The sequence below is a fragment of the Manacus candei genome, unplaced genomic scaffold (genome assembly GCF_025592945.1).
Source record: "Manacus candei isolate 608988 ecotype Guabito, Panama unplaced genomic scaffold, ASM2559294v1 h1tg000021l, whole genome shotgun sequence".
Lineage (NCBI taxonomy): Eukaryota > Metazoa > Chordata > Aves > Passeriformes > Pipridae > Manacus > Manacus candei.
In genome coordinates this window covers 2,602,237-2,746,415 of record NW_026138069.1, presented here as the reverse complement: position 1 = coordinate 2,746,415, position 144,179 = coordinate 2,602,237, and the positions used below count along the sequence as shown (strand labels likewise).

At 37.1% G+C, this 144,179-nt stretch overlaps 1 protein-coding gene across 1 annotated transcript; it reads left to right on the top strand.

Annotated features, from left to right (window-relative positions):
• Positions 1–24,505: 24,505 nt before the first annotated feature.
• Positions 24,506–82,079, top strand: AHR (aryl hydrocarbon receptor). The gene is given in 12 exon segments (XM_051785912.1): positions 24,506–25,054; positions 32,651–32,838; positions 61,803–61,918; positions 65,322–65,411; positions 67,212–67,335; positions 71,566–71,696; positions 72,533–72,735; positions 74,481–74,590; positions 76,075–76,216; positions 77,015–78,296; positions 81,522–81,602; positions 81,604–82,079. Coding segments are annotated over 12 exon segments (2,622 nt in total). The 5' UTR covers positions 24,506–24,998; the 3' UTR covers positions 81,703–82,079.
• The last annotated feature ends 62,100 nt before the right edge of the window (positions 82,080–144,179 follow it).

The following is a 144,179-nucleotide window of genomic DNA, read 5'->3' as shown; positions in this document are numbered from 1 at the left end:
AAAAGACTTCACTCTAGATAAATATGTACCCATCCAGTCAATGTACGTACATGATTTCATACTCAGCCCTCTCTTTTTCCTGTTTCTTCATCCTCACACATTTAACAGAAATTTCACAGATCCTCTTCACAACCCCCCCCCCACCCTGAAAACCTCAGGCGCAGATGCTCTCCATGCTCCATATACCGTACAAAATACAATTGAAAATAAATTTCCCCCAGTATCATGTTAATGTTTTGCAACACAGGAAAAAATTACACTTCTTTTGCAAGAAAAGAGAAAAAAATAGGGTAGCTGAAAATAGCCCTTTACTCATATTTAAGTAAGTTTTAAAATCAACGTTACATATATATAGTATGCTCACTTGTCCATAGAAGAGCTCAACTTAATTTCTTAATTATTAAAATTAAACTGAAAACTGTTTGGAGAATATGAGAAGTTAAATATGTGCTCATATATCCTGGCTGGTTCTTTAAAACACGTGAATATATATTCCCACAGCTAATAGTTAATGTAACAGATGTTTTACCTCCCCCTAGACTGATTTTTTCCTTTGGTTGCTTTCTACTACCAAAAGGTAGAGATATGTGTTATGTTTGACAAGCAGCATGATATTCAAAGACGGATGCATTCACCTGTGATCCTAAGAATTATTTCATCATTGGTTACAGCTTTCCTCAGTGGTGTTGTGCCATCATTTTCTCTCATTATTTTTCTTAGGATTTCTTTCTTTTCTTACAGTTTAAAATGGAGCACTTTTGCACAGTTTGTAGGCGTATCATATATGTTTTCTTGATATTAGCCAGCACTAAAAGAATGCTTTTGATTTGAGATGCTTGAAGAAAGTAGTCATGGAGTAAAGTGGGTGTTCCCCTGTTCTCTGACATTTTAATAAGCTGAGCTAAACTTTACAATCATATATTCCTCTTACTTCAATGGGATTGCTCTTGCATGGAAGTGACCAGATGCTCCTAAGAGGGAGCCTCCCTTGGACAGGGAACTGCTGGTCTGATCAGCACAACAATGTATGCTGTCTCTATATGCAACTGTGACCTCATTCAAAGTCCTTTATGGAACTTATGTCATTGGTGACATTTTGAGAAGTCATGTTTCCTTGTTTGCCTGTCATTTTTATAAAAACCTGACCTGGTTTCAGCTGGGATAGAGTTAATTTTCTTCCTAGTAACTGGTGCTGCTGTGCTGTGCTTTTTCATTCAGTATGAGAATAACATTGATAACACACTATTTATTATTGATTTAGTTGTTGCTAAGTAGCACTTACCCTCAGTCAAGAACTTTCAGTGTCTCATGCTCAGCCAGGGAGCAGGTGCACAAGAAGCTGGGGGGGAGCATAGGTAAGGGAGCTGTCCCAAACTGGCCAAAGGGTTCCATACCATAGAACATCAGTCCCAGTATATAAAAAGGGGGGAACTGGCTGAGAGGGGCTGATCGCTGCTCAGGAATGAGCTGGGTGTCAGTCAGCAGATGCTGTGCATCACTTATCTTCCTTGGGTTTTATTTCTCTCTCTTTTATTGTTGTCTGCCTTTCCATGACTATTATTATTATTGTTGTTGTTGTTGTATTATATTCTATTTTATTTCAATGATTGAACTATTCTTATCTCAACCCACAGGTTTTACCTTTCCACCCCCTCCCACCATGGGTGGTGAGCAAGTGGCTGCATCATACCCCTTAAACCACGGCAACACGACATCTAACAGTCCAGTTATTCAATTTAAAAATATTTTCTTTTTTCTTTTTTTTTTGTAGATGTGGGACAATGGGAAAATGACTTGTTAGTAGCTCTGTGTAGGTGTGTAAGCCTATAGATTAAAAATGCCAGAGGAGTACAGAAAAATACAGTGGGAGTAGAAATTGCACTGAAGATTTTGTCAGCTTGAGAAGCAATGCATGTAGTTTCAGATCTATATTTTACTATTTAGTTGTATCAGTGAGAACTTGGTATTAGAACACATGAATTCTCAGTCACATTTGAATTTCTGTCATTTTATCTGATTAACTAGTAATGTCTTGTCTATCAAGTGGTTTAATATCTCTGTGGTATAAACATCAGGAAATGGCAAACGTTTTCACTTCTGAGCTGGCATGTCTGAGTATTTAACTCTGCTAAAAATCCCAAGAGGAAGCTGTAAAGCATTACTAGGCTGCTTTGGTCTGAAATATACCCAGACAAATGCACACTGTGCAGTGGCAGGGGGTGTACTAAAGGGAAATGGGGGGGTGGGTGTGTTTCAGCCACCATTTTAGAGACTTTGTAGATCCTACCAAAATGCAAAATTGAAATGTCAACACCAAAAAAAGAGTGCTTTGCTGCAGTACAGCAGACCCCAGTGTCAACATGGTGTCACTGAACACAAGTCTGCCTTAAAACACTAATGTTTTCTGCTCACTATACATCCACTCAAGTATAATTTTTAAAGTAACAATAATGACCATCCTTCTACCCAAACATGTTTTTTTAAAGATGGGAACTTTAGAGACAACCGCTGCTCTCTCTTGCCAAGTCTGGCAAAACTGGGAGTAATTGGAGCTATTCCTGATCCTTGGCTCCATCAAGAGGTCAAGAAAGAATACCCTCGGTACTGAGGTAGGCTTCTGGAATACGGAGTGAGGTCTGACCTTCCCCCTCAGGAAACAGATGATGCCCCCAGCAGGAACACCCTGGGAGCGAGGGGGTAAACCAGGTTCTTGCACTATGAAGGACTCTGGCTGCAGAAAACTTCTCATAAACATCAGCTAAGGGTAGCTTCTTCTCTCTTTGAGGTGTAAACGGCTTCTTACCTTTCACTGGGGACTACAGTGCCTTTTAGCACAAACTAAACCTGACAACTTGAAAGTAGCAAAAACGCTCTGCGCTCTGAATCTTTTGACCTGGCTTTTTACACTGCAATGTCCCAAGGCAAAATTCTTTATTTCTTTGCCACTAGTAAATGTTTGCATTTCAGAGGTGTCTTGGAGGCCTTTCAAACTGTACAGAAGCTGTGGATTTGGAGAATGCCTGAAGAAGACTGTCTCCCCACACCATCATTCTGTTTTGGCTTTTATATTTCTTGTATATGCGAAGCCACCCTCTTGTAATCTGACAAAACAGAAAGGACACCTTCTCTTCTTGTCAGACAGGTGGACTTCTGAGACGAACATTAGCACCTATCCAGTACAAACATGCAGGGGACTGTTCATGTGCTAATGCTCAGAGCCCACTGATGGGTGCAGTAAACATTTTCATGAGAAGCTGTCCAGATAAAGAAAACAAGTGATCATTTGGTTAAAAGACTAACATTAAAATCAGAGACTGAGCTGAAGAAAAGCCTAGAAGGAAAGAGGGTAGAGAACTTCCTCCTGCTAAAGGCCAAAAGATCCTTGCAGACTTGTTTGGTACATCATAGGTACACGTGCATCACCTCTTACGGTGTGGCAGGGGAAGAAACCCCAAACCGATGTGGCCACAGGACTTAAAAAAGGGGATCGTGGACCCAGTCTCATGCTTGAGGTCAAGGGTTCTCTAACAGAGATTTAGGAGCTCACAATTATAAGCAGGTCAGGTTCTGTAAATTTTCAGTGCTTGCAGTTAGGGAAAATATAAGGTCATGTTTTCAATTTACGATTTTCTCCTGGCATTGCTGATGATACTTAAGTAATGGTTCTTAGAATAATTTAGTAATCAGGCTCAGATTTGTCTCAAGATTACTTTTGTATTTGTATACATTTAGAGTCACCCACGACTAGGGTTTGTTAATTATAGTTTTTGAATCTGTTCTACCCAGAATTACAGAGATCCTTTTATTTAAAATAACAGTAGGAACATAATAAACAAAGAGAGGAAAATAATCAAACATAATTGCCTTTAAGCTGATCCACATAATGCTATATTGAATACCCCAGCAAAGTAAAAAACATTTAGAAATGATTGATTACTTTGGCAGTGAAAACCAAATGCTTCAGCTTCTTATTGGAAAGAATAATCAAATTGCATCATGTTGCTGCCTTAATCCCATTAGGGCTTAAAGAACATTAGTTTATTCACAGCCTTCTTTCATCTAACACTAGACAGAGCCCTGTATTAAATCATTATTCAGAGTTGCTTTAATATGGTACTTCCCAGTTCCATGTTTCTCACTCACACTGGAAATGGCTCATTTTAAGAACTGACAGATTAACATTAGTATTTCTAAAAAATTAAAAAGAACATTTTTTTAACTTGTCATGTAGTTAATTATGTATTAATAATCTCAGTTGTTTTCATTAGTAAGAGAGACTTGGGTTTAGCTTATCTGCAGGCTAATATTTTAGAAAATGATATTTAGTTCTGTTCAGTCATATTCCTAGTTATGTCTCTTTTGTGGTTCACCCTTTTCCCAGGAGCCTCATATTTTAGCTTTTCCATATTGACATCAACATAGAATCTTTCTCAGTTCCTAGAAGACGTCTTTTAAGCTACTGTTTTCCAGTTAGTTTCAAATCTTTTCCTACAATATCTTTTCATACAGAGGAACTATTCACCAGATGCATGAAGTACTCTTAAATTGGCTCCTTTCCTCAAAATTGCTAATTTCTAAGTTTTTGACTTTATAGATGCTGATTGTGCTGTTTCCTCAAAGCACTTATTGCTGGAAACAGTAAGGTTTCAGTGATTACTGTCACAAAACTTCCGAAAAATTTTCCTAAATAATATTCTTTCAGTATTTTCCCCAGATATTAATTAAATGTATATGATAATGTAGATATATTCCATGGGAATTAATTTCTTTGGCTACCCTATCAAGCCCCTTGGCATTTTATCTCAGAAGATGAAAAATGTATAAAACTACATCACCGCTGCAAATATTTTTCCATAGCTGAGGTGTCTTGCAGCTGACATCTTGAGGGCTGTCCCAAGCATTATGAGTTGTAGAATTGAAATACATGAAGATAGAACTGCTTAGTGTAAAATGCTACACACTCTTCAGTCTAGAGGACAAACTCTACAGTGCAGGAAAAGATACCAGTAGCTGCATTTGTATATACGTATTACAACACTGCCTTCAATTACATGATCATGTGCCATCTTACTCCATTGCATTCTATGTTTATTCTGATGTCTCAGGAATTACATAAAAAAGAAGTCGTTCCCCAAACGACTGTAAATCCTAGAATTTTTACTATTTTCTTTACAGTAAGCTAAAATTTATTATATTTTTGTATGTAATAATGGTAGACATGGCAGAAGTGTGTTTGGTAGTTTACAAAACTACGTTCAAGTAGCATATTAATACTGCTTATCCATTTTCTAGGATTCATTTTCTCCCTTATTCTTCTTCGGGCCTATCAAAAGCCTCTTTTTTCTAACTACTTCATATCCTACAACAGATGTTTTGCTGATCCTTTTCTCAGAAAAAGAAGAGAACATAAAAGCAACTACTCCCCAGGAGCACAATCTGATCCCTTTAAGGGCTTACTTTAAGCCTCCGGTCTGAAGGATTTTGTGGGAAAGCACCTGAGGAGTGAATACTTCTGATTTGCAGGAAGCTTTCTCTTGAGAACTGATGATTACAGCAAGATACTGGGGAGCCGGTCATCCCTCCCATTGTTCCAGTCACAGGAACAACACAGAAGGACAGAATAAATGCCAGAATATCATATTTGACAGTATTCATGTAGTGAAAAACCCACACAGAAGCCCCAGAGGTGATTTACATACACACGTGTGTTGGGTGAATCATTGAATAATCCCTAAAATAAGGATCAAGGTAGAGGTTGTCAAAACTACCATTGTTCATTTTCCTTTCTGCATTTCAATTCATTTTACAGGAGATACTCTTCATGTATTAAATGTATTTAGAGTTATTATAGATATCTTATTTTTTTATCTGATACTATGCATTAACATGGAGTTGCATCATCTAATCTATAACCTTTCTGTTTCTAAATACTATGATCAAATAAAGTTCCTTTAGTTTATATGCTGACTATTCTGCTTTAGAGTCTAGCTTCCTCAGTGCTGATGGGACAGTTACAGCTGTTCAGTCTTCTCACTGGCAACTATATTCACTTTGAACATGGACAAGAAGAGAATTTATCCTCTTTGTATTGTTTCTTATCAAAATACAGAATGTTCTTGGGTGGTGGCTAAGGAAATAATGTTTTGGGGTTTACATATTCTCAGGAATGACAGACAAGTTAAATGACATGCTAATTGAGACAGTGCATCTGCTGGAGAAACTCCTGACAGTCTTCTGAAATCCATCCCCATTTAGGAGTTAAGTCTAAATGTGGGTGTTGGGTTTTTTTATTTAATTTTTTTTCTGAAAGGTAAGTATGTATATGATCACTATTGCTGAATGGAGGTGCTGTCTTCATGCACAGCTTTAGAAATATCTCCTGCAAAACAAAAATGTAATAATTTAGATTCTAAAACCTACAGATAATTAAATTCAGATCGGCCTCAGCCATTTTGCATACCAGCTTTTTTGGTGTGAGTGTTTAGGTTTGGGCCAGTAGACATATAGATGTTTTCATACTTAGATTTGAATGTGTGCAAATCCTGAGAGTGTTTGAATGGCAGATTTGGATCTCAATCTTCAGTCTTTTCCCATCTTTCTAAGTAGCATTTTTAATCATGCTGCATCAAAAAAAAATAAAAAAAAAGAGGCCTTCTTGAACCACTGAAGCTATAGTACAAATCTTTTCAAAGTTTGGAGAAAACTATGACTATAATTTAAAATTGTATTGTTAACTTTATTTTGTACAAACCAGTCACAGATATTTGTTAAATTTCTTGTGAAACTAGTGGCCTGGAACATCTTTGTTATTCTTGTTACCATTTTTATTATATTAAAGGGAAAAGGGAAGTAAACCTGAACTGAGTGGACTTGTCAGCACTATCACTGTGTTGCTGTGTAGATTCTGTGTGAAAAAGACAAAGAAATTTTGAGAAAAAAGAAGTCTGATGAAGTTCAGGAAACACTTTACCTCACTATTCTTCCTCTTTTTATTTTTTTTTCCAAATCTTTGTTTGGTTTCCCTTGCTCTGGTAAAAATAATAGAATGAGCAAATGTATCAAGTTGAATGAAGGAATGGCCATTTATAGTCATGCTTTTTTTTTTTTAATTTTTCTACTCTTCCTTGTTAAGTACAGCAGTTAAGAGGACTGTCTTAAAACAGTTAGCAGCATATGTTGGACACTACAATCTCTGTATATGAAATACAGAAGTATTATGATGGCTAATAAAGTGAGGTAGGCAAAATTTTCCCTTTGAAGAAGAGGTAATTCCCCAGTATGGTGCAAAGCTTTGCTTCTTTTGCCTTAATCCTCAAGAAAGCTGACACCCTTACCCAGGACATTAGCCTTACACCCTTACACTGGCCTTAGGACTATATTTTGATTCCTGCCTTCATTCAGTATCTTCCCAAGTGTATAATGCAAAAGAGGGATTAATTTCTCTGCTGCTCTGTCTGGAACAACCTTTAAGCTCAATATTTCCTCTGTATATTAGATTTAGCGTCCAGTTGTTACAATAGCAACAGAGGAGAGACAACTGGTGGTTTGTTTGGAGATGGGAAGTGGTTGAAATTGGTCGCACCACCTGGTCAACTCAAAAGGTCTCCATGGGTTTCTTCTTTTGTGAACTGTGAGAATCCAGAAGTTTTCCCCAAAATCAGAGACAGTTTGAGTCACATGTATTTTTCAAATGTCAGTTCAGCAAGTTGCATAACCTTGAAAACCATACAAATGGGTTTCACTTTTCTGCAGAATAATTCACACACACAAAAACCCCTACACAATTACATCATGACACAAAATCCTGAAATGTTCAGGTCTGTTTACAACTTTGGTATTTTCTATTGTATAGGACCAAGTAAGCAGTTTTTCTGGTTTTTTTTGTTTGTGTGTTTTGTTTTGTTTGTTTTGGTTTTTTGAGGTTTTTTGTTTGTTGGTTTGGTTTGGTTTGGGTTTTTTTGGTTTGGTTTGGTTTGGGTTTTTTTTTGGTTTTGTTTTGTGGTTTTTTTTTTGTTTTGTTGTTTTTTGGGGGGATTTTGGTTTTGTTTGTTTGGGTTTTTTTGGTTTGTTGGTTTTTTTAAATTAAAAAAGGCAAATAGCAAATACCACAGAAGGTGAAATGTGTACCTTTATTGCTAATAATACAAATAACTGTGTCTATCTACCGCAAATTGCAAATTTTTTTATTGATATTTTAAATAGGTCTGCCAGAACTGATCCTTTATAGTAGGAGAGGAGGTGGGACTCTCAATTTAAGGAAATTTAAGAAAAACTTTTACAAAAGGAAATTCAGATATAAAGGATATTGTAACTGTATCTTAATAATAGTACCTATACTCCAAAAGAAACTGCTAACTTAATCATATGATATCAATGCAAATATTGATTCTTATAGTTAAACGAGATTTTAAAAATATATTTATATGCAAAATATCTTTCTATATTTTAAATAAAAGGTTGGTTGTTTTTTCATAGGAGATTTGTCAGTATACTCAGTAGTCACATTGGGTTTAAAAAAAGGTAAACAAACCTCCTGATACTTTGTCTTTTTTTATATTGCATACCAGCTACAGACATAGCCTTCAGCATTACGATAAAAAGTGTCTGTGAGCTGTCTTCCTTCTCCCATCTCGCTCCCAGAAAGCATTATTACTCAGAAATTTTCACAGCTGGTAAGAGAGCAAGGAAATGTTTGAGTGCAATTATTTTCAAGTCGTTGATAACTTCAATTAAAATATTTCTGAAACTGCATCTGACTGTTTAGTGTGCGTAGAGTGCAACACTCCATACTGTGCTATGTTGTGGGGTCTTGCAAAATAAAAAGAAATGCATCCATAATTTGTAAATACATTTTTAGTGGCTGGAAAGTTGTCTTGCACAAATAGTTTTGTGTTGTCCCACGTACTGACACCTCTGAAATCTTGCTTGAAGTAGTTTATAGCTTTGTCTAAACTGGGGTAATTGCGCACGATGGTTTATACAGTGACGAATTGCTCTTCGCATTTACAGGACTCTGTACAGTTGTTGGGTTTAGCACTGCTATATAAAGCATTAAGCTTATTACGCCCAAAAGAATTAAATTATGCTGAGGCAATTTGATTAGTTGTGTCCAAAGGAAGACACAATGGTAATGAGCTAAAAGCTTGAAGTGAACACAGTTAACAGCAATACATCATAATTAAAGAAAAATATTCATGTAAGCATTTTCGTTTAATCTGTTTTCCTTTTTATTCAGTTCATTCACCATTCCTGTAAAAATGCTTTTTGACTTCCAGATGATTCAAAATATTAAAGTTGACTGAGCTTTTTAATTTTAGTTCAATGTTTATACACACTACACGCAACCTTGTGTTCACAATCTGTATCAGAAATTCTGGATTCGTTGGATTTCTTTCAAAATGTTAAATGATAGGCATCTTAATTTAAATTTTTCTTGAAACATCCAGGTCTGTTTATGAATTGTGATACAAAAAAGACAAGAGCACCTACTCATTTCAGTATGGTAAAATTGGAACAGTCATACGTGGAATCTGGTTGATATTTCATTAGCATTATTTTTACTTGAAGCAAATGGAAAACCTAGGTGCCTCATAGTGGTCTGCTAAATGCTGGAGAAGAGAGAAGACTACTGTAGTAGTAAGGCAACATTCTGGGAAAATCAACAGATTCCTGCAGAAGCAGGTCATTCAGCACCTTGCCTTCAGAAGCAGGTAGTGTGATTCAGTGATGGCAAGTGCTGTCTCATGGGCAGCTTTCACAGCAGAGCTATTTTCAGCAATATATAATTTGATAAGCATTTTCAACTCAGCATAATTTAGCATATTTATTCCTTCATAAGTTTTAATTCCGCTTAAGAGGAATGATCCTATCAACATAAAGAGGTCATAAGGATTGCTGCATGATCAGATTAACCTCTCTTCGACTTCATTGCCTCAAAGCTTTAGATCAGTTCTCCTTGATTTTGGAAACAATTTTTGTGCTGTTTCCAGGCTAGTCTTTCCAATTTATTGACATGATACTATGTTTATTTAATACTATCTATTGCTTTATTTTTATTAATATTTATAGGCACATTCCCACCATGTAGCCTGATTCTATGAGGACAATATTACCTAAACACTGTATTCTAGGATTTTTCTCTCTCCTCATTTTCTTAACTTTTTTTGTAACTATTTAGTTGTACCGTATATAAACATGAAATTACACTAATATTAATAATGATCTCTTTCCTTCTTCGCAAACTGAGGTGAACAAGCACCTGTTAATAGCTGCTGCTTGCAATACCAGAGCCATTGGAACTTCACCTTAAGACTAAGGCTACATGGATTTGTGAGTCTTAGCTCACTCCTAGTGAAGTTGTTAAATGATTGCTACAGTGCTTGATAGGATAGATGCGAATTTTCTATTGCCCTCTGAAGTTGCTTAAAACAACTCTAAATCCCCCTGCTTTCTTGCTACCTCTGTTGATCTTGAAACACTTGACTCCTGGAGGTTCTGTGGGGAGAACTGAGAGAGATGGTTGACTTTGTTTCCCTCCAGGATGAAAATACGGAATGAAAGAAAATAAGCTTGACTTAGGGTTCTGCCTAGTCAGGGTTTATGCAGTATTTTCATGGTTCAGAAACTTTTATGGTTTAATAGTTATTTAAATTAGTGTTTTGTTAACTGTATGTTTGCTTGCAACATAACCACATAAGAGCAATGATTCCTTTAAAACACTTCCCTGAAAAGTCTTCTTCTGCTTTTTATTGTTTTCCACACAGTAACAGCAGCTCTTCAGAAGCTTTGGTGACTGGGCCTTAATAAATTGCTCCTGGGTTTTGGTTTTGATACTGCCATTACCTGTATCATCTGTTAATTGTGTTATTTTATTTGTAATATGATATGTTAAGGAATGTAAAGTATTCCATAATTGTCAGATTTCAGAAAGGATATTCAATTTAATTCTGTTTTTTCAAGACTCAACTTCTCATGATAATTCAAATCTATGTATTAATTATTATGCAGAATATAACCTGATACCTATTTATTTACTCTTGATAGCTTGTGGAATAAGCAACATATGGGAAATGTGTCTGAGATTCCATTAGAAATCTGAGACTGAATTGTGCTGGAGTCCTTGTGCATGGTACTGTATACACTCATAGCAAAAAGCAAATTTGTATCCATTTTGAGTAGAGCTGGATCCAGGCAGTTTATTTATTGTATGTATGAGATCACATATTTCAGAGAATCCACTCAGCACTAATCCTGACTTTCTTTTCAGCTGACATTGAAAAAAGAATTTCAGTGCTTTTTAAAGTGTTTATTCCAAAGGTTCAAAACCTTGACCCATGCCCAAATGGAGAAATTTTCTTCTGTGAAAGAAACTTGGAGATACGGAAATGTTCATTTTTCTAGCAAGTCTGAAACATTGCCACTTCGATTCAACCCAAATAAATAATTCTTCTGATTCTCTCCCATCTTTCTTTCTCATCTCTAGAAAAAAAGAAAGAGTCTATATTTCAGAATAAGCCTAAACTTACACACTACATCTGTAATTTTACATCATGTTTATAAATTAGAATTATTTATATCTTCTAATTTCAACCTCTGTGTTTGTTTCCTTACACAGTAAGTGTCACAGTGGGTAAAACTTCATGTAAGCATTTTCATAAGAACAATTACATTAAAAAGTACTTGTTTTCATTCTATGTAACATCAATTTCCATTTATTTAATTTAGACATATCAAACATTTTCTTGGAGAATATAGTTTAATTTCTGTAAGAAAGCAGTTAAATGGGATATTTCTACTTCTGGATTTTTTACTTGGTTTTCTGTTGTTGCTTGTTTTCCCAGTGCCTTTAAAATAACCAAAGTTGTTTGTGATTTCATGAATGTGTCTGTGCAATATACAGCTGCAAAAGAAACAAAAGAGATTCTGATGAAGGGTGAGGGAGGTGCTTTCAATGACTAATGTGTTTGGCTTTGTCTTTTTGACTGTCTGCTAAACAGCAAGGCATTAGATAAGAGAAAGCAATAAAGCAAGAGTTTAAAAAGTGAGATAGAAAGGTACAAAAATGATGCTGGCACAAACTTCCTCTATCTCTTCAAAACTATCGAGAAAAGTGTTTGAATATTGGGTAGGTTGGGATAAGGGTGTTTGGCAGGAATACAACCTAGGTAAATCAGTAATCCTTGGATCAGGGGAAATTACAAATATCAAAAATCCTTCAAATAGGTGGAAGTTTCAAAAGAAAGATGTTATCAAAAATATGCCATTGACATCTGTTCAAAAAAACCAGGCCGATTTTTTGTTTGCTTTCTTTTAAGTGGTGGGATTTGCTCACAAAGAGGATTTATTCATTTATTACTTTTCCTAAAGGCTTTTTTATCTTGCAAAAAGTAATATAAATTACTTTGTTTTCTAAAGCCCTCTGTCAGCAGAAACACGCTGTGACAAGTTCCCTCAAGAAAAGTCCTGTAGGGTCAAATCCCAGCTGAAATTCCTTAGTGAGCCATGCTGAATATTTGCTACCTCACTGCTGGTCGGAGTGACTGGATTGCAGAATACTGACTTGAAAGGTAGAAAAGCCTGAGGATCTGTACATCTGGCAGTACAGGTGTCTGCTCATCAAACCAAAGAGCACCACTGGATGTTTTTTCCTATTCAAGTGAATCCTATTACTCCTTAGAAAAGTCTGATCACTTCTTAAAAAAAGTGTGATGAAATTGCAAAAGTAGTCATCATTGGTTATCTTCTGTTGATTTTATATTCAGTAATATCTCTTCCTGAATCACAGTTAGACTACCAAGCTCAAGTAGTTTGTAATTGATTCTGCAATTCAGGTACCTTGATGCACAGCACACACTGACTAACCTTCCTATTGATGTTTCTTCCAGTGTAAACTGGAGAATAGGAAATAAGGGAAGAGGAAGAGAGAAAACTATATAAAAGTGCAGCTCACCTTATCCCAGCCAGCACCTGCATCCAGGCTCAGGGTCTAAGAGCACCTACAGTTTGGATGAACCACTAATTTTAACAGAAGCAGCATGATGCTCAGCGTTGGGTAGGACAGCCACTTCTTCTCTTGAACTGGAGTGATTCCTGGGAATGAGATAGGCTGAATATTAAGTAACACACACCGTAACCATAGTTTTCTAGAAAATAATATGCTTTTTCTTCCCATGTCACCATTGCAACAGTTTCAGTTACAAAGAAGACAAGGAATAGTGTCGCTAGCTTGCTGTCCTGATTATTTTCTTGAGCACCAAGCTTGAAAAGGACTGATTTGTTTCCATCTGTGTGCCTCTGTACATCTGTTAAGCTAAATAGATTGAAGGGATTGGGAAATATTATCAGACTAAACACTGTGATTTCTGTGCTTTTTATAGATGGAAATGACCTAGCTACTCAAAAATAATGTTTTATTTCATAAAGAAGACACAGGTGAGTTAGAATATGGAATACTGTTCAAAGCTTATTCTGTAAGTTATGTTACTTTTACTGAGTATTTCAGAAAACATGTATTACCTCTGCTGTTTGGATACATTCAAATATATTATCAGTGTGAAAGAAGCTCAAATAAATGAATATAATATATCAAATATTACCAATACTGGATGTTCTTATGCCATGTGAATACCACTCCATTAAAAACTGACTGTTAATACTAGTAATTCAACAGCAAAAAAGATGTTATTTCTTTTCTCTCCCCCATAACACATCTTGGCTTAAACCAGAATAATTTATTCATTTGTGGAAAATTCGACTGTAGGTTTGCATATAACTTGATGTAAGAAATTACTGGTTTTCTGACTGTATGTAAGGCACATACAAATCATTGAATGAGAGTTTGATGCATATATATATATATATATATATATATATATATATATATATATATAATGCAGCTTTCACTGCTTATGGGCTGCAGCTGTAATAAACTTGGAAGGATCCTAGTAGGTGGTTCTAGCCACCACAAGCCTAAACTATCTACAGCATCATCATCACATTTAACCTCATTCATCATGCCTGTGTGAAATTCCATTGTGGTAGCAACTATTTAGCTGCTTATGGGTAGAATGTACATAGATGTTGAAGGAGCAAACTCTCAGAGTGTCAATAACCATAACATGAATAGAATGGCACAAACATGTCTGAAATTCTTGTTATTCTTAATATTTTTGTCTTATAAAAGCAGCTCAAGTGACCCACAGCCATTATTTTAAGACAACCATATTTCCAACCACCAGGAACTGTACTATTTTAGGCTTAAAATCCTAAACTTGCAATTTTCTTTATTCTGCTCTGCCTACGATTAGAAAAATTTGAGATGAAGGGCAAAAAAACCCACTGAGCTGTGTTTCTTCCATCTGTATAGCTACAAAGGGAAGGAAAACAAGGGGAAAACACACATAAGGTAATTACCAGGTTCTGCCCTGATGAAGATAACTGCCTCATTGTGTCCATTATAAATGTTGTCATGACTTTAGTTCAAACTTTGGCCTTAAACAATGGAACCACAAAATACATATGTGCTACATATTGAGAATGTTATGGGAATGACATAAATATTTTATACAAGGGTAGTAATACTTGAACAAACTTTATCTAGCCATAACATTCTGGCACATGGACTGCTGAAACAATTGTTGCTGGGGAGAGGTTCTGAGAGGAAGACTAATACCTCAAAGTAAATTTGTTTTCAGGTCTCCTTTTAGAAAGGCTCTCTCTTTTCAGTTTACTGCAGAAGGACTGCATGGTGGGGGAGCTGGAGGTTTTCCTGTGTATGCTCTTCCCTGAGGGCTTCACTGTGGAAGAATTATTGTAAATTCACAAGATGCTCTGTGGAGCCAAAAGACAAAAGTAGGCTCTATGGGAACAAGGTGAAGATTCTTCCTATATTGTTCCTTTTCTTTGTCCATTTTTTGGACTGGCTAATTCTAGAACATGAGTGTAAGAGGCAACATGTATATAGGAAATTAAGTAGAGCTGAGATGTTGGCAATGACCCAGATACCGCAGACATACATATGCTGTTAAATTCGTAGAATTCCTTGTTTGGTTCTTTGCCACTTTAACTACCAGCATGAAAATCTCTAGAAAGTTCGTTTTAATGTTACAATATATTGATCACTAAATCCTGTGGTGACTTTCCTAAATGAATTATTACAAGATAATAGCTTCCATGGCTCTATGAGCTACTAGTGGAACTCTTTGGTTTTCTCTTTTGTTTCTTTTTATTTAATGTCTTCTTTTTGGTCACAAATTTCTCCTTAGCCATTGCCAGTTTTTCTTCAATAACCACCTCTTTTCAATAACCACCTCTTTTAGCTCTAGGCCTATTACTATTTCTGTATTTCCTTATCCATTGTGCTTATTCTCTTTCCTTTTCATCAGTTTTATCTTCCCGTTCAATTCTGGTTGCATTTCTAGGAATGTACTGTATGAATTCCACTTTTACAAAGTAAGACTTACACATTTCTGGGACTTTGATAAATTGTCACAAGACCTTTTTTATTGTTAAACATCTTAAGATTGTATAGAGATATTTAATTACTTCTATCAGATAAAGAATTAATAATTGCACCAAGAAAAACTTGGTATTGTCTTATTATTTAACATGCACAAGACTATGCCAGATATTCTGATCTGATGGAAATAGGGAACTAGATGAAGCATAGACTCCATTCACTTCATATTACTATACAATTTATATTTTTGTAGGGATAGTAGGAATGTTTACTAGGAAATAAAAGAAAAAAGAAAATTTGACAGAGTTGCTGCATTTCATTCAATAAGTTAACTTCAATACCTGAAGTAATCTTCAACTGCAACTCCTGATTTTTTTAGGCTTGAGGTAGCAACAAGACCAGGAATTACTCTTCCATCTCTGGAAAGCATATCACACCGGTCTTGGGACATTATGCAGACCAGAGGCCACCCTCAGCCAAGCCTGAAGGTCAGACAAAAGGTTCAGATAGTCCAACATGCAGCTGTTTGTCTTTCTTAACATAGGTCACCTCACCCAATTTCTGTTCTTACTGTTTGGTTTCTTTTCAAATCCCACTCTACTTCAAAATATTGTAATGTGTTCCTTGAAAGTACTAGGAATCACTTTTGAAGGATCATCTATTGCACTGCCCATTACTAGAGAAACCTCATCCTTAACTTTGTAAGCTGAAAGAGCCCAGATTCAAATTTACCAAGTGTGGACTCAGGGAATTCTTATAAGAGGAATCCTGGATGAGAAATTCATGTTTGCTGGAGTTTTGCTGCCTCTAGGATATCTCTTTTAGTAAGTCTTCCTTATGAAAGAAGCTGTGAACTGGCTCTAGATAATAACAAGCAATATTTTATAACTCTGAAATGTTATGAAAAAGCAACTTTTTTATCTCTGGCAGATAGTCTAGATAACAGCTCCATTGACTATTCAAGGAAAATGATAAACTTCTAAAGCTTGATGATTCAATCTATTGTAGCTGCAGGGACACAGTAAGAATATTTGTGCAAAACACTGAAGAACAGTTCTGAACACTAATGTGCTGAGATTACTAGAATTGCTAAGACCACTGACATAAACAACTGGCAATGTGCAGGTTTCAAAGCTGTTTTTTCTACTGTTTTTTATAAGATTAAAGACATACCTTAAAAATAAGCACTTCTAAAAATAAAATCTTCTATTGCAAAGAGTGTCCATGATATTTTTATCCACGCCAGTATTTTATTTGTCAGGGACATTAAAATGTTATATATATAATATAGAACACAAATTGTAAAGGAGGCAACATTCTTTAGAAGAAACAGAAGAACAGCTTTTTTTCACTGCACAGATAGTTTTCTAATTCAGTATCTTCATTATTCAGTATCTTTATTATTGTAAATAGAAAAATATTTAAAGGACATTCTGCACTGCAAAAGAACACTCTAGACATTGGTCTGTGGTTCTTCTGTATGTCTATAGCACAAAAACATTTAAGAGACAGCTTCTGCATAGCTGAGATTGTTAAAATCTTACTTTTCAGACAACACCCGAGGCTCTACAGGGAAGCTGATGCTACGTAGCTAGTTGTGAAAAGTAACATGCCAGTTACTATAATTAAGGAGCAAAATATTTATATTGTATGCAGGGCACCTTGATTAGAAGGTTTTTAGAAGACTCGCTACAGGCAAGTGTTAAATACTACAAGTTAGTTCTGTGAGCCAGACAGAATTCAGACAACCAGAGATAATGAGACTATAAAGATAATATGTAACTAGCAACAGTCGTGGCTTGCTTAGGGATACATGTAAACACAGTCTGGTTAGAACACTTAACAGCATCAATGTGGAAAAAAATAGAAAGGATAAAGCAAACAATACATCAAATGGTTTGTGGGCAGTTTTCAGTACATGCATGTTCTGTTTTAATGCTGAGAAGAAATAACATGTCATGACTACTATCTGCAGAATAAAAGCATTCAAGTTTTTCCCACAGAAAAGATATCCACTCCTGCTACTCTTTCTCCAGTGTTATTGTTTTCTCTATGTAATGTGGTAGCTGTCTGGGTTCATGCTGCCTTTAATTCTTCAGAGGCAGTTCCTTCCCTATTTTCCTGTCTTAACAGAGTCACTGTCTTCTCTCTTCACTTCCTCAGGTGTCTCAGTCAGAGTTGAAATCAAAGAAAATTAATTGTTGGAATGATGGAAAGTCGTAGTCAGTCTGGATGGGAAACAGACATCTAAATGACAAAAGCCATAAAAATTACAATTGCTCAATGAGAAACAGTCTCTAGGAGTAAGCCCTGAACAGGTTACCCAGGGAGGCTGCAGGTTCCTTGCGACAGAAAGCTCTAAATGATGGGTAGAGCAATTAGCCATCAGGGGTAACACAGGTACAGCACACCGTGCTTTCGAGAAGTATGAACTCAAGGAATGACTGCATTTTGTATCATGTCAATGAAAGTAGTTTGAATGTAACTAACACAGTCCTCATTTTTATTTCCAAGCAGGCTACTTCCTGAATAGGTATTAAAATCACTATGTTTGGACTTCTTGTTTGCTTGTTTTAGTCTATTATTAATTATACATTATGTTTGTGGAAATCTCTCTGTGTAGTCATACAGATCTTGCATTGGTTTTAGCCTTGGCCTTTGACATTTAGATATCTGTGTATCTATTTGTATTTTTGTCATATTCTTCTCTTCGTATACCTACTGGATTTGATAAGAAGTCCCACTAAAATGACAATTACAATCATAATTAATACAATACCTGTAGCTTTTCTTAGTCATGGAAAGGCTTCATAAGGCTAAATTAAAATTCATTAAAAATAGCTTTATTTATTAAAATTGGCTCAGGTTTGTTGGTACAGAAATTAAACTTGGGCATGGCAACTGCATTGTCACTTCTAATTTAGATAATTTTTTTAACTCATTAGTCTTACTTTGTGTATACCCTTTCCTCTTAATGAGAGCAGAAAGAGAATTTGCAGCCTACTGAGTTAGCCATCGTAATTGTAAGCTTGTTTCAGGTCCTCTCAAACCACAGGTTTTGTTAAAATTATAAGCCAATTTAGCAACAAAGCCCTGTTAATAAATATAGTCCAGTAGTGTTTTTAAATCAGAAGTAAAATGATCAGCTCTTTATGTGTTTGTTATGCATATAACAGAACAGAAGGTCTCAGCGCAGCAAGATCGTATCTTGGTGCAGCTGGATCATATGCTGCCCACATTTGCTGATTGTCATGGTGATTTATTGTTATTATCAAAACTTTCCTATTTCTGCATACTAGTAATTGTAGGCTATTTGTAACATTTATGGCCAAAAGTACTGGCAGTGTACTCTGAGGTTATATCTGTACTAGTAAATTGAAGAAGTAGAACTTTCAGGATGTTAAAACTCAGTTATTGGTAGTTTTAAATGGTTAGAATCAACCTATAGACAGTTTGGGCATGTTTCCACATGATTATCAGGGGCAGTTCAGGCATTAGCACAGGCCATTGGCCATTTGCAGTTTGCGTGCAGACACCTTCATTTGAAATCTAAGAAAACATAATAGTCTGGATCTGATTCATTGTGTGCCAGTGAGCCTCAATGGCAAGGAAGAATCCTGGGAACATAACCTATTTGTCAGTCCTGGTGGTTTGAGTATAGAAAATATCATACAGGATATGCAGAAGCAGTATTTTTCTTTAAATAGGTTTGTAGTTGTAGACATAACTCTTTGCATATTCATGTAGCAAATATAAACTTACTCCATCAACAAGGAAGGAGAGGAGAATGAGGGAGTGGCAGTTGGTCATACAGGTATCTAACTGCTGCTGTCTTGCTTAAGAGGCTCTGCCAGGTCATCCTGACTTGCCCTTGGAAAGGGATGACTTGTCACTGATTGCTTTATGTCTCCCAGTACTTGATTGAGAGTAGATTACGTTGGATTAAAATAAAGAGTGGCTCTTTATTTTACAGGACAAAAAAGAAGCTCATTGGGAATTATAATGTAAGACTATTTTAGCTATATGATAAAGTTTACTTTTAATTCTTGTGGGGAAAAAGGGTTCCTGAATGTTTTAGGCAGGCAAGGTTCATTCAAGTGTCTTGCTATATCTGTATAGCTCTTCAGAACTTCTCAGTTTCAGATTAAAAAAGGGAGCTCTCTTGAACAGAGAGGCAATTTCTGTATAAACTTGTTCTCTTCTGCTTGTTTCTGCACATGAGAAAAAACCTGAGAATAGTAAGCGATGTACTGACTTTTATACATACTCCATAATAATATTGTTCCTTTATTCCTACGCTTACAGGTAAAATATGCTTTTTGCTCTATATATCATAAGATCTGAGCAGAATCATGATCCTGCCTTACAGATAATGCTTACTAATTTCTCAAACTTTCTTCACATGAAAAAATCTTGAGCACAGTCTCTAAATGTGTTTTTTTGTCTCCTCAAGAATTTTTTCCTCGGCTCTGTTGGAACAATTAAGACTATAGATTTCATTGGATTAGTGCAAGTCAATGAATTTAAAATAATTAAAATACCATTATTAACAAAGACCTTTCAGCACTAACCATTATGTGAGGATTATAGTCTATTTGCCCAAATACTAATTATGCTTCATATTTTTCATCCTTTATATGGCTCTTCCGCTTCTGGAAATGCTCCCCAAGCTAAATACTCAATAGAAACCGGATGTGATTTTAAAGCACCTGCAAAGGTAGTGGGATTGGGGAGCCAGGTGCAGGGATGGGAGAAAAGAAAAAGAATATGCTGGTTCTGTCCTGTGTTGACAAAAATACAAACAGTGGGGTGGGGGAGGGGGAAGTTTCTTGTCAATCTGATTAAAACTGTACACAGTTCAATTAGTACCTTCAAATGAGGCTTCTGTACTATTAGCCCCATTGCTGAATTTCTTTATTCTCTGTATAATTATTTCTTCTTAAGTCTTAAAAATTGGGGTAGAATTTCCCTCAATAATCCTTGTTTCTCTCAGTGATATGTTTATGTGACCTTCCCAGTCAACAAAGAATAAGTATGTAGGCAATTCACTGACTCTGATTCAACCTCCATAGATGATTACTTCCCTGAAATGAGCAGAAAGAGTAGCAGCTCATCTGAATTGCCATAGATATTCTTTCTTAGCAGAACAAGGAAAATAACAGCTAAATCAACAGTAGTTCTGTAAATCCCCAAAATCTGATATGCATAAATAACAGCTTTAAATCACAATCTTCTTTCCTTGTCTCCAGAAGCAGAAAAGGAAGCAGAAAAGAAGTCACAGATAATCAAACGAGATTTCTTCTGTGTTATTTGCACTGCAAACATCTAGAAGTCAGCACATAGAATTAAGCTGAGGGAAGTAAAATTTTGGACACAGACAGAAAGAGTAGGATAAAAGCTAGAAATGAGTCAGAGATGACCCTAAGATAACAAGCAGTGTTTATAATTCTTATAAATTCCTCCCAAATGACAAGATTTTTGTTGGTCTCATACTGACCCTGTGAAACTACAGCCCACTCAGGAATTTCTGTCCATTTAGTAAAAGTCCTCCCTCTTCCAAACAGTCCCTGCCTTGTGAAATGAGTGCAGAGCCAGGAAACAGATCTTAGGAGGGGACTTTTCATGGCAGGAGAAGCAGAAATGGGACAGGACATGGAGTTGTGTGGAACAAAAGTGTACTGCTCATTTTGGAGTTAGGGCAGCAGGAGTGACTGCTGACAAGTAAGAGCTCTGGAAGCTTCAGAGGATAATAACCACAAAGGCTACTGGACCTCACGCATGCTGGGGACAGGTAACACATTTTTCTTAAAAATCTCATCCTTGGATGGCATCATGATTCATGACTGGAAGGGAAAAAATGCTGGATTTGAGCATGAGGAGAAAAGTAATTGCTATTGGTTTGATAGAATTTATATTATGTTCTTTAGACATAGTAAAACACCTGAATAGTAGCCTAGAGAAACAATGAGAAGAGACAAGAGCTGTAAAATACACATGACAGTGATCTGTCCACATGACATTGACCATAGTCATCCTTTGCAAGACCAAACATGTTGTTAAACCTGACAAAATATTAGTTCAGAAAAGAAAAACTCCAACAAAAATCTTATACTGTAGCGAAGGTTCTAAGATTGCAGTTTGTGCTTGTTTTACACTGAATATGAGGCAAGACGTCTACTGTACCCAAATTACCAAATAGAAAATACTGAGACAATGCATTAGGCAAAGAGACAGCAAGAACATCAGATGAGGACAGATTTGCAAAAGTTGTGGATAATGTGATACAGAAATTTTTAGGTAAATGTCTAAAAGGCCCCAGTGACACATAAAGACATTCTCTGTGCATTCTGTGGTTCTTTGTGCGCTGGACATCTGAAATCTCCTATTTGTTGTTAAAGGTGGCTGATCCATAGGAGTGGATTTCTAACAGCAGGCAGTGGATTGCAAATGCACAGAGGATGCAGTATCTGCCTAGTAGCATGAATTTACTTTACTCCCTATTTCTAAATCAGGGAGTTGAAGACTAACCACAGTACCTCACTGGCACCATGCAAGTCCCATGGCCCCAGAGGGGAACTGGGAGATGAAATCTATCATGGGAAGCTAAAGCCTACTGCCTTTTTCATGTAACCCCCAGTACATTTGGAGCTGGCAAATAAGACAGCATACATACAGGTGTTTTTCTGCTACCTAAGTAGCACAAAAGATCATGGAACAGTTGGGATCTTTAAGTCTAGTGAAGAATAAGAAATCACTAGAGACTTTGTTCAATATCAAAGTGAGGAAATAAAAGACAGTGTGAAAGAAATTAAATTTAAAATTAGAAGGAGAGGAGTCTTGAACAATGACTGTAAGCTTTCAACATGAAAATAATGTGGGTGAAGAGAAGAACGAAAGCAGAGCAGCATTTTATGTTGTATGGAGTGATCACAACACACTTGTGATGACAGAGAAAGAAACCAGTGAGCAGGGAGAAACTAGGGCTGAAAAGAGCACTGAAAGCAACAGGGAAGTATAGGCTGGAAGAAACTAAGTGCTTGAATAGATGGATGTGTTTGGAGTGAAGAAAGTGCATGAATTTCCAGTTTCAGCCCTAAAGTCAAAAGAAGAAAGGGACTGGAGAAAAGAAGGAAGTAAGACATGTACAGTATTGCCTGCCCGATTTTCTAGGATGCTGGTAGGATCTTGTGAAGAGAATCAAGAGTGAAGAGGAAAGGGACTGAGGAGAGATAGCAGCTAGCAAAGAGTTGGTGTCCTCTGCAAAGATGTTTGGCTGGGAATGTGGCAGGAATGTGACTGCAAAGCATTGACCTCGTAAGGCATAAAGTCGTCTTACTATATTTTTTCAAAAGTTTTGTTTGCTGAAGACATATTTTTTCAAAACATAATATGAAGAGCCCCTGGCACTTGACAAGCCCCACTAGCATCGTTAAGGCTTAGGTAGTTTTAATTTTATCTGCATATTGTGACTTCAGAGTACTTCGCCTCTGGGATAGCATCCCAGGAGACTGAAACCGAACAATTAAGCTGGTAACGAAGCGCGCGTTGAGTTGCCTAAAGCCCGCTGCGAGCGCCCGCGGAGGCGCCCGGCAGGACGGGATGGCCTGTCCCGAAGAGACCCCCGAGATTCCCGGACGCCGCCCCAAGGAAAGCCGCTGTGCCTGAGGGCCAGCTTTGCACACCCTCAGGTTTTTACCGTACGGTAATACCGGGGCCTCAGTTATCGCCTCCGTCAGCAGAGCGGAGGAGAAACGCTTATCTAAGAGAGGCTCCACCAAACAGCGAGGGAAGGGGCAAGCCTCCTGCCGCTGGTGCGATGCTGACAGCCCGGCCAGACCCTGCGGACGGGCAGCCAGGCCAGCACCACGGACACTGCCCCAGCCTCCCGCCCGCTGGGCGCGGTGGCTGCAGGGGGCACCGGACCGCGGGGCCGGGGCCGAGCCCACAGCTGCTGTCGCGCTCCGGCGGCGGTGCAGGGCCGTCCCCGCGGGGCGAGGGTGCGTCGAAAGGGGAGGAAAAGGGTTGCTCCTCCGGGCTGTCGTCTCAGCCGTGACCGCGAACAGCCCGTGTTTACACAGGGCGACTCCCAGGCTCCCAAGTTTAGCGCTGAGACAAAATTTATTGCGGTTATTCCGGGCGAAGGAAGAGTTCCTATGCTTCTGCGGCGGCGGAGGCGAAAGAGACCGGACGGAGAGAACGGGGCGGGGGGCAAGCGACGGCGGGTCAGAGCGGCACCGGGCTCTCCTCGGATGGTGTTCCTTGCCAGCAGTTCGGGAGTATCTCTTTACGATGCTGCTCCTTTCCTTTAAAACAAGTGTTTAGCCGAAAATGCCAGTGTAATAACCCAGGGATTCATCCCCTAATGAGAGATGAGCAGCGCCCTCGGTCAGCGAGCCCCACCGGTCCTCCGGTGCTTGACGAGGGGGCAGCCTTGCCTCCAGTGACTCCCATTCTGTCCCCAGGTGTCATGCTGTCCTTGTCCTCGGTGGAGCCCGGTGCCTCTCCGCTTCTCCCCAGCAACCCCCTATTTTGGGCTGTCGCGTGTTATTTCGGGTTTCTCTGCCGGGCGACCTGCGGCTATGACGGTGTCAGCCCCGGGGAGGTGAGGAGAGGGGAAAAAGGGGGCGGAGGAGTGACAGACATGGGCCTCGCCGTGCCGCTGAGCTGGTGTCATTTGTCTTTCAACCTGAACGCTGTGATTTCTTTTTTTTTTTTTTGCCACGATTATTTTCTGTTATTGGGGCTACGCGACCGCTCGAGGATGACCTTCCTTCTCACTGGAAGCGGGAGCCCCCCGCGCACCCCTCCCCGGCCACCAGAAGGTCGGGGGTTTTCCCTCTCCCCACCCCATCCCCATCCTGGAGCCCTCCCAGGTCTCCCCCCGCTGCCGCGCCGGTGCTCCCTCTCCTCGCGTGACCTTCCCAACATGGCGGCTCGGCCGCCCCCTCCTCCCTCCGCCCCGCCGCCGCCACGAGGGGCCTCCCCGGCGAGGGGGCGGTGGCGCTGTCAGCCGGGCGGGGCGGGACCCGGCCGGGAGCGGGCGCGGGGCAGGGCCGGGCCGGGCGGGGCGGTCCCGGCGCCGCGCACACTGACAGGCGCTCGGCCAGCAGACGGCGGCCGCGCTGGGGTGCAGAGCCGGCCGCGCACCCTCCCGCCGCCGCAGAGGGAACCAGCATCGCCTCAGCGAGGAGACGCGGGGCGAGCGGCGCTGGAAAGCCCCGACCGCCCCCGTACCTGTGCCCTCCGGGGGCGGTGAGTGGGTGTAGCCGCCGCCGATCACCTGGGATCCCGCCCCGCAGCGCCTCCGCCTCCCGTCCTCGCCCGGCCGGGGAAGGCGCCGGCGCCACCGCGAGCGAGCGAGTGAGCGATCGCGCTCCGAGCGGCCGCGGGCAGCAGGACCAGGGCCCGCGGGCGAAGCGAGGCGAGCACTGCGGCGCCGGTGGGGCTCGCCCGCTCTCGGCAGCCGGGGCGAGGCGGGCGGGAGGGGCGGCGGCCCCCGGCCGGCAGTGCCCGCGGCGCGGGGCGCTACAGCCGCGGCAGGATGAACCCCAATGTCACCTACGCCAGTCGCAAGCGGCGGAAACCTGTGCAGAAAATGTAAGCGGCCCCGCGGGCGGGCGGGGGACGAGGCGGGGAGGGCGGTGGGAGCGACGGGCTTCCCGGGGCCGCGCCGTCCTGCCGTGGAGGCCCGGCGGGGGCGGCCGGCGGCGCCGTGCGGGGCAGGGGCGCCCGGGAGAGGGATTGCCGCGAGGTGCTGGCGGGATTGTTACTGTTTTTAGGGCTGTTCCCCCCCAAAAAAACCCAAGGGAGTGCCCGGGCGCAGAGGGTCGAGGCGGGGGAAGCAGGGAGCGGTGCCGGCAGCGCGGCGCAGCCGGCTGACCTAGATTGGGAGGCATCTGAGGTGACGGCTCCGCGCGGTGGCTGCTCTCGCCCCGCCGGAGCGGGTCCCGCGGGTGGTGCCGCGGTGGCTGCCCGCGCCCCCCTCACCGCTCCCGCACTGCTCAGGTGTCTCTGCGGGGAGCGAGTGGTCGGAGCCGGGAACGGCTTGGCCAGTTCCGATCGTTTAGGGCTGAACCCCCAGCTTTAACCCTCCGGTATTCCATGAGATGCGTTTATTTGCCAAAGAAACCCAAATGCTGTAGACCGGTCGAAAGAGGGGAAAAAAAAAAAGTTTAGTGTATGGTGGCTTTTTGTTTGTTAATTTGTCACATTGAAACTGTGGGAACAGCTTACTATCCGAGTAATTTTCTACGATGCACCTGCTTTAGGTTTGCATCCTAGGCTTTGTATGCTCCACTAAAAGGCTGTTCTCATGAGAGGGGCATTTTCAGGCTAGAGGAGATGCTTAACTTGCACTTTCGACCGAAAGTCAAGAATCTATAGGTCATAAAAAGTAGCAAAGCTAAACTACTGAGTTGCAAGAAAAATAAGGAAAGCTAAAGAAATCTTTGTGCATTTCTGCGGGGTACTTCTGTAGATGTAAAATAACTGCCAGAACTACAAAAGCATTAAAGGAGAGAATGACAAATATTTAATGAAATCCTATTGTGAATGATGTGTTTTTAGATTCACAGCAGACAGACAACTGTCTTGGGGGGGAAGGGAATTAGCTTGAGCACTTGCTTCTTTGTGGTTGGAATTGTTAGAATGAATGCATGTAACCCTACAAGTTAGCACAGAAAGTCTAAAAATGTATCCTTTTCTTTTTTTTTTTATTCCCTTACTAGAAAATGCTTTAATTATGAAAAGAGCAGTGCTTTCTTCTTTGATCTTTCTTTTCCAAATAAAAATGTAGAGGTACCTAGATAAATTTACACTGTAGATTTGGACTTTTAAGAATGAAATCAGTGTTTTTTCATGAGGAAATGACATGTATTTGTAGGCTATTAATAGCTAAAGGCAAATAGTTCTGGTTGTGAAAGGGCGAGGTGTTCTGCCTTGCCTGGTAAGATAGCTTAATGTCTGGCTTACTATTAATTTCTGGTTAGCCTTGGCTAGAGGATGTGAAACCTTGTATTTTACCATACTGTAGTGTCTACATAAGTAATCCTTTTCCCTGTATCTACTCGTTATGTAAGTTGTCTGAGCTGCTGTGATTAGTTGAACTTGAAGCCTTTTTCTTTTTTTTTTTTTATTACTAATAGGAACTATTTATCTATTGAGGGACTGTGCCCTTTAGGACCAGAGGGAAAAGTTTCTTCTCAAAATAAAAGTATTCATATTGAAATAGTATGCTCACCCATAATTGAAGCGGAGGCTGATTATTAACATACCTTGTTTGGGTTACTGGAAATTATTTTTATGCGACACATTCATCTCGCATGTAACATTTACATGTTTCTTTTCTTCTCAAAATACCTATGCTCTTTGGCTGCTGCTTCTGTTAGGCCAGCCTTTCAGAACATTTCTGGTGGGTCAGAGTGCTCCAATTTCTCACATAACTAGTTACAGACCACACCTTTAGGCCAAAAAAAAGTGAGACAGGTAGTAAGTTTTTTTTTAACTGATTGATGGAGGGAGGTAAGATGTACTTGGTGCTGGTTAATAAAACTTTGACACCACTGTCATTTTAATCTGTTTGAAGTTGATAATGATATTTCCTACCCTCAGTAGAATTCACAGCTCTTCAGAAAAAAAAAAAAGGTGATACCTTACTGGACCTAGTATCTTTATAGAAGAGATTGTTTCTGTTGATAGTTCTAATTTTTTGTTTGCCATGTATGTAACTCTGAATGGCACATAATAATTGGTAACCTGTGGTGACAGGCAGATAGTCCTTAGAAATGGAAGAAGGTCTTAATATATTGCTATAGTTGTCATTGAAAAAATATTAAATAGAAGAAATAATTCTTACTTCAGGTGTAAATAACTCATGAAAGCCATGGTGGTAACTCAAAACTAGTTTAAGAAACATGCCTCCTGCAACTACCCCTTTTTATTATCTGCCATGTAAAGAACTGAACTTGAAAGGGAATCACAGGCTATTGCCTGACAGTGCCAAGTGTTGAAATGTGCTTTTTTGATTCAGTGGGGAATTACAGTATCACAGCTGAAAAAGAAAAGCAATCATGGGGGAACATAATAGGCAACTGTTCCTGCAATTCATCTTATCTTGTCATGTAAGGAAGAAAAAAAAAAAAGAGGATGCTAAACATGTGCACTCCAATTGCTTGTAATATGCTACAGAAATCACTTTCTTAATACCTTGGAGTCTTTCAATTTCCTCCCTCTTTAGTGTTTGAGCCCTGCGAGTCCCCCTGGCGGTAGCAGGGCTGGGGGGGGGTTCACTCCCCACTGAGACTTCGGGAGCAGTGGGTGGCCCCTGCGTGTTGCTTTGCTCTTTTTTCTGAAGACTTAAATTTCTTTCATCTAGCGATCGTTAAGTGAATTAATATACTAGGATTGTAGTAGGAAGGATAAAATGCAAATTTTATGGAAGTGGGGCTTACTGCAGATAGATTCTGACATGAGGTGAAGGGTATTACATAAGTACAGATCCAACTTGCAGTTTTTATGTCTTTCTGCTTACTAGCTCTGATTTGGTTTGTTTTTGTTTTTTTCAATGTTTGGATAGGAATTGTTTTGTATAACTGGATAAATGTAATAGACAAAGAATGGGGTGGAGAGTTCTAAATGTTTCATACTATGCAGATGCAAAAAGCATAATGTCCTGTTTTTTAGTAGACTGAATAAAAAATTATGATAGGATTTTGTTCTGTGTTATCTTGAATATATTTGACTTTAAGTACTTCAGAGGTTTGACTCAATCCTTAATGATGAATAGTCCTAGTAATGTTAGGAAGCAGAGCAGAGATATTTTCATTTAAAACATTGAAACAGTTTATGTATTCTTTGAAGGCAAACAAACAAGAAGTGCCAAAACAAGCTTTCAGAAAGGAAGTTCATCAGAAAAGAAAAATAATCATTGAAATATTCCTTTGTGTAAAGCAGTATCGGCTACAAACAGCAGTTTGCACCTTTTATTTGAAAAGGAGGCAATAAAGCTGTTATCATATGTAGAATAAACTTCTTATATATATTTGTCAGTCTCGGTGTAACTGTACATTACATGTAGACTGCTACATAAAATTCGCTGGTTTTAAGGTTTGATTTTGGTTCTTTTGGTTTGGTTTTGGTCAATGTTTCTTGCAAAAGCATACATTTTAGAAAAGAATCTGCAACAAATGGAGGTGTAGGTATGTAGGTAACATGGTCAGTAGACAGGAACATATTTTTTTGTTTCTTTTTTTTCAAGTAACATTGGCTTGTTATCTTAAATAATAGTGAAATATTTTAAAACTGAGTGTTAAACTTTCATTCTCGATTAGTGTTCTGGATGTCTCTATTACTCTGGTTGAGTCCTTCATGCACCAAACAAACTAAAACTCTGTTTACTACTGGAGGACAAACAGTAGCCCAGCATTGGACAAGTAGTATGCAACTGCTTGAGGTTTTTTTAGTAAAACAACTTTATCCCTTCAGCAGCCTGAATCTTTGCTCGTTTCAGTCTCTGCTGAAAGAGCCACTGGAAAGAATCTCTTGCCCTTTCAAGATTGGTTGATGACAACTTTAGTTTTTAAGAGCTTGATGGTCCATGTCATATCTGTTGCTTCCAAAGCAATCATCGGCTGAATTTTCAGTAATCATAAATTCAGTGTGGGAAATAAGAGTAAATGCTTAGAAGTATTTTTCAGTTGCTTAAGTAAATAGAGAATTTTTTAGGATTGTAATACTTGCTTAGTGGTAACTGATGCATTTCATATACCTGAACTACACTGAATTAAATCATATGCGCATTTACTCTTAAATATGAGAGGAAAAATATACATAGCTGAGAAGATTAAATCCATTAGCTAGGTGACTTGTATGTTCTTTCTTATGTCCTTTTTTCCTCAGCAATAAAATTGTTCTGATGAACTTCTAATTAGTTTTTTTTAGGAGAATTATATTTCTTTTAAACGTGTCACTGTATCTTTAGTGCTCTTCTTGCACATTCTTTTATTCTCTTGAGTGCATTTCACAGTTCAGTCTTGTTAATAAGGTATCATGCTTTTCAGTGCTTAGTTGTTTGTTGTTTTCCTTTTTTTTCCCAAAGTATATGTTGTCATGTCATGAAGAAAATAAACTTGTGCTTTCTTTGCGTTTTCTCAAAAACTACTTCAACTTCCCTTTAAAATGATAAAATTAGCATGTAAATATTGAAACTTAATTTGGCCTTTTGATAATGATTAAGACTTCGGTATTTGTGCACTTTATAATAATTTATTGCTGTTAATGTCTGGGAAGGCACACATGATAAGCATGATGATGAAAATTTCTGATTGAGTAGGCTGTAGAAGACCAGTGAAAACAGTAGTTAGCTAGTGCTGTGGTGGCAAATTCATTAAAATTGTTAAATTAAAAATTAAGTGTGCTTGCTTGTCTTGTAGCTGTTGGATGATAAGGGTTGTAGCTCAGTTCAGAGGTTCTGTGTGTACATGGACCTCTGGCCTTGGATTAGGGAAATCAGAAGGTAAAAGATTAAGAACTGAAAGATCAACTTAAAATACATTACCTCCTTTAGTACTTTTTTCTTCTTTTAAATAAAACACATGCATGGATTTAATCTTGACATAGGACATAATTTGCCTTGGAGATAATTTTCTGCAGTGAAGCTAGGGCTGTCTTTAGCATCGAGGGTTTATATAAGTGGATGGAAAATGGTTTAGCTTGCTGCTTATGCCCCTGGCGCTTCCGCCCTTATTCCCTTTGTCACTGAAGGATCCATTTTTATGTAATGGATTTTAGTTGGGTGACAAAGGGGAAAATTAGGGATAATCAGTGTTTGATTTGGAGGGAGAAAATATGGCAAGATTTATGCTGCAAATAGTAGTAACATAATATTCAAAAATGCTTTCAACTAGTTAAAAGTAAAAAACGAGAAATCATTAGAAAATCAGTGTAAATTAGAAAAACAATCAACAACTGATATCCTGATGAGATGACTGCACAGTTGCACATAATTTCAACTACTTTGTCAAATTGTGAGTTTAAAGTAAACCAGAGGGCAGTTGTTAAAATAGAGCAGTCTGCTATTTAGTTTGAAAAGTTTATGTGTGTTGAATGGTTTCTATGGAGTCCTCCACTTTTCAGGAGCAGACCAGTTTGATTTGATATTAGTTAACCATTCCCTGATTGTTATACAACTGATACCTGCTTAAAGTTTAGAATTTATTATTCAGACATTTATGGCAGTCTAATATGTAAAAAAAAAAATTAAGAAATAACTTTTAATTTACTGCTAATGTTTGGTGATTTTGAACTTTATTTTGTTAGGGTTATATTTAAATTGTGTAACCCTATGGCTTGTACAAATTAGTATTCTGCCAGCATAAGAGAATATGAAGAAAGCTTTGCTAATTTATTCGAAGTTTAATATTCACTTGGGAATATGGTGAACGGACAGTGTCAAACTCAGGACTTGTGACCAAAGCACACGCATCTAACCAAATAGCTTGTCATCCATGGCCATTGATGATAAAGCTATGGGTTTTTTTCAAAGACAAAGAATTTTCATATTTCTTGATTAATTTCTTTTTCCCACTTTTCCAATATTTTTAGGATAAAGCTTTACTAAAACTGTGTCCTAGACAATATTTACCCTGCAGCAAGTTTAACTTTATCTGAGGAGTAAGTAATTGCTGCTGCTATGTTATATTTTTGTCTATTAACAACATTTTATATTATGGCACCTTCACGTTTCCAGGCCCTACATAAGGCATGTGCCTCCTTTAATGTGCAAAAGGACAGTCATAGTGCTGGGGAGCAGGCAGCCAGACTTAAGTGCAAGTTTTTGACAAGTGACACTTGAATAAGCAAAGGCTGTAAAAAGAAGGGCTTGAATTTAAACTAACAAGAAGTGTAATTGAAACATAAAGTAAAAATAAGCTAAAAATAAGAATGTCTGTTCCAGCAGTACTTATTTGGCTGGAAACACAAGATGAAGTTATTTTACTCTATGGTTTACTTTAAGCAGCAGCAAAAATAACTATTGATGCTTTTGCGTTTTCTCATCGTAAAATTGATATAAGTATGACAGTTGGAAGCAGACTAAACAAAATACTGAAGAAATTAGCTGCTGAATGTCTTTATGCTCAGTATTTTTGAGTGATGAATATTGCAGAACAAACATTCCTGGAGAGGAGCACGAACTGATAACTGATGCAGATCTCATGTAGAACCTCAGTACTGGAAAAGTGAGAATGAATCACTCTTTCATTAGAAAACTGTTTAATAAAGATCATAAAATCTACTATGGCTTGTGCAGATAAATTATTTTGTTTCAGTATTGGCTTGTAATGACTAATTGTAATTCAAAGGAGTAGGGGCTTAAACTTGTTCCCAGACTTCTGCGTGCATGGGGAGGTGTGAGTATCCAAATAGCTGGACTTGAAGCTCAGGGTGGATATGAATGGAAAATAGCAAGTTTATAAAAACTTCATTATGTAATTCATAACAAGAAAAGCTTTTGAAATCATTCTTTGTAAGGTACAAAGGCACCTCTTTGTCATGCTGTACTCAAATGAAATGCCTTCAGCTGAGAGGTGACTTAAAGGATGAGCTCAGTAGTGTTTGCTACAAAGATTTTACATGCAGACTAACTTTATCTCATGGGGGTTTTTTGTGCAGTTTTGGATCTTCATTATCTAGCACGTTACTAAAACTTTTGTTATATTCAACTGAAAACAACCTAATCCAAACATTGACAAAAATTAGGGACATCTGTGAGAAATAATTATCGAAGCAAAAAAGTGTGCTCTCAAATGTATTTGTACACAAATACCACTAAAAGTTACCAAATTATTTATTATAATAATTATTATTTATTATAATACAAACATTTGGAAGAATAAGTGACTGAAAATGTAGGAAGCTTTTTATAAAAAATGCTGAATCTCAAAGATTTCAAATATTCATTGCATGTTCAAATAGACACTGTAGCTCAAACTGCTTCATTTAACAGTGTGTGTGTGTTGGAGGGGAGGTTAAGCCATCTTAGGTTATTTCTTTTTTTTCTGATGGGAAACAAAATCACTTGGGAAAACATTTTGGTTGTTAAAGTTTGAGACAATTTGTAATCTTAGCCTTGGTGAATATTTGCCTTCATTTTGGAGAGGAGCTTACACTTAGGCTGTGTTTGTTTTATTGCCACAGAGTAAAGCCGTCCCCAGCTGAAGGAGTCAAGTCCAATCCATCCAAGAGACACAGGGACCGCTTGAATGCGGAGTTGGACCGCTTGGCTAGCCTCCTGCCTTTCCCTCAAGATGTTATCGCCAAATTGGATAAGCTGTCTGTGCTTAGGCTCAGTGTCAGTTACCTGAGAGCCAAAAGTTTTTTTGATGGTAAGTGTTGGAAATTTATTTGGTTTTGAACTGCTTGTAAAATTCAGTTTTACACTGTATGTTGATTTCAGCTGTTCAAGTACTTAAAACTGTTACATTTATTTTAATGGAATAAAATTAAATGTATTTCAATGGAACCTCGGGTTTTGTGGATATATACAATGTAACTGTATAAAGTAAGCTTTCCAGTTTCATGAAACCAAATGTAACTACTTATATTTCACTTAGGTCACCAGGCTTTCAAAGCTTTACGTTTGGAATTGATATTGCCTTTAATGAGTCCTCTAGTCCTTTTCATCAGACTATCAAAAATACCCAAGAGATTTCTCTTTTTCCCCTCTGAAAATTGCCTTCATAAAACTATTACTATTCAAAACATGTCATGTGAGTTCCCATCAGCTATATGTTTTGCTTAATGATACATCAAAAATAACTTTGTTTTGATATAAAGTAATTGCTACTGCCTCTTCCTATAGTTTATTGCAAAGGTGATTTGTAAAGAATAGAGACAAAGTCTTTCCTGGGTCCAAGCCCTGATTAATGCAGGACATGAGGCATTAAGACGACATCTGAGGTTCTCCAGTTGTGTGGGCAGGTTTTCACTGACCCCAGCCCTGACACGGGTAATACAGCAGCACTTGGAGTGGTCATCAGGCCAGAAGTGGGTGTTCTTGGCCACCTCAGAGCTGGCCAAAGAGTCCTACCCCACTCCATCACTACCTGAGCTGTTCTGTAGGGTGAGACAGGCTGGCTGGCTTCATGCCAGTTTTTACATAGGCAGAAATATTCTTTTCATTGCTGGAATAAAGCAATGAACTTTTATTGAATTAATTGTCCTTTCTTGAACCAATCAGTCAGATTTTACAATATTATATTAAAGATTAAATTCTGTTGGTCAACTGTAGCTAAGGAATCTTGATTACAATGGAGTTGATATTATAATTTTAAGCTGTTTTTTAACTAAGTTTTTTGGACATTAAAATAACCTCTGTCCTCATTAGTTCAAGATTTAGTGTTTCAGCCTTCATAACATGGATGAAAGAACTCAAGAAACCTAACTAAGACAGTTTCGCTTTTTTCTGCAGGAATACAGAATTATTTTTATTTATTGTGTCAACTGGCTTCAATTTGTTAATGCTCATAAATTCACATTCTGTGTTTTATTGCTTGAAGAATATATGCAAGTGTCTTGATTTCTGTGCTTGTTCAGGACGATTCTTAATACGGAATCCAGTCTAAGGCTAGAGTTGGGCAAATATTTCTGGCAGTGTTTTTTTCACATGAAAAAGTTTTCTCCCATCAAATGAGAGAAATCTTTTAGAAAGTCAGTGTCATAAAAATCTGTGCAAGATATCTCAGGTAGGTTGCTTTAAAAGAAATTATTTTGCTTGTCTGTGTTCTCTTGCTGAACTAAAGTGTAGTTCTAGTCTCAATGAAATGTGTTTTGTTGTGGCTTTTAAAATGGTGTTTTCTGAAATAAGCCCAAGATTACAATGTTCTGTTTTGCTTGGGATGAAGCGATAATAACAAATCTCAATTTCTCATGCAGTGGAAATGCTTTTTATTCTTCCTGCCCCTTCCCTCCAATTTGCACTTGAAGGTCCTGTAATAAAGGGGTTTAAGACTATGATTTCTGTATAGGAAAAAAAATTAAAAATCATGCCTTTAGCTGTAAAGAGACATTCAGAATTCCTTCACACCAAAATTTACATCAGTTGCTTGTTTTTAATTTGAACATATGGTAGCTTTCAGCCATTTAGAGTGGTGATGAATTAGATGTGCATTAGTGGCAGAGAAGTTATATTTGCATTTCAAGTTGCAGTTTAACTACTGTGGATCTGGAATTGAAGCAAACAACCTGTGTTTTTAACTTAGTTGCATAGCACTAGGTTTGTATCCATTTCAGGCAAAGGTTTGTTGCTAATGCTACCATACTGGACAACAGCTGTAGAATATAGAACATTTAATTGCATTATAATGAATTAAGGAGCAGAATTTTGATTTGCCTTGTTGGAAAGCAACAAGTGCATATACTAGGGTGCATTACAAGAGAATATTTTTCCTTTAGACTCCATAATATAAAAAAGCCTGGTAAATTTGAAAAGATAAAAGATCTGATGTTGCTTACCTTACATTTTTAATAGTACAAAGTGAATAATAGTACAAAGTGAAGTGAGTTTAATTTATACCTTCAGACAGAATAGCTTCAGTAGAAGTTGTCTTAACACTTTTTTAGCAGAAACCTTTTTACTACTTCTTTTCAGGCCTTTGAACTGTAGGACTACAAGTCAGGTTAGTCATTAGTTTCCATCTCAAGGTGTTTAAAGACTAACATCCATGACTTCAGTAAGAGTGACCAATTTCTGACCATGACAGAGACAATAGTGAAAACTTGGTCTTTTATACTAATGTTCCTAAATAACATGGAAGCTATTTCAGTGAAATTCAGCTTCCAAAAGAAAAATTAGTGCTTTGAATGAACAAAAGATGAGAGAATGAACAAAAAAACCCTGAAAACCTCTAGTTTAGGTTTGCACGATCAATCTACGCAGTACTTCTCAGGATGGCTTTTTTGAAGGCACATTTTGTGTAATTGAAGATATGCGGAAAACCCTGTAGAATAAATCTGACAAATGCAAGAGTGAGCACTGATTGTCACCTTGAGTGCCTAGACTGAGCCAACTGCTCCACTTTATTAACACAGCATGCTGAAGTAAAGGGAAACGCTAAATGAATAACAGGATGCAAATGGGGGGTGTGTAAATTCCTGCGGAAAGTAAAATATAAATGCGTAATCATATGATCTTGCTTGAAAGGAAACCCAAGTTTTTTCTGTAACAATAGATATTTTTTTCAAAGAAAACACTTGCATTTTTCCAAGTTTAAATAATCTAGAGTGAATGTCTGTTTACTGAAGGCGGAAGTCTGGGGTGAAAAAAGGAACCGTTTTGTGAAAGACATTTCTAAAAGTTACATCAATTTGAATAAATGTGCCTCACTTAAGACACATTTTTTTTTGTCATTACTTTAAAAGCTAAGGGGTCTGTGTGTGTGTATATGCACACATATATGAGTATATATACATATATATCCCCACCAGTAAAAAAAGCATATTCCCCTGACCCTACTAATTAAAATGGTACAGAATGTTCTCCAGAGCTAAAGACAGGTGAGTGTTTCTCTAGCATCTACTGAAATGTGGTAGACTTCTGCATGCTTGACATATTTCAGGTTGTAGGAAGTAGGTGCACGTATTTTTTCCTTCCACAACTTCAAAACATCTTATTTTCTTGTGTTGGTGATTGTATTCTATTAAGCAGTTGCTTTTGATTGTTGTCATTTGTTAGTAAAGTTATTGTGCTGTGAAGGGACCCTTTAGATACATTAGTTTTGTGTGGTCAGGTTATTCTCAAGTCCACATGGTGTCAGAAGCCTTTCTGTATCCCCTGTCAAGCATTCAGGCATGCTTTTATATGTATGAATTTGACCTTGTACTCAAAAAGGAAGTTTCAGTAATGGCTTAAAATAATATCTCAAGTCTGTTTCTTTATAGAGTCTTATGTGATGAGTCAAAGCTAAGAAGTGATTTAGGGTGGTGTCGCTTCTCGGCAGTGCAGTACTACCTGCCTGTACTCAAGTGGATTAACAGTCCTCAAAGTCAAGCAGGTTAGCTTAAATCACCGCTGGAGTGTTTATTTTGTGCATGTAAGATACTTTCTGAAAGTGGCTTAGGGGAAGCTTTTTATTTTTAAGAGACTAGGATAAATCAGTCAGGTGTCTGCTGACAATCAGTAAAGACTTTGTGTTGTCCTGGTATTATTTCAGTCCATTTTGATGCTAAGTGCCCATGCATGTGTGCATTCAGCAGTGAAAAACATAAAGTGGAATATGGGACAACAGCTCTTTGTGCAGATGCAGGTTAGTGTGAGCTTAGCATATGGAGCACAACTGGACAATCATTTAGGCATAGCCTGTGTTCCCCATGCATATGAAGGGAAAAAGCCCTTTTGCTTCTAGCTTTGGTCCTTATATGATGAATTGATAATCACTTAAATACTTTACTGCAGTAAGGAAAAACATTTATAAAGATTTTTCTTGGGGTTTTGGCGAAACAGATTAAAGAGCTAAAAGTAGAGTTTGCATGACTAATCACTTTTTTAGTGTTAGGGGCATGATTTTTCTTTTTAAAGGTAAATTGAGAATAGAGGAGAGGCTTGCAGAATCAAAAATAAAGTAGCTGTGCTATGTGTGCATATCAATACATTAGAAACAAAATTCAACATGTTGCTTGTTAATTATCCTTTCATCCATTTCACTAAGAATTCCTGTGGTTTAAAGTATGGAGTTTTTTTCCATCTTGCTTATTGGGCAGTATTCTGCATTTATAGAAGAAAGTTTCTGTTCAAAATTAGTTTACAATTAGTTTCTCATGTTGTATGCAAGTGATTCTGGCAAGCACAGCAATAACAAAATAATTTTTTTTCCCCAATAAGTTTGCATTGCCTTTTTTTGCTTTGTAGTATAATTACCACCCATTCTTTGGCATAGCATATCTCAAATTTGCAATGCAGCCATTGTCATCACATAAAATATATTCCTTGGTAGTGTATTTTTCCTGTGCTGCCCACTGTTCTATCACTGTGTACTGGAGAAAACAGACCGCAGGTAGTTCCTGCTCTGCAAAGCATGGCTAAGGTGTACAAATGGGAAAGACAGGCAAAGTGGGAGACAATGTATTTATTCTGTCACGTTGAGAAGGCCAGCAACATATCTCCAAACTAGCAGATATAGATAGCCTTTTTGCCAAGTGTTAGGTGGACAATTGATTGGAATCTTATCTGAGAGCTGGGGGAAAAAAAATTGGGGGGAAAAAACCAAAACAACCCCAACAGATTAATGATGTTTCCTTTTGCACTGGCTTTGCCCCTGGCCCCAATCCAGAGTTATTACAAAATGTGAACCTTGGAATTGTATAGTTATTTCAGTATCAGACTATCATATTATTCAAGTTATTTCCTAATCTATGCTTGTTTTGCTACTTGTGTTTTTTTGATGTGTTTTGTTGTTGTTGTTGGGGTTTTTGTTTATTGGTTGGTTTTTTTCCTCCAGACCTCCCCCACTGCCCACAGTCCCCCAAGATTCATACTGAGCATTTCTGGCTGTCTGCTACAGGCTATTTTAGCCTGTATTTTACGTAACAGAAGATAAACAGGGATTTAGGCTTTGAAGTCCTAAGTTCTGATCTTCAAAAATTATGATTAAAACCATGTAGCTATGACATCACCTTAAATCTAAAAATGTGTATGTTTTCGCTATTACATGCTCATTCTTAGCTTGCTCAGAAAAATTTTATTTTTAGGAGTGCTGTGTCACTAGGCATCTGGTGCAGCTGGGGCAGCCCTGTACCCCTAGGGATTGATCCAACTGAGATTTAATGTATCCCAAACTGAACATCTAAAATTGAAAATTCTGTTTATATCACTAAGAGCCTAATATGTCAATGCATTTGTCAGATAAAGAGGAGAAACCAAGTACAAATGCTAATAGTGAATGTGTTCTTTGGATTTTCTTTTCCTGTTACACTGCAGTATTTTAGCGATGGATGTTAAACATTCTTAGAAGTCCCTTTGCAAGGAAAAGAATTTAAAAGTTATCTCTTCTTCTCTCCCCTATGTGTATTATTTAATCAAAGGCATATGGAAAGTCAGTGTAGGAACCTCTTATGTTTCACAAAGCTGTTGTAAAACTTGTTGAAAACCCTGTGCCAGTATGCAGAGCATTTGTTTTTTTCTCTATAGCCCTTGTTAATAGGGAGATTAGTTTTAAGCATATGGTTCTGGGTTTTTCTCTATATTCCTGACTCTGTTGTTTGCAAGATCAGAACCTAAAATATAAACTAACCTATTCTAACAATGTCTGTTTTGGAGTTTGGCATTGTTAGTGTTAGACATTCAGACCCAGAACAGGTAGCAAGATAAAAGCCTAGCCTCAGGAAGTGCCGCTGCTTCTCCTGTGTACTGTATTCCGAGTCTTGTAATCTTTGCTAAGATTTTTATTACTATACTGTAGCACCTAAAGATAATGAGATTTGGAGCTTTTTGGGTTTGTTTTACAAATCACTGTAACTGTTGATCCCTTCTCCAAAGACAGTTTGAGTGGAAAAGTATAATTAGAGGTAGCACCAGGCTCTCAACATCTGTCTTCCATGGACTTCATGATTCATCCATCTGAAGTTGTAGAAGTATAGTTTGCTTGGCCTTAAAAGTTATTTAAGGCTTCAGTGTGAATGCACATTAGAAATGTGTACAAATAATCTATTAATACTGGTATAGCTTTTACTGCTGTCTATGCCCTTATGACTCAGCAGTTTTCCTCCTGTGCAGGCTTTTCGATAGAAGAGATGCCTAAGTTTTTCTTTATTGGAATACAGATAAAGTCAAACAGGAAATAAGACATGCTTGTATGATTAAGCTCTGTAGATGTTTACAGTTCTAACCAGTTATAACGCTGTTCATTTTTCCTGAGTAAACAAAAACTTCAACTCTATTAAAACAGTTTCTATTCCATACATACTTTGATAGAGCATTGACTGCTTAAAGAATGATTGCTTTGTGAATTGTCTTGGAACTCTAGCTAGGTAATTAGAAGCTAATTCTAGTTACCAGAGCTTGGTTGTTGTAATTGATTAATTTATAAATTACTTTTCTTTTTAAGAGAATCTGAAAAGGTAAAAAATTACAAATTTCAAAATACTCTTCGAAGTTTCAGGTAATATATTGATAAATGTTTCCTTGGAGTTCCTGCTCCTCAGTGCAGTGATGGGCTGTCCTAATTGTATGTCAGTGATAAAACTTAGCATAGTTATTCTAGAAACTTAACTCTATTCTAGTTCTTACAGTTTACTTCATTTATCTGAAACTGCCTTAAGAAAATGTAGGTTTGCTGCCTACCAACTGTGAACATTAAAGGGGACCTACAAATAGGAATTAGTCGCCCTCAGTGATGCATGCTAAACTCTGTTTTTAATTGAACAAAGATATGCTTGATTTTTTCCACTGAATAATTGCCTCTTGAAATTCAACCCATGTGCCTTTTGAATTGCACAGTACTGCACACTTTATGCGTGGCATTGTATAATATCTTATAAGCTGAAAGACATACATACTTGGCCCCTCAAGACAAATTCTAACTGATCACATAAAGTAGGAATTTACTGGAGTAAGTCCATGGCCTGACTGGTCAAATATTTTGGCTTCCCCATCAGACTCCATTGTCACATCTTCAGCAGTACAATTTCTATGGCCCAGCACAAGACACTAGCTTTTTGTACTGAAGTATTCAGTTGTAGTGAATTCTTTTTTCCCTCTTGGTGTCTAAGTCTGAGTTACAAATCAAAGGATGATGTCTTTCCTTTATTGATTATTTTTTTCAATGTGCCATATTTTGCATTTTTGGAGGAAAAGATCAGGGTAGCTCTGTCTCCTCCTTGCTTATACCATTTGTTGTTTGGTGTGCTTTTATCAGACAATGGTAAGAGATGTGCCTAGAGAAAACAATTCCAGTATTTCCTTCTTGTCCTCACAGCTGCTCTTAATTTTGCTTTGATATCATTACGCTCTGTATGGTCCTATATGTAGTGTCTTACCAGAGACCAGGCTGTTGATTTGATCACATTAAAGGATGTTGAAATGCTTATGATATAATACAGCACACTGATACTGAAGGCTTTTGTTAATATGCTTTCTTGACCTGTTTAATGGGAAACTTTTTAGACAGGTGAAGCCTAATATATATATAAAATTTTGTGGTTTGTAGCTGATCCTTCAGAAGGATAGCAATGCAAATATGAATTCCTGGTCCGTACGCTATCAGGTGGCATAAATGCTAATAAGTTATACCTAGGGATATGAAAGGAAAAAACAGTTGCCCTTCTTCATGTACCCTATCAGCATTCGAAGGTAGAACGCAAGGCTTATGGTCTTCTGCAGGAAGGGTTTGAGCCCCATAACTGTAAGAGTTTTTGGGAATGTACTAACCTGTGTATTTCCAGAGTGTCCGCCTTCCCTCTGCTTGTCTCGAGCTCTATTAGCTGACTGAGAGCCCTGTGCTGGAACCCTTGCAGTTAATTACCCTCAGCATTAGGAGCGTCAACTACCCTGGATCCCTCAGTGTTTCTTGTAACATGGATTTACTACTCTGAAATGGCTACTGTCTTAGTTAAGTGAATAAGTTCTTACTTGGCTTTTATCCTGTGCGAATACCTGTCTTATTCATCTGTAGACAAATCATGCCTGACAAGCAACTGCCTTTTGTGAAGCGTGGCTGGGTTTGTGGACAGTGGGAGAGCAGTTAATATTGTTTCCCTTGACTTTAACAGAGTCTTCAATGTTGACTCTTGTAGTTTCTGTAACACCAAGCTGGTGAGTTAGGGTATCTCCAGAGCATCCTTCCAGTTCTGTCCCAAGCAATCTTCCCTCTCTGTAGTACAGCTGAGGTCTGACTGTCAACCTCAATGGCTGACAACGCACTCAGGGGCTGACGAGGTTTCTTCAAGGGACAAGGAAGGAATCATCTTCCAGACTGAGGACATGCATGTGGCTTTTAAGAGGATAAGTCCATGGGCTTTGACAGTGAAATAAGCTTGGAATAAGTCCCATATCCCAAGCAGAGAAGAGGCAATCTTTGTCTTGAAAGGAAACAAGCCTCCAGAAGCCCACTTGACTCCCTTGCTATACTTCAATCATTGCAGAAAGTTTTCTGTTAAATTGCTGAAAAGTTTTGAGTTGGTATAAAAAGTAGGGCTTCATCTCTTTTGGTGGAATGTATGTCTTTTTCCCCTCAATATAAATAAGAGATTTCTGTAGGAAAGTACGTATTCATTAATACCTTTACATAGATAACAAGGGTTGGACTTGAATGGTCTTATAAAGAAACCTTCTAAACCCGTCTCCATACCCTTTTAATACAGTAGTGGCAAAACTCTACGTTTCATTTTACTGGTAAAATAAACTGTCCTGTTACATACATGGAATGTAATTGACCATTTCCCTTTCTTCCAGTTAAAATTGTAGGGAAATTCCCCAGGTAAAAAAATTTTATGGAGCTGCTGTTGAGCCATCAGTTCAGTGAAGAGAAAGTTAAGGCATCGTTTCAAAAAAAGGATTTGAGTTAATTATTGAGTACGAGGTCCATGTTTGAGTGAGTTTGTCAATGAAAATGAAGGGTAAGAAAAAAACTGTGAGCTGTTATGGGGATTGTAAAATCACTTTAGATTCCTAGGCTTTATAGTAAAAACTATGATCAATGTATAAACCAGATGGAACAGTTATTTCAGAAAGATTGATTTTACTGAAGAGTTTAACCCATTTCAGAATTGGTGATTTAATTAAAAAAAAATTAACTCTCATTTTTTACTCAGTATTGACCTGTCTTTCCTACGAATCAAAAGCATAACAAGTGATTGATGATTTTTAAATGACATATAATGTCTGATTAGCTTTATGCATATAAATGTTTTTCTTTGTTCTAACATATGGAAAAAGTATGTTATAGGAAAACTCTGGTTTAGGAACCAAAGCTTCTAAAGTAGGTAACTGTGAATCTAGACTCAACTTCCCATAGATCTTGTTCCACAAGGAAATAAATTGCTTTCCTTTTTTTTTATTTTTTTTCATCGCTCAGCTCAAAAAAATTTAAAAAGATTTTTTTCCCCTCCCTTTTTTGTGGCTAAAGCAGTATCATATCAATATGTCTGACGGTAAGTTACAATTTACAAGCATGCATCTCTTGCTGACTCTTCTTCTGTAGAAGCAAGGAAAATGCATCCAGACAAGCAACTGAATGGGAAATAGAAGAAATGTCTGTGTGCTGAGATATAGTTTTGGTAATTCAGCAGGTGACTGTTGTCTCTGTGATAGTTAGGGAACGAGAGTTCATTGCCTCTAAGTCTTGAAACCACAAACAGTATATGGTTTGGTATGTGGTTGTTGAGCTTCAAAGCCCAAATGAGAGTTAAGAAATTTGAACAACTGCATGTTTCCTGAGATTTACTTTTCTTTTTTAAAGTATAAGATAAAAGCAAAAGTAAAGTTTTATTCCTTATCTATGTTTCAAAAAAAGAATTTAAAAATCCTGAACTAAAATTCTGTTATCAGGTGAATAGGTACAATTGGCTAACCGTAGAAGCACTGCACACTAACTGCTGCTCTTCTGCATTACATATTTGTCATGTGCAGTCATTCTTCAGGGTTGTTTTTTCTCATCTCCAGGCTCTGCTTTAAGTTGAGCAGAACTGTCACTGATGTATTGGAAGCTCAGAAATTGCCACCCATCATATAGATACCATTGACCCTCTCTGACAAAGACATAATAGTTTATTGCTGGTTCTACACTTCATGGTCCTGTAACCTTCTGCCTACTTTTTGCTCTCAAAAATGGCTGCTTGCCTTTCAACTCCCATATAAATCTCATTTTGTATTCCTTTTACATTCTCTAAATCTGGGAACCTGATGGGGATATTCTGAGCAATAAGCACACACATGCTTGTAGGCTTTAAGGGAATGAGCATTAAGTGTGTAGTGGTTGCAACTGCTTCTGACTCTTTTTTATTTTTCTTTTCTTTTTTTTTTCCTTTTCTTTCTTTCCCACCCCCAGCTCAGGAGGGGTGGCTCCTAATGCCTACCACACACATAAAATGACTTTAAAGTGCCTTGAATAGCACAGTTTGGGAACATCTGCTTTAAGTAGTGCAACTGTTTGTGTGAACAAAGACTTGAGTCTTCCAAATGCAGTCTCTGAACTCCTGGTTTTGTAGGTTGGGCATGTTGGCTTACTGTGGTGTTTCTAGACTGATTAATTATCATGCTGTGAAATAAGTTCAGCATCACTCAGTCACTTAAGAAAAAAAAATAAACAACTTGGTTGTTGGTTTTTCCTTCTACTTAAGAAAACATAGCAATGTGTTAAGTACCACTTTGTGGCAACTGAGGATATGTCCCCCATTTAAGGGAGACTACTGCATAAACACTTAACATTCCACACTTAATAATGCTGCTAACTCTTTCTTTAAAAAACAACATTAAAAAGAATAAAAACATATACAAAATTCTGAGCTCAGCTTATCTGTGTAGCAGAGCTTGGGTTTGTTGTAATCAGTGTTGTGGAAAATACAGTGGTGTATAATGTTTTTTCAACTCTTTAAAAACAGGTCTTTTATTTTTTTTAATCTTTTAATGGTCTTATATGAAACATCGATCCACTTCAACAACCAGTTCAGGGCTTGGTGAGCTGCATTTTGGGAATGGCTCAAAAGAAAGTATACTATGAAAATTGAGGTAAAATTCCATACACAACCTGGTTAAACTTCAAGTTTTTGGATTAGGTACATGTTTTAAAGCAGGGTATGGTATACATGTTAGGCAAATCTAGTAAAATCTAATGTCTTCATTCTGTAAAATTTTATTAAAACCAGTAAGTGTATTACTTCAATGTTATAACTTCAGCCAAGTTTAAGAATGTCATAGCTACTGTTAATGCTCTTAAAAGTGGGTGTGATACTACAGGTAAGAGTTCAATTACTCTGTAAGTAATATTTTGCTGTAAGCACGTGGCAGGCATGTTTTTATTCATTACTTTTATTCATAATTTTTCTGTAGTTGCTAATGCAAATTTACTGTTTTGTAGTAGTAAATTTTATAGACAGCAGGGGCCATGACTTCAGGAGTGGGATTTAGCCAACAATTTATACATTTGTCAGGGTGGGAGTAGAAAACGGCAGTAGGAGCTCAGGCATTTGACTGCTGATATTCATGCTAGTTTTCCATTTTAGTGGGTCTAGCACCAGAATACTAGATGTTAGGTGTGGCATTTTGAGTAAGTCAAAAGTCAAGAGATCTCTGCCAAGATTTTTTTTGAGGATAGACTGCTAATGTTATCAGATTTGTTTATTTGACCTGAGTTAGGAAAAGTTTAACAGAACACTGTCAGCAGGCTTTCCCATTGCGTTTAGCCTGATTTCTATATTTTGAAAACATTTTAAAACCAGCTTACATATTTAACTCACTTCAGAATTCAAGAGGCTAATGGGCATTTGCTTCTCTCAAACCATATCAGAAGAAAAGGTTGCTAGACAGTTTCAGTTCTTGGTCAGTTATGATGTTTCTGTTGTTTTAACATTTTCGCAGTAGTAATACAGAAAGGAACATTGATTCAGAAAATGTTTTTAGTAGAAAAGGTGGTTAATTGCCTGGACTTCAGAATATTATGTTGTGCAAGGTGATTTCCTTCTCAGACACAACTGCTTGTTTAATTGAAAGTGCTTGCAGTAGTGGAAACAACCCTAAAAAAATAAATTATGTTTTGCAGGACAGGCCAAGTAATTAGATTAACTTTTGTAAACAATAAAAAGACTCAATTTAGAAAAAAATATTTCTGAGAGTGCGTCTGTGTGTTCAAGCAGATCACCCTTCACCAAATGGATCTCAGCTGCCTGCTTGTGAAATCTGAGTTAAGGTGTGTTCAGAATCAAAAGTTGGGGCAAAATTTCAAGAAGTGATGAATACATGACATGGATCAGTTTAGTATTTTTAACCTTTTCATAAAATGCTTTTCCAGTAAAATATAGACTGTAAAAAATATGAAATTGAATCCAAGACTGGATGAAAGTAGAGAACACTTACAAAATCATTAAAGTCTCATCGGAGAATTAAATAAGACAGACACCTGATAAGAGAAAACTATAAAATGTGTACACAAATGAGAAGTTTAAAAGCAAAGTTAGACTAACAAAAAGGAACATTTTACATTAAGCAATAAGGAAGCCTGAAACAAGATGAAATAGTGGAATATTGTAATAACTGTTATAAGCTATATAGGAAAAAATAATCAAGAACTGGATTACTAGTAATGTAAAAAAATTAGTGAGCCTTACACTGCCTCTTCTAACTTAAGAGAAGAAAGTATTGGAGATAATAATGACAGAAGAGGAAGTGCTTGAGCAGGCAAACTTTAAAAAAAATAACATGACATTAGGCTCTACCTGTTGAGTGCAAGAACACAGGTGGAATCTTCTAAGCTTGTTTCTTCCAGGATTTGAATTCATCTGAATTACGCCAAAACAGAAGAATGTGACAAAAAGCTTGCATGAAATTGAGAAACAAGGCTGTGTTTGAGAGGAACCTTATCAAGTGTTTTCATTTCATGTCTTGCAACTTCAGATTACTTTGCCAGCCTTGTATGTCACCAGCAACTTCCATTCCACTCTGCAAAGGAGATGTTTCTTGTGCTACTATTTACTTATGTTTCCATTATGTTTCCATTCATCAGATCAAGTAGCAGTCGTGACGGGCAGCTCATGTTGTGAAATGCATCTCCTCACTGAACAGTATAGCTCAAATAAGTTGCTTCATCTGTATACAAAGATATGTTTTTGGGAGGGCTATTATATTTCAGAGATTGCTACAACATCACCTTTTCTACATACATGTCTGAAAATAAAAGTTGCTGTCTACTTTCTGAATGTGATAATGGACTACATGTTTCTCAAATTGAATTTAAAGATTGCCACCTCACTTGGAGCTTCTGTATAAGAAAGTTATGTGCATAAGAAATGGAACTAAGAGATGCAAATAATAAATTATTTTATAGAGACTGGTTATTTTTGTATGTTTATGCCATGCAACAATGAAAGTTGTAATCAGTTGTGATTTTTTTGTTTTATGGGCTGGATGAATTGTTTGTAGCAAAAGTTTTTGCTGGTGTACTTGCAGAGTAATTTGCTTCCAGGTTGGATGTGAAGTATTTGTCAATTGAATTTATTCTGAAAGGCTGGCAGCTATATGTTTATGTATGCATTGTGTAATACTGCTAAATGTTTGGAATGAAAGAGTAGATTTTTTTGGCTCGAGGATCTAAGGATGGAAATACCATTTGGTACATAAAAGCAGAAAGCTGTAAATTACTACAGTACTAAGTAGACTAAACACCCATTCCTTTCATAAGAAAGGAATTCCCTGTAGTTTATTTATGGCAGTTATCCTTGAGGAAAGAGACAAGTATTAATAGTTTTCACAGCCTTCCATGCATAGAGCAGGAAAACAAATCTGATATACTGTAGACACTATTTTTTAATAACTTCTTTTGTTGCTAAAAATAGAAGTAGGCTAGGAAAGTTCATAGCAATATAACTTTTTGTCTTCCTTGGAAAGCCAAGCTGTCCTGAAGGAGGAGCGCCTGACAATTTTGTCTATCTTTTTTAACAGTGAACAAGATCAGTTCCATTTCAGAGATTATGTATATGCTTTGTGCAAAACAGACCATTTCTATCGCACCTGCTGTTTTATCTTTGTACATGTCAGTACCATCCTCTGCTCACACACGAGTATAGTCATTACTAGTGATATGCCGCCTTAATTTTCTTTCTGCACTTGAATTTTTGTGTTTAAACATACCTGAGAGACCAGTCATGCTTTTAGCAGGGTCAATTTAAAATTATTTTGCTCAGTAGATGATATACATATATACCACAAAACTGGAAACACTACAGGCTCGTTTCACTTTTCCTAAATTGGTAAAAATAGCATGAATCATGAGCTTTTCAAACAGCCTTGCACAGCCTAGTTGTTTTGTTTGAATATTTCTTTCCATCTTATTACTTGTATTTTGCTATAAGAATGAGAGTCATTCAGCTTAATATTCATTTGGAATGCAGATATCTGAAGCTGCAGAATTAATAAACTGTATCAAAAATTTATTTGTTTGTAAGTGTGATCAAACTCTTCTCCAACAGAGATGAAAACTGCTTAGAAATGGAAACATACTTCTATTTCCTTTTATAAATTTATGTGATTTATTAAATCCTTAAATTGTGATTTGCAGTTGTGTTACAGAAATGGCGATGTGCAAGGCAGTAATGTTGATGCATCTAAACTTTTGCCAAAAATTCTCACGTTGCTGTTCCTCCTTTAGTACTGTAAGGTTATGACAATTAGGATGAAACTGTGCCTGGAATCAATCAGTACTCATTTGTACAAAACACTTCATAGTGGCAATATGTTTGAAAAAAATATTATCAGAATACGCTGTAATTTACAACCACTAATTAAAAAAGTCTTGATGAGTTCAGAATCCTCCTGCATAAAGGGCTGGGATGCAGGAAGGAAGTGGTGTTCCTCTCAGTAACCGTCACCATCTGAATCCCACAGAGAGCTCTGTGTCATCTCGTAATCTGTCCTATAGGCATCTCCCTCACTAACATGTTAAAGCTAATAATAGATTCTCATTCTGTTTTATCAAAGCTAGTCTTTAATTAGATGGATTAATTTTAGAACTAAAGCAAATGTCTTAAACATGGAGGCAAAATTTAGTTTCTATTAAAAGATTAAACAAATATGGTGAATAGCTAGAACTGGATTATTTTATATAAAAATATATCTTTTCATTAATGACAGTTGTCAAAGGGATATATTTGTAAATGTTATTAATAATTCAAATGACCTAGTAAAGCAGATGGAGTGAATTGAATTAAATTGTCAACAAAGTATTTCAAAGTATTTTTGCACTGGTTTTGCTTAAATTTTACATTGTTAAGGTGTAAATGCTTAAATTTCTGTAACTATGTATCGGGGTTTTTTTCTGGTGAACATAGTAAGCAGAAACAGTTAATGTAAATCTTTTTACCTAAGAATCAATTGTACAAAGATAAGTTGATGCATATTTTAGGGGGGAGCTGCTTAACTACCAGAAGTGCTTTTGCTTTTCTTCAAGACTAAATCACAAATATTCTAAGCATATGGAACAATTTAGCAGAAAATACATAATTATCAAACAGATCTGTCTTTGCCACCTTGAACATTATTTCTTGTGGCAGGGTAAATGAAACCTCATGTTTAGATTTTTTTTCATTTGATCTTCCGCTGCTTTGGCAGCAGAATACAAAAAAAATGACAGATGGCACCATTAAAGTATGAGTTAATTTGTGCTTACTCTAATATGAATCTTGATAAAGGCATGGCACAAACTTCTAACTGAAATTTTGAAGCAAAGTACATTTATCTTGGTAAGAATGTGAAAAATCTGTGTAACTGTAAAAACAAATTTAATATCACGCAAGTGTTCATAAGCAAATATATGCATATTATTCCATTCATTATAAATAACGCTGCAATCAAATTTTGGCTCTAAGCTTGTTTCTGTTTGTTTTTTCTATGTGGAAGCCAATATCAGTGATTGCCAATTCTCTATTGCAGTGTCCACTTTGAGGGCAGATATCCTTACTGATGTTGTAGCCTTACCTATAAAAAACACCTTTTACAACATAAGAAATATGCTGTCAAGATTAATTCAGCATGCTGCCTTTTATATGATTTCTGATTTCACTTTATTACCTTACTAGATCTAAAGTCTTTTGGAAACTGAATTTTCTAGACAAGGTTATGCGTTTCCCATGACACATCCATGCCATAACAGAGTGGAATGGCTGTTTCAACAAGGACTGGATCAGGAATTGACCTTGTGTTTTGTAGTCAGTGCCCCAGATGTGAACCTGCTTTCTGATTTTTAACCTTCAGACTTGAGAGAGTGTTTTTTTTGTTTGTTTGTTTGTTTGTTTTTATTTGTTTGTTTGTTTTTTTTTTTTGGTTTTTTTTTGTTTTTTTTTTTTTAGTTTTTAAAATTCTTTTCTGTATGGTAGATAATTTTCAACAGGAAGAATAGTTATTACCTGTAACCCCAGCTTTAAGACTTCTCCTACAGTGGAAAAGAAAGGAGTGGGAACCACCTGTAGCAGAGGAATGAATAAAACCTGGGGTTAAATCCCAATACTGTAAAAAAGAGCTATGTAATTTTCTCCAGACTTATAAAAGAATCAGTGGCTGCCAGCTGTCAGAAGAACCTGGATTTATACCATATGGGGGGAGAGTCATGAGAAATCCAGTTTCTGCACAGTGCTTGGGGTCAGAATGAGGAGGGTGCCAAGCCATTCCTTACCATCCAGAGAGAGTTATGGCAGCTGTGCATGGTGGGGCTTACAGTGGGACTTAGGAAACTGAAGTACGTGTGGTATTTAGATTGTGATTGTACTGGGTATAGTACCCCAAATTTCATATATCAGATCCTTCACGCGGATCTGGCCTTCTGTCGTTGTTGTACAGTACTCTGGCCTATAGCCATATCCATCTCCACTGCAATTGTCCATGTTAAAACAGTATTTCCTATTATGTAACTGTTTTCAGAAGTCTGGGAGCCAGACAATAACTGGCTAAACTAAAATGTTATGAATGTTTTTCACTTCAGTAGCTACAGTTAATAAATACCGATAAAAGTATTTTTGTAAACTTGTAATTGTTCTTGTTTCAGCTTTTCTGGTGGGACTAAAATACGGTGATAGGGAGGATTTTTCATTAAGTAGGACTTAGCTGTCTTTTGTTTCTCCCTTCTGAAGATTTTGGTAGATTTTTTGAAGCAATCTTGGAGATAGTGTTGAATGATATATTCCTGTAAAGCATGGTTACTCCATTTATTAAATTCAGTTTCAAAAAAAGAGATTTCCAGAAGATTTGAGAGAGAGATGTCATTCAGTTTGAAAAATCAAGTTAGAGTCTTATGAATATAATTGTAACAGGTAGAAAGAAGACCTAGAGAGTGTATATTACAGGAGAGGACTCTGAGTTTCTCACAGTTAGCATGGCCTAATGCAGACCAGGGATTATTATTCCTGTCTGTGAATATACCAGGTTAACACTGAGAAGGGAGAAGAGCTGTTGAAGTTAATGGGCAGTGTTGCCACAGGAGGACATAGGAATAAGCTGGACACAATAAAATGATCACTGGAAATGTGAAGATTTCTATTATCAAAATAAACCCTACTAGAGTTTCAGGGAGGGGTTAAAGAAAAAGGAGGAACTAAACATTCTTGAGATTTAACTAAATATTTACTGTGGTGATGCGGTCCCTCTTAAGTGTAACAGGAGTTATTGTCTGAAAATGTTGCATCTTCCAGCTTAGCTTTCTAATGGCATTTCAGATATGGTGAAGGTTGAATATACTTAAAAAAACATTTTGAAAGGAAATGGTAATTACTTCTGTACTACCTTTCAAATATCAGTTGATTTAGAAATAAGAATATATGGAATTCCTAGACAAGAAAGGAACGTATGTAAAATCAAGAGTCAGTGAAATGGGCCATTCCTTCTATGCATCCAGCAAAGTATTATATTTTCTGTAAAATTTTGGAATCAAGTTATGTGGAAACAGATGGAAATCCCTTTTAAATTGTGGTGATACAAGGTACTGCAACAACACATCATCAATCCCCTGTGAGCTCCATGGCTAGGTAGTGTCACAACTCTAGAAAGGTCCCTTGTGCTATCACAGTCTCAGAAAAAGTTGTATTTATAAATAGTTTAAAAATAAACAAAAATACCCCACCACAGGAAAAAAACCCTAAACCCTCAACACCCCCTAACTCCTCCTCTCCCCAACCAAAAAAATTCTGCAAGTCCACACAAGTCACATAGTCACTTCTGGTATCTGTCTTGATTTCTGAGGCAGTTTATTAAAAGTAGAATGGAAGTATTAAAAATATTAAGACAATATTATGTAGCTTTTGGTTTACCGAAAAGCTCATGCTATGAAAAGAACATACAGTTTCTGTATTATTGGGAATAGAGCCTTGACTAGAGTCATTATTTAAATACTAAGTAAAACTATATTTTAGAATCTTAAAAAAATAAAATATGTTAAAATACTTTTGAGATATTGAAAAAATGTTCTGTCTGTGAGAGCTGATAGATTACCCTGGTAATGCATTAATCAAAATAATAGCCTTTTGCTTTATGTTTACTGTGTCTGTCTTCATACATGTCCAACTCAATTAAGCAATTTTGTTTCTGAAAGATGGGTAAAAAAGTTGTCCCAGTATCAGGCTTGTGTTAGTACTCGTTGTATCCAAGGTACATTTTCGTAGTTAGTATAAAATCGTCTAATATGAGAATTAATGGAAAAAAATTTGTAAAACTTGTCTGTGGTTTTATCAGACCACCTATGTCAGGTTCACTTGTGGACAGACTAAAACAGGCCCTCTGTGAAATGAATCCCTATGGGGGAGAGCAAATTATAGGGGCAGAGGTTCCTGTTTCCCCCCAAGTCCTCTTCTTCTAGTTTAGTCTATTTGCTCCAGTTTCCTTTCTTTGCAGCATTCCTTGCCTGTCTCTTTCCCTCCTCCTAGGGGTCATAATGAATAAAATATAGTTTTCCTTTGCGTCACAGTCTAACCCTTAGCAACATAGGTTATATAATGCTTGCTGTTGCTATTTCTGTTTTCTGATGCTTGATCAGAAATACAGACCTCTGTCCTGTGCGACCTCCTAAGCACAGTGTTCAGTAAAAGTGCCAGTCCAACCTTTTTTTCCCCTTTTTTTGCTCCCTGTGCAGAAATCCATTGAAATTTCTACCTTGTTTATTATATTGAGACTATAAACATTCATAGGTCTTGATTTCATAAACTTTACAGCTTAGCAAACCAAAACTGTCAGGAAAGATGATATTGAAATACTGTGCAATTGTAAGCTTTAAACTATTGGTTATCTAATATGATTTTCAGAGGGGGCACTAAAATCTCTTCCAAACAGAGAATCTGAACTTCCAAATCTTTACTCAGTTTATCCTTGCAGTACTGCTGGAGCTGAAGTGCACTTTTTCCAGTTTTATAGTTCAGGAATTGAAATGTATGATGCCTGTTTGATTTCTACCACATCACATAGGAAGACAATGTCAGAGCCACAAAACCATCCATCCTCTCAACTTTTAGGCATATTTTTGATAACTTCCTCCTTCAGTCCTTCAGCCTTTCAGTCTTTCTCTTTTCTGCCCGCCCACCACCTACTGTGCCCCATATATACACTGTAATGTATCTTACAATCCTATATTTATGTGAAAAGTATAATAGTGGCTGTTACCACGTGAAAAATATACCTAAGCCATGGATGCTGCACTGTTTTTGCCTTTCTTGGTTTTGGATACATAGTTCTACTGTCTAAAAATGCTATCATGACTAAAGCCGTGGGGAAAGACAGCTGTCACTTTTGCATACTGTTGCAGTTAAAACATCATTCTTTCAGGATATTTAACCATGAAGTTTTGATGTTTCTCCAAAATAACAGTGGAAGCCCAGTATCTTGTCCAAATTCTGGCTCAGGAAGTTGCTGTACATTTAGCCCATCACAAATAAACTCATTAGGTAAGATCTAATTCCTGTCCTGGTTACCTGCTGTTACCTATTCAGCTTTCCATAGGAGGGGGAGGTTAAGGTTCATTTCTTCTGATAGGCTTTCTGCTGGTATAAAAATAATGCTAGGGAAAATTAGAGATGTTTCATACAGGCTTCCCCATATTTCAGGTGCTAGAAAGAAAGCGTTTATGGTTTTCTTCCTCCTGTTTGGTATTTACACGTGTAGTTATGCACTTAGCTGAACAATGGCTTGTTAGTACAACCAACTATTTAAATATATCTCCTTGTTTTATTATAAACGAGTTTTTATGATTTAAATTGTGGCTCATTAGGCACATAATTTCACATGGTATAAAAAAGCAAGTTACCAGCTTGCTGGTTCACCTTGTGAATTTTCAAGATATTTTAAAAAGTAGCTGATATGGGTTTGTTTCTTTTTTTCTATATATATAATTTAATAAAAAATTAAATGGCAAATTTAAATTAAAATATTATTCTGTAAAAGATATGTATTCAAATACATACTATGTTCAAGTAGAAAATATCAAAACCAGACTAAAGGTGAATTAAAATACTGTGCTACAGTATTCCATATGGTGGTTTATCAACAGAAGTTGTACAGAAGTGTTTTGAATTTTTTCAAAGTTTTTTTTTTCTGCTTCTGTTTGTTGTTGGTGTTGATAAATTTTACCAAGCAGCAAAATTAGATTAAAAAAAAATGATTTTTTTTCTCCAGTGGTAGAAATGTGTGCTCATTTACTATCTCATAAATAATCTTGTGATCCAGAAATGTAATTTCTGGGAAATTTGTGGCTCCATTTGAGTCTTGGCCAGGGAAATTTGATTGAAGTTTAGGTACAAAAAAAGTTCTAATCCTGCCAAGTTTTTGTCCGTTTTATGATTTATAACTCTGAGCATTGGAAATGTATCCTTGCCATAGACCTGGAAAACAAGTAAAACTGATCTGAACTCACAGACATGTCAATTTTGAAAGGGCAAGCAACAGACTTCCTTATGCCAAAAATAGCTTTTGTGCTAAAATATTTAAGCATAGTATTTGATCACAGATAAATGAAAAATAATATTTTGCACTTTGGACCTTTTTTGTATAGTAGCGGAAACCCAAGGTCATTTTAAAATTAGATGGGTTTTGTTGGGTGATTCTCAAACATCACACATTCAGAAACCATGGTACTTGGCATTGAGAAAAATGCTGTGTCCTGTTTTTATTCCTCATGTATATTCGTTATATATTGATTGCAATGAAGAGACTATTTTAGACTCCTGCAGCAGTTCAAGTAATGTGTACCACTTCTGTGCTTTTCTCTTGTTGAGTGTAAAATATGTATGAAGACATGTCTGAAGTGTAAGTACAGCGGGGCCCTTGGGAAGTTCTGAAGCTGTACCTTGAGTAATTTCAGTCCAATGCTGACAGAACGGTTTATTCTTGGTTTGTATTTTCATCCACGGTCTGCGACATGTTAGAGTTCTTAATAATAGAAAGTTTCTTAATATTGAAAGTTCCTTATCTTGATTATACCAGAAGTATAAATATTTCTCTGTAGTCTAGCAAACATATACAGACTTATTGTAGTAGTTGCTTTGGTGGCATTCACTAAAGCTTCCTAATAGTTTCTGTCAAAACCTTTTGTATTAAGACACATTTAACCTATGGAATCATCTGCTTTAGAGATGAAAATTTCCTTTTTTTCTTCTTCTCTTGAGCCTAAGCATCTTTGGGCAAATCCTACATTTCTTTCTCCTTTAAGTAAAAGTTATTGTATACTTGAACATCCTCACAGCTGGGTAGACTTGTGCTCTCTCTGCCATGTCTGATTGTGTAGCCGATGAGTTTGCATTTTACTGGGTTTGAATTTGGGTTATAAAGAAAGTACTGGATGACTGGAAGTGGAGAAGTGCACATGCGCAGAAATTGCAATATGTGCAGTGCAGGTCTGTGGCACCGTGGGGCTCTGTTTTGAGTCACTTGCACAAAGTCTGCACACATAGAAATTCTTGATTTCTTGACTTGTACGTTAGTAGACACTCTATATCTGTACAACAGTTAAGTTATTGACTCTCAACTGCCCAGAACCTGACCACTTACTTTTTACCCTTGTTCCTTTCTCATTTTTTGATTAGTGAAAATTAATTTATTTTAATCTTACTTGTTAAAACTTATTCTGGCAAAAGTGTTATTTCCCCTCAATCTCTTTTTTATTTCCTTCACCAACCTACATAACCTACTAATATTTCTTTAAAATATTCACGGTGGGATGATTTATCCTCTTGTGATAGCTGCTTCATGGCAGTTTCTCTCTTGAACCATGAACGATTTCTTTGAGGCCAAATCAAGAAATACCTGTCATTTGTGGCCCAGTGGTTCTTTCAGTTGCTTTCCGTAAGTATGTAGACATGTTTATATGTCTCCACATTAGCTGAAAATATGCTCATAAATCAAAGTACTGTGTCTTCTGAGGCTGAAGGTTGGTTGTTATGAGTTTTATAAACTATTTTGGCTATTTTTCTGGAAAACATAGGCAGCTCCTGCCTATGTTTTATTGGTAACTTTTCTGTTTTAAAATATATTATTAGTGTTATAAAAATTAGTATGACAATAATTAATATTGTCATAATTTGGTGCACTCACTGATGCTTAAGAGGAAAAAAGGTATCCTTTGTTACTAGTCACTTCCAAATGTACATTATCACCTTCATTTTTCTTATTTTTACAAAATCTGATAATTCAACTTCCATGACTACTTTTGTAAGTTGTTTTCTGCCGATATTGCTCTGGACTGTGTCAGAAAAGTGATGTATTTTTTACATTTTTATTAATGTGTTTACATTTTGGAGGTTTGATAGTAATGGAATATGCATGTTCTTATACATTTCTCCATCCACATGACCCATTGTAAAGCTATCTTGAAAGTTACTCAGAATTCATAAATGAAAAATAGTAAATGGAAAATTTAAATATGAAAAATAGAGTGAAAACTTGCTGCCAATACATGTAACATATTTTATTTGTACATGCAACCTACAGAGAAGTTCATCTTGCCTCTTTGTGTAGCATAACTAAAACTTTAGAGCTACAGGTATGATAATTCTGAATTGTATTTATTTTCTCTTGTATCTCTGAATATGAAGCAATCCTTCAGAAGTTTTATTAGTGAAATGTAGAGTTTCTGCTATATAGAAATGTACCTATTTACAAAATGTGCAGTCAATGCATCTTTTATCTTTCTAGAAAACTAATTGCATTTTTTCTTCATGTCACTTAACTTCTATAAACATTTTTACCTTTACAGTGTCAGAGATTGCAGGTGCAAAGTGTAGGTATATATAATATTTTTTTCCACGTAAAATTGATCTTTTGCCAGTATAAACAGTTCATCTTATGTTAATGATTAGGCAAGAGTTTAATATTAATCTCTGTTTTCTCAGCAGTGGCCTCCTTGTCTTGTTTTGGCTGGTGAACTTTGTGTTGAGGGTTAGCATTTGTTGCTGAAGTGAGTAAGACCACCCCCCTCAAGAGAACTGTTGGGTTTTTTAAAGTAATTCAGAACAGACTAGTAGAATTTATAAATCTACTGAAAAGGTTATGAAACAGTCTCAATTGGCTTTGACTGCAAACTTTGACCTGTTTGGCCAAATTGTGGAAACTGTGCCAAGATTAGGTATACAGCAGTTCTGTGAACCTTTTTAAGATTAAATTTCAGGACTGCATGACTGATGTGCTAGCAATATACTTGTGATATTAGGCAAGTGTTACTTTAATACAGTTTTAGCCTAGAAGAGATCATTCACCTAAAAGTAAAAATTATCTTGAGCCAGATTTAAAGAAATTTGTTGCATGTCAATATGATTTTAAAAGGTCTGGTTAAAGCTTGCCATTTTGATTTTCCATTCTCTATACCTCTCTACAGTGAGCTACTCTGGCTCCTCTAAAACTATTTACTATGCTTTTTCTTTGGTGAAGAAAATGTAGCAAAAAGAAAAAGTTCTAACCACAGAGTATCTTGGGATGGTTTCTGTGAAGCTTTTCAGCCAGCAGTTGCTGAAACGGTTTATATTCACCACTCTAATAACACGAGGCAGGTTTAGATGAATTTTGAGCTGGAAAGTTTAATCATACATTTCTTCACTCCTTTGATAATAAGAAGAGAGATTTGGTTTGCGAATGCTCAGGTTTCAATGGAGAATATTCTCTCCAGACTCCACGGCTGAGCACTAGCAAATGTGTTGTATTTTCTTGATTTATGTCAGAAAAACTTCTTTATTCACTCAACACAGAAAAAAAACCCCGCTTTTATTATTTTTTCTTGTTTATTTTGTTCTTTCTGATACTTTCAAGCAAAATGTTTGTTTGGGGTTTTTTCCAACTGTAGTAGTTTCTGCATTTGAGGAAAACAGTAAAATAAACTTGGTTTGGATGAGCTGAGTATTGACAGTGTCCTGATATATGCTGTGATGAATAGCGCTGTCTTGTTCTATGGACAGACAACTGACTATTGCATAAGGCATTAGTCACATGCATGTTAGAGGCATTTTTATTAGATTTCATTTTTACTGATATGTCTTTTGAATATTTGTATAAGTATTTGTAGGTTTGTCACTTCTTTCCTGAAAAGGGGAACTGGAACAGTTTTTAAATGCCTCTCTATTACTTTAAACGATTTAACTGTTAATATTATTCTCTTAATGTAATAGTAAAGTCGACATCTCAAATATTTGTGTGTTAAATCAGGTTCTTTATAAATGCCCATCAGAAACGTGGCTAATAGTTACTGACATATACCTTATGCTGAATTCTCTGCATCTCCAGTTACTTTATTAAGGTTGGAACAATCAGTACAGGTAGAGGCCTGCCAAAGAAATCAGTAGAGTGTATTTTCACTTGCTCTGTGACAGAGTAAGGAATCATCATTTACAAGATTCCTGCTAAAAGTGCTCTGATAGGTACAGGTGGCTGCATGGTTGTTGATTTTGCAAGCTGAAATGGGTGAAATAGTGGAGTTGGGACTTTGGAGCAGCTGGCTGTCAAGTGAGGAAGTCATGACAAAGGCTCTCATTGAGAACCGGAGTTATAACCTGGAAGCGGGAGGACACCGGTTGTGAGTTGAAGCTGGGGGAGGGGAGCATACCTACTAAGTATAATCCCTAGAGATCAAGTTTTTGAAGGTGAAAAAGGCCTTTTTCATCCTGGACTAGGACCTTTCTATGAGAACAGCATGGAGGTTAAATGAGATGGTGGATAGACTTATATTTTTAATAATTTTCCTCATATTAGATTAACTTCTGAATATCTCGGCAGATAATTCATTAAATTAATCTATCATGTATTATCAGTTGATTCAGCCTGCTGTTTATAATTCATTCATATAACTGACTGATGTTCCCTGGAAAGAAGAAAGGTTGCTTAATACCTCTTGTCCTTAGGTATTGAATATAATTTTTATTAATGAATAAATTTTGTGGTTTTAAAATTAAAGATGGCTTTTGGCAGTAGATGGAACTCAGTTGCTGGAATTCTCTTTCAGACCTGAAGAAGTAGTTGTATGTCATACTTGGGGTTTTTTTTCCCCAATACATACTGTTAGTCTAATAAAGTACACTGCATCTCCATACAAGTCTCTTATCACCTGAGTGTAACAGTTAGAAGCAGAGATAAGAAGCTGGTAAACATTGGTGTCAGCATTGTTATTTAATTTATCTTTATAGATAAAATGTAAAACCAACTGTCTTTTACATTTGCTGGTTTGGGTGCTAAAGCATTTCACAACTATGAAGGAAATGTACCAGAAAATACAATGTTTTGTGTCTAAAAAAATCTATCAAAGGTCACTATCTAGTTTTATTGTCTTTGGGATTCAGCTTGTACTTCTAATCAGGGAAATCTAGGCAATAGAAATGATGCTTATTGCTGGACATAGGATTAAATGACAATCATTAACTTCGAAAGCAGGTGCTTACAATCCAACCCTCCTGCTAGAATTGTGTAACAGATATATTTTGGTTTGGGTTTGTTTTTGGTTGGTTTGGTTTTTTACAGGTATGAACAACTTTGATTTATTTTTGTTGATTTAAAGTTATTAATGGGAAATTCTGAGAAGTAATTTGATTGTGAATGTATTCTAGAGTATGTATACAGATTTTTTCTATTTACTCTGTGGGAGTATTCATGTTTTAATTTCCCATGTCTGAAAATTAAGAGGGGATAGGCCAAAATGAGTTGTACTTAATTCAGAGATTCAAAGATTACAAAGTAATGAACCATTGGGATTATTTTGTCTGATGACATGAGTAACATAGACTGAGAACTACCAGAACACATGGCTCGTTTTAAGCTAGGTCATGTTGACTGTAATATTACCTTTGGATAAGTTATGCTTTTTAGATTTAGTTCTAGTTTTCATTACCTGTTACTATATCTCCAGCTGATATTTCTGAGGCCACTTCATTGTGTGCTGTGACCACATCTGTTCAGAATTACTGCCTGGCAAGGCGACCCTACCTTACTGTGAGGTCCCTTGTTTCTAGTAGCCTTCAGTTTGACTGTATAGAACCACACATTGCTAGTGTGCATCCACGTAGCCAGGGTTGTTCAGTGCCAGGGACTTGGGTGGCTTGTAACAGGTGTTAACAGGCCTGTGATTTATCTGTCAAAACAAGGTAAATTTGGTTTTGTTACCTTTTTTTTTTTTTTTTCAGGAACTATACACACCCAGTGATGGATACAGCTCTAATTTCCACTGTATCTTCCATTTTTATTAATCCAGATTGTCAGCAATTTTCCATCTGCCTCAGTTTACAACAGCTTGATTCCACCCACATTCTGATTTCTGCAAAAGGTGTAGGTTCCAATTCAGGAAAATGTTTAACTTCACGTGTACCTCTTGTACACTTAGAAAGTTAGGAGGAATGTAGCCACCAGTGCATCATCTGTGTTTGAGCTCTAGAGCTCTGTCAATTGATAGATTTTATCTATCAGATTTTATTCCATAAGACATTATAAAAGATAAAGAAACCACCTGTATATAATTATATATGGTATTTTTCAGAATGGTAAGTGTGATAGGCATCTTTACTTGCAACTTCCACAGCTGAATGGAGCTTTTTCAATAATCATAAAATATAAAGTAAAAAGATAATAAGTTTTCTTCTGCTGATTGTGGACTTCGTTAGTGTTTAGTGAATATTCTAGTTATCCTTTTCAAATAATGCTCAGGAAAAAAAATTGGCTACATATCCCGTTCACTTGAATTCAAAGTGAATTTGCAACTGCAACTCTGTGTGGTCTGTTGCAGGACTTTTTAACTATCTGGTAGGAAGAACAGCATTAAGGTTTAAATTTCAAAGCAAACCCTTAGATAAATTCTGATCTGATTATTCAGTTAATGTCGTTTTAGAACACGTTTTTCATCTACACTGCCTTTGAGGGATATTTTAATGAAAACTGTCTGGCTTGAAAGTTGTTAGCTGCAGTGATAACTTAAAAAAACCTGAAAGGCATTATTATAGGTAGTGTAAAATATCATTTAGCATAGTTTAAAAGCAAGTGAACAGAAGTTCTTCAGGATTCTTGACTAAAGTTCTGAGCAGTGGAAAAATGAAAGTTTTCAGCAGGTTGAAAAATTGGTTGGAATTTAGGGTGGATATCTCATGGCTGTGAGATAAACCATGGTATTTTACAGAAGTGCAGTTGTTTTTATAAATTTCCATTGCTTTGCAGCTTAGAAATTTTGGGGTTGGGGCAGGTGGTGACCTTTAGCTTTATGGTAAAGGTTTAAGGTACAATTGCTCAAGTAATTTTAAGCTGTTTAGGCACTGCAGACCTACTCAGACTAATTTCAGATTTGAAGACTTTATTTTTTTCTCTCTTTTTTGGAACTATGTAAGGTAGGTAAATTCTGAGTTATAGGTGATCTGCTGGTAACTAATTTTACTTGATAGCATCTTGTTTATTGGAAGGATGCAGAGATGGGTAACTTGTAGCAATATGGTCTGATTCTCAATCTCTTAGTTGCTGAGTAATTTTTTTCTTTCAGTTGGATGTATTTGTGACGTGAATAATGATGATTCATGGTTACAGTATTTTATCTGAAATTGGAAAGTTTGCTTAGTTGTTTAAATGGTTAAAATTTAACTATGACAGAAAAAAGAAACCCCAACCCAAATCTTTTTGTTTGAAATACCTTTCTCTGTGTTCTTTAGTGTGTAATGCGCGTTTAGGGTTCATGTTTCTTTCCTTCCTTTCCCTGAAGGGAGCTTTATGTCTAGAGCAGGTTTCTGTATCTGATGAACCATAGTTTGATGTCTGAAATTAGAGAAGTGCAACTGTTTTCATACCTTAATACGGAACTGTTGTCAGGTTATAGGAGGTTGGTGTATGAAAACAAGTGTCATTTGTTTGTCACAAGAGTGACAGACAAGAAGTGAGTCTTAGAGTAAAGACAAGAAGGAAAAAAAGAGGTATAAAGTAATGAGATTTGGATTGATTTCAATAATGCTGCTTCTGTAGTGAAAGTATTATAGTATAGAATGGAGAAGGATGACAAATTTGGAGGTTAGCTCTAAAGGTAAGGAAAAAGTTTGACATGGAAACAGAAGTTTTCATTAGATTGACTTTGTAGGCGTCTTTTAAATACATTTTTTCTTACACAAAATAGCACATCATTACGTAAATTTCTAATGAGCCTTTCAAAGATAGCTCAATGTTTTTCTTTCTTTGTTCTAGTTGCATTAAAATCTTCTAACTCTACAAGACCAGAAAGAAATGGCATTCAGGAAAACTGTAGAACAGCAAAGTGTGGAGAAGGGATGCAGATCCTGGAAGGAGAACTCCTACTGCAGGTATTTTTTGCAATGGATATATTGTGCAAAGATTTACATTAAAAAAACTATTGTATGTAGCATACTATATTCACTGATGAGATTTGAAAAGTAAGTTTTCTTACTGTAAAATCCTTTTCTCGTTTTCTTTAAGGTAATATTATACAGCTCTTGCACTTTTTCTGGTAGTGATGTAGAGTGGTGTTACAATATGGGCTCCACTTCAATGTTTCCAAGTAATTTATTGGAGGTTTCTTTCCCAGCTCTTTACATCTATTGTTAATAAAGATACTAATATAAAATAATGGTCTTCGTAAGGGTCAGATAAGTTAGTAATTGACTGTGAATTTGGTGACTAATTGTCTAAAAGAAACAATTTCTCTTTAAAAAGAAATTTCAGGGTTGCTGAAATATCTAGCTTTCTTGGTAGTTTGAAAGAACTCAGTGGTCCATAGTGTAGGTTCAGGACAAAATTTAAAAAACACCTCAACTTTCAATAACTTTCAATATTATGAACTAATAGAAAGTATTAATAAAAAAGAGTATTGATGATTTTCTTTTTTTTTTCTTAAATTCTTTAGCCTGTTTTGATGTCCTAGAGTGTCAAAACATATGAATAATGATATAATACTAGATCCAGATTAAACTTGGGAAATTATTAATAAAAGTATTCCAATGTTCTAATTAGTTTCACAAAATAGATTTTACTGTGACCTGCAGCTTCATTTGAAAAATGCTGATAATCTGTCTTCTTCCCAGGTTTCCCACTGATGTATCTATTAGAAATGGCAAATCATTGTCAGAGCCAATTGTTTGCTTAGAGCAAAATTAATTTCAGTGTTCAAAGAGTAGAAATGAAAACAAGTTCTAAGAATCCCACAAAACAATTACTTTAAATTAATAGTAGTTGAAAATTGTTTTCTAACCAACTAAAAAACTAGGACATGTATGTAATTTTCTAACCTTAATAAAGTATAATGAAGAACAGTTATGGAATTACTGCAGGTGAACAGCTTTCTTTTTAAACAAGAATTATCTAAAAAGGTAAAGTATAAGGTTTATATTGGAGGCATCTATTTTATGTGAAATATAGGGGGGGTTCTATGATTTCCAAGTGGAAGTGATATGAGGGAACTGTTTTTCAGTATGAAAATTAAATGGATAATATACTTATTTTACTGTAAATTCTGCCCATCTTGTGAAGTAAGTAAATTAACTGAATTTTCTAAAGGAGTTTGTTTTGTAAATATTTTATATATGTGAAAAAAAACCAGAGTTATCTTAGATAATGTAAAAACTCATGAGAGATGAAAGTGGGAATTTTCTAGAAGATACTGGGAATCAGTAAGATGTAAATATTGATAAAATCCTTCCCTTAAAGTATAATTGATGATTTTTTTGGGGTTTTTTTGCAAAGGTGGTATGAATACACATCATATTGTTTGTATTTTTTTCTATTTGTTCGTCAGATGTTTTCTCTTGTTTCCTAACAAACAGGAAATTGTCTTAAATTACCAACATAGCGACTGCCTTACCAATTCAATATACTGTGGAAGTAGAGATCAAATACACAAATGTGCCTTCCTTAAAATCAAAATTATGTCCTTCATAATTTTTAAAACTATTTCCAATTCTTATTTTAAACACATGATCTATTAAGGTCTAAGCAAGTGTATGATAAAAAGTGCAAGGCAAATGACGACCTCTAAGAAATTTTTAGAACTTCTTACCAGTAATGAACAGTTTCGTAATTGCCTTTGTATTAGGAGTATTGAGAGCATTTTTAGAGGCACAAGTTTTATCTTCAGTGCTCCAGAGTGCTTCCTGAGGAATTTCACTATTTCTTTAAAAATAATTATTTTTTGATTGCATTTTGCAAAAGCCTCCATCAGAACTTACCTCCCATTTATTGATATATCTGGATACATGCATTTTACAGTATTTTTGGCTTACAGAATGCATATGATTTTTTTAGTAGCAATCCTCGTTCAAGGTGAGCTGTGTACCAGAGCCACAGTAAAATGTGGTTGCAATCCAGGTACAGGAGGTATACGTAGCTTTATATGGCACAGACCAGAATAAGCAATTTTAACGTTTGAGACAGAGTTAGATACTGGGCAGCTTGCAGACTTTTTATATCCAGCCCTTGAGGCGAAATGCCCTGCAGAGTAGGTCAGCAGAGGACACAAGCACCTGCCATTGCGGCGTTCTGCTCTCTTGAAATTACTGCAAACTTCAGGAAACCCAAGGATTCTGTGTAACAAATAAAGATTTCTTGGATTGGCTATGCTATTTAATTTCAAATGATTATTAAGGCTTTTTTAACTCATTCTTTATTAATGTAAAATTCACTAAACTTGTATAAGGAGTTTTTACAGAGCTCACAACTCTATGAGAGTATTTAATGTCTACACATTAAATAGGAGTGGTTCACACCATTTAAAGGCCAGTCATTTAATCAGATATTTAACTTCTATATTATTAAATTGTTACAGTAAGATATAGCATATCCTTCACTTCTTTAACATTTTCTGTGTTACAATTATTTTGCATAATAAAGTTTTTAAAAAATGTTTTGAGTATGCTGGCCAAATTTCCCTTTGAATGCAGTTGAGGAAATTAAGTGGCACAATGTACTTAATCCAGCCCCTTGAGACAGCCTTTTGTTAAATCTTGACTGAAATCCATAGAAGTAAATCGGCACCTTTCAGATGAGCTGCCAAGTCACAAATTTACTGTTTGCTATCACAACAATTGCCATGAACCGTATTGATTGGGAGTTCAGATAAATGCCCTTTGCGTGACTTCGAGTGTGGAGCCGCCTAGTCTGCTGCTTCATGGAGGGGGAAATCTCTTCAAAAACATTGTTTACTTGCAACAGTCCACTTGTGCAGAGGTTTTCTATTTTAAGTAAGCTATAAAATGTTTTCTTGGACTATATGGGTGATCTTGATAGCTTGATTTCCTGTTCACAGAGGCCTGCCTGCACTATAAATAGAGTGGATTTTGGAACTGGGGTTGTGGCATGGCTCTTGTTTGTGCTGGTGGGCAGCTGGAGGTACCAAAGGGCTGTGCCACGCAAGCATTGTGAACTGTGGTTGATATTAGAAAAACTTATAGTTGTTCATACTGTTGTCCCTCATCCACAGTCAAAAGTATTTAAAAGTCATCAACAGGGTTTGGCTTCTCCCCTGAATTTTCCAAAAGAACAGTTTTATTTTTTTTTCCATTAGAGCTAGTTTTCTTCATTGTAACAGGTAGAGAGAAGCAATGAAGAATCCTTCTGTTTATGCTGTTAGATAATGATATGGTTTTGCATGCCTCACATTTTATTGGGAGAGTAGAGTATAGGCAGACTTACAGCCACAATAATTGTCTGGAATTTTGTCTGTGAAGGTGACAGATTGGTGTGTTTCCTCCCCAGGCATTAAATGGGTTTGTCTTAGTTGTTACAGCAGATGCTCTGGTTTTTTACGTCTCTTCTACCATCCAAGACTACTTGGGCTTCCAACAAGTAAGTTTATTTTTTCCTCTTTTTTTGCAGAGGTTTTGCTTACTTTCAGAGAACATCAGTGTTTGTATTTAGGGTCTGATAGTTTGTGTAATAAAAATCTCAGTTAGGTACTTTGGGTTGGATCACTTTGAAACCATATTACTTTTCTATCAGTTTACATAGCCAGGACGTCAGGCCAAGCACAACAGGAATATAATTTCCAAAGTTGAGTTAGGCAAGATAGGAAGTTTTCACACTTAATTAGTCTTCACTGTAACAACTGTTTGAAATTTATACTGTGGTGTTACCCAGTTTATGATGCTGAGTGAGACATAATTCAATGGGAAGGTAATTATTTTAATAGAAACCTTTCATGCAAAATTATTACCATATGGCTTGAGATTTTAAGTATGAAGTGAGTGATTTTAGTATTTTTAGAATTTTAGTGTTCTCTTGGTCATGTTTATTTATTTAATTATTTCTTTCAAAACAAGCTTTTTTTTTTCTTTACTATTTGTGGTGCAGACCACATATGGCTGACTTTAGTGGGCTTTCAAGCCAGGTACCAAACTAGTAAAGACCAAAGCATAGTAGGCAAATGTTGCCTTCGTTACAGAACTCCTGGGGTTACTTTATGTGGAGATGATAGAAGCTTAGTTATAGTTATCAGTGTATATCTGTGGATGCTGAATGTTGATAGATTCAGTTGCTGTCTAAAAATAGGGAGAAATTCTGGTTGGTCTGCAATTTTAGTTAACTGTTGAACTGAGGAATGTTTGTGTAAAAGAAAGTATTTCAAACAAAACATCATTATTCCTGGGGCTACATATTCTTTCAGTGTTGGGGAATGAAAAAAGAGAAAAGCTTGGGAAACAAATTGGGCATAAAATTTGTATAGTAATACTAGTAAATCAAGTGCATGATATAGAAGCGAAGTCTTAAATTTACAAAAACTAGCATTTCTGGCAATTTGTTCTGGAAAATACTGATTTTTTTATTAAATTCGTCAAAGCCAAATTTGAGTTAAACTTCTGCTTTTGCCAATTCACCTCAATTACTTTAGATCTATGTTTAATTTTAAATATGTTCTGTTTATATAATGGTTGGGTCTTTGAAACATGCTGAAAACAGGGAACTTAAATCCTCTCAGTCGACTGAGTCTTATCTTGAATATTTTGGGTCCTTTTTTCCCCCCTTAATTTCCTTCAATGACTGATCCTCAGTGTTGTACCTTTGCCATTTAGATTACATTCCAAACAACACAATTGGTGGTGATATAAGAGCTTAATAATTACATGTTTTACACATCCTTAAGGAGTGACAAAGCTTTCAGGCAAACAAATGCACTGTTCATAATCTACTTGGCTTAGTTTTGGAAGTTGTTTGGTTCAGGGTCTTTGGCTTCTTTTGTATTATACTGTAGCACGTATAATGGGTCAAGTCAAGTCCTAGCTGGCAAGTACTTTATTTACCAGTATCTAAAGTTAAATTACTTAAACAGAACCTAAGCATAAAAGTTCCAACCTTTCTTAGATAAAAGCAGGTAAAGAGATAGTTGACATAGTGTTATTTTTTCTTCCTTAGAAAATATATTTTATTATTGTTTCCCATGTTTGCAGTCATGGGTGTAGCTGAATTCTCTGTGCTGCTAAAAACTGTTTTGTGAAGCTTTGCCACGTGCATGTGGTTGTATGTCTTTATCCCTGAGGAAACTGGATTTTCCCATATCCATAGCAGTGTTGTCAACCAGACAACTTATATCATATTGTCATATAATTTTCTTATTCTTGTTCTTTCCCACCTTTTTTCATTTGTACATAGTCGGATATTATACACCAGAGTGTATTTGAATTGATTCACACAGAAGACAGACCTGAGTTTCAGCGACAGCTACACTGGGCATTAAATCCTGCCCAGTCAGCAGATTCTGGACCAAATGTACAAGGTAAGAATGCAGCCAATTTCTGTGTTTATCTGTCTGATTAGCTGGGTTTTTCAAATTTGTGTATGTAAAAAAGTTTAGATAACTTTATGTGGAGAAAGGAAGGAATAACATCTTTTAAACTTAGTAGAATTTTATTTAGGCAACAGTAAGAATTACTGTATTTTGCACTTTAAATAAGCACTGCTATTCACAGCACAACATCATAAAAATATTAATTACACTTTAAATTGGAAGATTTTAATTTGGAGCATAAATGACAATGTCTTACATGTCTGATCAGTCTAAGAATGTGTTAGTGATGGTGTTAATATAGGGAACAGTGCATTCCTTGCCATGTAGACCAGCACTTCTCTTGGCCATAAAAGGGGTAGAGGAATAAAAGGTGAAATAGATGAGCCATTAAGATCAAATAGTATGCTTGTAAGAGCATTGGGTTGTCACGTTATTGGCTGATGCTTAAGTGACCTGCTATATTGAGAAAAAAACTAAGGGGAAAGGCATTGCCTATATATCAGAACAAAGATGTGTAGGTACAGATAGTTACATGTAATACAGGAAGCATGTGCCTGCCTTATAATTACAATAACTGCTCTATTTTAATTCTCCATTTTACACAACTGCTAATGAAATATGTAGGTAAAATTCTCTGTTACTGTGACTTGATTATAGGTATTTTTTTTTAATCTGTAAGAAGTCCATAGTGCTTTTAATAAATCTACCATTCATAAAGTAACTTGATTTTAAACTCTTAGCAGTTTCATATTTAATATTTTAGAGTATGGAAAGGCCATGATTTGATAGAGAAATTAAAAACAACAAATGTTGTGATGTTTGAAACACAGCTCAGTATATTTCATTTTTTCATTTAGTGGTCAACATTGCTATATCATCTATGAATCAATCTAAACAGTCCTGCTGCATATGCTGCACAAGTAGTTAATAGTACAATTTAGTATAGCAAACAGCTGCTGGCACTCAGAAACCAGATTTTTGTGTGGTGACTTATTGTTTGCTTTAGAGTGAAATGGTGTTCTATAGCGCTTAAGCAAGTGCATATGAATTTATGAAAGGTTATGTTTAAAAAGTACAACACCAGGTTGAATTGACAACAGATTTGACTGAATCACTGAAAGTGCTGAGCAGGATTGCAATTGTTTGTTTCATATCTTGTGTTTCTAGTTTACTAAAAGCTTCTAGTTATGCCCCATTTCTGAAAGTGTTCAGAAGGCCAGGTTGGATGGGGCTTTGAGCAATCTGGTCTAGTGGAACTTGTCCCTGCCCATGGCAGGGGCTTTGATTAGGTGATCTCTGAAGTCCTTTCCAACCCAAACCATTCTGTGATTCTATGATGACTTTTGAGCCTTGGGTAGCATAAAAGGTTTGGATGTTGAGGATTTTTAAACTGAATTCAGATTTACAACAAAGGATAATGCTATGATCATGAGAGTGCTCTCCATTTTTGCTAAGTTAATTAATTTCCTTTTTAATACATTCATCTAGCATTATGTAGATATTTATAGATATACTATAATTGTTCTCAGGCTTCAGCACAGATTCCAGTCTGAGTCTGGGAACTAATACTGCTTCAGTTAGCCTGGACTGGTTATTTCTCACTCAGTACTCTCGTATGCCTCTAAACCACTGGTTTCCTCAGCTGTTACTGTACTTCCCAGACAATCCTCCCAGTCCTGTCTTATTCCCAGAGAAGTTTGCAAAATCCTGATTTTTCAGTCCCCAATATCTACTTTGGGGCCTTAAGTCTGGATTATCTTTTAAAGTTCACATGCTACACAACCATGTATGGTCTTGAGCTTAAAGACAAAGACTTAATGCACTGCATGTTCTGGGCATTGCTCCATGGTATTGATGAGATCCAGCGTGAGCTTCATGAGAGATATGGGTTCTAACCCCTGCAGTGTTAACTGGTGGTTTTGCTCCAGGGATTGCAGATGCTCTGTAAGATTCTTTGCCCTTTTACAGTGAGTCACTTCACCAAGGTCCTGGCAGTAAAGCATCTCTGCCTCCTACCTGCCTGAGAAAGCGCAGCATTATTCCTTTCTCAAAGGTAGGAGGCTTGGGCTTGAAGCCCATTCCCTCATGTTTCAATTCCTCTCGTCTCAAGAGCTGCTTCTTCCACCAAAGCTTTGCTCACTCTTGGGAACTGCCCATTTTACTATGAAAGCTGACAAACACTTCAGAGAACCCAGCTGAACCTGCTGAGCCTATAGATTTCAGCTCTGTATTTACCAGAAGAATAACACTGAGTTTCTCCTGTGGCAGAAATGCTGAAGAGCATACCAGCATACCAGGGGCAACGATGCCAGCAGAAGGACTTGCACTTCTTGTTGAGTGCTAGAGCTGCACTCAGTCAGAGTTGATATTTTTGAATTATAAGTTAGGATTTGCAAGCTGTTTCTTTGCTCTTTCTTCATAATCATTGCTTCTTCAGGGAGCATCCAACCTGTCTCAGAAGTGTTGAAAATTCTCACCAGCATTTAGGGAATTAATAAAAAAAGAAAAAAATCTGCAACAACAGAACGTAAGGAAGTAAGTTTGCTTTGTCTGTTGAGAACCATTCATATGATGAGTGTGGAAATTTGTTATTTTATAGTATCAAAGTTAGCTGGTAATTATCTTGGACTACAAGGATCTGAGTTTCTGGTCCTGTGTGATTAGCTCATAATGGTGGCTTTGGCCAATGCACAGTTTTGCAGATGGCTGTAATTTCAGATTATCCCTTTTTGTACACACTATAACCTAGAGCCCTTTTTCTTTTTCTCAATATGTTGAAGTTTGTTCAGAAAAAATTGACCTTGCATAGCAGTTCTTTTAAGAAAAAAAAGGTATCTCATGATTTTATCTGAAAAGCTGGATAACTCAACATTTTTTGTAGGATTTAGATGGCCTTAGGTTGCAAGACCTTGTGGTGAGCCATCAGCAATCTCATTTGGCTCCAGTTCTGACCCTTGAATTAATAGGAGAATAAATTGAACTGGCTTTTGGTAAGGATTTGTTTTCCTTTGGGTTTGGTTTGCCATTATGCAAACCACTGAACCTATCTGTAAGTTATTCCAGCTGTCCAAGAGACAAAATTATGTTCCAGAAAACATAATGTGGTGCGTTATGAAGTGATATGCTCTCTCCACCTCATCTCCAACTCTGGAAGGTCAATATGGGTTCTTAAAATCTGTACTATTCTTTTGTCCATACATGACAATCAGTTCTCTCAGAGTACATGGACTATTTTTTTAAATAACAGAGTATTTAACACTCTACAGTAGCATTTTAAACGGTTTTTACTTAATATTCTACATATATAAATTCCTAGGGAATTACCAGTTTGTGGGGTTTTATATTTGCTGTGAGTAGACATGCTCTGGTATTTCTGCGTATGTAGTCTCATGCAGACCATATGTATTCTATCGGAAGTTTTTGATTTACCTTCTGTTTTTACTTTATATTCCAAATGTTTAAGTCTGTTTTCTAAATGCCACTTAGCAGCAAATGCTTTTCCTGAAGGGGTTAACTGTGTTGTTATCCTAGCTGACAGTCGTGATTTTTAGTATTTTTTAAAACAATCCACAAAACACAAGTACTCCAAGTACCTCCGGAGAGGTAACTAGGGTGTTTTGATCAGCAGAGCCCAGAAATATTTTCACTGTTTAGCAGAGTGGTTTTGCATCCATTAGAGAAAGTACCCACGTTTATTTATTGTGGTGGTTTCCTAAAGATGCTTATTTTTATTTATTGCTACAGCTTTCACCTGGCTGTCTGAAAAGTAACCATTTGATCTCCTGCATTTTTGAATACCTAGTTCCTGTAGTTGCTACTACAGGAACCCTTTTTGCAGACTCTACTGTTATAGGATACATGGATGTGCTCTCTGCTGAGAACTCTGCTCTCTGCAACTGATTCAGAATCCAGGTTGTTGACAAACATAATGAATAAATTAAAAACACAAACAACAAAAACCCCAAAGAAAAAATACTTAAAAATAAATTGTATGCAGTTTTCAAATACCATAGCCTGTAAAACATAATCCCATCAGAAGTACTGATAACTAACCAGTGCTGCAATCATTATAGGTTCTGAGGATGTTTCCAGTTTACATTGTTCTTGCTCTGGTCATGACCTGATGCTTTGTTTATGAGACGGAAGATTGTTTGTTATAGATAGCCTTCACTAGGTGTTCTTCTAAAAATAATCCTTATAAATAATCCTTTCCTGCAGGAGATAATGGCTTTTCACAGCCAGCAACCTATTATAACCCAGACCAACTTCCTCCAGAGAATTCTTCCTTTATGGAAAGGAATTTCATCTGCAGGTTACGATGCCTCCTGGATAATTCATCTGGATTCCTGGTGAGTATAGAGTTACGTAAAAACTTCCACATACGCTTAGAAGTTGAGCATCTGCATTATCCTAACAAGATGTACAGAAACTTATTTTTGAAGTCTCCAAAGATATCTGAACTACTTGAACCAGAATGTTTCAGCTAGTGACACTGAATATGTCTCCTTCAACATGTTGTCATGACCAGGTGCAGGTTCTCTCATTTCTCATGGCTCAGTTTCCTCAGTGAAATGCAAATAAGCATCTGCTTTTGTAAAGTACTGTGTGATTTGCAGATAAAAAAGCATTACAAGATTATTTTCTGTTGTGTATCTTGAGATGCACTAAGTTATAGTAACTAAGAGGACCATAGTTTTCCCTTATTATGGAAAGTCTGTGCTTGCTCTTTTTAATTCTTTTTGTTAGTCAATTGTGTAGATTTTGGAACAAATATGTTATCATCCTCTTAGTGACTTTCTACAAATAGAATTGTTTGCCATTGCAAAATGAAATATATACATCTGCAAGATAAATGTTGTTATAATTATATGGATGTATAATGCCATGTTTTTTAGAATATTAGAAGCCCCAGTTGACACTTGCTGTTACATGTTTGGAGATTTTTTTAACAGAACAACCTTTCATTAATTCCTTTTTGCGTTGATTAGTAGATCTTGAAGTGTCACACTCAGGAGTGTAACAACAGTATTCTATACTTGCTAGGTAACTTTTATGTGTGCCATGCTACAAAGTTTGAATCTGATGAACTTAGAAAAAATAAAAATATATGTTTTATTTCATAACAGAAATATCTTACTCCTAAATATCTCCAACATATAACAATTACTTTTTTCTTCGTCCTAAGGCTATGAACTTTCAAGGACGGTTAAAGTTTCTCCATGGACAAAACAAGAAAGGGAAGGATGGTGCTACTTTGTCTCCTCAGCTTGCTCTGTTTGCAGTAGCTACTCCCCTTCAGCCACCATCCATCCTTGAGATACGAACCAAAAACTTCATCTTCAGAACTAAACACAAACTGGATTTCACACCTACTGGCTGTGATGCAAAGTAGGTGTAAATTATTCTGCATATTAGTCAAATAATTTGCTGATGAGATAGGTTTCATGTATGTATTTGAAATATAAAGCAGGCTACTCTTTCAGTATATATGCTGATTCAGTGATGATTGCTTAGAAACTGTTATGGTTTTTCTCTTCAACCCTCTTAGTAAGTAAACAGAAATGGGATTGTCATAGTCTACTTCCTTGAAATGGCCTACTGCTTTCTGACTTTCAGTTGTTTAAAAAACAGAACAGCACCACTGACTCCCTCAAAAAAAAAACAACCCAAAAAAACCCAAACCCACCAAGACAAAACAAAAAGCAAAGAAGGCACAAACCCAACCCAAAATAAAAAACACAAAAGGTAGAATACTACTGAGTTAAGAAAAGTTTCATATTTAAATCTGGTTTGAAATTTGATTTTAGAACGGATAGAAAAAGTGTTTCATTTTATTCTACGTGCATATTTTCTCATTCAATTCAAATAGATGTAAAATACAACGGAAATGTCATTTTCTTCAAAATAAACAAATTAAGTCCTTTTTTATATTACTACTTTTACCCATTTCCAAACCATTCTTTTCCTTATGTGAGATTTGGAAACACTGGTGCATTACTAGATCAAAATAATGTAACTTTGCATCAACATGGCAAGAAGCCCATTAAGATGCTTCTTTATCAAAATAAAAGCCTCTGGCCTCCTTCCTTCCTTCGTTCTTTCCCTCCTGTTTTTTGACTGATAATGCTTTGAGATTAATTTTCAGTGGAATCTCATACGGATTTCTATGCCTGCTTGTAGAATAGAATCAAATTACTCAGTATTCTGTCTACTGTGAGACCAAAATGTTTTGCTTGGCTTCTGTAAACTGATACAAGTAAAAGTTAGCAAAATGTTAACACAGGCATCTCTTTCTTCTGATTGTTTTTCATTAACTTGAAACCTTCAATTTTTGTAACAGTTTTTACTCTTACATATATTGTTCCCCATCCCTACTTTTTCCTTTTTTTACCATCCTGTCTTTGACTCTCCATTTTCTTGTTCCAAGTCCTGTTTAAGTCTCTTTTTGACTATTTTATCATGTATCTCATAGAGATCACATGAATACTGTTAAGTTTTTCATCTCCCTGACCTCTAGTAAAGTACTCTAATTTTAGCTACCAGGGTCAAACATGGCTCTTGACAGTACTCCTCTGAGGTGTATTTTGTTTAAATGCAAATGCAAGGGTCCTAAATCAGTAAATAGCAAAGGGGATATAGTTATGAGATACACCCTGTTTTGAACTTTAAGCTACTAAAAATACTGAGTTAGACAAGAAGATTTAGATAGCTAAAGTTAAACCCCTACTTAATTCTACATGCAAGCACCTACAGGTAAATGCTATGAAATAGGGCTAAGAAAACAGTGTCTTTCATTGTAACAAATGGGAGCTGCCTGCTAGAAGTGAATATGTTCAAAAGTATGGAATTGAGAGTCCGGATGTAGGCATCCACATTTTTTTTTTTTTTGTGATCTAACAGCTTTTGAAACCATTTCTAGTCATTGAAGGCAAGCTGGTAGACTAGTTAAGATTTTATGATTTGTTAACTGTATTTTTTATTACAGCTACCCTGTTTCCGCATACAATTGATATTGCAACAAAGGATAGTTAGCACTTGTGTCTGAAATGTTCTAGCCATAATTAACTTGCTTGGCATTTATTCTGTGACCTGGTTCATCAGCAGCATTGCAATTTTTTGTTTTTAACTTCCAGAGGAAAGATTGTCCTGGGATACACTGAAGCAGAGCTGTGTATGAGAGGAACAGGATACCAGTTTATTCATGCAGCTGATATGCTTTATTGTGCTGAAAACCATATTCGAAGTAAGTTTTGTTCCCCAAGGAAGGCTGAAAAATCAAAGTATGGAGTATTTTCTCAGTATGAATGTAATATGAAGTACTGTTTAAAGTAAAAGTTAACAAAAAGAACACTGTTTATTTCATGTAATCTTTCCCTCCCTATAAAAACTTATAGTGGTTGAAGAAATATTTACTATTCCTATCTAGACCCTTGTAGGATATATATTCCAGTCTCTGTCACATCTTGCTCTTCTCACTTCCTTCTCTGCTCTACCCAACTTCTGCTATTTCAACAACTTCCTTTGGGCAAGGAGACTATTTCAAAGATAGCTTTCCTGTTAGCAAGTTAAATGAAACATTTTCTTTTGATACTGGTATAAGATTTTTACCAGAAATTAATCTGTGATTTAACATGCTAGTATCCTACCCATTTCTGGTTTTGATTCTTGACAGCTTAATTTGCTTTAACTAACGTTTTATGGAGAGAAATATGATGTTTTAAGCTAAGGAAATAGGTATCAACTATCTAATCTATAACTATTTAGTGGACTTTGGTTTTACTTTTTTGTTAGTTGCAACATATTTGTCTTTGGAATTTACAGTCATCTTCAGGACATTTTTGTACTTCTTCTTTTCTACTGACTTCTCTTGAAAGTGTTTTTTTCTTTTGTCCCCTTATATAAAGTTAAGTAGCTCCCTCAGTATGTTAGTTCTCAGCCTTTATTAAGCACATTTTCTGTTTCGGGTATAGCTCAGTCACTGTTGCCTGTCAGTGATTTTGTTTCTTTCATAAAGAATAAGGAAGAAATGGTTCCAGAATAGAATGGGATGAAACTTCAGAATGAATGGTTTGAAATTTTGTCTTAAAACTGATTTTCCTCCACTTAGGATGCTAAGATTAAAAAAAGAGGTCTTGTATCCAAGATTATTTTTGGTTAGGATTCTTAAGCTTCTAATACCTTTTATTTAATTTTTCTATCTAGAAATACTTTTTTTTTCAACAATATACAATGAAAATGTAATATGTTTATCAAGCATTGTTAGTGAGGTGGTAGTGTGAGTGAAAAATAGATTTTGAAGTACCTCTGCATTAACCAGTCAAAATGCGAAAGTACTGGATTCAGAACGAATGTGTTTTCTAACTGCTTAAGTAATAGTCACTTTTTGGAAACAGGAGAGTTTTAGGCTTTTGTCACTTACAAGTTCTAATATTTACTAATTTCTGTTATTGAAGAAATAAAGGATGAAGCTCAATACAGAATGCTGTCAGTCTGTAGTGGATATCCTACAACTGCTTGCACTTTTGACTTTTATTTTACCAGTAAATTAGACCTCTTAAAGTGATCAGTCATCCTGTTTCACTGGAAATGCATTAGTGCCACACAGAATTGTGTGATTGAGGACATGAGATTTGTAAAATTGCTACATAGATGGGATTGCTTTCATGACTGTCATAGAGATTTTCGTGGTTTTGTTTGCTGGACAGTATGCTTACTCTTTAACTCTAGTGATGAAGACAGGTGAGAGTGGAATGACTGTATTTAGGCTTCTAACCAAAGAAAATCGATGGGCCTGGGTACAGGCAAATGCTCGTCTTGTCTACAAAAATGGAAGACCAGATTACATCATTGCCACACAAAGACCTCTTACGTAAGTCATTACTGCATGAAGTAGTATACTTCGAAAACTGAGACCTTTTGAAACTGTTTATGTTCAGAAAGGATTTCTTTGTTTTTAATAAACACCTTTTAGATTCTGAATTCCAAAAAGAAAACCTTTAAATTTGCTAACAAACACTTAAAAAAATTCTGATATTTCAGTACTTATGTGGCATAGTCGTTTTTGAGTAAAACTTTAGACATTGATTTCATGTAGAGGGTAAGGGCAGTGGTAAAAGGACAGTTATTCCATCCACCCTATTTTTAATTCGGTATCTTCATTAGCAAAAATTGAGAAATCCAACTGCAGTTGGATTTCACCAACAAATAATGTAAAGAAATTCAGTCTTTTATGGTGTTGAACTGACTTCTAATTAATATAGAATTCAGCATTTTCATACAGGTTAAATAATTTTGCTAAGGAGTCTGTAAAAATGGAGAAAAAGAGATACTTCAAGTATTCATTTACTTGCTACACCAGGAAAAGCATAATGCATGGAACAAAGCCCATTTATTTTTATTTCAGCCCATAATGCACAGAAAATGGTGTATGCTATCTAGATTTAATTAGAAATGTAATATGTAAATGTGGTATTACAGTTATAAGCTCCTTATTTCATAATCTGCCTGTTGGTTTAACTCAGGCAAGTTGAACTGGAATAGGCAGGAATTTGAAAAATGCCTACAAATAGAATAGTTCAGGTTTTTTTATATTAATTCCAGAGGACAAAAAGATTACGGTAACTGTTTAGTAGTGCAGTATTATAGCACATATCTGATTTATTTTCAGAGATGAAGAAGGGGCAGAACATCTACGGAAGCGTAACATGAAGTTGCCCTTCATGTTTGCCACTGGTGAGGCTGTGTTATATGAGGTATCTTTCCCTATGTCAAGCCTTATGGATCCCTCTCAGACGAAGAGTAAAAGCACAGCGGGAAAAGGAGCCAAAGCAACGCTACACAATGATTCCGTTGATCCAAACTCCCTCCTAGGTGTCATGTTAAGGCAAGATGAGTCTGTTTATCTGTGCCCTCCAGCAGCACATAAACTTTCCTTTGAGCGGAACTTCTTTGCAGACAGTAGGGATGAACTGGGTGGTGTGGTTAGCAGTGGTTGGACAGATAATCTCCTACCTGCTGGAAGTCACAACATTCTCAAACGGGAGCTGATGGAGTGTTCCCAGGACAGTACTGTTGAACTTCCTGAAGACAGTGCAGCACTCTTTCAGGATAACAAAACCAGTGATTTGTACAGCATCATGAAAAATCTGGGTATTGACTTTGAAGATCTAAAGTGTATTCAGCAGGATGAGGAGTTCTTTAAAACTGAATTATCTGATGTGGATGACATTGGGGACATCAACATAACTGATGAAATCCTGACTTATGTTCAGGATTCCTTAAATAAATCTGACTTTTTATATTCAGAGTGTAACCAGCAGCAGCCATTGGTCCAGAATGAAGGCTGCTTGGTACAGCAAGACATAGATCCACATCAACTTCATCAGCAGCAGAAACAGCTCATGGAGCAGCAGCAACAACGGCAACAGCAGCAGCAGCTCTGTCAAAAGATGAAACATATGCAAGTCAATGGGATGTTCACAAATTGGAGCTCTGGCATCAGCATGCCTCTTGGCTGCTCTCAGCAGCAGCAGCCCCAGCAATACATGTTCCCTAGCATGCATGCCACTACATCTGAGTTCTCTTACAAATCAGAAGTGAACACTTCTCCTTATGAGTGTAGGCAAGACTTTATTCCTTACAAGCAACCCACAGCAATGGTGCCACAGCTTTCTAATTTTGCTCAAATGGATTTCCCTGCATCAGCTTTTGACAGATCGACCTATTCCGCTTCTTCCAACTTTGAGGATTTTCTCAGTTGTTTGCAGCAAGTCCCTGAAAATCTTGAGTGTGGGATAAACTCTGAGTCAGTTATGCTAACTCCTCAAACATGCTATGCAGGCGCTGTTTCTATGTACCAGTGCACGCAGGAGGCACAGCCCAGCTGTGTGGATCAAATGCAATATGATCCTATGATGACAAATCAACAACAACAAACATTGGTGAACAAGGTATGGTAAACAGCCTTGCTGCACTGCTTGCATTTTGAATTGAGTTTATATTGTTTTGGGTGGCTAATAGGGTGCAGAGTTTGTCATGAATGAATTGCTGAGTTTGAGACAGATGGGTTAGCAGTGTGTGAATGTCTTTGCTTTATATGTTCATTATACTGGAGAGTTGCATTTGGTCAAGTTTATATGTATGTGTATCTGCAACCTGATAGCTCTCGTTGGCCATATTAATCAAGAGTGAGTGAACTGGTCTGTTGTACCTACCAGTAATTTTCCTGGTAGGAGCAAAACAAAAGTAGATTGATCAAAAGCTTGGAATGTGTTTATACACCTTTTTTAGAGGAGTGGAGTGATGTCAGTAATATTGCTTGGCACACTGATTTTCATTAAATATGTTGTAAGTATGAAAAAAAAATCTTGTTTTTAAAGTGTTAGTATTCTCTAGCTACTCAGGTTCCTCAATGATTTTAGGATTACTGAAAGTATTAGATTATAATGTATGAATGGCATGAAATATGAACTATTGTACTCCTGCACACAATATTACTGCAAAAAAAAATTATATATTGCTCTCAGTGAAAGTCAGCTAGTTCCTCAAGCTGCTGTCTAAATTATCTGCTGAAGACAAGAGAGCAGGAAAAAGTTATATTTGCAATAAGTTAGACCTTTTTCACAAAGGAGAATGCACAATAAAAGCTTTAGAAGAGAGCACCCTGGCAGTAGCACACACTACAGTTTTAAATACAGTACTTCATAGGTAAAATTAACTTGAAAATAAAAAAATAATTACAAATTCCTGATACTGAATAACCTTTGTTGAAGTACTTTCAATTGTACCATTTATTTCTGTTAATGCTGCTCAAGTACAGAGCGACAATTCTTTGTTTTTCCTTCCTCAATGAGTTAATGTTCTGAAGTACTGATCCTGCAAATGCTTATGCACATGCATAAGCATTTACAGAATTAAAGTATTAATTGGCATTTAACCTGTGCAAGGCAAAGGTGAGGAATGCAATTAGGACATATCCAGGTTTTTGATATGCTTAATACAAGTACAAAACATACCCTTTGAAAACTGCCTCGCTACTGGAAAAAAATATAATTGCAGAATTGCAGAAATTTACCTAAAATATAGAATAGTTCAGCAAGATGAATAGCTTCTCCCTGAGTGCCCAAAGGCTGAAATAGCGTGAAGTGACTTTGACGAACTGCAGTGTGTGAACTTGAGCACTGCTTGGCTGTATGTTGCCTGGCTGCATCAGTGTTATTAGTCTTTCGTAGTGCTTGATAATAGGATTGCAGAGCAGTTCCAGGGTCATCCAAGTTTGCCTGTATAACAACAAAGAATTGCTCTTTTCACAAAAGCTATACCGGTGTGATGCATCAGTTTTGAACAACCAGTGCATTCACAATTCCATTTCTCATTTCTTTATTTTTAATATTTGGTTTCAATTACATTCATTTTGCAGATTATTTTGTTGTTACACTACCTTAATCATGACCCCTTTTTGTTATTTTCTTCCTTACATTTTCTTCACATCTACCTGTAAAAAGTTTAATGACTAAGACAGCACCTCTGAAAAAGATATTGTCTATTGCTTCATATTTACAAGAATGCTGGGCTGCAATAACAATATTGCATTTAGTTTGTTGTCGTAAAAAATGAACAAAGGCCACTTTGTGAAAAATTATCTTTATTTAAGTTGTCCAGAGGCAAATTCAGCCCATTTTGTTAGGGTATTCCTGTGCTTTGTGGGGCTGCGAAGCACTGCATAAGCAGAAGCCTCATGCGACTAAGCAGATAGGATACTGCTGTCTGAGCCTGTGTTCACACAGCCAAACCAAAGTAGGACAGTCTTTGTGGCTGGATTTAGCACACTGACATCCCTGTCAGTGGTTAGAGTCTAGAGAGAGGACAGATGTTGCTGCACAAACCATGATTGCTATCCTTTCCTCAGACTTCTAACTCCCATTGATTTCTACATGAAAAGACTAGAGGATTAGAAAGGCAGAAGGGTCTGTTGTGGTCATCTGCCTTCTGCCTAACTTGTAATTGTGGTAGGATCATATCCAATGTAGTCTAAAATCATTTTCAGTGATGGATGTGGACAGAAAGGCCTAGTTTGGCTGCTTGTTTGGGGTCAGTATTCCTTTATTAAGCAGTACTAGTACTTCTTAAGTACTAGATTCTGTGTCAAGAATGTTCTTAAAAATTTAAATGAGCATGGTCATCTTGTTGAAGAATATTGAAGAAATCTGCTTCTGTCAAAAGTAATCCTAAGGTATGCTGTCGTAGCTGTCTTTAAAAGTATGTCAACTTTGATTAAAAACTTAATTCACATGGCTATAGTCTTGTTGTTAAAAACTTAGCAGAACTGTGCACAGTTAGTCACATTTCAATGCTTATGTTGAAGGAAAAAAAGAACCAAAACCCAGCATATTTTGAATGAATGAATGAATCTGTAAGACATGTTTTTGAGGACAAATCTTGAATGAATGAGTACTTAAGATATAAGCTACTCTTGAAGAGATGATGGAAATGTTTAAAATACTTTGTTGTATTTTCTTTGCATTTGTCTTTTCTTTTACTGAAGGGAGTATTTTGTAGATAAAGTGACTTTTCCACAGCATGACAGGAAGCATTACATCAGTTGATTAAAATAATCCTATGAACAATTATGTTAAAACTGATGAAAGCCATTCATTGCTCTTACTTGGCATTGTCAATTTGAAGACCCTTTGTCAAAAAAGCCCACCCTGCAATAGTTCACCCAGTGGATTGAACACAGTGCACTTCAGCTTACCAATAGGACTGCATGTGCATTCCTGGAAGAGCTGTAAAATCTGGATGCCATTGCAGACATGGTGTAAATAGGTTGCTTTTAAAATGTAACAGCTGAATGTGACAGTTAGGAGTACTCAGTCAGACTGTACTTGCTAGAAATGGAAACTATATTATGCTTTAGATAACAGAACTGTTTCTTTACTTAACCAGAAGTAGGGCTTCCGCTGACTTCAGCATGGGTAAGTTTTCATGATGATTCAGTCCCTGCTTTAATGCAAATTAACTTCTCATTCATCATTTAAAAAAAAAAAGTTTTACAGCTAATCAATGTATTTTAAGATTATTTCATCCACTATGTGTCTTTAAGAGGACTTTTAAATACTTATAAATAAATTGGTTTCCCACACTAACCATTTATATGCTCTTTTTTTTCCTGCCAGTTCCCAAACAGTTTCAATGGAGGAAACGTAAATGAATCATATCCCTCTCAGTTAGATGTGATCAGTAATGCACAGACTGCCACACATCTTCAGCCTCATCATCATCCGAAAGAACCCAGATCCTTCTCAGATTTGGCATCTAGTGGATTTATGTGATTCAGATCTAGAGCTCCATCTGTGATTTTGTCTGGGCGTCAGGCTGCTCTGAGGAAAAGCTTGATAAGTCTCTCTTTGAGCATCAGACTTTAACAGCTAAATTACATTTGGAGAGTATGAGGTTGGTTGCACTATATACTGGTGGATATGTAATCTAAGACCTGGGTTTTTAGTGTGACAGGTGGAATTAAACTTCTGACTAAAAGTATGCATGTGCTGTTTTCCATCAGATTGACTGTGTCATTGCAGTATGGATTACATATGTACTACAGAGTATGTCATGCTATACAACATAAGATAAGGCAAATGGTTTTGTTGTTTAGAAAATAATTGGGCACTTTACAAATAGCATCGATGGCACAAGGAAGATGATTTCACACGTGGATTATTTCCAAACTTTATTTTTTAAAATCTATTAAAAAGCTCTAAATTCATAAGAATCAAAAGCACTTCATTTTAATGCATACTAAGCTCTTTAATCACTTATTTTGTATTTAAATCCTTTTGTTTTAAGTCTCCATTTCTAGCACTTTAATAGAAGGCTTAATACAAGGATATGATATGCAACTTCAGGTTTTCTATGAAACAGACCCCTTGCATTCCTCCTTTTCATGTCAACCTTAAGTGCCTCACAATTTAGCTACCTTGTTTCTGATGGGAGCTTATTTTAGCAAAACTCACTATAAATGTCATCTGTAGTCTGTGAACTTTTAGCTAACATCTACAGTGCTACTGGCTGTATCTTTTTTCTTTCCCTCTAACGATAATTTGTTTAGAGAGTGACTTAACTCTTTATCTGTGGATTTGTTACACTATTATCAGGAGTTGTTGATGTTCTGAATTTAGTTCAGCTAAAGAGTTTGGGTTTATTCTATACTGCTTTTCTGCTTTCTTCAGGTAATACAGGGTATATTAAAAAAGCAGATTTTGTTGAGGGGGAGGAGCAGATCCTCAGGATTAGTTTTAGATTATTAATGCTGAAAAACATGTGCCTTATCTTGTGTTAAAACGCTCATAATGTTCTTTAGAAATAATACAAGGCTGCTCTATGCAAATATTTTCATTAAAATGGATATTGAAAAGGATTACATTTTCAATGTTACTAGTGGGGAAAGAGTCAGTTTTGGTTTAAACTTTATCTCTGGCAAATTGCACTGCAGGAGGTTATTCTTTTTTGTGTATGTTGATCCATTGGAAAAACTTTGTCCAAAATATGAAACTGGGGAAAGAAAAGTCATTAGAGAAATTCTCCTTCTAATATGTTTTATTTTCAGGAAAGAAAAAACCTAAACACATTCACTAAACATTCTGAGGTTTTGGCTTGCTTTTATCTGAGAGGATTGTTAAATTGTTGACACCAATGTTTGGTGCAAAATAATAATCTTCATGAAAAATACAGAAGTGTGTATATGTTCAAAATATTTCATACTCTTGTGTGTTGTATAGTTCATATATAATAAAATGTCTTTGTAAAATATTTTAAACAGTTAATTTTAAAGTGTTACATCACCATATGTTAAGAACAATTGTATTACATTTGTTATATGTAATATAAAATGGCAATTTAGCCAGTTTGTTTTAAACAGGCAAAAGTAAGTTGACTCTCTCCAGACAGTTGTTAATATTGTTTAATAAAGGACAATCACATAAAACTGGAATTCTTTCATAGCTGAAACATGCTCCTTTGAAGAAGAGCATATTTTCTTCCATTCTGTGTGATATGATATGCTAGGCCAAACTTCTAACTCAGTTACAAATGTTCAGATTAATAACTTCAGCAGTTCTTTTAAGTAAAATTACCATATATGAAAGGGACATTAAGGAAGCAATTACTATTCAGGAAAAGCCCGTAAAGACATTGTGGGTTGTATTATGAGGTTGCTTTTTTCTTTTAAAGTTTCAGAATTTGTTTTCAGCACAAATTACATCAGTAACAGATTTACTTAGTATCATTTGAATTAATTTTTGATTCTGTAATTTTTTTTAATTGAAGGTCTTGTTTTAAGCCAATATCTGAAACGTCTTCCATATCTAGCTAGTGTATCATGTTGGCATTTGAACTTGAAAATTAGAATAATGCTGTAAAACTGGAAGGTTCAAAGGGATAATGTATGTTTTCCATCTTACAAAACCAGTGTATATCCTGTTTATGAATTTAGTTAAACCAAATACATGTTGTCCTATCACTAAGTGCCAAGGATGCAGTACTAAAACTGTGCTGCTCTACTTAATGTGAACAAATTAGTTGTTTATATGCATATCAGCGTATTTTGTGCATTATCTTAAGCGTAAAACGTTGACTGTATTAGTGCACTCTTGATCTGCACCAAACTGTACCTACAGTGCACAGGTGTTTCTGAATTGGATCTCTATTAGCCCTTCAGGTCTGTTATAAGTAAGATTATAACCCAGTGTTAGTCAGTATTACTGTCCATTTTTGTACAAGTTTTCTTACCTTGTTTTTCTTTCCAGTTCTTGTCTCTCCTTTGCTATGCCTGCACATACCATGCAATACACCTCTTGCATTAACATATGGTTCTGTAGCGCTCTTGCTCATCTCCACTGAAGTTTGTAAGACATAATACATGGTAATAAAATAATCACTTGAATGTAGCTGAAATGTATGTTCTTTTACTGCAAAAATGTTTGATTTCAGCAGTATACAACAAAAGTACATTATCATACTGTTACTACTATCTTTTGAGAGCTTGTCATCTAATAGTTTACAAAACTTGTTATTTACGTCACTGTGGACTTTGCACTTCTCTGAATATTAGATGCAAATACAATGTATATAATTTAGAGTGGTGAACAAATGTGTATTTGTCCATGGAATTAGTATTTTATACTTGCATGAAAATGAGTTTATAAATAAAGTTTGTAAATAGTAAGCCACAATTAGTAGTTGGAAGGCTCTTGTATTCATTGCTTAGTCACAGTAAATTCACAGTTGAACAGTTTTGAGGTAGGAATGATTTCTGCATAGATGCTGCTAGAAAGAAGCATGTTCTCTTTTGTGATCTGTAGCTGGCGATTAGTAACCTATTCACTGTTTACTGCCCATTCATAAATAGTGACTTTAAGTTAAGGAAACAATTCTTTTTGTTTCTTTCTATTTACTAATATTGCTGTTTTCTGTGTGCTACATTGTCTTTGCATGATAACATTTGGAAATCAAGTGTAATGCTGAAGCAAATGTTTCACTGTAACCCCCCACGCAGTTTACCAAATTTAATGAGAAGGTGAATTTAATTGGTTTCAACTACACTATTGTCTTGTAATGCGTTGACACGTCTTATCCAGAATCCGTACTAGGCTGTGAACTCTGTATGTCAGTCCTGTGGCTTACTGTTCTTGCGTAGTACAAAAAGACATACCAAGATACTGGAATAATTCAACAAGACTTCAAATCTATTAAGTAACATCTGGAAATAATCAAGCAATAATATAAGCAACACTGGTCATACTTTTTTTGTAGTCTGTTGCATTTGTTAAAAGTTTCAAGACACACATCAGCCTATTCCCAGAAGCATAGGACCTCACTGTCCAGTTTTGTTTGAAGGAGAGAGATGCTTTCTTCTGGAGAAATCCATTTTCTTTATGATTAATGAAGTTTGGTCCTATTTCTAATTCAACATGAAAGTTAACGTCCATGGTGGTCCCTAACCTGCAGTAGGCCACTGCATCAAAAGCTCAGTGATGTTGGCAGAGTCAGGCAGTTTGTTGGTAGAAGTCATCGATTTACTCAAGGCTCTGTCAGAGGGAAGCTTTCCCAAATAGTTCTTTTGAGCTATTTAAAAAGATTTTGAAGCTTTGGAAAACTTTTGAAGATTTTCCTAATGAGCAACTATTTTTTCCACTCACACAATCTGAGAGCTGCTTTATTTTCAGGTGATTTTGTTCATCTGAGAACTAGCTTAGTAAGTTAGGTTAAAGGTTTTGTCTGGAGTAAGAGCCTGATTCCACTTTTAATATTTTTATTCTTTCATTGATGAATTTGACAAATTATCTTCCTACCTTTTTCCCTCTCTGCCTAAGCATCCTTCTCTATAGCTGACACTTGTAGTCCTAAATAAGTAATAATAGACCAAAACAGCTTTAGGCATCTAGAATAAATGTTGACATCTAAAACTAATGCTGAAATTCAACCCACTGTACACTTTACAAAATCTGAACATGTAATGAGTTCTAGCATGGGGCACTGTGTGGTTTCCCCTATTTCATTTTCATTCTTTCCAGGGACCAATACTCACTTTGATTACTTACCAGGGAATCTGAGCCAGCTCTATAGAGAAACACCCATTCTTCCACTTTAGCAAACTCTTGAAGTTTGTCTCCCTGACAGGTAAAGAAGAGCCATAATAGTAAGCCATCAACATCTAAGTGAATAATTTTTAAAGACTCAGCTGCATATGTAAAATCGAAAATGTGATCAGTCAATGGGATAATGGAGTTTCTTCTCCATAACCTGACCTTTCTATCCAATGTCCAGCAGACAAGGTTATTAGCATTAAATAAAGCTATATACACTTTAGTTTCCAAAGCAGACAGTCTTTGAGAAAGAGTTCCTCGACCCTAAATATTTTTATGATTTATGCCAAAGCCAACAGGCTCTTATGTTCTCTTGAATCCAGCCTGCATGTAAATAAAATTATGAACAACATTCAGGAATTAATAACTTCAGCAGATATTTTAACACTGTTTTGAAGGTTATGTATGATCACAATTGTCTGGATGTGCCCAGGGCAGTCTATGACCCAGCAATTAGACACTTGTTCAGCTCTTCATCAGCATCTTTTTTATTCTCTAGAGGGTAAATGTAATCCATTTTGGATGGAGGTTTAAATGTAAAAGCCCACAAATGAAACAAAACAGCATGACTTTCATACTTGGTTTTACATCTGCAGTAGATGAAGAATCTCTGCAGCTGAAATATGCTATAAATGGCCTTATCAGAGAGTTTATTCCTTTTGATTTTAGCTGTCCATGCTGCTATATAGGTTTTTAAAGCACATATTTTCCAAGTTCTCATCAACATTATAATCATAGGTGTCTCTGAGACCTTTTTCTACAAAGCTGCAAGTTGCACTTCCAGGTTATAAATAGAACTGTGGAGTAAGAGCAGAATGACTTTCTGCTTGTAGAGCTTCAAATACAATGCCAAGAGCTGGTAGGAGTTCACAGTAGTGCCAATCACAAAAAAATGAAACAGTCCTTTGCTTGCAGAAGTCCCTAAAGTTACTGGACAAAATGGTATAGCATTTGTGAGTCCATGGTGTGTGGTGGTAGCATTGCTGCATAACATGCACATGCATGCACACAAAGCAGCCTGTGATCATGAAGACACATGATAAGTGCCAAAGAATGTTCTAATTATACTGGCATCTAATCAAACCTTAAAAGGATAATAAGAGGCTGTGATGCCTCATTCAGTATAAAGAAGGATCTGCATTCAACTTCAGACCTAGACTTATTATCAGTATGTAAACTTTTATGTACTTAGCTTTATGGCTCAAATCTATTTTCAGTCCCTCAATAGTTCTTAACAAAATAAATAAAAGGAAATTCTCAGGCAAAAAAAATTGCTAACTTTGTATTTAAATTTTAATATTACAAAGTAAAATAAAAATCACAGGATCTTCAGACCAAGAATATTATTGTTAAGCAGAAAAAATGTGGAAATGATCAGTTTAAAGAATGTAGATAAACCTCATCAACATGTTTCTGAGCTCTTGCTTCTCCCCTCAAATACAGCTGTATGAAGTCAAACTCATCAAGTTTGTTTCATTCCCTCCTTGTTTTGCAGACATCTAAAACCAGCATTTAAAATCTTTCTTGCTACACATGAAAAAGATACAGATTTTCTGACTCAGCTGTGACTTCAAAACTTATGAAAGTTCAAAGTGCTTTGAAGTCAGCATGCCCATTGCTCTCTAATGCTAGAATCTGGACAAAAGTGAAACATGTGGCAAAAGATCCAGAGTTGAGTGGATGTACCATTGGAACATTTTTCATTGCTTTTATTTATTTTTGGAACTAAGATATTTGTATATTAATGGAAACACTTGCCTACTCACTCTCAGGGGTCCTATAAACCTTACACAGAACCTGCTCCAATAGATAATAGTACAAGAAGATCAATTTAAGCTTAAGGTTTAGATATTACCAATGTTGTTTGTAGCCTCTGCTGCTTCTGAATGAGCACAACTGTGTAGCTTCTGCAAAGGGCCATAATATGAAAGTCTCTTCAAATCACTTTGGCAGATTGCTCCCAGATGGTAAAGGCAGATGAATTTAGCCTATGGGATTCTGTAGAGCAGGATCAGTTGCTTCATGGCTGGAGCAGTTTCCCATTTTGTCAGGGAACAAGGTAGCTAGCCTGCTACCGCTACGCTGCACAGTAGCTGAAGTCACTAATAGGATATGCAAAGGACAAATATGGCTCAGAATTGCTGCCAAGGCTCTTAACTCCTGTACAGACAGTGCAGGGAGATCTAGAGTGCTAAGTAATGCTCACACCACAGGGCCCAGAGCCAACTGTAAGCTCCTAGACCAGACTTGTCTGACTGGTGACTCCCTTTTATGCAATAGCCTTGTGGTTCTAGTACAAGCTTTCTGCCAGGGCTTGACTGGCATCAGGAAGGACTGCATTCAAATGTGGAGCATCACAACAAACACACCAGTCAAGCTTCCACCCAGGAACTTAGAATAACAGATCTGAATTGATGTTCAAAATGAACCACTTGCGAACACAGATCACTTAATGTTATTTAAGGGTGGGGGGAAGAAAGAAAATTCCAACAAGTTAGGTAAACAGGATGATTTACAACATCTAATGCCTGAAGCAAATACCAAACTATTTTAGAATCGGTTTTCTTCTAATGTGACAACTGCTGGGTCAGTTCTTGTCTACTTTGAAATATCATTAAAGTAGCAGCCCTCAATTGATAAAATCTGTTGGGTAACAGGACCTAATCTTAACAGTTGCTAAGTTGCTTATCTGCTTTTTGTAGCTTTGCCACACTTCTTTGCTACTGTTCTTTGCAACTTCTCACTGGCCTCTGTTCCTTGCTTTACTGTCTGCTCTCTTTGCCATGGCAGAGAGTGAGTGGTTCCTGCTATAGCAAATCAGAGCACTGGGAGTAACACAGACACCTAACATATATGTTTATATGTGTTAGCTTAAACAGCTTTTCCTACTTTGCAGTATAAAGGGAATTTTTGAATAATACTTCTTTATTAAGCTTTAGAGGAGAGATTGATTTGTTTGGGTTTTTTTAGACCTTGACCATCTGTCTAACATCAGAGTTGGCAAGTAGAATACCTGTCTTGGGACTGCTCCTTGTCATCATTGTTCCTCCTCTGCCCCCTCCATGCTGGGAAAAGGGACCTTGCCCCTGTGCCAAACTCAAAGCAATAGTTCAGCTCTCGCTTTGCCAATTGCTTCTGAGTAATGTCTTCTCTCAAGTAATCTTTCTCAACTTTTTGGCCTGTCAGTCTTCATGCAACCCTGAGTCAATTCTTCTGCCGAGGAAGAACCAAACCAGTGCCAGCAGGGAGAGGTAGGTAGCAATTCTCTGGCTAAGATAAACGTACCCAGCCAGGTATTACAACCCACTCGTATTCACTCGTCATTCTCCACATTAGAGGAATAGAACTTGTACATACTTCTCCCACCCCTTAAGTCTTTGAAACCTTTTATAACTTCCTAGTTGTAAACCAGAATTTGAGAAACACTTCTTTAGAAATGGCATGCAACAAACAAAGAAGGAATCTCCTTCCATCCCTCAAAAGCCACTACTTGACCTCTCATTTACCGGACTACATTTTTAGTGGTATAATTTCAGATACAATTATCTACACTCAGCTTCTTAAATCATGCATGAAATGCTTTTCCAGGGCCACATTAACAACTAGCTGCTCAGCTCGCTGGAATTAGAAACCAGATATGTTGTTTTATTTACAATATAAAATCAGACTGTGGTTTTGGTGTGGATTGCTATAATGAAGAGGAAAGGTCCCTTTGGTGTTCTTTAATTTATGACACACTGTAAAATATCCAGGCACATTTTGCCTAGTAGCAGAAGGAGAAAATATAGTAACTCTTGGCTGGAGATTAAAAAAGTCTCACCCACCATGAATGTATTTTGAGATCCTGCCCCTTTTGGAGCAAATCAGCTACTTATCTGCTTCTGGGATCATACTCATTTGTAACCACAGTGCAGGCTCTGTGCCTTTTTTTTTGTTAGTCTGCCTAAACAAAATCATTCACATCAGATGAATGTCAGTACAGTGCCATTAAGATCACATTAAAGAAATCTTTAGGCTAACATTGTTGGTCTTGCAGGATAAATTGCATCCTGTTCTGATTTTTCTGATTCATAATGTTTCAAAGCCTGTTTTTAGGCACACTAGAAACTAAAAATAGTCAAGTGCTTTGAATTATATCTATATTGTGCCCTTTACCCTGCTCTTATAAAGTCTTGTCATTGGTCTTCTAAGCATTTTCTGGGGAGCAGCATAAACAAACTATGACCTATGGTTTTCTACAGCTTGTGATCAGACTGTTTAATCACTGCTTATCAGCAAGGAACCTTCAAAGTGGCTATTTCACAGCAGAGCATTTAGTAGAAGTACATCACCTGACTAACTTTATTCAACTGATTTATTCAAATCTGTAAACAGAAACATTATTAGTGAGTCACAGAATGATACAAAGACCTCTTACATCATCTCTCACTGACAGAACGGGATTCCTTGTTGTTGCATAAAAGCTTCATCTGTCTGACTAGGACAACTGTGGTACCTCCTATTCACTCAAGAGCCCAGCAGGCTCTGTATTAGCTCTCCCTTGGGAGAAAGATTTCCCTTCATTCATTCTGTCTTTTTCTGCTCTTCATTGCTTCCCTCTAGTCTCTTTTTGTAGTTATCTCAAGATACTGCCTTCCAGACAGCCACACAACAAAATATTTCTTGAGTATTACCCTTAGTCAATTTGAACAATATGTATTCAGGGACTGGTATTTCCATACACCATGCTATAAAATAATTGGTATGAAGAGACAAGTAAAAAGAAGTAAACTGATCCAGCAGAAGTGACAGGTGACAAGCTACTATTTTTTTTCTTGACAGGATAATTCTTCAATAAAAATCCCCAAACTTTCCCCTTGTAACATTTTTATTATTGTGTTTCCAAAAGACTTTTGTTTCAGCAAGCTGGGGGGTTTTTTTGAAGGGGAAGGAGTGGTGGTTTTTTGTTTGTTTGTTTTTCTGAAAGCGAATACAGTCTGCTATGTCAGTGCTGGACAAAGAGACATTAGTTGAATTGACTGTTCATCGTATTAGAGACATACACACATGGGAAAATCTCTTGCCTCCTTCTTTATATGAAGAAATTCCTTATGCATGCCAAATTTTTATTGGTTTGGTTTTGCTGAATATTATGTTGCAAACTCATGTCAAGTGCATATCCAGTGTCTCTTTCTCCATCACTAAGAATTCCTTTTTTTTTCTTCATACTTTGAAAGAGGTGACAGTCTGCAATTCCAAAACAATCAAGATAAAAAGGTGAGGGAGATCTGTTCTGACAGAAAAGGATGCAGCAGGGAGCTGTTAGATAACATCGTGAAAGAAAGATAAAACACAATATTAAGGAAGCTTGGGGAGTAATAAGACATCTAGTAATGGTCTCTTGGGAGTTAGTTAGAGATGCCATTGTGTAGGACACTCGGACCTAGACTGAGCTAGCTTGTACTCTGGGAACAATTTATATGACTTAATGGGTTTCTCCCATCTTTAATTCATGATTCTGCTTAGTCCATGACTGGGGCCTTTCATTCTATGGAAAAAACATGTGTGCACAGCCCAAGAGTGGGTGCTTGCTTGTGTGCTTTTAAAAGGCTCATAGATTCCTGCCAAATTGCCTCTGCTTTGTGGTTTCATGTATTTTTGAAAATCCTACAAAACCTTTGGAAATTACTCACACAAACATTTCAAAATTCATCCAGAATAATTGGAAAGAGAAGGTGTTTACTCCCTAGTTGACAGCCTTTGTGTGTCATGACTCAGCCTGCAGAAGGTGTTCTCAACTGTCATGAAAATGCTCTATAGCAGCTGAACATACATCTTCCTTTGCTTGTGATATTATTATACCTCGTGGAACTTGACAAACTGCAGCATAAGTTATCTGAGATTCTTCACAAAAATTGCATATAAATCCTATATTTGCCAGTTCTCAGTATTTCAGACAATGTTTTGCGGAACCCTTTTGGCCTATAGGAAAAACAAGCAAACAAAAAGATAAGTATAGATTTACCCACTGACATTCTGTGTTCCACTCTATCCCTGCCAGTGCCTGTGCCGTTGACTGTTCTTCCTCACCTGGAGGCCCAGTCACAGTGGATTTGGTTCAGTCTGCAAAGTAAGAAAATTACCTTGTTTAAAGCTGACAGGTGAGTTTAGAAGTGGCCTACCTTATTTAGGAAGTATATGCCTCAGGAAAGAGATCATTTCTGCCTGCCCACGTAGAAAAATACAGAACATATTTGTGAAAATAACTGTGCTGTCCACATACACCTAAAACAATTCTGGCAGTCTCTGGCATTGAATGTCACCTCTGGGTCTCCTAACTTTGTTCCCATCCCAGCAGTAATGGTTACTGCCTCTGAAGATGGAGATGATTGTCATTCACGCAAAACAGAGAAAAGCTCTTATGTTCATTTAAAAAATGAATATATATACCTTGGAAAACACTGACTGTGGTAATTTCTTAACCTTATTTTTCTGATCTGCGCTACAACTGTTTCAGCATCAAAGAAGGGAAGATAGAAACTGATGATAATAGAACAAAACCAGGGCTCTTTCCACATTTCAGTCCTGTCACTCCTTGGCAGATGTTTTTCATAAATGATGATATACTATTTAAAGAGGTTGAGGCAATAGAAAAAAATGTGTTTTATTTTCTAAACACCTTTGGAAGATTATCTTTTCTACAGGTAGAAAAATCAGCTTTTGTGTTGTTCCTAATTTCTGGGTTTTTTCCTCAGCCACTCAGCCTTTCCTCAGCATCTGTGTAGTTTTAAAGAATGTAGTCTCTGCCCTTCACTGAGAAATTGAACCCTTTGCAATCTACTGACACAGCAATTAGCAATCTCCTGACACACTCTTACTGGTATGCATATTTTCTTTCTCGCTCAGCAATAATGTCATCATCCATTTTGCTCTTAAGTCTGAGGAATGAAAAGTGACTATTTGAAATACTTCACTGTTGCAAAGGGAAAGGACTTGTTACCAGATGAAATGCTAGACATACTTTTCTTCTGTATTTTACAGAATATCAAGAGCATGACTAAAGGTATAAGCTGTTCAATTACTTAGGGTGTACATAGCTAGTGGTTACACAAATAAATCTTGAAATTCTGAACTCATAAATTCAATCTCCTACTCACATTGATGAATGATGCATTGGAAGATATTCAGGTACCTAAACACAGGCATCTAGTGTCATTTTAGCTATAGGCTATACAATGTATGTACATTAACAATTTCCCAACCTTTTACAGTAGCAGTTGGTAGGCCAGGAGAGATTGGTGCCTATTCCATGTATATGGATCACTGCCACATTGTGGCATCTACACATTGTTGAGGAGCATTAGGAAAAAAATTATTAAATAATTACATCTCTTTTACATTCTGACATGATCAGCATGTGGATTTGTTTAAGATGTTGATAGGCAATCAGTTTGAGTTAAGTACCCTCTCACAGACATGAAAATCAGGAGGGCAAAACTGAATTTAATAACATCTTTTTAATCTACCTCCAGGTCACAGTTGTTTTGTGTTCATAATTGGTCTGTGTTGTACTGATAATTTTTTTTTTAAAATTTGAAAGAGATAATTTTATCACCAAGGCATCTGGAATGCAGAAGCAACTGACATTTTTACGTGCAAAAAACTGACAATCTCATCTCATTTCCCTGAAGAAAACATAGCACTTATGTCCAAATTTGACCACCTGATAACCCATCAGTTCTGGCCTCTGGTGCTCAGCCTTCAATATAAAACCATTCTATCAATTATCCAACATATTCAACTAGGGTGCACCCCACTTCTAAGTGTGCTGGGAGCAAAAGGCCTTTGGAATCATCCATTTGTTGCTGCTAGTGACATCTTACCTATTTCCCTCTCTGTGACAGGGAATAAAAAAGTTGACCAGAAAGCTCTTACAGTGCAGAGTGTAGGCTGTCTGCCAGTACCAGTGGGTGTTACAGCAATTGGTCCAGGCTGCCTTAGGCAAGCACAAAACCAGATAAATTGAGCCCAGCACTTCAGCTCTGCTGAAACTGCTGGCACTCAGCTTAGTTTTCTGTGCTAGCTCTTTTTTCTCCAGGTCTGTGCCCTGGTAAGGAGGAAGAACATTTATGAAAAGGTATTGTTGAAGCAAAGTCTTTCAAAGCTCCTTGTGATTCCTCAGGCTTATCCTTTGCATGTTTCTGGGTAGCATCAGCTAGCTGGAACACTGCTGGATATTTTTCATAGATGATACATCCACTTCTCCAATAGGAGCTCTGCCATAACTGCTTCACTCTTATCTCCTGTTTCTTGTTCTGAGTAATCTTTCAGTTTGCAGATGAGGTAATTGGCTAAAGACAAGCTTGCTGACCAGGCCAAAAAATTCTCTGGACAATGCCTCACAGTTCTACAAACTGGCTGATCTGTGACTGAAAAAATTCAGACAACTCACCTGGGACATGTGCACAATGTAAACCCTCATATTAGCTGTTGCAAGTGATTAAATTGTTTAGACTATATATCCAGGAGAAGATTTTACTCTAAATAAAGTTAAAATATGAGCAGAGAGGTTCCAGGAAGTTTACTGAAAATCTGCATCTCCCCTATAAAGTGAATAAGTCTGACAACTCCTATCATTCACCAAGATCTGGGTTCATAGGGGAATCAGGGAGTTTTATATACATATATATATATGTGTATATATGTATAAACACACAGGAACCAAATTCCCACTGAAATCATCTTGTTAGAATAGATGCAGTAAAAATCACAATTAAAACCCCCCAAAAGATTGTATTTTATAGAGTTCTAATCTTTAGAAAACCCTCCTATCACTTCTCCCTATAAATATGCTCCTTTTATAGATTTCCTCCTGGCCAAATGTCTTATCGTCAATAAAAGGTATTTTATTTTCAAAATACATACAATTTACTTGATGCTTTAAATTGCCTTTTAAAAAGTTTGGCTTCAAAGAAGTGCAAAACAATTATCCCACACCCATGAAGTGAATAGTAACTTCACTTTCTCTGAAAAGCAGTGGTACAACATTTTTCTTTGGCTTTATGCCAAATGCAGGAGCATTCATTAGGGTTTTACTACCTTTTTTTTTTTTTTTAAGCACTATCTGATTTACCTGAAATACCAACATGGTCTTTATCAGAAAGGTCATTTACTTAAGGGGTTTTCTTCATACAACACATTTTGCTTGGGGATGACTGTCCTTTGAAGTCATACAGCCACTGACCACTTGTACCAGACTCCGAACATTACAGATATGTTCTGACATCTGGGTCCTGACAGATGTCAGGTAAGGTCAGGTCATCAGACTCCTTTGTGTTTAGTGTAAAGACAGCATAATATTTTGCTTTATCCCCTTGACCCACTTAGCAGTCCTTCCCCGTTACTTTGACTAATTTTGTTAAAGCTTTCTCTCCTATTTGAATCTATGTTTATCATGATTTAATTGGATTCTGCTGTATGCTGAGACCCACTGAATTTCATTGAAGAAGAAAAGAATATCTACAATGCCACGTCACACAAAAGTGATTTCATTTAGTTTCATAGTCTTCTTTTAGGTACCAAAAAGGGAACTTGAATGTTTGGTCACTTCCTTTGCCTACTGCAGTGAAAGAAGTGTGCTTTGTCCACACACATGAAAAATGAAGGCTTAGGGTATAACATGATCGTTTATGGGCTCCTTTCAACTTGAGATACTCTATGATTCGATGATCTTCTGCATCAGAATCGTTTTCAGTCCCAGGTTAAAATAAAATGTAAATGTAAACTAGTTTGGGGTTCTCTTACCTACATTTCATGTTTTGCTAGGCATTTCCTGTTTTTTCTGTCTTCACAAATATGTCAAAATAGGTTCAAAGAAATGTAGCTTATTTGATGTACTCACAGAAGAGCTCAGGTATTCTCTCTCCTGACAGAGTCAGGCGCAATCATAGAACCTGCTAGAGATGGACCTTTCTGGTTTGAGCAGGGAGAATTAGTGGACTCCCATGCAAAAGATTACCTATTTTCCTTTTATTGCATTTGTAGCAGCAGATTCCATTCCAAAGTGAGCTGTTCACTTTCTCTCATAAGTATGGCTAGCTCTTGATGGAAATGGGGAATCTGCATCCATGGTTGCTTCCTTGTGAAGCACTGGGTCATGTAGTGGGGCTCACTCAAAACACAGGAGATTACTCCAGTGATAAAATGTAACTACTCTATAGATCCCCATGTTGACGTGAGGCCCTTTAATTAAAGCTGAGTAAAAAGTGTTTTCATATTCCACGTATGCAGACCTCAGCATGTGAGACCATTTTACTGAGCATTTGAAACTTCTTTTGACTTACAGACTCATGGATGAATCAGAATGATCAGCGCCAGCTAGTCTGCATGGCCATTACCTAGTGCTGTCTTGACTCATACAATTGAAAAAGAAGTGCAATAGTAACAACAGCAGAGTGAAAGGGTGGGGAGTAGCATCAGTCTATTTTTAGAATCTACATGTGAGCTTAATGCCCATACTTCAGTTATTGACGTACAGTCAAGTGAAGTCTGGAGAGTGATTCAGATACTGGAGTCTGTTCTAGTGTAAACAGAAAGGCTCTCCAACATCAGTTGAGAAGAACTGCTAGGTCACCAGAGCTAGACCTTCAGTGTTAAAGGAATATGGTCATACCATCCCACACACAAAGTTATCAAGCACCATTGAATTCTTCTGATGGCTAGGACAAATTTTCTAATCACTCACCTAATTGTGGTTGGTCAATGATTATTTATCCTCCAAAGCAGGGGAATCATACAGTGACAGAACAATAGGATTTAAGGGCTTGCTCCTCACATCACACAGTCACTTAAGTCCAGTTCAGTATTGTTTTGGCTGCTACTGAAAGAGTGTGATAACCATGTATGTCACCCTATGCTGTAGATAATGTCTGCACAATTATATAGCTTGTGTAACATTATGCTCATCGCCACATCTATGCTGCTTTTCCAAAAGTTCCAGATAGTTATTTGCTTCTGTGTCCAAACAGGTTACTACCTTCTTTTGTAAAATGCTTGCAAGCACTGTACTTTTGTATTTGGTTTGGGTATTTTATTTTGTTCTGAAAGTCCTATTCCAGAAAGCAACCTGACAACTTTTTCTAAACCCAACTATTTGTAAAGTCTAGAAATGTTTTCTGCCTTAATCTATTCTTGGAAATCTGAAGTTCCCTAATTTTTTCCTTAGTGTTTAAGTAATAACTTTCTTCTAAAAAAAAAAAACAAAACAAAACAAAAACACAGGACACATCCTGCATTTTTCATGTTGCAGAAGATCAATATCTCTTCTGAATATAATACAGTATCTCTAAAGCAGGAACAAAGTGAAGGTTTCGAATGAATTTTTTCAGTGACAGCTGAAGATAGGCAACCATCAAAATGGACAATAAAATAAATGAAAGATGATCAATATCATTCTGAATCATGCTTTCAAAGTGCATTTTTGCAGTTATTCTATTTCATTCTTGTTGTGTTTTCATACCTTGAAATATTATACCAGTTGTTATATTCTTAAAGAAGTTATTTGAAGAATGGTTCACAGTCCATTTATTGTTATGCTGTACAGAGATGTGATGAAATCAATGTACTCTGCACCACAGGCATAATGTAAAGCAGATGGTTTTTCCTCAAGCAACGAGTACATTAAAATCAAAACTATAATACAATGTATATAGTGCTTCTAGATTAAAGCTCTTGCATACCAGATTTGTAGCTTTGATTCTTTCTGATTTTAGCGCTTAGTAGGATTTATCCCAGTGATTCTGCCCTTGGGCCAAAGTGAATCAGCTTTTATCTAGGATGATCATATATTGGCTAAGCCTTGTAGCTTTTCTTTTAATAAACATGTAACTTTAACCTACCATTACATGTGCATAAAACATTACAATTCAAGCTTGCACACAACACTATAGCCAAACCAGAATCCATTAGAGTTCAAAATGTGGTTCATTTGCAGCAAGAACACTTCTAATGTGTGTCCTTTTAATTTCTTTGATTTCCTTCTAGTCAGCTTTCTTATAATCAACTTCATGCTTGCCCAAGGTTAGGCTTATTTGTGAGCACCATAGAAAAGCATCTTCATGCTCCTGCCTTCAGAGTGAAAAGTCTTCATCAAGTTACAGTTTTTTACTAGGAAGTGACATTGTCATGTGTGCAAAGTGACTCCATGGTTTTCTTGGTAGCATGAGCAGCAACTTTCAAGAAATGTTTATGTATCTGGCTTATTTTCTTAAACCTCTTTGTTTTTCAAGACTTTCAGGGTTTTTTTCATACTCTAAAAGATTAAATATCTTGAATCTGGAGTTATTTTTATTCTTTCCCAGCTCTCCAAAAATATGTTTTGAACTTTGAAAATAGTCAAGTAGATTCTCTTGTCCAACATACCCTTTTACCATTGTTCAAGAGCAAAAGCAAAAATCTGTAACTAAGGGTCCTGCCTGTCATACTTGCAAGATACATACATATCAAGCACAGAGTTAACTTCATAGGCTCCCATCTCTTTGGTCTTCAGTGCACATGCTGTGATAGGGACATAAAAGCAAGAGGGCAAGTTGCCAGTCTGCTCTAGAACATTTTGATTTTCTCAGTACATGGGAAAATCCTGCAGGGTCATATTCAGGCTGAAATTGGAGGGCAGAGGGTCACAAGCAGTCCTTGCTACCAGTGATGTTTTCAGTGATTCTTTGAAAGTATCCTAAGGTCTCTGGGAATACAGGCTGGTTTTGATTGGGAAGATATTTACAGAATCTGAAGCTAGAAGAGAATAAATGAGTATCAGGCATGCAGTTCAGAAATTTAACTGATTAGTTCCAGGATAATTAGCAAACAATTCCCTCTCACCCCAAATTGATTTTACATGCCCATCTGCCTAGACTGCTCAAAGAAGCAGGATGAGCCTGACCTGAGCTGTCTCTGTGGCATTAACTAAGTGCTCTGGTTTTACAAATTTAGCTCATTAATTCAGCTATTGCCTGAGCAGTCCCACAGAGAAGCTCTCAGTAGGAGGAATAGCATCTAGATAGAGCTGAGTGATTCAAGATCTTATGAAAAAATTATTTCAGTCAGTCTACCATGTTGAAAGCTATATTTTACTCAGACAGGAGTCCTGAGCCTGTTTGCACAGTGCTATGTGCTGTTCCTGCCCTCCCATCAGCCACCCTTCTCTTTGCCTCCAGTTTTGTAGATATGCTTAGATTCACTACAGTGCATCATTTCCAAAACTGGAACAACAGCTCCTCAACGAGACTACCTCAAGCACTGTGCAAAAGAGAAATACTATAATTCACACAAACAAATTAGAGGGATTTTCCCTCCTGCCTTTTTCTCCTACATGCAAAGCAGAGGTCTACTTATCATTTCTCATAAGTCTGGCAGCTCTGGGGTTGGTATTGACTAGAAGCAAGATTATTTACAATAATAAAGAAAGAAGGCAAGCCTTTCTTTCTAAATTTAATGCAGACTTTTTCCTTATTTGTTCAAATTCAGAAACAAGCAGTATAAGGTTCTCACTGAGTGTTAATATAACTCTTACAAAAGACAAACCAACAGGAATAGTGCAGAAGGTGCAGATAAAGCAGAGTCTTCCTACGCTCTGCAGTTTGACATTCATATCATGCATCATGTGACTTAGAGTATTTTTCCTGCAGCCTCTAAAGATGCTTAGCAGGTCTGTAGCAGGTCTCAACGTGTCAAATAAAAAAGTGTAATTATTTGAAATAATTTGTATATTTTACATGTTAATTTAGCATGTGTGACTTTAGTACTGTTTGTCCTTCAGACATTCCCACAGCAAGCTTTCCCAACCTGTCCTCCAGGGGAATATTCCTAGGGGTGAGATGTAAATGCACAGTCCTGAATGCTGAACTCCTGCTAGTGTGCTGACAAAGCCCCTGACAACAGTTTTACCAGGTTTACTGGTACATGGAACTGAAACTGCTTCTTCATTTCACCAAGAAAACAAACTTCACAAGATCTTTATTCAGGACAATAAAAATTTCTGGTTACTACTGACCTGATCTGCTTCCAGCCAGTTAGAGAAAGATGAAAGATGCTTTCTTGCAGTACTTATCTACTGAAACCTTTCAGTCTTTTCTAGCTCTGGATTGAAATATGACCAGTTTTAATCACCATATTGTTAGAACTTGTTCACTCTGCCACAGTTAATGCAATGCGAATGCATCTGCACAGCAAATTGTTTGATCATTATTTCATTTTAAATGGGGGATATAAAATTACTGCAGTGCAGAAACTCCCATTTTTTTAATTGAAGAACTCGTTCTTCCTGAGATTAACCATGACTCTCCCATATTTTGCCAACATTTTCTTCTCCAGCTGTAACAGTGGTGTTTTCTGTGACTGCTAGGAATTCTACTAATCTACATTGAGCATTTGGCTTCAAAGGAGTAATAACAAGTAGGATAAATGACTGATATCTGCCTTCATTAATGAATCTAGTACTGTTTTAGCTAGAAAAGTATTGTCTTTCTAATGTGTGTAGTTCACTTCTTCACAGAAAGAAGATTTCTCTTTTTTCTTTTTTAAATTTTAGAATCTCAGGTGAAATGTGGGATTATATTTTCTTATGATATTGTGGGCTTTTTTTGTGCCGTGTACAGTTTGTTTCCAAACAATTCTGAAATATGACTTTTGGACAAAACTATCTGTTTAGTTCAAAGCTATACTATATAATAAATGTTTTTTTCTACTTTTGAAAATTTCAACAGCTGCTGAAATCAATTTAATCATCCTTCCCACAAGAGAAAAAAATCACAACAAAGATGGATACCAAGTACAGCTTTCAATATGAGAAGGAAAAAAAACCCGTAAAATGTGTTTTTTACAGAGGTTACATTTGACAATATTGTCTGTAAGTGGTAAGCATGTTCCTTTTCTCACTTGTACTGATGTAAACCAAAGGTAATCACTGTGTAAACAAGGATATTCTAGAGAGGAATAAGGTTCAAGTGATATTAGCCAATTTTACGTTAGACATATACATATCTATATATATGCATATAAATATATTTATAGAGTGCTGTCATTTTGCTGAAAAATGTTCATGGAGGTAATTTTCATTTTATCCCACCACACAGGCAGTGTAATGATTCTGTAGGAGTTTCATTTGAAAATATGCTGTGGTTTAGTGCTAAGTTCACTTACTTTTTTTAAAATTTGCTTTTCATTTTTTTAACTATGTAGTTAAACATGTATTTGAATTACAGCACGGTTTAGTTATGGTGGCTTCTATATTCAGGGAAAACAAGGATAAATAAAGCTCAAAATAAAATAAAACCATATGCCAAGTATGAACGCTTTGAACCTTTGCAACAGAGGAAGTGAAATGTGAATTCTTTCCTGTGAAAACATTTGGGGAAATTATGAAATCTGGGAACTGGCTGGATTCTGCACCCTGTTTGTTTACCAGAGCAAACACATAATTGAACCAGGTTATGCAATGCACTGTCCCGTGTTACCTGTGGGCCCCTTGACAGAGAAGACTTTCAGGAAGGGAAACAGTAAAGAAAAAAAAAAATCAAAAAAATCTACAATTCCCACATAAAATCAGCCCTTTCTTCTGGAAACCAATGCTTGCTCCATAGCTTTGGTGAAGAGTAGCTGTTTTTGTTGGGCTGGGTGATCACAGAGGGATCCTGACTGTGATCCTGACTGGCAGCCTTAGAGAAAACTGGGAGACAACTGGGGAATAATCTGAGGCAGACCAGCCACATGCATGATTCCTGGCCAGAGCCAAGAAAGGCCCTGGGGAGGAAGACAGGGAGAAAAACTGGGTTTGTACAAGGTGCTCACAGGGTGGACTGTGACCTGCCAGGGTGGGACCAGACCTGCAAGTCAGAAGAGGAGGTCAATTTTAGGGGTCAGATGAAGGGATGGAGTCAACAAGAGGGAAAATAAAGGAAAATAAGCAGACAAAGAAGCAAAGACTCATCCAGTGCACAGCTGCCACAGAAGCCTGCCACATAAACACTAGAGACACTTTCCTTTTTCACTGCAGTTCCCCAGTGCCAGGGTTCACATCTCAGCACATCACCAGAATGGGCCCGTCTCTGACAGGGCTGAGCAGCTGGGAGCTAAAGAAACAGGCATTCCTCTGCTTAAATCCCTGACGGGCCATGGTCGGAGAGGTATTTGCAAAGCATGCTGAACACACTCGTGACTGCCACATCCTTTAAACTTTGCCACAGAGGAGGGGCCCCTTGGCAATGCTCACTTGCTCACTGGTGGGGCTAAAGCACTTGCCCAGGCTGCAGAAAAGCACTTCTGTTTCCCCAGCAGCTATCTTCAGGATCTGGGAACCCAGCCTAGACCTACACTTGTCTTTCCTAGTCAGGCCAGCAGGGAAACTATGGTCCCTGGAAGAGGTGTTGGAAATAAATTTGCGTCCAGTTCTTAGGAGTATCTGAGCCCTACCTGGGCCAGTATGTGGTACAGATCTGGGGGAATCACATGTCTGTACCATGCTGGAGACAGGGAGAAGGACAGTCTTGTGCAAGAGGTGAACCAGCCTTACAGCATGTCCTGCAGGCACTGCTGCAAGGTCATCTTCTCTGCAGTCTGCCAGCTGTGCTGGCTCCCAGTGCCAGGTGTCTGCTGGACCTCACGCACAGCCAGGGACCCCCGGTGCAGATATCAGGGTGCTGGTAGACAGATTAGCATAAAAAAAATGGAGACCTTCAGTAAGTCAGAGCATAGTTGTCTTGGCAGGGGCAGACCTTGGCAGCAAAGGTAAAGGTGTGGTTGTTGTGCCCTGCTTGCTCTTCTGTCCCATGCAAGCCAATTTCTACTGCTATGTATTTTTGCCATAAAAGCACCAAGTAAATCTGACTGGCACTTTACATGATGTTGATTTATAGCTTCGGCTTCTAAGATTAATTTCCTCTTTTATCTCTTCTTTATTGATTTTACTTCCCTCAGTGGCATGCCATAAATGAGAACATCCTAATATTTATTACAGCCACATATCTTTGTTATACATCAATGCATGGCTATGGTAACAGAAGGCAATAACAAAGGAATAGTGTGAGAATAACCACTGTGTGTACAGTCACTGAGATTGTTGCTTGATTATGTTACTAAGTATGTGCTTTACTTAACCACATATAAAATTCAGTCTGTATTCCCCACATGTTGTCATCTTTAAAAACCTCTATCCTCAGGTTGAGTCCTCAAGCTCTGAATTTCTGTACATGCCTCCATCGCACTCAGACCAGGTTTTCCTTCATGGCCAGACTCCTCTCCATGTACTGTGTGCCTGCAGATGTGGCTCCAGGCATACCTGGAGCCTGTAATCTGGGGTGCCTGCCCCAGCATGCTTGGGGTTGAGTGGTGCCAGGCACAGCCAGGCAAGCTGCCTGCGAGACATGGCTGTGGTGGGAGGAGGCTGGCACCTGGTCACCACTCAGCCCCTGCTAACTCTCAGGACTACCTTGGAGGCAGTATTTTTCCACTAGAAAAATATTTCCCCATTTCCTCTCCACTCACACATTGGACTATGCAAAATGGAGCCCATTCTCTTTGTAGAGAGCTTTAATAAGTTAGTAATTTATTTCCTTATTCTTTTGCCAGTCTTTCTGTCCTGAGATAAAAGTGAACAAAGAACTTTTTTATCCCCTTTAAAAGCTGTCAATTGTTTCATGCTCAAGCTACTGTTCCACTGATAGTGACAAATAAGTGAGAGGAAGAAAGGACAAAAAAGACACTTAAGATGGACTTAAACAGCAGTTTGTCGTTTTATTTGTAAAAGGGAGGAAACACAGAAATCTGTGAAACATTTCTCAAACTAAGTTTATGTATCCCAAGTCAGGAATTACCACTGTGACCATGCTGGGAAATTAAGAGTTCTGGCCCATGGAGACCTGTCAGTGTTTGCATCTCTGCTATAACCCTTGGACAGAAATATCTTATTTTTTTCACCTAATAATCCTTGAAATCTCAACACACTTGGGTTCATTTTGAACAAAATAGGCAAGGAGTCTCCACCTCACCACCCAGCACAGTGAGTGCAAGATAAATCCCGATTTAATGACATGAGAATAATTACAGCACAACTGTAAGAGCTGGAAGTACTGATGAGAACAACCGTATACAATCCAACGACACTGTAGTTAGTGGTAGCCTCAGGCAACCTTCCAGGTCTCCAGGAAAAGCAGGACTGTGGTACATCTGTGATGGTCCCAGCATCCCTCTGTGGAAAGCTACTCAACAGCCTTCCCAACTGCAAGTAAAGGTAAAGCACCACCTCCATCCTGATACTACCCCTCATATCTCTCTGTATATTCTGAAAACATAACCTAAGCCATAGACACCGTGATCCTTTCTGAGTACTGTTCTGTTGTTTATGTTGTAATCCCACAGAATCAGCACCCACCACACACCCCTTACATCATTTCCCCTCAAATTCCTTTACTCTGTTCACCTCTCTCTCCGTTTACTAGTTCTGTATGTCTTGGTATCAGACAGTACACACAACAAAGAAAAGATTGTGGAATTTCATTCTTTTTTATTTATTTAATAAATCTCAGGAAAAGATATCTTTTTATAGGTTGGAAACCTTCTTTAAGGAAAGGTAAGATGAATAGACTTAGTTAGCAAGTAAGAAATCAAAACCTTTTACAATAATCCATAAAGCAACAGCTCCTGGGGTGGTATAATACATTGTTATTACATTTATTGTGGTATAATACATACGTATTTTAATATCACAGAAGTAACTCAAATTAAGTCCACCTACAATTTTTAAGGGGCTTTTAAAAGTTCCATAAAAGTCTAAGTGTAAGAAATGTCTGTAATCCATTGAAAAAAGCCCCAAAATACAGTGAAAGTATTTCACTGGAAAGTTTCTCACTGCCTGTGAGAAACTCTGTACACGTTCTGCAAACAGCTTCCAAACCACAATATCTTAGCAGCTTTCATTTTCCAAAACAAAAAGCAATAAACTATATAATGCACTGTTATGCTGCCAAAATACTTTTTACCATTATGGTTAGATAAGCACAAATACATCCAAAATGAATAAGGTTTGGGACTTCTTCTGTGTGTATATATGCTTTAGAACAACGATATTCATTTTTGTCTTATCCAAGGAGAATTGCTAACACTACAGTACACTACAGTTTTGGGTTTACAGCCAAAAACTTAGTCCATTGTATTCCACCTAAACTAGTTCTGTTTTGGCCATTAGATTTTGTTTTGTGGGGTTTTTTTTCACCTCAGGAAACATAATAGGACTAGCCAGGTTCTCATTTGAGGCATGTCTAAGATTTATTACTTGTTTTTAAAGTAAATGAAAAGAGAGAGGTGTCAGTTTAATATGAAACATAATCTGAAGTGAGAGTGTGTATGTTATCCATTTTGAGTTTTGCCAAGAGTGATCTAAATATGTGTCTAAAACACTGGTGATGCCTGTTCGTTCTTTCAATCAGTAACACAGACCAGACCAGATCATAAGATGCTACCACTAGCAGATCTTTGTCATCTGAACCAGAACTCCAACTCAGCACTCTGTGATTCTTAGTTGCAGATAGAAAGATTCCATTTTTATGGGAGACCTTGGGCTGAATAATCCCGTAAATTTACATATGACATCCTATTGAACCTCACCAGTAAAATCAATGCAAAAAGCAATGAATTGCACAGCTTGTCCATCTCAAAAATTTTTGTACTATACAGCAGTGGGAAGACTCATTTCACACTCCTGCCTCCCATCACCAAACTTATTCTCCCATGGAAGTAATTTTTTTTCTTTACTTCAGATCACTGTATTTGATTGAAATGTTGCCTGACCTTGAACTTCCCCAAGCAGTTGCTCTTCTTGAATACCCGGAATTCATGGGAACAGTTGAAAAAGCTATCTAGTACTTTTAATCTTGTTAATTCACGTGCACTGCTAGCAGTCACCAAGTTCCAAGTTGACACCTAGTTGACCTTACAGCTCCCACTGCTCTGGCCAGCACAGTTGAGGAGAATGGTGTTTTAGAGCTGCGAATGGTACCACAAACTGGTGTGCAGAATGCTGTTGCAGACAGTAAGACAGTATTATACAAGATAGAAACATCACACATTGATTTTCTAAAACTGTCTAAAATTGACATTAAGAAACATATTTATTTTTTTATACACCCAAAATACAGGATTGCCCAGTGGCATGTTTTTAACTAAAAGCAACACTTTTAGGGGAAGCTCGAGGATTGAAAAAGAGTATTCAACGAAAAAGGAAAATTGAAGGCCTTTCTGTTACATACTCCCTCAGGTTTAAGCTACTATTTTTCTTATTTCTGTCTCATCCAAGGTTTTGTTGAGGCAGTTCTTGGTGGATGGGAGGAACATCATTAACATGTTCTAATAGTTGACACCATTACACCATTACTGAGGTGGCAGATGCTGATGTGCACCATTACCTTGAGTTTTTGTCTTCTCAGATATCCTTGTTCTGCTCATATCCACGATCTATTAAGACAGCAAGGAAACAAGGAGCTTTTCCCTGGCACAAACTATTTCTTCACACTGCCATGCCTGGAATTTTTGTTAATGGGTTGTGGCTGGAGATTCCAGTGCTGGAGACAGTGCTACGTATGGGTCATGTACTTCTCATGTTCCTGCTTATAACAGAGCTCTCTGGTCAAAACTTAGCTAATAGTCAGTAAACATTTCTGTGAGGAGGGAAATCTAAAAAAACATCTTTTAGTCATAATATAAACAAGATTTAGGAGCTTTAGGTGTCTACATTCCACTGGAAGCTGGATCTTTAATTCCTCTAAGTTCTTCAAAAATCTTAGGCTTTGTTTGTGCAATAATCAACATCACTGCTGTCCTTCAAAAATTTGCAACTAACAAAGCCATTTAATTCTGGAATAAGCTCTCAATAATGCAAACAACGACACTAGGAAACCTGATCAAATTTAAATCTAGGCCATGTTATAAACTGACAAATTATCTTTAATTTTTTATCAGAAGATTGCTCCTGGATTTCTTAGAAATTGAATCCAGTTATTAGCAGTAAGCTCTAATTTCCCAAGAAAATTATCTGAGTTTAAAAGCCAAAATGTTGGTTTTCAAGAACAAGCAATATATGGTTCCAATAAATTTTATGTTCTTTTGAATTGCTTGATCTCAGACTTGGTATTGCAAGTCCCAGAAATAACTACACATTTGAAGCTCTTTCTTCAACTATTAAAGCATGGGAAAATTCAAAGTACACTTACACATTTCTATTTATTTAATCTGTTTTCTTAAAAACAATAAATGGTATTTATGGGCTCAAAAAGACCAGTAAACATTGGGTACCTACATTAAAGTGCTGTAAATTAATGTGTTATGAATTCCTAATGTAGATTTAAAAAGTGTAAATATTGACATTTACCAGCTGGACAAGTTGAAACCTTGCCTTCCTTTATTTTACAGTAAAACCTGTAAGCATATACTCACAATGTGGAGTCTGAAGCAGTATTTCAGGAAGTGACAATTGACACAGTTTAACAATCAAGTACATTTGTTCCAGGCAAGTCCATAAGTTCCTTGGGAAAATGCCTGGCAAAATGTCCCAAATTAGTTACCTGTTTAATTTAGAATGGAATTCTGAATGTTGTGTAATCAAAATATTTGTAGCCCCGTGCTCAGTCACAGGGTTTTGGTGTGTCACACCTTTCTCACGGTCTACCTACCATGTGTCAAATGTGAATCGATGTGACAAAGTGTCTTCCTATAGATGTGGTAGAATTTCTCATATCTTTGGCAGACTGAGCAGATTTTCTTATTCTGAAACTGCTGATGTGAGAGAAATTATATGAGTGTAAAGAATGGAGAATTGTTGGCATAAAGAAATGAGGAAATTAAGGAAAAAACCCTGTTGTTTGTACAAGCTTCCATGTGATGACACTTCAAAGACAAACAACAAAAGTGTTAGTGATCAAGGCAGGTTTAATATTGCCTTTTCTGGTCTGGAAGAGGGTGAAGCTGACCTATTGAACAGGTTTGACCCCCTGAACATGGAAGAGAATTCCAAATTTCTGAATGATTTACCACAGATAATTATGACTCCACAGAGACTCCACCATCTCTACTGCGTAGTGAACACTATACCATATACAAATAAAATCAAATAGACATAAAGATCTCAAAACCAATGCAAACAAATATAGACAGCATATGCTTTTTCCTAAGTTTATCCTAAGGCTCCAGATGACAAAAACATTGAAACATTTGTTTCAAAACAATTAAAATTACCATGAATTCTGCTCAAGCATCAACCTGCACCATGTTTCTATTGAAAGCAGAACAAAGTCAGGGAGAGGTCACAGTCACTGCTTATTTATTTACTTGTACATTTTTGGAGGTAAGGAGGAGGATGGGAAAGAGATTGTGAAAAAAAAAAAGTAGCAAACAATGATATACAGACTTTGGAGAGAAGGGGTAACTAACTTGCCATTAAAAGGAAGAGGGGATGGGTTTAGAGAAAGACTGTAAAGATACCAGGGGCAAGAAGAATTTTGAAGTTCCTGAAATTTATGTGATTTCCTGTTTGAGTTCTGTCTCTTCCCATTGATTGCTAGCAGTTTTCTGCTTTTAGCTACAATTTGTTCCTCTTCACATCTGGTACAGTCTAACTCTTGAAGCTAAAGTGTCAATGTTTTTAACCTTTCTGATGGATCAGAACTGAATATCTGCTGCATCCCACCTAAATGAGTTAGACTTCAGAGATCCCACAGGCTCTCGTGGAGTGCATCTGGGGCGAGAAGATGAACAGATGTGCAGCAGATAGATAACAAGGAAGAGTTTGTTGCATAGATCAAAGTACTTATAAGTGGCAGCACTAACTAAATTATTATGACCCTTTGGTATGAAAGAGGGAGGCTTTAACAAGTGTTTGAGGCATCGTTTTGTAAAGCGTTTAAGTGTATGTTTAACTTACAATGCTGAAGTCACATTTGAATCAGTAAGATTTAAGTGTATTTCTTCACATATGCATTGCCTGTTGTGTTGAGAATATTTTGCAAACACTGATGTTTCTGTGCTAATAGAAAGGCTAGCAGAAGAGAAAGTATATATATATATATTTATGTATATAGAGAGTATATATAGAGTATAGTTTCGTGTTTGAAATTTGCTTTTGTGGACAGAGACATCAAACATATAACCAAGAATAGCTATAAGAACCCATGATAAAACTTTGTGCAAATGGAAATGAAACATGATTTCTCATAAATACTGTGCTTTTGGAAAAGGTCTTTGTACTGTGTGAGAAGTGCCACATGCCAGTTTTATATTTCTACAAACCTTTATTTCCTAGAGGCAGTCATTGACTGAAGGTCTATAGAGAAGTTTTTTCCATACCTTCAGGTAGATGAAATATTTTCCTTGTGGAAACTTCTGGGCACCATAATGTCTTCAGAAAAATCTCTTAAAAATTATTTTCCACTTGGTGGCAAATACATCATGAAGGCTCCGTGACCAGCTGACAGTGATCCTGCTGATGCTGAAGAGGAACAGCTGGGCAATACACAGATAATCTGACCCCAGTTTAAATAAGCATGTTGCAGATAGGCATTCCTGTGCAAAAGAAACATAGACCATCCATATCACTTAGGCTTGAGGTGATGTGGGCCTGATGCATCTCCAACTCCCCACTTCTGTCTACTTCCCATCCAAAGTCCCTCTTACTCAAACACTTTCAGTTGTACACCATCTCTAAACTTGTTACTCTATACCCCTGTGACATAATCTTACTTGTCTGTGTCCTATCACAGTCTTCAAACACCTCTTGAGATGCAAAACAGTGCAAATAAGCTCAAAAGCTGTTTCCATAGGCAGGCTATAACAGACAAACGTACTAGGAGGAAGACTGGATGAGACAGACTAAATAATCCTGGAGGACTCAAACACATGGGACCTATGCAGCCATTTAAACTGCTTGAGCTTTAGCCCAGCTTTGTGTTAGCATTTCAGTTTTCTCACAGAACAGATGCTTGGTTTATATTGTATCTTCCATATTGTGTCAATATCGAGCATTTCACAATTAACTTCGTCCATTACAAATAAACCCTGACAGAATTCAGTGCATGGGAGACAGATGTAAATGAACAGCATTGCTTTGTCCAGCTGTATCTGGCTGAACCTCAGAAGCTGTCCATGTAAAAGACAAACCCCTCACATCTTGTGAGCTGTGTGTGTGTGTGCGCGTGCATGCGCTGCAGAGGCCTGAGCTAGAATAGCAATCATGCTAAATAGCAATCATGTTAAATGAGGAAGGAGAGAGCCTGTGATGGAGCAGCTGCTGCAACTCAGCACAGCTTCATTTAGCTTTTCCCCCCTCCCCCAGCAAGTGATAAATCTACCCTGCTAAAGAGGAGTTCAAACCATGAAGATATTCTCCACAGAAGAGGATTAAAAAGCCCTGTGATGAACATGGAATGAAATTAAATATAGCCTGTGAAATGGGTGTGCTTTTCTCAGTCTGCTCTGGGAGGTTTCGTGAAGGAGATTTTGCCTCTCAAAGCAGTAAGTGCAATCTCTCATGGATAGATCCCAAGTTGTCTGCTGTGTGACAAATGTTCAAAAGAAATATGGCTGCCTTGTCTGGAGTCTTTTTTTGTGGTGTTGGGGCAATGGGAGCGTGTGTTTGCATGTGAGTATGTATATAGGAAAAGGAGGGCTCAGCCAGTCGATCAGATTTCATTAGGTTTCTGAGTGCCAGCTTTAGGTTAGTGGTTTTGGAATATTGCTTGGGAGCATTTCAAGTATTTCCAGCTTTGAAAAGTGAGTTGTTGTAATTTCTAATTAAAAGAGAGGAAAAAAAGGCCCCTTTGTCACTTAATAAATAATGGTCATTGACACTTCAGTTCAAAAAAACAGGAAACTCTGGAGCTTTCCTTTTTCCCATCTCAGCTAAGGGCTCTTGGCAAGAGGCAGTGTCCCCAGCAGAGGACCACCTGCAGCTCAGGAGCAGCCAAGTTCTCAAGCTCAGATAGAGGAATCTTTTACATGACCATGATGTCCACTTCCACTCCAGGCCATCTTGAGACCAGATGCATTAAGATACAGAAGTGGAGGGTGCCAGATTTATAGAATAAAACACCTTCTTTTAGCATTACTCAGTCTGTGGGATCCATGGTTGCTTATTTTATCCCTCATAACACTAGAAAAGAATATGGATCCTGCCAAGTTTAGTGGTTTCATGTAAAGCACTGGCAAATAACCTTAGATGGTAAATTCTCTGGGAGCTCTCTTATGTCTGCAAAGTACCATGAACACTCCTGCTGAAGTATACATACATATATATCTCTAACATCATCTCAAGGTTAGGGAGAAGATATACTTAACATTCCTTCTTGCCTCATTCATGTGACTTTTTCCACCATATTGTGAATCATGCTATCCATTTACTGATGCCAATAAGAAGGATGAATTTTCAAGTATGTCTAAGCACAGAATTCCTTACTTTGTGATGACATTGTTAGTATGTGCACATTTTTAAGGGTGTCTTCCACAACCTTATTCCCAAAAGTGAGGCAGCTATGTAAGATCCAAAGGTTGCTGAGGACTGTTGAGCCAAGAGAGATAAATTGCTCCACGCATTTTCTTATCTCTCTCTGGTACCTGCAGAAGAAGCCTAGGCAATCAGCTTATACACAGCAATTGTTACTTGCAAGCCTAAAGTCATATGAGATGAATCCAGCTCCTCCCTCTAAGTCACCATGGAGAATTCTTACCCTTGCCTGATAACAACAAAATTATTTCATGTAGCCATTTTAGTATCTTCAGACAGTTTTGAAAACTGTAACACCTTCATATCTCCTCCAGATACACGGAGTTTAAGATCATAAATACTTGATGCTGCTCAACTGAAACTACAGATACAACTCATCCTTGGGTTAATCAAGGGAATAGGAAGTTGATAGGACTTGGTATCTGTTATGTTAGGACTTGTATCTGCTATGCTAGTGCTATACACTGTCCTAGAACTCACTATATGTAGGTATCTGCAAGTTTTATGTGTAGAGATCAGCAGATGAAATAAACGAAATAAAAGAAATAAATGAAATTAAAACCTAGCAGCAAAAGTAATCGTAGCTAGAAACACCACACTCATTGCTTTTTCTGTGGCTCATGTGAATATAAGGATAGCCAGGGACAGCTAAGCTGAACCTTGTACCTTGATATGAAAAAGCTGGGTTCGTAAAAATTCTTCTGGCCTTTCAGAAACTTTTCTTCTCTATTCTGTTGCTGTATTCTGATTCAAAAATTTTTGGAAGGGTCCCTTCATAGAAGTTTTACATGACATCAGCTTTTCCTGTGACCAGCTCAAAAAACAACTATAAAAGGTATATATGGAAACAATAAAGACCTACTGTTTTTATGGAAGTGTAATGCCATCCAAATAAAATCCACCATCTATGGAAACTTTCATTAAAAACATAACTCTGAAAGGCTCAGTAGCAATGATTCAACAAAAAGAACCCTTGTTTTCTAATGTAAGTGGGAGTCCTGTAATGTCAGGGTTATCTTAGAAAAAAAAAGAGCTATTCACAAACACATCACAGAGAAGTCTGAATATGAAGATAATGAAGGGCAGATGCTATCTTAGGGAAGATGCTGAGCTTAAGATTTTTTACAATGAATGCATCATATGCCATTGCAGAGATATATAATTTTTTCATTGTATTTAGTAATATGCCTGTATTTTACAGGGGGACACAGAACTCCTTGGGCAAGAACAAGCTCTTCATCAGCTGCTGACAATGTGATGACTTGTCCCTACCCTTTTTTCTCTGTCTGAACACCTTTCAGTTCCCTGTACCCAATCCTCTACCAGTCGAGAGAATATATGTAGAGTTAGGAGAGGGGAGAGCAATTCTTTTTGATTGGTTGACGAGGGAAGAAAGGAGGTTTCAGAGTTCTCTGAGGAACACAGACAGAATTTAGTCCCAGCTCTAAAGGGTTAAAAATGCCAGTGGAAGAGGTTCTGATAACTCCTAGGAGAGATGAAAAGTACTTTTACCAGAGCCATGCACACCTGGTGTCTGTTCATTGTGGTTAAACTACTATTTTGTCTCCTAAATACATGGAAAATTGAGCTCAGTTTATCACAATTATCTTAGTGTATGTACAAAAATATGATTGTTAAGTGACTGAGAGAAATCACAGAATAACCTATAAATAATTAGATAACCTTTGCGAAATATACTTATTTTTAAGGTGATGAGTTAATATTAATTCAATAAAGGGGCAATAGCATAAATGGTAAACTTTTATCATGGGTAAGGATTTGGCTATAAAGCAAGAATAAGTAGTCAGCTTTCCACATGGAAAGTGATTATTAATGTCTCTTTTTATTGAGCTGAAAAAAAACAACAGAGTGTAAAAAAGTAGATGTCTCAGAGTAATTTAGAATTTAATGTACTCCTGAAACTGTCAAGCTGAGGATCAAAGATGGCTTGCATTCATTTTAGATTACTAACTTGTTTATTTTTTCTGATGTTTTTAATTATGTTAATAAAGCAAAAATTTTTGTTTTAGTTACTCGAGTAATAGAATTTGCACTATGCTTATAGGTGAAGAATTAGTTTGGGTCTCATAAACCATTATCTTTGGTGCTTTTCAGTATCCAGTCCTGCTAAAAACACAGCTGCTACATATAATCTACTGACATTATTTATTTTTTTATACTGATGGGGAACCCTGTGAAAATGTCTTTAAAACATTTAGCAGGGGTTTAGATAACAAAGTTGCAGAGCATGGCTATCATGTAAGCACTCACTGCTTACGTGATAAGTACACAGGGTTTGATAGGTAATACTTTGTGCCTACTGTAATTGCTTGTTCTTGCAGATTGCAGAGTAATCCAGAAAGAATTCTATAGTCACCCTACATTAACAAAAAACAGGAGAGGTTGCAGTATGTACATTCCTTCTCTGATAACGGAGGCATAACAAAAAATTAAGTAGGTGTGCCACAGACCTGTTTATTTCCCACAATACAGACTGGTCGTTTCAAAGCAAAGACATCAGACATAGTAATGTGGAGAGCAGCCCTGGAGTAGCAAGTACAGCAAGTTTGGACAGGTACAGATAGTGGCTAAACATTCTTACTGCATTTCAGGTGCACTCACTAAAAGCTGAATGTTGACACTACTCAGTCCTTTTCAAGGCTATTACAGAATAGAGCTGGAATATATTATGGCCTGAACAAGACATTTCAATTCTAGTAGTTTTGAGGGGTGGGGGTAGGTGTGTGTTTTATCTGTATTTTCTTTAACATATGTTCATTTATCAGTTCATTTGTTTAATTTGTGTGTGGTACTTTATCAAACACTAATGTTTTTGCATAAATAATTTCTCTTAGTTGTTCTTATTATATAAGCAAATTCTTACACTTGTCTTTGGAAGAGAAACAGGATTTATTTAAGGAAAATTAATCATTGTTAGCTTTATTCACTGTCGTTGTACATTTATCAACTTTAAATGTTCCAAGATGGATTCTCAGAAAGATTAGGTGTAACCTGCTATCGATTCTTAATTTATTAATTAGAAAATGTAAGTTGCATATATCTCCAGGCAATAGCCTTCCTATGACATATTCACAGATCATAAAGCAAACATAGAGGAGGAAGCAAAATATAAAAGCCTGGGCATTATAAGCACACATGAAATCCCACCAGCAACTCAGCTGCGAAACATAATTCAATTAACAATTTTGAGGAATCCAAACTATTTTCATTAGTTTTATCAAGTGCAAGAAGTTCTGGAAGTCTCACTGCACTCCATTTCTTAAAATCAGGCCTTCTAAAATGAAAATATTGCAAGTGTCCCAATCTGATGCTGGTTAACCATAACATTGCTAACGATTACCTCATACCTCAAATCTTGGCCAAGGGTTTCTATTTGCACAGGAAAAGGCTGGCAGGATCCATAGCCTTTGCTTCAGGGAAAGCCTCTCAGGTTGTTCTCCATGTTTTTCATCTTTCTAAATGCAGTCTTTTTATAAGGTTCTCTGATTTCATTTTTTCCATATGTTTTCTACTTGGCTTTTGCATGATTGCCCAAATTTGCAGGGCTGAGTTCTGCCCCAGGTGCTGTCAGAGACAGGGGTGGGCTGTGCTCCACCTGCTGCCACCCCCTGACCTTGGGCTTCCATCACTTTCCCCCTCCAGGTGCTCCACCCCACCAAGGAGGCAGTGTCACCCTTGCTGTCCCTGCAGCCTCCAAAGAGTCCTTAGAGTCATCACCCTCCCTCCCTGTCTGGCCGGAGCACATATGGGGAACTGAGTCCAGTTGCGTGAATGGGCAATTCTCAGCAGCCAAATTAGTGCCAGGCAACTGACAGAGTGCATTTAAATATCTGAAGCCAGGAGGCTCAGAAAAGACAGCCAGATGCATGTGAGGCAACTTAAGCTGGCCAACAGGAAACTCCCAGACAAGAGCAGGATTTAGCTCTCTTTTAAAAGGTAGTTCATCTGCAGATTCTTGAGTAGAGGGACAGAGGATTCTGTTAATATATACTTCACAGCTACAAATCAATTCCAGAATTAGAGCAAATGCAAAAGTGATGTTAAAAAAAGCCAAAAGAGGAAGGCTGTCATCCCAGCTGAATTCAAAGCAGTGAATCTTAATGTTCAAGTCCTCCTTGCATCTGATTTAGAGCAATACCTTGAAACAAAATTGCTTTCCTCCCAAGAGAGCTCCCTTACTCTTAGAATAAGCTGAGCAAAGTCTGTGTTTGTTTAAGGTGATCCACTTTACACACATTAGTAGCTGTATGAGCAGAGATTGTGATCTAAATATAGTAAATTTCACACTCTGTCCAAGGTCAATGAATATTTAAGTATTTTTGCACAGTAGGACAAGAGAGACTGAGAGGATATCAGAACTGAAATCTCTGTATTTGCTTTGCAGTGGTCAGAGAACCTAGGTTTAAATTCTATACACAGATCAGGCAGAGGAAAGACCTGCAGCTGGATATCCCATCCTGCCTTAGCCCTCTCAACATTGATTTCCCAGTGATGAATGACAGGGGAAGACATGGGCTTTAATCAGTGTGTTTTGCTTGAAAAGCATCAAATAGGGTCCTAAAAGAAGTTGAGAGGGAAGGCGTACTAAGATAATTCTGCAACATGCTAGAGCTTAGTCAAGAGTTACACACATTTTATGATGTCAGGATTTAGGTAGAAATATGCAAGAATTTAGGCCATGGAGATTGTAAGTGTCAAAGGCAAGTCAGGAAGGAGTACAAACTGAATGGACAGAACGGTAAATTTAATCAATCCCTCCAAACTTTCCTAGCCTGAATATGTAGCAGAAGAAAGATGTCTTGACTTAGAGTCACATGCTCTAGTGAGAAATTAACACTGACATGAAAGTCTATTTAAACTGTGGGAAGAACTCTTGTGCTTTTCAGGGAAGAGAAAAATTATCAGCAGGTGTATAGAAAGTCAGATCTGTTCATTTGAATTCTTTCGCTGCCATGTGTTAAAATTATACACACACAGATTATCCAAAAAGCCACAATTTTAAAAGCCAGATAATTCAGAATTTAGGAAGCAGTAGACTTAAAGGTTGTTTGTGACAATAATCCAACTGTTTTGTACATATGCACTGAGGTAGGATCCCAGACCACCCTCACCTTGTCCTATGCTCAGCATGGATGTGGTATCCCTAATAAGTAGGTATATGAAACTTAGTTTTCAGTATGTGGTTTCCAGCCACTTTTGCTGTGAACTGTTTAAATGCTAGTCAAGACAGCATTGATTTTTACCCCTGTTTTTTTCCTGTGTTCCTCAGGACTGTAGTGCCTGTGTGGGATAGTATCTGTATATTTCCCAGCTCAGTGGAAGCGGGAGCACACAGCAGGCTCTGTGCCTCTAAGTCTCAACTGACAGGACACTGGGGGACCTAGACTTCAGCAGAGCTGTTTCACCACTGTCCTGTATACTTACCAAGTCATCAGGTCTTGGAGGCAATTAAATTTGTTAGTTAAGATCCCTATTGACATAAATACATGGAGGGGAGGAGGGTTTAAATTACTCTTTCGCATGATTCATTTGACAGGTTTAATAACTTCATCGCAGCCCAGTAATTTTCTGGCTTGCTTATTTTTCAAGACAAAACTTTGACACAATTACTCCATGCAGCACTACAGGCTGGGGGCCGAGCAACTGGAAAGAAGCCCAATGGAGAACACCTGAGGGTACTGGTCAACAGTTGGCTGAACATGAGCCAACAGTGTACCCAGGTGGCCAAGAAGGCCAATGTCTTCCTGTCCTGTATTAGAAAAAGTATGGTCAGCACAACCAGGGAAGTGATTCTTCCACTGTACTCAGCACTGGTGAGGCCACACCTCGAGTACTGTGTACAGTTCTGGGCTCCTCAGTTCAGGAAGGATATTGAGGTGTTGGAGGAGATCCAAAGAAGAGCAATGAAGCTGATGAAGGGGTCTTATGAGGAGAGGTTGTTTAGCGTGGAGAAGAGGAGGCTCAGGGGTGACCTTATCAATGTCTACAACTACCTGAAAGGAGGTTGTAGCCAGGCAGGGCCTGGCCTCTTCTCCCAGGCAACCAGTGACAGGACAAGAGGACATAATTTTAAGCTGCGCCAGGGAGGTTTAGGTTGGACATTAGGAAGAAATTCTTTACAGAAAGGGTGATTAGACATTGAAATGGTCTACCTAGGGAGGTGGTGGAGTCACTGTCCCTGGAAGTGTTTTAGGAAAGATTGAACGTGGCTTTCAGTGCCATAGTCTAGTTGGCATGGTGATGTTCAGTCATAAGTTGGACTTGATGATCTCAGAGGTCTTTTCAAACTTATTTGATTCTGTGACATAACAGGTTCACAATGATACCTTCCTTTAGCTATTAGAGGATCTTTGTGGGACAATTTTCAACACTAAGATCCCTCAAAGGGAGTGGTCTCCACATCATCCCATGGATAATAATGATTTTACAGTTGAGTCTTCTGTGGTGCTGCCAACAGCAATGAGGACAGACTGTATCATAGAATCATTGAATGGTTTGGGTTGGAAGGGGACCTTGAAGATCATCTAGTTCCAACTCCCTTGCCTTGGGCAGAGACACCTTCCATCAGACCAGGTTGCTCAAAGCCCCATCCAACCTGGTCTTGAACACTCCCAAGGATGGGGCATCCTTAGCTTTTTGGGTAAGCTGTTCCAGTGCCTCCCCACCGTCATGGTAAAGAATTTCTTCCTAATATCTAATGTAAACCCACTCTCTGCACATGATTATCTCACACAGCACCTTCTTTCATCTTCAGAAAAGAAATTGTCATTGTTGTATGAAATACTCATCAGGCAGCAGTTTAAGATCCCAGAAAAGACAAATTTCCTTGTCTTTTCATGCTGCTTCAGATCAGCCACACCCATTCCAGCTATTTGATTCTTGTGAAATATTTTTTTGTGATTCTTGAGCACATGATAAAAAGAAACGCTATGATTTCTTTTTTTTCTGTTGTATCTTTTCATGTTTGCCCAAAGTACCAGATATGTCCTGTAAATTTTTCTCAGTACTTTCCTTGACAAATGATGAATGGACTTCAAAAGGCAAATAGATTTTGCATCTTAAAGCACCAAGTCAAAGTAGAGATGCTCTGAAAAGTTTCTTTCTGAAATCTCTTTATGAATGCATTTGGGTTTACCAAGTTTAAAAAAAGAGTAGCTAAATCATATATTGCATCTCATTTTAAAACAGAAGTCTGTTCGTTGTTCTTCAGAGAAAACAGTTGCTTCCTCCGAGTAGCTGAGCTCGGAGTACAGCTCGAGTGGTTGTGTGGTTTTTGATATCTCCTCTGTTCCTGTTTTTAATACATGGGCAAAATAAAGACAAAAGCACAGTGAATATTCCCTCATAAATTACCTTAACCTGTGGAGTCACAGTGTGGTCTGAAGAAGGGATGGATCATAACCTAACCAGAGACGGCTTTTCATTATATTTCCGTCTGTCTTCTGACCTGAACTCAGGCCAGAGTTATTGTCTAGGAGTTATTAGGATGGGATTGGAAGGTTTCAGTGTTATTTTCTGCAAGTCAAGGGTTTCACCTATTAACTTCAACTTTTCCTGTGGAAGCTCTTGTGCCAGTGATTCGTAAAACGGATGGTAAGTAAAGGGACAGATAAAAGAAATATGTCAACTGATTGTTATGTACTTGTCCTTTGCCACTGTAATTAATGTTCTTGTAATGAAAACAATGACCAGACTCATATAGGGGAACATCAGTCCCTTGCTTTTATATGACAAGAAAGTCAGGTACACTTAGCTGTTATAAACTGTCTGTTGCCTTTCTCAAATCTCAGCTTTGCATTTGTAGATTTGTTGGTTTCCATTTATTATTAATTCCCTCTTCCGTGTCCTATATGTATCGGACAGATCAGCTCCAAGTACTGATTATTGCAACCACCTGGTTTCTGCAACCGACTGAAGTTGCTCTGAGGACTGAGTGCTTTCTTCCCTCCCTTCTCCAAAGCCCAGAGGACTTGGAGGAGGTTTAACACCATTACAAACACTCTTTCCTGAGAGCTGTCATGAAGGGCAAGAACATCTACTGAGGGTCTGGACCTACAAATCTTACTGGTTATTCTCTGTGTCTAGCATAAATCACTCATAAGTGCTGCAAATTGGTGACAATTAGCGCTAGAATCCTGTGCATTCTTACTTCTTGCTATTAAGATCTAATGAAAAGCGAAACCACGTTTCCTTGCAGATGGACAGGGAATGCAAAACTGAGCCAGTGTGTACAACTTAAAAAATTGTGTGTTACAACAATTTTGGGAAGCTGGGCTTAATCTGCAATTTTCTCCACGGTAATTCAAATAATTTTTCTAAGTGACTTCAGTGACCTTTTTGTGGCAACACTCACGTTGCTATGGCAAGGTTTATATTAATATTAAAAGGTGTTGTCAAACCACATGCCTCCACTGAGACATACAAACACTTGAAGGTGGGAAATCTGCCAAGATAGTCTTTCTACACAGTTAGGAAATGGAATGTATGGTTAATCATTGCTTTACTCAGAACCAAGCAACAAGAGAGACATTTTTATCTTATGCATGCACCAGTCTTCAAGCATCAGGAAAAAGCAAGGCCCAAAACTGCACAGAGTTGTTTGTAAATATTACAAAACCATTTGAAAATACAAATGGTTTGACAGGAAGTTTTCATAATCACAAATGTTTATGTTTACGCTGAAAAGAGAAGGCATGACAAAAAAAATAAAAGAGATATTTTCAGTCTCAGTTATACTGAAACTTCACTGACTTCACTGGGTTTGCAGAACTTTCGGAAATGTGTCAAAAGCTTATGAAAGTAGAAAATAAAGAAAAATACATACGCAAAATTTTTATAATTATTCTGGAATGTTCTTTGCAGTGTTTGAGGATCAAATACTGCTTTCTTAACTCTCTCTGTCTTCCCACATGTAGGAAGAAACCTTTTTCAGCACTACTGCTCTTTAATCTGAACACTTGCTACACCTACACCCTACTTTCTTCGGGTTTACATGAACATCAGCTAGTATATGTGGTTGATCTATACATTTCATATAAGATCCATAAGCAATAAAGGGTTAAACAAATACTTGGTTCAGTTAATTGTTTCTGAGAGCCACAAAACCTGATTTCGAGTTTGGCCTGGAGACATAACTCCGGGTACTGCCCAGACCAGTGATGTGATGGATGGCAAACACTTCTGTATTTACAGTGGCACAGTGCCCAGCCTTTATACTGTCTGCTTCCTCCTCTTCACAGCTCATAGGGTCTTCAGTTATTTTTCAAAATTGCAGTCCTCAAATGATACCAGAATTCTAGTCTGCAGCTGAGACATCCATGTCTACAGTATACACGCTTATTTTATGAGAAATGTCAATCTCTACATAATGAATCCAAATAAGCTCTAATTAGCAGAAAGCTGAATTATATCCTTAATAACAGAATGGTCAATTATAAATCGGTGGATGAGGTCATTATTTTCAGTCAGACTCTTCTGTCAAACACCAAAACTTCATAACTCAGCAAACAGAGGCTTTTTACAAACCACTAATTTTCATTCACTTAGTAAGTAGCTTAGCAGAGTTCACATGAACATATGAATCGCTCTGTTTATCTTTTTTCATTAATTTATTTTATAAATGTGCCAAAGAAAACTCTTTTAAAACAACAATTTATAGTGTAATAAACTTTCCAACATGTATTAATGCTATCATTGTTACAAAATGAAGATCTCTTTTTTTTGTCTTTTCTTCTTGCTGTTTTTGAGGAAGTGAATATTTGGATTGTGAATAACTATTTCAGTCCCATTACCAATAAAGTTCCGAATCCCTTTGGCTAATTCAATGAACAATGCAGCAACTTTATGAACCAGCAGTTTCTGCAGACATGCTTTTGGATGGCAAGGCAACAGAGATGCAAATTATGAGAACAAATCTATTTGATGTTTAAGTAAAAAAGTTTAGCCACTTTTAACACTTTCTGAGCAGTGAGGATTTTTTCTTTACTTTTATACAATTGGATGAGAATGGATTTCCTCAAAAATTCACTCAAAATCTGCATCATCTAGAGCACAGTGAGGATTGAAACTCTTTTTAAAAGCCAACAAAAGATGCAACAGAGCCATTGACTAGAGTGACTCAGCTGTGGCTTGTGGAGAGTGAAATAGGTCTGTTCCCACACTTTCCCCATCTTTGAGATTTCAAATAGGCAGGTCTACTGGCTTCATCTGCTGCATTGATTTCTGTTATACCTTGCTGGAAATTAAAGAGAAATAATGAAAACAGAAATTTTAAAGTTAGTGGGAGACAATATCAATGAAAGAGAATGAAGGGTGACATCTACCAGAAGCTTTATCCCTAGACATAAAGCATTGTCTGCACACAAAATAACCCTTACTGTAACAATGTTAATATCAGAGTTTAAGCCACTTATGAAATTTGTAGATAAACATTAACTTTTGGCTACCTACAGACTGTGAGGAATACAAATACTTTTTATAACTTACAAGGAGATTCAGAATGAGATAATTGCTTCTAATACAGGGTTGGAGGGGCAGTTCTACATTAAGATTTTGTTTTGATGGTTCACAATAATGCTATTCAATGAAGCTCATGAAAGTGACTCTTACTGGCTGGAAAACTCTGTTATACTTAAATGAAGTTCATTGTGCATTTCTACTGCTGTAATGGGGGAGGAAAAAACCTTACAAATTATTTGTTTTAAATAAGAAGAATAATAAAAGTAATATGCAGCAGCTCTTTAAACTTTCACCTAAGAACTGTTTTCAAATTATACACAAAACATCTGTTACAGATATTAAAGTATGTGGGACTGTCTTCCAGATGTGAAATAATGTTTATCAAAGGATGGAACAAAAAGCAGTTATCACTGAAGTAGGTCAAGAGGGAGGTCTCTGAATTACACAGATCTACCAGCGCTTCACAATAGGCAAGGGGTTATGAAACAAACATGTGATCATGGTCAATATAGCTTTATTTGCCTTATGAATAGGGTACTTAACAGGACACATCACTAACTGAGACAAGCTGGGATTCAATGAAATGTACTATAAATAACAAGCAGCCTTATCCATACAATTTGTGTTGTGAGTACATTTAACTTAAGGAGTATCTGTCATGTTAATAGAGAGATTAATTGTGGTGTTTAGGCACAGCTCCATCTTGAGTTATACCTTCCCTGAAGGAATTTGGAGAGATTAAAATACTTTCCAGTACTCTGGAGCTTGTGGTGTGAACTTGGTGTGTGCACCAGCTGCAAGCCTGTTCTTTGTGCCTCTCTGTGGGCTGGTCTCTTCTCAGTGAGACCATCAACACCTTCCGTGAGCAGAAACCAACAGACCCCAAGACTGAACACAGCTCCACACAGTTATAGCCATGCTAACTAACGTCACCCTTTCTACAAAGTCTTTTTCTTATAATTTGGGCTTCTAGACTTGCCTTTAAATTGCTTGTGTATCCTCTCCTCTGGAATTGGTTATTGCCCTTTGTTTTCTTATTCAGCAATGCATCTGTTTTTTCTGTGCTGCCTTTAGGAAGTTTCAAGTCATCCAGTACATATAATTTTCTCATACTGGGTGTGCAGACATTTATTTTACTGCCATTATTACAGAGTTTATTTCTCCCAATAAATGGATGTCAGAATTTTAAGAGGGCCACATCATCAGAAGCATTTTAGTATTCTGACATCATCCAGATTCAATCTTTTCCTATTCAGAAGATAGTGCAGTCCAGGGTTGTCAGTTGACCCATTAAAGCTTACAAACCTTTCATAATGTATTGGTGATCCCAAAAGCCTTGTGAAGCTGTAAATATATCATGTTTTCAATGTAACCTTTGCTGATCTTGAAATCAAACATGAAAGCTAAATGAAAATATCAGGAGTGATGAGGTGAAGGCTCCTTTCACGAAAGCTAAAGACAGAGCTTGTGGCATCATGAAAGGAAAACTTCTGATCATGCACTGTTTAGCAGTGCACCACAATAATGAACAATGGTAGAATGCTGCATTCTAATGAAAAACACTTCGATCTTTTTTTTCAAGCAGAGATATTCTGTGTCCAGATACATAATGATGAGGTTGTAGTGGAATTCCTATCATGCTTCTCCAGAATTTCTCAATCTGCATTGCAAACATATAAATGAAAGGGTCAGCCTCCTGGAATTGCTCAGCGTTTGACAGCTTCACATAAATTCAGTATTTAAATGCCACCCTTTTCAGTAAGGTGCTTTACAATGGAGTTTCAAATAGATATGAGAAAATAATTATAAACTGTCCTTCTGATAGATTAATAGATAATATGTGTATTTTTCCAGTTTGAGGTTTCACCTGTGTTGCCACATGCCCCTTGATTTCATGATTCCATATTTTCTTACATTCAGCTCGTTTCTAAATCAACAAGGTGTCTTTAGTCTTACTTCCCACGGTACTTCAGTAAATCCACTCCATGATCTGGCAGAGCAGGATAATTAGGTATTGCTGGTATACTGAAGCAGCAAGTAGAGTTGGTTTTGATGTCTGAACAAGTCTGCATTGGCAGAAGGCCAGAAAAAAAGGAAGGAAACAAGCTCATGACCTCCAGGTAATTGCTGGCAGCTCTTTGGGGAGGTTACTGGGTCATGATAGAGAAAAAGTCATCACTGTAGGTTGTGGTATCTTATGTCTGAGAAAAAAATGTATGTTCAATTTATTAAACTGTTTTACTTGTAACAGAAATTCTCTTACACTTCTAAATAGAATTATAAACCAAATTAAAGTCTTGATACATAAAGCAGATATCATCTATATGCCAATTCTTCCCAATATGTAGCTATCCAAAATTTGGATACCAGAAAAAGAAACTGCTGGGCCTCAGTAGAAAGTCTTGGCTGGGGAAAAAACCTGCATTTGAGGACCAGAGAGGATGTCACCTGTTTGGAATGTCCTGCCAAGATACAGAGACACTGTACTGTGATGTTATCAAGCCTCTGCATAAAATCTATTGTTGTTTTCCCTCTCCCTGTGTATCCTGTATATTCTGTAAACATTGAAAATCTCTCCCCCATGTAAATCCCCAAAAATGTAATCCTAAAATAAGTGGTTTTTCCCCATGATGTAAGTGCTAAACCCAAAAGTGTAACTTGGATTTTTCCCTTACCTCATCCTTGTAAAACCCCCTGTTTGTAATAGCTCGGCCCCCCTATGAGTATGTAGACCCCAAACCCTTAAAATATCAACCTGTGTGTCCAATAAACCATTCCAGTTTCTGTCCCCAAAGCTGGGATCATGTTAGTTTCATTGACTCCCACACCAGTATATACCAGTGATCCTGGTATCTGAATACAAGTACAGGGTTTTGCTTCAGACGAAAATGTGTGCTGCTTTTTCTTATACAGCTGTTGACCTTTTAAAGATTACTGTTGGACTGTGAAAATACATTCTTGCAAAACAGAATCTGTGTACCTTTGCATATAATTAGATAAGCCAAAGTCTTATTTACCCAAGGAGAAAGGAAACACAATTCCCAAAAATGCCCTCCCTCCCCAGTTCAAATGAGTCATATAATTTCTACAGCATCCTGGTTTTATTCAATGTTCCATCTGTGTTGATTAAGGCACCAAGAGGTCAAGTGACTTCAAGGGTGGCTTTCCCATAAAGGCAGATCCAGCAGCTGTCTACTGGAGAAAATATGAAAGCATTATAATATTGGTTAACACTGGAGCACTTAAATAACTGCAGGCCAGGAGGGGATGGCATTTTCCCATTTGCCCCAGAGCAGGCAAATCTTTAGAGAAGCTTCTAGAGAGATGGCTACAAGTAGGGGGCTCTTCACTGAGTTGACAGCAGTAATTTTGCATTTCCTAGCACAGAGGTCTGATCTCTAAGCAATGCAGTTATGTCCATAGACATTTACCTACTTTGTACCTATCCTCTTGATGCCAAAAGAACTTTGCAATCACCTTAAAGAGAAGAGCATAGGCTCATCACTCCTCATAAAATGTATAAAACACACATAAAATGTTAAAAATCCCTTTTAAAACCATTTATTTAGACTTATTTTCTCTTTGATTCTTAAGAATAAGGCTAGACATCAGAAGTCAATTATTTGCCAACACACTTGGGGACAAAGGGTGGGGTAAAAAGTAATCATTTCAACCTGAACAGAGGCACAATCTCTGTGGGAGTGGTAACATGAAGAAGCTGTTGGATCAGTCCAGTGCTTGACTCCTGGTCAGAGGGCAAGGTGAGTACACACTGGCAGCGCTGCTTGCACAGAAACTGCCCTGCTGCCTTCCTCCATGGCTTGCTACCGAAACAACGTCCAGCGTTATGCAGTGCTTTCATCGACACCACTGAGCTAGCCACCATTGGAATGGGAGCTAGAAGAAACACTCTTGTTCATATATCTTGGTCTGAATATGCTTTTTTCTTATGTCTGCCATTTGTGGGTCACATTCTGCTATGCAGACAAGATGTGGCTGGGAAGCTGAGCAAATCCTGAGTGGGGACAAGCTCTTGGTGTAAAAGTAGTGCAAGTGTCCCTTGCAATAAACCTGACCTTGACAGCCAAAAAAGCCTGATGCTCTCTTGAGTTATACAACCATTTTGAACAAAGTAGGGGAGGATAAAATCAACTGTTAGTATATCTTGTAAAGGGGACTGGTACTGTCATACAAGCTGTTCCCTTCCTCCTCTTGCAAATGAGGCATCACATCAGAGTTCAACACAGCTCCCTCTGTTCTCTGGTTCAACTAGATTCGCTTCTGTCAACTTTGTGAAAACAAAATTTCACAAATAATTTCACTTTCAGTGAATGTCTAGAGGGATTGTGGTTTTTTTGTTGTTGCTGTTTGGTTGGTTTTATTCTGGCCTTCAGTGCGCTCCATGCCCAGGCCTCTGTCTAGCAAAAATATCCAAAGCAGCAGCATGATTTAAGCAAGAATTCAGATATGGTGAAAGAAATTTCCCCATGTAAAACAAAGCTAATGATGTCAATTTATTCATGGCAATAATACTTAAAAAATTCCCATTAATTCCTGCAATTACTGATAATATTCATAGGCAGGAATCCAAGACTAATGCTTTTGATCTGGATAGTTTCAGTTTAAAGGGTCAGGAAGGAAAAAAGTATTAGGCAGGACAAAGTGGATCTTTGCAGCAATGCATGAGAAAGAAACTACATTATGTTCCTTGGCATTTCTAACACTTTTTCCCCGGTTGCTCTGTTCTGAGCCCATTTATATAATTAAGATAAAGAAGAACTTTCTGACAAAACAAATTAATGCAGCTGACTTTTCTGCTGGAAATGTGTCTTTATACAGCTGTTGCCTTAGGACGAAAGTTTTCTTGGATCAACAGACTCCTCTAACAATACGGAGTGAATAAAGACAGGGAAGAGGGAGCCCAAAAACATCTTAGGAAGTTTATGTAGTTAAAGAGGGATGTGCCTAGGAAGAAAAGGACACAGATTTTTAAAGAAAGCATGGATAGTGTTTCAGGATCTATACCCAAGATGGCAACACAGAAACTTACTGATACACTTGCTCTAAATCCATGAATCCTTTACTCTTTAGCATTCTTCAGCTACCGAAAATCCAACCTTGCTCTGTTTTGAAGAAGCTTTTGTCTAATTTCTCTCAAAACTGATTATAGAGATTCTTCTATTTCAGGCCCCTGAGAGGAATAATTTCCCAGACCTCCTTCACTGGTAGGACCAGACGTCTCCAAAAATAGTGGTGATATTCCCTACTGTTAGTTTAGAATGTTTCCCTAAGAAATGGAAGGAAAGGTTTACACTCTTCCTCAACTTGAGGAATACTAAATCTGTATCTTCTACCTCTTATAAAAAGGCTGCCTAGCAACTGCAGAAGTTTTTAGGCCAATACATTAAGGTAAAGTGAATTCATGGCTTGTTTATAGTCATGCAAGACTGAAAAGTGACATTTTTTAGTGCATATGGTTAAATATTCTAGTGAAGGGCATTCAGTTATGACTCCAGTGTCTATAATATTTGATTCAAAGACACTAATTTCTAAAACATAATCACCGAAACAAAGGCTGTTCATGCACATTGAGCATCTCACCTTAGAAAATGCAGATATATGGGATCTAAAGGTAAGATTCAGTACTTTAATGTTTTTGTTGTTCTTCTCTCCCCATGAAACAGCAATCCTTTCCTGACATTACCAAGGCATAAAATAAGAGGACTGGAAAGTTCTCTTATCCAGAATATCCCATATCTGGTTGCAAAGTTGCTCTCCTGATAGGTGGTTTTTAAATCTTTCATCCAGATGAAAGATCTGATTTACTTCAGCTCTTAGTTCCTGTTTGTAAGCTTTAGCTACAGGGTCGTTTAACAGGTCATACCTACCCATTCATCTTTAAAAGAGTACTTTCACTGCCATGTTTTTTGGTGTCTGCATCCTTTATTAGACTGCATACAGAATTTTTAACATGAAAGTTGACTACTGTTGATGCAACTTTCCTTCTGCTATTTCCCTTACCCTCTCTAATACAGCTTTCTTGATCTGTCTATTAACTAGTTCTACTTAAAATAGAACCCCTAGTCTGAGCCAGGCAGATGTGTACAATGTGATGTATTCTGAGCAAGAACTATGTGAAAGCTGTGAAAGCTGTGATGTTCCCTAAATTGTTCCTATTTCAATCTTTTTATACCTGCTAAATCAATAAAAAATCTGGTAAACAATATTGAAATATTTAAATTAACATATAAAAGTCTGATATTAAGACTAATAAGCATATTAGTCTAATATAGACACTGGAGTTAAACACCTAAAATGTTTATGAACATGTTTATGAACATGGAAAGACAGTTTGGGCACTGAGAATAAGTTTTACTAATTCCTACCCACATTCTGTTGCTGTTTGAATCTGTTCTTGGACACTGCAGAGGAAGCTTCCCCTCATTTACAGTTTAATACATATGAGATTGACATACAGTAACCAGGTATTATTTAAATGGAAAAATTTGGGGAGCTGGGATGGATTTGTCAATTCAGATTTTGCTGGAAGATTTTGGTAGCTTTTTTTTTGTTTGGTTTGGTTTTTTAACTGAAATAATTAAGAGATGTTCAGTGTGTAAAATTTAATGATTCCATGACCATTATTCCATATTCTGAATGTATCTGTTTCTAGGAAGGGTGAAAAATGAAAGTTTCTCTAATTTTTAGAGATTTGGGAAATGATTTTCTTCAAATTACTGGTAAGCTTAAAGACTGGTGAATAGACGTGGTATTAACAGCTGTGGTTGTTACAAGACATGCAGTCTGGTCAGTCATCAGGAAAAGGGTTAAATGACATCTAAAATAAAAGTTGGTTCTTTTTCTGGCCTGTTTAAATCACTGTAAATGCCTACATTTGACATCATCGTGAGACAATGAGATCTGAGTATCAGCTGGTATCTGTGCTTCACCTTCCATATGATGCAACTACAGCCCAGAAAACATTTTAGAGCATACTGCATATGGAGAGCCAGAAGTGACATGGGGTTCCAATTATGGTAAAATGAACCATATGTCTAATTAAATATATATGTTTTCTATTGATCTCCACACTAATTGCTGAAAACAGATGCACATGTTTCATCTAAACAGCAATTAGCTATGGGTAGCCATAATCTGTGATTCTCCCCCATACATCTTTTTCTCACCTGCTGTTCATCTTACCCATTGTGGAAATATTTATTTTTTTTAGGCTATAGGTTTCTTTTAACTTGGAATATGCATGAATTCTCATGCTTGTTCATATGTCACATATAATTAGCTTTCCCTGAAAGACATAAGCAAATATTTTAGAAAGTAGTGATATGATATTTCTGCAGTTTTATGGGAGACATCTTAAAGATTTCCTGAGGGTGGTGCTAAGCACATTATGAAAATCACCCCTGCAAGAACTGCCAAATTAGGAATACATAGAAATGCTGCAGATGTTTGAATGGAATTAATTTTCTTGGTTATTTCTTGATGAGGCAGATTTCAATAAAATTATTTCCCTAAAACTGTACAGAAGTAGCAGCAACAAAAGTTTTCAATGTGTTTCCAGTTTTAGCAAAACATACATAAATTATCATCTAAATAAACTGTCTTTTTTCAAGCAAAATAAAAATAGAGTAGCAGTTCTTTTCATTATCCTAATCTAAGAAAAGTTATATCTCATGGTTAGACACAGATAATGAAAAAACCTTTTCAGAAAGAAATTCCTGAAGTAAGGATGCAATTTACAAATTTTTATGGAGTTGAAATGGGACACTGAAATCCTCCTGCCCAACTGCAGTCTTAAATGCATTCAGTTTTGTAAACAGAATTTTAACAACAAGTTAAATTGCATTCTGAATAGGGTACCATCTTCAGCTGCATAATTCCAACTTGAACTTCCACATTAATGATTTGTCATATACAGTTTTTCCCCATCATTTTTAAAATAATCCTTGTAGGCATTGTGCTGTGGAACATGCTCATTCTCTGAAAACATTTGGAAAGATATACAGCATAAATAAGTAAATTCTTTTAAAAATTTTCCATTAAATATTCAGTGAGATCTTTTTATGAGAAAAAATGCTGCTTGGAAACATTCCCTCAGTAAAAGATTTCTCTTTCAGTGGACAATGAGATATGTTTTTTAATTCTTGGAAGTGTATTTTTCCAAAGGGATTGCTCTGCATTGTTTCTACATCAGGTGTAGTTACACACAAATGGATATTTTCATCATTGGCATTGTCTCATTTTAGGTGTGCAGCTTAGCTGTGTTTCAGCAAACTGAGAAGTTTGCCTTTTCCTCGTAGTCAAAGGGAGAAGGGTGAAAGCCTTCAAAGGACCAGGAGAGGAAAACAAGAGAAAGAGGAGTGGTACCTAAGCTAGATGTCTGAAATGGTTTAATCAGTGCCAGTGTTCAACATGATGTCAACAGCAAATATCCCAAGTAGGCAATACTAAAGGTGAAACACAGATTGAAAACCAATTTAACTTTATGATGAGAATATTGTGATCAACAAAAAGCAGTTCATGAAAGGCTATAAATTTGCACATTTGCTGAGAAGGTGTCTGACCTTTCAGAAGAGATCAGGATGTCAAGGAATAATTCAGAGTAATGACTTCATTTGTGGGGAACTACATAACCAGGGACTTGTTTGGTTATAAGTTTTCCTTGTCTCTCTTTCAAAGTCCACAAGTTGTTTTCCCCAGGGTAGGCAGAGGTGAGCCACACTGTTTTAGCCCTGCTTTGAATGCAATCTTTCAGCTGCCATTGTGTTTCTGGACTTTGTTTTGGTCTGTTTTTGGGAACAACCTATTCATATAACCTCTGTCAGTTATTGCTGCAAAAAACCAAAAGCCTCCAAAGATATCTCTGCTACCTCAAATGGTCATTCCCTGTTGATTATCAGAATTATTTTTGAATTTTTGAAGAAGCAGCGAATTCTACAGACATCATTATCATGAGAAATAGTCACATTTCATCAAGTGTATTCATATAGCAAGACATTTGTAACATAAGTGGGGTTGGCAAAGCTAGTCATTAGTCTGCTAGGCTGGATTCTTTAGTATTATCTTTTTAATGGAATAAATTATTTTTTTTGGTAATACATATTAATTTCAGCAGCAGAGTCTTCTATTACAGACCTGAGAATTTGGAAAGGTCTTGTTATTACATTTACGCTTAAAGGAAAGATCTGAGTTAAATACTGTACTTCAATTCACACTTTTTTCCTGGAAAATTAGTTTCTTGCTTCACATTATGTAACACATTAGGAGATGCATTTCAGAACCATTTCTCTTTTGCCTAACTTTTAAAGTGGAATTTCCAAAATGAAAGTAGATCAGATCACTTTGTTATCGTACTCTGATGAAAACTTCCCTTTCTGAAACAATCAACTCGCTTTTGTTCTGTTTACATTCATGGGTCATATTGAGTAATGCCATCTGCTGACAGAAATATGGACGAGTGAGTCATACACTGCAAAAGCTAGAGCAGAAGATAAGGAGTACTCATGTTAAAGGAAGACTAAAGGCCAAAGAGCCTGCCTCTGTCAAGGGTCTGAAGCTGATATTCATGAAAAGAATGCATGAAAATTGTAAGAATATATGTCTCAGGTATCTGTAACATGTCTGTCTTTGAGGTACTTAATAGTGCTTAATAATCTTTGAAGGATTTTTCTTTCAAAATCTCCTATAGGATAAATCTTTTTGATTTAGATAAATCTGGTAGTAATTTAGGATTCAGTACCAAGTGTATCTCGTGTTCCTGAGTACCACGCTGTAATCACGTGTGTGATAAATAATGTCTTTAGCTGGTTTTGTGTCTGTTATCTTTTCTTTGAGTGTCCCCACCCCATTCTTTCTTACAAGAAACTGTTAATAATTTATTACTCAATCATTCATGAATTTCCAGAACATATGTAAAACTTTTCACCAAGTAGAATTTATATTCATGCTTGGGAAAATCTCCCAGGTCCTTCTGAAGAATAATAACTATTAAGGTTGCGGATTCACTACTGATCAAAACTGCCCTTTTGCTTTATGCTAACTGAAAATCCTACTCGCTTCTCTGCTTATGGGTGGGCAGCTCAAAATGAGGCAGCCATAGTGTGAGAAGGATGAGGTAAAAAGCAAGTTCAATAAAACCGGAAATACTTTTTTTCAGGTCTTCATGAAAATTCTCCATCACATATGCAGAGTTTTTTCAGCAGTGGCTGCCTTATCTTTGACTAGATGTGCAGTCTTGCGTAAGTAAAACAGCAGAGTTTTGTTTGATAACATCTGACCTTAAAAGAGTGGTTGGGGCTTTTATTGATTTTTCTGCCTAGACTGCATTTACAGTTGGGATGATTAATTAATGAATTTCTAGCTTCAGAAAGAGATTATTGTTACTTAAACTGATTAGCTAGCACAGAAGTATTTTATGGCTTTCCAGCAATTAATCTTTATAGCTCAACTGAGGCAGGAGTACCTTTTTCACTCTAGCATATCTGGTTTGTACAGAAAACAGTATAGAAACAGTAGCTGACTGTTACTCATATCAATAAACAAAAATACAGTTATAACAGAAATGCAATGTAGAGAATGTCACAGGGCATTTGTATCATTTATTAATAGGAGAACATATTAATGACACTGTGAGTTACATATGGACCTCTTTGTCATATCTTATACAGATACAACTTTGTGCACATTGTTGTGTAGATAGTATGGTTGCTTGCTTCTACAATGTACTCATTTAGACACTGAAAAAGTACTTAACTGAGCTCAAATACACAGTCTCCTCATAGTTGAGAAAAATTCCATGGATTGCTGGTAGCAAAGGAGAACAAGAATATTTACAAGAAAAATAAGTTCTTTGGGTCCTGAAAAATAAGAGGCAAAAGCAAAATCGGAGAGGGAAATTGACGTTGAAATGTTGCCAGGTTTAGTTTGAATAATCATTACTTGATGTGGTGCTGTGTTATATATACAGATTAAATGTACATTACACAACATTTTTTGTAAGAACCATGCTATATTGGATAACATCTCTGCATTTAAGAAAGAACAAAAAATTCTAAAAGGCTCTGCCCTTGGGAAACTGCCTCACACTGACCTAATTACTTTATTAAGCTTGGATTGAATGGTTGATCCCAAAGTAGATAAAGCTGGAAGCAGGAAAACTGAAAATTATCCCTCTCTCCCTCTGTCTCTCTCCCTCTGGGAAGAAATGTCATTAGGATGACGCTTTGTACTACAAAAAAAAATCTTGCTGTGTGTCTCTGTTCAGGAAATTGGCCTAGGTGGCCAATGCATTACACTGTGCAGAGCTGCAATTATTCATAAAAAAAAAAGAAATAGCCTTAATCTTCACTTTGGAGAAGAGACTGCAAACAGAAAAAGGTTTGTGTTTTGTGGGGTATTTTGCACTTCAAGTACAAAGGAAAACACGTAGAAAAGGGAGGAGCTGAAACAGCAGGAAGAAAGAGAAGGTGGGAGGAAGTGCTTGGACTGCCAAAAAATGGGAATTGTGAGGGAAAGAGTGGGGAAACAGGGAGATTTCAAGAAAAAAATCCTCAAATTTCAATCCCATCATAAATGACATAGAAAGCAGTGAACAAATCTGCTGAGAAAAAATATTTTCCTCCTTTGGGGACAAAAATTGAAGAGCAAAAGAAGGGAAGAGCATGATATTCCTGATATCATAGAATCATAGAATCATAGAATAGATTGGGTTGGAAAAGACCTCCAAGATCATCGAGTCCAACCCCAATATCACTAACTACAGTGCAAGCCAGTCCCCAGAGATCTGCGATCACTCCAGTATCGCCTGAGTGATCCGAAATCCCTAAACTATTTTGGATTAGCAGGATAGCAAAGGCTCTCTGCTTTCTCTCAATGTGCCTACAAAGTACCCAAGGTACTTTGGATGCAGTATGAGGGTGTATGAAAAGACTGCAGAATATCTTTCAAGACAATTTCCAAATCTTTTTTTAAAGATTACTGGGACTGCATCAAAACAAATTCGTGCCAATGAAATAACTACAAAATTCTTTGCCTTGTCTCTGAATTGTTCATGCTTCTCCTTGCAGCTATGTGACCTTGATAATCTTTCACCAGCCATGTTCTATATATATATATCTGTATGTTAGATCCCCTTACTGTAAAACTTGATTTTCACAGACATGTATGTACATATATGTAACTCTGTCTCCTAATATACATATGAAAACAAAGGTTATAGCACTGCAGCCCTAATCTCACTAATTACACAGTAATCTGGTATTCCCTTGCCTATATATACGTTTGCTCTCTTACCTACAGTGTTGAAGTGGGAGTTGACATTTAGCTGTCTATTTGTCATGTTTCCTAGCATATAATGTTAAAGTCTGGAATTTTTATGTTATGAGAAACTTTGAAGTTTGCATAATTTTTGTTCAAAAAATGAAGCTTCATGAGAAAATAAATAATACCAAAAATAAGTTTTCACGAGGGTGAAAACTTTCAGATCAAGATTCTTTTCAGAATCTCCAAACTTCATCTGAAATATTACTTTTGTTTCTGTATTGTGAGACATATTTTAACTTCATCCCATAGCATACTATGTATCTTACTGCTCACTACTCCTAATACTGAAATGTTAAAAGATGACACTATATAATAGTTGGAATAGTCTATGCTATCTTTAAAGTCATTATAGACAGCTGCTATTCAGTGCTGAATGAAACATCTTATTTCCTTTTATAGATCAAAGTGTATACTGTGACACAGTATGTGACATAGCATGGCATTTGGATATTTTAAATAGATGGTCTTCAGATAATCTCTATGGACCTCAGATTTAAATTCCACTGGGAATAAAGTCACACAATCCTGACTTTTTCTTGTTTTCAAATAATTGTAACATTCCTTTCAAATTATATGGCCTTCCAGAGAAATGTGAAACATTTAGCTTCTGAGCACTTGAACTGAAATTTTACTGGTAGCTGGAGAGCCCATTGAAATAACAGCTTGTATATAACCTTGAAGAAAGCTCTCAAATATGGAGAACAAGTGGACAGTAAAATAAAGAGAGGCTGGATCAGTGGCTGAATTTTCATATAGAGGCCTTTGAACTATAATCCTCAGGCTGGACAAAGCTGCCTTGACTGAATTTCCCCCATACAGGTGGTACTTTCTAAAGATTCAGGAAAAGAAAAAATTAAGTTCTACAGGTGGAGAATAAGCTTCAGTTTTGCTTCCAAGTAAAATTAACTTTTTGAACACAGTCTGTATTTAGAAAATCCACAGGGTTAAATATTTCAAAATACCTACAAACCCTTGCTGTGCTAGCCAGATTTTTACTATATTTAATATACCTAATAAGGGCACAGATAACTTAAGTTTAAATGAACTTTAAATCACATTACTTACATATCAGATAGAAGTAAAGAGGAATAATACTGTATTTTAATCTTTTTATTCAGGAGTTTTCTTAGGGATCTGCTAAAGAATAACCAGTCACCAGACTCCAGCCTGGCTGGGTATAATATTATTGCAAAGGCCTGATGGCTGAAAATGTTCCGGAAGAATATGAGTAAACAACAATATTAATTCAACTTGTATAACTGTATATTCAGGATCCAGATGCTTGGGAGTGAACTATTAATGGCCGACTTGGCTTGTATATTAAATTGTATGTTGGATGTTTCATTCCCTGTACTCTGCTATCCATTTGGACTTGAGGCACAAACAAAAATGGGATAGTTATTCTAATGTAATAAACGGAGACAATGAATAACAAACATACTACAGTCTCCTGCTTCCCCACTGTTTTCTAAGAACAGAAGTCTTCTGAGAGTAGGACACTTTTCCCTAATTTTCTAATTGGCCACATTTTGCTTAGTTGAACTGTTTCCATTTGCTATCATTTATTTTTATCGTCCTTTCCCCTCCCATGTAAGAGGGAGATTCTTGGGGTGGGAGGGTGGCAAGGGAGAGAGAGAGTGTTAAGGAGGAGACACAGACAGACAAAAAAATAGACAATATCATATAGCAGAGATCCTGGCTCCCTGATTTCACAGCTTTAACTCCAAACTAGTGCCATATCCTGAAAACAGATCTACTCTCTCTTTTTTTACTGCGTAAGTTGAATAGAGTAAGGAATTTAAGTCAACTGACAAATTAAAACCTTTCCACTGCAGCAAGCATTAATGTTTCATTGAATTATGCCCTCTCTGTCCAAAGCTACTTCACAAGATAAAGGCAGTGTTATTGACAGGAGATTTTGTGTTTCAAAAGTTGAAGAACCACCCTGAAATCTGTTTTAAAAATATACTTTGGAAGATTTAGCCACAATAAGGACATTTAATTGCATTACTTCAGTACAAAAGGACATTAGCCAATGCACTTTCCAGTATTGAGTGTAGACATGGACATTTGTAAATCTATAACATTCCACTCACTCTTGTAGAAATAAGTAAGTTATGGATGATCCTCGTATAATTATTTTATACCTCTGTAGGTAGCAAGCATCATAAATAAACAGCTTTGGAAAATTGGGTGCATACAGGCTGCAATTGCGTAATTTGGACTGAAAGTCACTTTACATTCACTTCCTCTAAAACTTTATGTTCATTTTATATGGAAAGTTATTTTTGGAATGAGAAACTGTCATGATTACATGTTTACAGAAGTTCTCATGCCAGAGGTATGCAGTGGTCATTAGAAGCACTTCTGTGGGTTTGGGAGCCATCCAGCAGGGACCAATAGGTAACTCACAGAGAGAAAACAGATACATTTGCTGAGTCAATTGAGAACTAAGAATAGTTCTCCCTGCTCTAGTGGCTTATCCCTTGGTTTGCACGTATTGCTGTTTAAGTTTGGGTTGCGCATAAACACAAATGTCATGCATAGTATGATAGTATCTGAGAAGACACCATCGTACTGAATTTCTAGTCAAGGATCAGTGTCCAGATTAATTAGGAGTGACTGACAAAAAAGTATGTGAATAAGTAGATTGTTGACAGTTTGACTGATCGGATACTGCTGCATCAAAGTATCCAGAAGAAAATCACTTTAACACCCACCGTATTTGCACGCAAGTGCCACACACATCTGAGTGTGAGTTCTCTGAGCTAGCAAACTTATTTTAGGTGGAAAAAAAAAAAAGATGCATAACCTGAAGGAGTTTGGGATGGCAAGAGTAATGATGAATTAATAAATTGTCCTCAAAGAACATCATACACAATTGTTACAACTCAAATAGTGCCATCTCATTTTGTAAGAAGCATAATACTCATCTTTGTATACAAATAGTGCAATCCTGCCAAGTTATAAGAAAATCTCAGAGCATAAATGCAGATCTAAAGTACACTTAATACAGCTTTTACATTTAAGGAGTATTGAACTAAGGCAGATGTTTATGGGGCATGGGACTGTGGTATATGAGAGACAAATGTTGACCCATGTTCAGCTGATTACTGTTATTACGTCATTACTCTTTTCATTCCAACTATTACTATGAAGACAATTGTAAAGACTTTATTAAACAGTTTTTCAAGTCAGTCCAAATTTATTAGTGTAAATAATTTGCATTCTGTTAGCTTTAATATGGTTCAAAGCAAAACTTTGCTATCTGGAAAAAGCAACAGTTCTCAAAGAGTGTCAGAACTTCAGTCATGGATGTCTTAAATGAGCAGTTGTACTCAATAATGATTTTTTAGGTTTTTTTTGTTTCTGAAGGCAGGGTGGACATTGTGAAAGCTCTGATACTGTTTTATGACATCTTGGGTTTTTTAAAACATACTACTGACAAAAGGGATGTCATTGATAGTCCCACAGTCACTTCACGCATAGTAAAGATTACAATATATCAGAATACTATCAGGAATCTAGCTGGCTCTTCAAGAGATCTTCTGTGTAACCCTGTGCACATCACCCCATTTATTTCTTTCTTCTGATATGAGTTTTTCCATGAGTGCATTTAGATTGAAGGTACTGACACAGGAATTGTTTAATAACAAGTCCTGATTTCTACTGGAACTCCAGGAATTACTACCACCAAATAGAAAAGTCTCTGCACAAAGAACAACTTATTTCTCTGATGAAAAAAGGACAACTGGGAAGGAAGGCAAAATAGATTTTAATATATTTATCTTTTCATACTGTATATTTGAAGAAATACATTACATTTAGTGTTCATGTCAGCTGTCATTCTGCCATTTTCTAAAGACAGGATAATGAAGTTGATACATTTTGTAAGTATGACTTTCTCTTTACAGATCTTAACCTTGCAATTTCAGACAAGTGCTGAGATAGCATAAAGTTTTGAGCTCTCCACACTTGCTGGAAAACTTGAAAACATTTTCACAGGTAGTAAGACCACGAGAAACCATTTGGATAGCCTAGCTGTCTAATTTACAGTTTTTTATCATGTACTGGTACTCATTATTTATTTATCTGTGCTTCTTGTATGTGAAATGCTTTAGCAAAACTCAGAATTCTGCATCCTGAATGTCTGATAGCTGACTAAGACTCTCCCTATACAAGTTATGAATTTCTGGTTTTTTCTTCACAAGTTCAAGTAAAATTAGAATCATGTAAGGGAGTTATTGACTATGCCAACATTAAGAAATAGCATAGATTGATAGCAGTGGATCTGCTGAGTATTTAATCCCCTTGACTGGTGATAAGAACCTGATGCCCACATTACATATTTTGGGACCTTTTATTTCAGGCTATCTCTAGCTGGTTTCAGTGGACTGAATGGCCAGTGATGGCTGGACCACATCAGCTCTGCATCTGGGGCATATCACTGTTTAGTTTCATCCAAAAAGGGTCGAGTTTCAGAAGCCCTAGAAACATTGATAACCAAAGTACAGCAAGAGGGGACAAACAGGAGACTGGCTTCAATACTCTTAATCTGAATAAAAAGTTACTGTGTAAATGCCAGGTTTTTTAATACCAGTTTTCAGGTACTGAAAAAAAAAAACACCTCAAACAAAACCAAGCCACCCTGTTTTCTGAAAATCTGTGCTGGTAAGTAAGAGAAATGCTGAGAGTTGAGATAAATCAGTTCTCCATACCAAAGAAACAAAATAACCTTTTCTAATATCAGAGAAGGCAGACAGTTTTCTGTGTTACTTACTTGTTAGCTTTGAAGAAGGAATAAACAAAGCATCAAACCAGACTACCAGCTTCCCCAAAAGGTCATACCTACCAGTAACATATCTCAGGGGGGCGAATTTCACAGTAGATCATGAGCAAACCCGTGCTGTAAACGTCAAGGTCCCTTCAGATGTTAAAACCAAAAATTGTTGTGGATTTTGTGGAATTATGAACTCCCAACAATAAAGTGGATTTTATGTCTGGCAGCTTAACAGTGCATTGTGCTAGTGAGTCTCAGTAAGGCTGTTCTATTTGTTCTTTCTCTGGTCTATCCCTAAAATTCCAAAGATTTTAAGCTAAGCCCACTCCACCCTTGTCTGCAGGCTTCTTACGTAGGCCGCTTGAGAATAGCCAAACCACCTCTGCCTGTGATTCTCATGCATTAAGAAGCAACATCTGGCTGGGCCCTAGCTTCAAGAAAAATGGAAAAATGAATAGATGATTTGGTGCTGGAGGCCTCAGACAGCAGTTAGGAAACCTGGATTCATCCTTTTGCTCTGCCACAGGGTTTCATGTGGATCCTGGATCCAAAACCTTAAAGATCTAACATTTCTGTCATCTTCACATTGGAGCTTTCTTCTCTTTTTGAAGAAAAGACCTCACCTGCATTATCCAGCTCTGGTAGAAATAGGAAAGAATAAAAACCACTCTGCAACAGGTATTTTTAAGGACTATTAAGTATCACCCCTCCTTAATTCCTCATATCTTTCCAACTTAGATAGTTACTGTCCTTTTTTCAGGGGAGATTTTAAGCTGTCTCTCTAATAACTCTTCATTTTAGAAATTTTATTATTTTTTCAAGAGAACAAGAGGTGTAATTTGTTCATTTGGCTTACCTGCAGCTTGGCAGTGCTGCACCTACTGGTGGCTAAGTCATCAGAAGACACTTGTGGCTCTTTGCAACCTTTCAGGAAATTCTTTCTAGTAGGGCCAGTAAGGGCAACAAGGAGGAAGACTAGAGAAGATATGCTGAGTTGTCAAAAAGTTTAGTGATATGCAGAATATAAACCCATGAAAGGAAGAGATGTATCCATTGTCAAGGTTCTGTTATCTGAACTATCCCTTCCTGAGATAAGATGGATGGTTTCATCTAGACCATCAGGAAAATAGTTACTTTATACAAAACTTGTCTTCTGATTTGGCTCAGGAATCTAGAATTTCTTTTATTTGTGCATCCCAAATTCTCATCATAAGAAGTTAATGTAATCTACTTTCTTCAGTTGTACTGGGTTACTCAAACTCGGACAACTGTCACTTTTCTCAGTATTTCAAGGATGTGTGCAGTTTTCTAGGCACATGGTGAAAGACGCTATGGAAAAATGTTATTATAAATCGAGAGTAGTAGCTCTTCTAGCTAGAGTGGCTAACCAATAATTGGTTTTCCTGGGATATTTCAGTTAAGAGAAAAAATAGTGCTAGACCTGGAGGATCGGTAGCATCTTCAAAGGAGCTGTAGTTAGAACAGAAGCAACATGAATTCAATAGAAATGTTACACCTCTAAAGCAGTTGGAACAGCAGAAAAAGTCCTTGCCTCCTACCAGGTTCTGAGACTGACACATGTCAAAAAAGTACAAAATCCTTCTCTTGGAGATACAATGAAACAAACGTAGCCTTCAGCCAACACCTCCAACATAAAGCCCACTGTCTCCAAGACAGAGCTTTGCAAGCTTTTGTGAAGGTTCTTTTTTTCCATACTTCTCTGTTCTCCAACCAAAAAGCTTCTTTTCTGAATACACAGTTTTGTAAAACAACCTTAAGCAACGTCTTTCCACATCGATCATCTGAATTGCTATTACACTTGGGTTTTCTTCTAGTGGATGCATAGGCCTAGCTCTCTCTTTCAGCTACTTTCAAAAGCAGGCTGAAAAAGTAGCAGCTCTGACAAAAGATAAATCTAGCATAGCTACATATTTTTTGTTCCACCTACATCATCTATCCAAACAAAAAGAAAGAGAAATAATTTAATGGATTATCAATGATGAAAAATGAAACACTGATAGATTGCAGTCTTTTTTGGAAGTGTTTCACCTTGTCAAAATTTAGATCCTGTCTAAATCACTTTTTTGAGTGTACTCCAAGCCCTATGGTAGATTTCCTTTCAGTCACCAAGGAAGGGCCATACTCAGCATAGTCCTGGGAAGAAACTATAATTTTTGTAAAATATGCAAGCTTAAAGGTGTTCTGTCCCTACTATTCACTGTTTTATGACACTTTACTGGAAAATATTGCAGTATTATTTCCAAATTTCAGTGGAGAAAAGGAAAAAAAAGAGATATCTAGATGTCATATCCTACAAGATTCTTAAATTTTGGATTTGTTTCTCTGAAGGTTTTCCAGAAGGAGAAATAAGACAGATATTTTTAGCATATGACCAAATGTACTGGACTATATTTCATATATCACAGGCCTGTCTAGAAAAAGGGGGCAGCTAAAACTTTGTGATTACAGGTAAATGTTTCCACTATTCAAACAAAACCATGCAAATCAGAATCCATATGACCTCACAGTTTTCAAATCTGTGCTTAAATTTAACTGATGAGAAAATCTCTGCAGATATCATTCACTACTGTCAATACCAATTCTGCAGTTTTGGTATCTGAGCAGATAGCTAGCAGCCAATATTTGCAAGTACCTACAGTCTGGCACACCCCTTCTCAAAAATACCTTTACACTTGGACAGCTCCATGTTGCAACAAAACTTAAAATACCACAATACCACTGCATATGGGCCCTCCTCCCTTAAGCCAGACCATCTTTGGCAACACAAGCACAGCCCTTCCTGCACTGGTAGCTCTAGCTGAATCTGTAGGCTTCATACACTATAGATATTTTTCCTGCATTTGGACAATGTTTTTTTTAATCTAGAAATATCCAAATGTTTTAGAGCCATTCTAGGAAGATTATCTATTTTCAATATCTCAGGTATGACTGCCTGCTAGTCTTACTGTTTGCTACTGTTGTCCCACTTCTTATAAACTTACTTTAACTCCTGTTTCCCCTAGAGACCTTGAGATCCTGAGAGGATGCTGACTTTCATAGCAGTTGCCTAAGCCAAGAAATCTAATAGCTTCACACAGTCTGATTAAATACATCAATTTCTTTAAATTTATGTAGAAAAAATCCATTTCATTATATAAGTACTCTGTTAGAGTATCTTAGGTACAATTCTGATAGCAGAGATGCTAGAACCAGTGATAGGTTTTCACCAAATACAATCAGCATGCTATAACTTCACAATGCTTAATTGAACTCTGGATTTATCACTCTGTGAAAGCAACATGAAATGCAAATCATGTCAGGTGTACCTAGGCGTAGCTGTAGATCAGATTTTGAATTTTCAAGGACATCTAAAGAAAACAGCTGCAATAGCAAGGACATCTGTGAAGTAGATTAGCTGGCTTAGCATGGGGTGCCTAAACACAAACCTTTCTAACATCCGTACCAGCCATCTGTTACTCAGCCATTCTAGTCTGCTACTGCCTGTCACACACAGAGCTGGAGGATAGCCAGTTCTATTTAATCGTGCCTTCTATCATAAACCTTCTGATCCAATCTTTTCCCATCTCTGCTAGTGCTTCATAACATACCACCACTGTACACGTGGTGTGAGCATATAACAGTCAGATCCACACAGGAAGTCCCAGGCTATCATTTTATATGGATACACCCAGCTCACCTAGAGTGCCTCAGGACATATCTGTGCAATCTCACTGTTAACAGAAATGGTCTTCGTTAGTGGGAACTAATCTGTAAGTTTGTTCAGTAGCAAATATAAACCTTCTGAGTTTAACCTGCCACATATGGGCCCTGGCAAATAAGTCATGCCAAGGTTGCTGTAGAGCCTACATTCATTCCTATGTGATCCTCTCAACACTGGTGACAATGACTACAGCAAATGAAGTCTGTCTTCACAAGTCATGTATTAACCCAAAAAGAAGACAAATGTTGCTTGAAATCACCACAAACCAGCTTCAAGAGTTCGTGGAGGACACAAAATTGAATTCATACAGATGCAGCAACTAGTTTTCATTTTCTCTGCTAAAGACTTTTTGCTACATGAGTGCAGTTTCTGGAGAATGGTCTGAAATCTCTTTGCAAGTTAGATTGATGTTGATATCAGTTATACCAGTGCCATTACACTAATGGGGACTGCTAACAGAGAATTATAAAGCAGATAAAATAGCTTATATTAATATACTGAAGAAAAGTTCAGTTGCAGTGAACATAAATGTAACCCACTGGTTAATCTGGTTACCTTGTAGTGGAAACAATCTTTACTTGTGACAACTCTAAATCCTTTTTAGCTGTTACGGATCTGAAAAAAATTGTACTGCAATTGTGTATGCACGTGTATTATTTAATGAGGATTTAGGAGAACAGTATCACACAAAGTCATTAGTAATTAGCAAAGCATTAACAAGAGAGTACAAGACAAGTGTATTTAGATCTTGTATACTGGAAAACAGAAAAAAAAAGGCATTCACTCTCCTACATGTCTTTTTCTGCATACAACCTGAGTTGCCACATGCCTGTTCCTGATTTCAGGGTGAGCTAAGGAACTGCCTGTGTAGGGCTGACATGAAGATGCTATGTGCTTCCCAAATCCATGGGTTGTGATGCCAGATTTGATATAAACATGCATACCATCCGCACTTAGGGAAAGAGGGAAATAAGATGCAGAAAGATTTTACCAACTCACAAATTTCTGGGAAATAGATTGGTATCTTCAAGGTAAGAGCCACATTTGAACCTTACAATAATAAGGAATTGGAGTTATCACTTAATTTTATAATAAGTCAGCCAAGTAAAGTCTGTAAGCAAAATTAATGTGCAGTGCCATATGAGCCTTCTCTGATTCAGGGACGCAGAGAAAGCATCTCAGTATTATCATGTTACCAAAATATTAAATCTTTTGGAAAATAGTCTGGGGAGAGATGTTTCAGAAGAAGGAGAGGTGCTTCAGAAGGTTGCAGAGAGAATATTTTCTGCCAATCACCTTTGCAGATCTGTTCAGCCCTACTGCACACTTCTTTTGCAAGTTGCATGACAGCATACACGA